This window comes from Haliotis cracherodii, unplaced genomic scaffold, assembly GCF_022045235.1.
Source record: "Haliotis cracherodii isolate W230 unplaced genomic scaffold, xgHalCrac1.p SCAF_5, whole genome shotgun sequence".
Lineage (NCBI taxonomy): Eukaryota > Metazoa > Mollusca > Gastropoda > Lepetellida > Haliotidae > Haliotis > Haliotis cracherodii.
This window is the reverse complement of record NW_027266308.1, coordinates 3683495-3827673: the sequence shown is the minus strand read 5'-3', so window position 1 is coordinate 3827673 and position 144179 is coordinate 3683495. Positions and strand designations below refer to the sequence as shown.

General features: G+C 40.9%; 8 protein-coding genes across 12 annotated transcripts in view; 2 read left to right on the top strand and 6 right to left on the bottom strand.

The window, feature by feature from the left end:
* The window catches only part of LOC139444317 (neural cell adhesion molecule 1-like), a 9009-nt gene extending 6471 nt beyond the window's left edge, over positions 1–2538 (bottom strand). The window contains exons 1-3 of the mRNA XM_071225251.1: positions 2460–2538; positions 1721–1972; positions 845–1171 (exon numbers count right to left, since the gene is read on the bottom strand). Coding sequence (XP_071081352.1) covers positions 845–1171; positions 1721–1972; positions 2460–2520 — 640 coding nt within the window. The 5' untranslated portion in view covers positions 2521–2538. The remainder of the gene's footprint in view (positions 1–844; positions 1172–1720; positions 1973–2459) is intronic.
* Positions 2539–20716: 18178 nt separating this feature from the next.
* Positions 20717–26440, bottom strand: LOC139444345 (neural cell adhesion molecule 1-like). Its single transcript, XM_071225281.1, has 7 exons — positions 26383–26440; positions 25992–26246; positions 25104–25433; positions 24123–24473; positions 22718–22753; positions 22022–22108; positions 20717–20889 (listed from the first exon to the last, which is right to left on the bottom strand). The coding sequence occupies exons 1-7, from the start codon at positions 26438–26440 to the stop codon at positions 20717–20719; spliced, it is 1290 nt and encodes a 429-aa protein (XP_071081382.1).
* Positions 26441–31110: 4670 nt separating this feature from the next.
* Positions 31111–37451, bottom strand: LOC139441927 (junctional adhesion molecule A-like). Its single transcript, XM_071222673.1, has 4 exons — positions 37394–37451; positions 36940–37194; positions 33898–34227; positions 31111–31156 (listed from the first exon to the last, which is right to left on the bottom strand). Coding segments are annotated over exons 1-4 (645 nt in total). The 3' UTR covers positions 31111–31154.
* A 3908-nt stretch (positions 37452–41359) lies between these two features.
* On the top strand, positions 41360–65201 carry LOC139442652 (centrosomal protein CCDC61-like). Its single transcript, XM_071223513.1, has 15 exons — positions 41360–41805; positions 44391–44473; positions 45930–46093; positions 47734–47839; positions 49469–49515; positions 50361–50577; positions 53625–53976; positions 55408–55486; positions 55641–55729; positions 56857–56889; positions 57732–57792; positions 59601–59658; positions 60735–60781; positions 62328–62401; positions 63769–65201. Exons 1-15 carry the CDS (start codon positions 41652–41654, stop codon positions 63864–63866), a joined length of 1662 nt encoding a protein of 553 aa, XP_071079614.1. The 5' UTR covers positions 41360–41651; the 3' UTR covers positions 63867–65201.
* Positions 65202–66661: 1460 nt separating this feature from the next.
* Positions 66662–87113, bottom strand: LOC139442176 (protein transport protein Sec23A-like). Its single transcript, XM_071222963.1, has 21 exons — positions 86984–87113; positions 84754–84981; positions 83704–83761; positions 83356–83442; positions 82879–82956; positions 81131–81289; positions 80706–80794; positions 79992–80136; positions 79657–79815; positions 78950–79065; positions 78260–78383; positions 77094–77264; positions 76415–76521; positions 74440–74593; positions 73534–73685; positions 72958–73045; positions 72338–72424; positions 71760–71915; positions 70913–70978; positions 69799–69822; positions 66662–67529 (listed from the first exon to the last, which is right to left on the bottom strand). The coding sequence occupies exons 2-21, from the start codon at positions 84972–84974 to the stop codon at positions 67440–67442; spliced, it is 2331 nt and encodes a 776-aa protein (XP_071079064.1). The 5' UTR covers positions 84975–84981; positions 86984–87113; the 3' UTR covers positions 66662–67439.
* Positions 87114–87159: 46 nt separating this feature from the next.
* LOC139442800 (peroxiredoxin-like 2C) lies at positions 87160–99436 on the top strand. Of its 2 annotated transcripts, none has more exons than XM_071223691.1 (11): positions 87160–87247; positions 88887–89021; positions 91035–91113; positions 91919–91972; positions 92965–93010; positions 93480–93713; positions 94490–94612; positions 96021–96059; positions 96190–96288; positions 97580–97732; positions 98293–99436. In XM_071223691.1, the coding sequence occupies exons 2-10, from the start codon at positions 88904–88906 to the stop codon at positions 97712–97714; spliced, it is 927 nt and encodes a 308-aa protein (XP_071079792.1). In that variant the 5' UTR covers positions 87160–87247; positions 88887–88903; the 3' UTR covers positions 97715–97732; positions 98293–99436. The 2 variants fall into 2 exon arrangements, with proteins under 2 accessions (XP_071079792.1, XP_071079793.1); XM_071223692.1 differs by lacking the exon at positions 87160–87247 and adding an exon at positions 87342–87668.
* A 4532-nt stretch (positions 99437–103968) lies between these two features.
* LOC139442878 (acid phosphatase type 7-like) lies at positions 103969–124496 on the bottom strand. Of its 3 annotated transcripts, XM_071223781.1 has the most exons (12): positions 124388–124496; positions 118492–118692; positions 117823–117999; positions 116292–116317; positions 115002–115099; positions 114059–114127; positions 113221–113335; positions 111246–111359; positions 109753–109881; positions 108747–108818; positions 107860–107997; positions 103969–105745 (listed from the first exon to the last, which is right to left on the bottom strand). In XM_071223781.1, the coding sequence occupies exons 1-12, from the start codon at positions 124494–124496 to the stop codon at positions 105674–105676; spliced, it is 1320 nt and encodes a 439-aa protein (XP_071079882.1). In that variant the 3' UTR covers positions 103969–105673. The 3 variants fall into 3 exon arrangements, with proteins under 3 accessions (XP_071079882.1, XP_071079884.1, XP_071079883.1); XM_071223783.1 differs by lacking the exons at positions 118492–118692; positions 124388–124496 and adding an exon at positions 118276–118294 and having other exon boundaries at positions 103970–105745; XM_071223782.1 differs by lacking the exons at positions 118492–118692; positions 124388–124496 and adding an exon at positions 118168–118185 and having other exon boundaries at positions 103970–105745.
* Positions 124497–134041: 9545 nt separating this feature from the next.
* Positions 134042–144179, bottom strand: part of LOC139442766 (acid phosphatase type 7-like) — a 15188-nt gene continuing 5050 nt past the window's right edge. Inside the window, exons 3-12 of one of the 2 annotated variants that reach the window (XM_071223661.1) lie at positions 144001–144177; positions 143161–143186; positions 142526–142623; positions 140684–140752; positions 139795–139909; positions 139276–139389; positions 137277–137405; positions 135701–135772; positions 134681–134818; positions 134042–134398 (exon numbers count right to left, since the gene is read on the bottom strand). In XM_071223661.1, coding sequence (XP_071079762.1) covers positions 134324–134398; positions 134681–134818; positions 135701–135772; positions 137277–137405; positions 139276–139389; positions 139795–139909; positions 140684–140752; positions 142526–142623; positions 143161–143186; positions 144001–144177 — 1013 coding nt within the window. In that variant the 3' untranslated portion in view covers positions 134042–134323. Of the gene's footprint in view, positions 134399–134680; positions 134819–135700; positions 135773–137095; positions 137225–137276; positions 137406–139275; positions 139390–139794; positions 139910–140683; positions 140753–142525; positions 142624–143160; positions 143187–144000; positions 144178–144179 lie in introns of both variants that reach the window. The other variant, XM_071223660.1, reaches the window with a different exon arrangement.

The window sequence follows — 144179 nt, the reverse complement described above, 5'->3', positions numbered from 1 at the left end:
AATAATGGACTCTGGGCAATGCAACCAGTGATGGACAACATGATCTACCTCGATCTACAATGATATGCATCAACCAAGTCACCGAGCCTGACCACCCGATACCATTAGTCGCCTCTTACGACAAGCATGGGTTGCAGAAGACTTATTCTATCCCGGATACTCACGGAGGAAGAACTATTTGAAATGAGTATTTAGAGTAATACTGTATATATTGAAACAATTGTTTATATTGACTGAGGAGTGGGTTTCATGATCGGGGTTTATGTCTCCTTGCGCTCATTAAATGACACTTTCATCGCCAAATTAAATGGACTTTTACCTATGAAACTATGCCAAACTAGATCACATGCCCCGTGAAGATCCAGGTTTGAATAGGTCTTCAGCAACCCATGTTGGCCGTAAAAAGCGACTAGGTATTTTGTAAGAGACAATTGGCGGCATCGGGTGGTCAGACTTACCGACTTGGTTGATACAAGTCATCGTATCCCAATTGTATGGACCTATGCTCATGATGTCAATCACTAGCTTGTCTGGTCCAGACTCGAATATTTACAGACTGCCGTCATATAGTTGGAATATTGCTGAGTGCGGCGTTAAACAACAAACAAACAAACATTCACAAACTTGATTCCAAAGTCAAGAATGTTTTTTTTTTCTTATTTACCCAAGACGAAGCCAGATAGAGTAAATAAATCTATTAATAGCAGCATAGATGTGAATAATTATTATGTAATTATGTATTCGTAGAGATGGGTAAGAGGTACAGTAGTCGGTAAATGCACAATGACATGAATCTATCCTGCTACAACTGGAACTACGTCTGTGCAGTCAACTACATACTCACAGGTAGGCACTGCCAGGTGTACCTCGGCCTCCGGACTATCATTCTGGTTGGCGCTGTTGTTAGCTGTACATACATAGGTGCCGCTGTCTTCACGCCCGGCGTTGATCACGTCGAAGACACTAATGAAGACGTCATTCGGAGGCTGATGGAGGCCATAGCGGTCTGTGAGGTTCTCTTCCTTTAAGATGTCGCCATCCTTTTGCCATGTGATGAAGGGAGGAGGAAATCCATCAACAGAGCAGACCAGAGTGGCGTTGGCACCTCCTGGAATGGTGTAATTAGCTCTGACTCTGTTGCTGACTGATATCGAGATATTCCCTGGAGGATCTGCAACATGTATAAACGTGAAGACGTAAAAGAACAACAAGAATTTTGTGGTTTAAGATTGAGAGTAATATAAATGTATATTTTGAAAGAATTTTTGTTATTGACAGAAAGGGGGGCAGGGGTGTCCAAGCCGTCTAAGAGGCCGCGATTTGCTTTGCAGAGTTGCGTCCCTTGGACACGACAGATGCCTATGATTGTGGGTTCGAATCCCGGTTCGCCGCGATTATGTTTCTAGGTTTGTCAGCACCATACCTGTGCTCGTGGGTTTCACCAAAGTGGTAAACGTCCGAGACCTGCATCGCTTCGGGCTTTCCTCCCACATTAAGCTCACACGCCGCGAAATAACTGGAATACTGTTAAAAGCGTCGTTAAACCCAACTCACTCACTCACTCACTATTACATGGCATATTTACGCAGTATTCTGTACCAAACTAGGTCACATTTCGTACCATTCCAAAATTTATGATTCAAAAACTTGATTCTAAAGTCTAGAAAGCTGTCTTTTATTCGTTTGAATTTATAACAAAGACAGTTCGGATTCTACTTACAGCTCACACGGATATCCAAGGTTCTTTTTTCCAGTACAGTGTCATTCGCTTCAATAACGCATGAGTATTGTCCGTGGTCTGTGACTTGGACGTTTTTGAAAAGTAGAGTTTCATTTCCAGGTGTAACCGTTGAATGTTCCTCTTTCTCCCAGTACACTGTGTAATTTGTTATGTTTTGGTATTCGCAAGTGACAGATGCATTGGTCCCAGCTGTGATTGTCCATGGTGAGTCCTCAGACAGAAAAACTGCACCTGGAACAAAGGAGGTTGTATACAATACAGTAAACTACGGTTATAACGAACTCAAAGGGACCACTAATTTTACTTCGTTATAACCGTAGTTCGTTATAAGCATATATACAGCAACTATTCAGCAAATGGACGGGATCACATTTCAAAACACATTTCATTATATCCGTCAGTTCGTTATAAGCGTTTTCGTCATAACCGTAGTGTACATTCATATTTCCTAACCTGGTCAGGTATAGAACTTTCTTGAAGACATTAATTCCACGTGTTTGTTTTTCATACATAGCATTATTTGTTCCAGGAAATACTGGAAACTGAATTGGCTTCAGGTTTTGGACAGACAATTCTTCAATGGGTGGTGTCTGGATGTTGAAAAGGAATTGTAATATTTTTTTTACGGTTCATCCTTTCAGAGAAAACAATCGAAAACAATTGTGACTGTAAATATATTGTTTCTAACAAAAATAACAAACCTTGTTTGATTCCTTACCTGTATTTAATCCAATAACTGCCACGACTAACACAACAGCAGGAAAACACACCAGCTTCATTGTCGCTGCACGGCTGGTGTTGTGTGTGGGAGAAATGAGTTAGGACGGTCTATAACAAACGTCCAGGAAGTAGTGTCGGGTCGTTTGTAACTGTATCTGAGGTACATATCACTCGATTATCTGCCGAAACATTATAGGCAAACACTTGTGATGTTGTGCTCTTTCCCTGACAGTTTTGACGCATCACACGGAAACAGTGCGTTTCACCTTTGTGGGGGATTCCTTCCGTCATCTCAAGATATTCCTTTCGGTCCCAGTTTCCATTGAAGGAGAACATGTCTATTGGATTCAGAATGCATTACCGTAAACACTACAATAAAATCTGACAATGATGCTGTATGTTATTTGTAATGACAGTTAGTATGCATCTGTGGTTTTAAGCAACATGTGTCACTATGTCAGTGAGGACAGCGATATTGCTGTATAGTGTTCACAACGACAATCAGGTGATAAATAAGACTCGTCAACTCAGAGACAGTGTAATGTATTTAAATGATGATTGAACGCATTTAACTGTATCCAGGGTATGTGTTTAGATGCAAGACGTGTGAAATCAAAAGTTATTCCTGAGGGATTCTTTGACCGAAGTACTTTTAGTCGTAGCGTATTATTTTGGTTTGTCGTATTTTCGCACATTACATTCATCGATTGGAGGACGAGTCTTCTTGCAGATTACGGAGAGGGGCGAGTGGTGACGAATGCACCGCACAGTCGGATGTCGTATCTCTTGTTTATGTACGGTAGCAGTTTTTAAAAAAAATTCCATTTCAGTTTCGCCACAGCAGGCACTTTTAAATCATACATATTAAACACGCAAGCACGCACGCACGCAAACACACGCCGCAACCCTAAGCACCCCCCACCACTACCGCCACCACCACCCCACACCATCCCACCCCCACCCCCAACACCAACCCTACCCCCTGCCCCCCCCCCCCCCCCCCACGTGTTGTGGGGGGTTTCAATTTCAGAACACACTTCATTTATAATGTGAGACATCAGACATACCACAAAGTCATCAACAAGGATTGGTTTGACATGTATTTTACACCTCGTATGTGGAAAGGGAATATTGCAGGGAGTAGCCACGGTCCTGTTGTCGAAGCTGTCGTCCCTATGTATCATGAGGTTTTTAAACTTTGCACCAAGATAGTTTTGTACATTTGTACATTGTATTTGTACGTTGTCTATTACTGCACTTGTAATGTGTATATTGTACATTACATGTACTTTGTACATGGATACCTATGTAGATACGTTTGTACATAGGTACTTTTAAGGCCCCAGTAATGCTTTCAAAATGATTTTTGGTAGGACATTTCAAAGTTTGACAAAGATGATGTCCGATGCAACTCTCTATTATGACTGGCACAATATGTTCCCGGGTTTTTTCAGGTGACCGATTGACTTGCCTGTGCATGTGTTTGCGCCGGTTGTCTCCGATACGAGCAGGATACGCTCACCTTTTCGAGAACACCTGGAAGTATAACTATTTGATAGTTATTCTTAAACACATGCTTGTTATACAGTCGGAACTTATTATTATGGAAATGTTTTTTGTCGTTTTTATTGTCATTCGTTATGTTTAGTCAAGGTGTCAGCTATTTGACAGTGATTCCTAAACACATGCTTAAGATATAGTCGGAATCGTACAATGGGCTGAGAGTTCTCGTCGCTGTTATTATAATTGAACAACTTGAATGAGATGGCGTTCCTCAGTTGCCACCAGCCTCAGTTGCCGGCAGCAACCTGCCTCAGTTCTCACCAACCACATCTGCGACTTGCCTTACTTGCCACCAGCCACGGTTGCCACAAGGCTCAGTTGCCGCCAGCCTCAGTTGCCGCCAGCCTCAGTTGCCACCAGCCTCGATTGCCGCCAGCTTCAGTTGCCACCAGCCTCAGTTGCCGCCAACCTCTGTTGTCAGCAGCAACCAGCTTCAGTTGCCACCAGCCTCAGATGCCGCCAGCCTCAGTTGTCAGCAGCAACCAGCTCCAGTTGCCACATGCTTCACTTGCCACCAGCCTCGGTTGCCCCAAGCATCGGTTTCCAGCCTGTCTCAGTTGTCAGCAGCCACCAGCTTCAGTTGCCACATGCTTCACTTGCCACCAGCCTCGGTTGCCCAAAGAATCGGTTTCCAGCCTGTCTCACTCACTCACTCATTCACTATGCCACGCACGGCGATGTAAAATTATAACTCAGATCACTCACTCACTCACTATGCCACGCACGGCGATGTAAAATTATAACTCAGATCACTCACTCACTCACTATGCCACGTACGTATCCTAAGTAATGGCGTAGTAATGGCGTAGCAAGATCACAGACTGACCATATGGGATCGTGCATAAGACATAAGTCATATTGTATGTAGAGCCTTTATTACATAGACACTGGTAGGAATCGACCAGGGCCCACTTGCACGAGGCGATCTTAGCGCTAAGATGATCGTAACTCCCATACTTTAACATAGGTTTACAATAGTCGTAGGACTAAGATCGCTTTGTGCAACTGGGACCAGGAGTGTGACCAGGGGATCCCGGGACCATAGGTCCCGAGTCCCGTGGGTCGACCGCCACCCCGGTCGTGTCTCTCCCCATTACAGTACTCACTTTACTTACTTAGTTTGGTTTTTAAAGTGCGCTTTCCGACATATGCGTATGTCGCGCACGGCAAAGTATACAGTCAGTGTTGTACATGATAGTGAATGTATTTACAGTAGTAAGTACTACATTCTGATTGGACAAAGTATGCAATGAATATTTTACAGAATGGACATGTATAAATTGACTTAGACTTGATTGACATTTATGCATATCTGATATATAATGATGCTGAAACTTGACATGCATGACAGGTGACATGTCATTTTGAGCGTCAATCAGCAATCCTTAATGACAAATGATGGACATCGTCTAATTATATAATAGAGCTTTCATGGTGTGACGTCAGTGCGCCAGGGTTATGATTTATCATTTAAATTTATATATTTTGTATGCTTATAAATTATGTAAATCTGTATGTACTTTTGTTATACGTATACGCGTAATAGTAGTTGTAGGGGCATTATCCGGTTGGGTGCGAGTCGCAGTAATGTTTTGAATCTGAGTGAGTGAGTTGGGTTTAACGCCGCTTTTAACAGTATTCCAGTTATATCGCGGTGTGTCAGCTTAATGTGGGAGGAAAGCCCGAAGTGATGCAGGTCTCAGACGTTTACCACTTCGGTGAAACCGACGAGCACGGGTATAGTGCTGACAAACCTAGAAACATAATTGGGGCGAAAGGAGATTCGAACCCACAATCATAGGTTTCTGGCGTGCCCGAGGGACGCAACTCTGCACAGCGAATCGCGGCGCCTTAGACGACTTGGCCACCCGTACCCCCCGTTTTGAGTCTGAAGGTCTACATAATATATAAAGGTATGACGCTACTATATATATCGAAAAATGACATGTACGATAATACACAATATCGCGAGTGTAAGGTATGTACAAAGATTCTTGATAAATCATATGCACGCTAAAACATCATAAATTAAAATATCATGAATATGACAATCCGTGACCTACATCATCAAGGTAAGAGTATATTTTCAGTTCGAACTTTCTTCCCGATGAAGATCCGGGTTAGAATAGGTCTTCAGCAACTCATGCTTGCCGTAAATGGCGACTTACGGGATTGGGTGGCTGATGCATGTCATCGTATCCCAATCGCGTAGATCGATGCTCGTGGTGTCAATCACTGGATTGTCTGGTCCAGACTCGATTATATACAGGCCGCCGTCAAACAGCTGTAATATTTCCGAGGGCGGCGTTGAACAACAAACAAACAAACAAACAAACAAACAAACAAAGCGTCCGACTTTTATCTAGCTTTTGCGCATCAATAACAGATAAAAGCGACAAAACCCTTTCCATATCCATAAGAACTCTCTGCTAGAAGCAGATTCCAATGTACGATTCCGACTATATCATGATCATGTGTTCATGATCCCCCTATCAAATAGTGATGATACCAGGTGTTCGCTAAAAGGTGATCGTATTCTGCCCCATCGGTGGCACCCGTCACAAACACACGCAAAAGCAAGTCAATTGTTCACCTGGAAAAACATGGGTAGGGGCATCCATATGAAGCAATACTCTTACGTGATTAACGTTTACTGCAGAAAGACAGTGACTTTGATCGATCATCCCAGCAATGGTATCGTATGGACTTACCGAAACCTATGTAATTGCGAAGCCTGGGTACTGGGTAATGAATTTTGGGAGTCCCAGGACTATAATTGGGCACCAGCTTAGTGACCACTGTACCAACAGAAAAAAACATACAAATTATGGCTGAGGCCTTTTGCTTCTTTCAGAAAGGGGTTTTCTCGTTTGAAACGAAATTTAAGGACTGAGTAAATAAAACGTCAAAACCAACAAACTACTCTGTAGAGTAGAGTCGACTGTACCATTGAGACTATATCATGATCATGTGTTATGAAGCACTATCAAATAGTAAAGAAACCAGATGTTCGCGAAAAGGTGAGCGTATCCTGCCCCACCGGTGGCTTCCGTCACAAACACATGCAAAGGCAAGTCAGTTGTTCACCTGAAAAGACACGGAAACATATGGTACAAGTCAAAATAGGGAATTGTAACGGACATCATTTTTGTCACTGATGCGTCAAATTTGGAAATATCCTCCCCTAAAAAAATCTGATATGGAATGTCCGAACATCGATCGTATTTCTGATCAGAACAGAAACATCATACAAATCAAACCTTTACTTTCCATTTAATCATTCCAACGTCCATATTCCTGTGTGTCCAATGAATATTATTTGCGTCCATTCATAATTATTATGCGTACAGGGCGCAATATTTACTGCTTATAATCCATGTATGAGTGTCTCTGGAATATGCATGTTGTTTTGTTGTATTGAATTTTCTGTTAATAAGTTAGTCATTGTCGTGTTAATTTTGTTTATAAATATTATTTTATTAAATATTACAGCAAAAACAGGTGAGCTACAGAGTTTTGTGCACGTGGCAGTATAATTGTATATATCAGCATAAAAATTGATTATTAATCCTTGCACCTTTCCGTAACTCCAGCTTGTTTCCCCTTTTCGCCATATCTTTTGAGTGAGTGAGTTCGTTTTTACGCCACTTTTAGCAATATTCCGGCAATATCAGTGCGAGGGACACCAGAAATGGACTTCGAACACTGTACCCATGTGGATTTGTTTGTTTGTTGTTTAACGCTGCATTCAGCAATAGTCCAGCTATGTGACGGCGGTCTGTAAATAATCGAGTCTGGACCACACAATCCAGTGACTGACATCATGAGCATCGATCTACGCTACTGGGCTACAGTGATGACATGGATCAGCCGAGTCAGCGAGCCTGACCACCCGATCCCGTTTGTCGGCTCTTATGAATGCATAGTTGCCTTTTACGGCAAGCAAGGGTTGCTGAAGACCTATTCTTCACGGGTTGTGCGTATCGAACCCGGAACTACAGCGTGAGGTGCAAACGCTTTAACCACCTCAAGGCAACACCACCCCCCACCCACCCCCTTCCCCCCAACCCATTGGATTCTTGAAACGTAGTGATTAACCGAGCAATTTGGTCTCTTTAAAATTGTCTCACGCTATAAACATCCTTAAGGGACCGACCATATTAATTTCGTTGGGGGGATTTTGTTTGGAGGCTAGATATTTCTTCATTCTTCAGCTACTGATGCAAAACAAGACATATTTTTAAATTAATACTAGGAGCCTAAATATTTGAGCTGTATAATTTGGGGTTATTTTAATTGTTTTGTTGAAAATATCGTTTTTACCCTAAAGTCTGAAGCATGACTATTCTTTTCATGCATTCTTTTCATGAATTAACTTCTTTGATAAAAACCCACAACAACCAAACACAACGATATCAAGTCAACTCATAAACGGCAATTTCCACACTGGGTTGTCCAGAAACACGGTTTCTAGGTGTGAGCGCTTGCTGTGCCACGTAGTTGCTACACCGCTGTGTTGCATTCCAAATATATACATGTACTGAAGAGCAAAGGAAACCATACATCTCAGTTGATGTTGCGATATCTTTGACTTTCAATTAGAATTTCGTAAGTTAGCGATATCATACCCAAAAATATTATCCTGGATTTACGTCAACACTCCCAAAATACCCCAACATGGTTTTATTCTTTAAAATATGATTTGATTTAGAACTTTTAAAAATTAAAAAAATTAATTCGCATAATATGCAAGTGTTGTTGGGTATCTAAGATATCTTATCTTGAAAATCAATAGATTTTGCTCTTTTCGGCATTAATTAATAACATTTCAAACATGTTAGCGGTCATGTGGTTGCAAGTTCATTTCCAACCCCGGTCGGCATTGAACCAATATATTTTTACACAAATTACCCAGCCACAGATTACATTTCACAAACTGTTGCAGGAATGAGCGATGGTTGAGTAGAAATAAATCAAATTTAACAGCAGTTGTTTAAAAAACAAACTCAGTATTATTTTTTTTTACCCTCAGTTATTACCTTTTTTGCTCGTGTGTTACTTTATGTTCTTCATAATTCTATTATATTTTTATTCATAATCATCACCATGATTAAAATGCATTAAATCGTTAAGGCGCTTGTCAATTCTTGCTCGACTATCCACTGTATTATATCTCCATTCTGTTATGATGAATACCGCTAAAAAATACCATTTATTATTTAAGAGCATGTGAGAAATTTGGAACTAACAAAGTCCAAGCCATATTACGGAGAGGGGCGTCAAAATCAGCTCTACATGGTGTACACATGTGGTGAATTGGTGTGAAGAGTCAACGCTTTAACCTCGCTAGACAAACCCAACCGCCAATGGCTTTGTCGGTTAAGATTATTTATATAAACAAATGTCAAATCAGGTCAGAAGCGTTGTATATTTCAAGCAGGTGTTCACCTGAATAGTCACGTGATGGCATGGTTACGAGTTTAGCCAATCGGGAAACACTTCCGCTGCATGAGTTTTTCATGCGCGTGAACCAGACTCCATTGGTCGAAGCAGACGACGCTTACTTTATCAAGTGTACCGGTGCAACAATTTCAACAAGCTGTTAAGAATTCATTTAAAAGCAAGGTTACAATGGGCATTTTATCATGTTTATATTATTCACACGCTACGGTGAACGCTGTTTCTTCTTTTTCTTCTTTCTTTTGTTGTCGGGGGGATGTCATGTGTATTATGAAGACGTTCTGCCCTGCCGTATGTTTTCACTCTGTAGAGGACGTTGAACAAAACCACAAGGTAAGTGTGTAATTAAACAATCTTTTGGTGAACTTATGATTATGTAAAAGTATAATCGCTGTGGCTGTAACGATTCACAGATGATGTTTGTGTGTGTGGGTGGGTGGGTGGGTGGGTGGGGGGGGGGGGGAACACATTGTCCCATGTCGTCAATGAATATAAAGCATATAATTAAATGTAAGCATACAGCATGTACAATGAATCCACTGCTTCTAAATTCTGTTTCGCAGCAAATACTCTGCATGTATGCAGATCTTGACCAATGTGTGGAGGCGTTGGACATTAGTCTCCTTGTTAAAATGTGTTGAGAATAATAATTTGGTGTGTGTGTGTGTGTGTTTGTGTGTCTGTGTACACCTTGAGAAAACTCTTGTTATTTTTATCTTACGGATATACAAGAGAGTTACAGCCACTATTAGTTCAACTAACATCGTAGTTCCGTATCTGTCATGCTGTCACTAGTGATCCAAAATGCAAAATAAACTGTATCCGTAAGATATTGACCCTACCTCAAAGAAGCTGATTGTGTTGAAGAAGCCGTTATGACGCAACGAAAGTGTTTTCTGTTGTTTACATCACTGGTGTTGTATGGAGAAACCATGTCGTTAAAACGTTCGCGCCTGTGACGAAACGATAATCCGGGTCCCGTACCCCAAATTAACTGAGCCATTAAGTATTTTCTCACGTGTTATAATACATAATGGGTATTGCACGTTTTCTTCCTATAGTTTAACTCTGTTGGACCCAGTCATTTGGGTATATTCAAACGAGTACCAGGCATAATTGGCAAAATAATTATGCTTGAAATGATGTTTCAAGGAACGTCTGTGTTTGATCTGCTCATATGCATCCCCGCGTCACATAAACTCTCAACAGCGATACATGTATACAGACTGGATTTTTTCAGCTTCAGATGTAAAAGCAGCTATTTTGGGAAAATTAAAAAAATTGAGCTTAAATTATTTTTTTTTATTTTTTTGTGTCAGACAATTTAGTTTTTTTTCAACAGTTTGAAGCCTAATGACATTTTTCAAGTCATTTCTGGGTCAAACAATTTTCGATAATGTTAGGTTCAGTGACCAGCGCCGACTGGAGCCATGTTCAGATGTGGTTCCCTCCCCTTTGCAGTAGAACCCGGCCGCTATAGTAGACCACCAACTCTTTTAAATGATATAATTTGATCAAATCGTTTTAGTATATGTAATGTTTGCTCTGTTGAAGATGAGAAGCACTTTTTTTCTATTTCATGTCCTTTTTTATCTGACTAAAGAGATGAACTTTTATCACAATGGTTTAATATAAATATTATCAAGAACATCGCTATTCATGTCTAAGAAAAACCTTTCTTTTATCGCATAAGTCTGTATGAACATTATCTTAACACGCAGCTATTATGCGAAAATGAGACCGAGAGGAATAGATATTTATTATTTACGTTTCACAATATAGATATATTGTGACATGTTTCTCATTTTCTGTATATATTGTGACACGTAAATAATTGATATATATTTCTCTCAGTCTCATTTTATTAAAAGCAAAACAAAGTAAACAAAGACTTTTACTAGCTGTAAAGACAATGTGTAACATTAATACTATGAATTATAGAATAGAGAGAGTATAAAATAAAATGTATCAGTCAAGTTGGTATTAATATAATAATTAAATTAAGAAAAAGGAGATACATCACTGTTGCTGTTGCGAAAAAAACGTTTGGCCGCTCTCCTGGCAAACGCTCTACCTCTAGACCACGGGGGCCTGTCGATTCAAAGATAGAAGATATTCTTTATTTCTTCCATATGAACGATTATTACAATATGTAGAGACAATTTCGATCCCGATCCGAAATGGAGAAATGTTGTTTTGGCAATTGGTTTGTTTGGAGTTTTGTTTTGTCAAAGATTAACCTAAAATGTTTGCTGTATATTTTGATGAAATTTGAAATTGCCGAGAATACTGCCGATGCTATCAATGGTCTGAAGAGTAAAGCTAGATTGTTTATATATTTTGATGTAGAGCTCGAACAGAAGTTTCGTTAGTGATCATGATATAAAGATCAGTTGTCAAGGTCCTCGGTTGTTTTGCAGTTGGGACATTCATCATTATGGTGTTTAGTTGCAGTGTTCAGATTTGCAATGGCTCTGTGAATTCTTGAACTTATTTTGTCTAAATGAGTCGAAATAGAGAAATTTGATGCTATCTAATATTAATCTCTGCATGGCTGCATGGGGGATGTTACCGTGATTTTTCAGGTGAACAATTAACTTGCCTTTACATGTGTTCGTGACGGGAGCCACCGGTGGGGCAGGATACCCTTACCTTTTCGCGAACACCTGGTATCTTTACTATTCTGGAGTGATTCATAAACACTTATTCATAAATAGTCGGGATCGCACAATCGACTCTGCTAAAACTTCTATTTAATACGGTAAGGGTGTTCCCTTTTATTTATTCGAAGAAGAATGGGAGCAGAACTTTGTTGGATTGTGGTTGGGTCGGAGACTTTAGTTGTGGAGGTTTAAAGCTTGTTGGCGAGTCGTTGGACGTTGTGCTAATGTGGATGCCAGGATGTTGCTGTTGCTGTTAGTACTTGCCGATTATACCGTGAAATAATGTGGATAAATGAAGAGTAATGAGTGCGTCTTTTAATGTTTTAGCTCCAGCTCAGATGCGTGAAATCATCTAGCTTCAGTTTTAGCTCCAGTTGTCACATATGATTCCACTTCCAATAACGAGTTAGGTTTTTAATGTATTAGCTCCATTGGATGAGCCACCTCCTGTTAAAATGAGTTGTACTTTTAATGTTTTAGCTCAAGATGAGATCCATCTAGATCCCTTAGACGATGCAGATACAGATATAAGCGTTTTCAATTTTATGGTTATTGAACTGAGTAGGCAGGGCTCGAAAATACCACTCGTCCGCTCGTCTTGACGAGTGGTAGTATTGCAGGGCGAGAAAGACGTGAACTATCGCTCGTCCAACCGGGCGAGTACACATTTCAGCCATATCAATTCATCTCTAATCAAATTCAATAAAATGTTATATTTTCTTGAGTGTAGTGCGCACGCAAGTATTATGAGCACCCCCTCTACGTGATTCAGTATTTTGGAAAAGAATATTCGAGTATTAGGCACAGAAAAAACATAACGTCATATCCCTTCAGCGAATTCAAGCAGGTTAACGATGGGGTGATAACAAACATGGTCAATACAAATTTGAAAATTGATATAAAACATCTCTAGACAATATTATTTACCGTTTTAGGTATGGAACAATTTCACTAGTCACCGTCGAGACTCCCGCCCTTCTGATGGAGAAAACTTTATGTTGACATATAATAGTCAAACTACAACAAATATGACTTTGAACGAGTTAAAGCATGACGTTTATGATACTTGTCATATGATATTCTCTGTCAAACAAAGTTCGTTTCAAGGCGTCAGTAGCGGTAATCTGACCATGGTTGCTGTAAATAACGGTCAGTTGTGCGATCTACCGATTTCGTCGAAAGTAATGAAAACAAAACTGAATAAAATTTTGAATACAATAAATATAATGAGTTACAAACATAAGTCCAGATATACAATGAACAATTTTATAACCAGACAGTGTAATTACATGATTAATTTGCGTACTTCAGTACGGATTTCTTGACATGGTATTTCCAGGGTTAGTGCTTACGGCAATGTCTTTGCATTAGGAGAAAAAAAACATCACAAATAATATTGCGCATGGGGGCAAGGGTGGCCCAGTCGTCTAAGGCGCCGCGATTCGCCGTGCAGAGTTGCCTCCCTTGGGTACGCCAGAAACCTATGATTGTTGGTTCGAATCCCGGTTCACCCCGGTTATGTTTCTAGGTTTGTCAGCACCATACCCGTGCTCGTGGGTTTCACGGAAGTGGTAAAAGTCTGAGACCTGCCTCACTTCGGGCTTTCCTCCCACTTTAAGCTGACACGCCGCGATATGACTGGAATGCTGTTAAAAGCGGCGTTAAACCCAACTCACTCACTCACTTATATTGCGCATCCCTCTCTAGACAGCTGTGTATTTTCATATAAGGGAATAGAAATAAAGTACAGTATGTAAGATAATATCTAACCTAAAATATATTTTATCTCTCCCACGTTCTTAGAAATAATAACGATACACACGTCACTCACATCACGGCATACTTGGCAACTGTCTGTTCATTATTTTTAAAGGAATGTAATAATATTTATTATTTCTGTTGCAAGCGAATTGGTGAAGATGACTAGATGGCAGGGACTATGAGTTATTAACTATCCCCAACTATCAGTTCCGAATTCTTGACTGGTGATTGGGTGGAAAAATAAGTTCAGAAATTAAAATTAAACGTTCAAGGGAAAAGTAGGAATATGTTCATTGCTGTGAATATGAATAAGTTATGAATTAAATTCAGTCAGCACAATATTATGCGAAATTGCTGAATATATTTGTGAATTTGTACTTTATAAAGGTAAATTGCAGAAAATGAGTTGGTGTCTAATGTTTCAGCTCCAGTTGTGACGAGCCATTTCCTACTATGTGTTGTTTTATGATTCATATTCAGTTTGAGACGCGTCACTTAGACCAAGCAGATTATTTTCCTGATAGAATCATTTTATCATTATTATGGCTTAAACTCGGCGCCGCTTTAGCCTCCATATAGTTTCTGTAGTCACGGTGACTTTGACTGAATGTAAGCATGTCCTTCTACAATTGTAGGTTATACCTAGACGACCAAGGTGCCTGGACATGGGTTACACATTGCAACTGTCCGTGGTCACGTGGGCTCCATTCTGAGAAAGCCATGCTATGCTGGACTTTCTCTGTGAAGAATGTGGTCAGTAGATATAGGGGTGTATTTTGCTGGTCCGAATGTTCCGAGTAGTGGAGAAAGTATAACCTTCCGCATTCATGGTGAAGTGTAAGAATGAGTTGCGGGTGCTGTCCACACCCAATGATACCCCAGTTACCGTAGAAAGGCAGTTGTAGTGTCAGCTGAGGTCGTCTGGAAGTCAGATCACTTTTGAACTTATATTGATAGTTTTTTAAAAGCTCTTAGCTTCAGGTTTGAAATGAAGCGAAACACTGTCTTCGTTCGGCAAGATCCAGTTAAGACGTGTAAAATCCTTCTTTGAGTTAGTCTTTACATGTTTCAGAACCATTTGAGACGCGCCACTTCCTGTTGTAATTGCTCCCGCCATCTCCTATAGTTATCAGTTGGTCTTAAAATGCTTCTGATCCCGTTAAGACGCATCACTTCTATAAGTAGTTAGTCTTTTAATGTTTGAGAACCTGTTGAGACACACGCCAGTTCAGATGTGCAAAATCCTATTTTTATGAATTGGTCTTTCAATGTTTCAGATCCCAAATGATCTAATATCTGGTGTGAACCTGGACGCCGAATATGTTTTCGGGCCCATGTTTTCATCCTGACTTAAAAGACCGTTCTGTGTATCCGTCTCTAGTACCCCGTTCACATGCGCCTCTATACATAATCGTCACGATATGGCTGAAATATTGCCGATGTGACGTAAAGCTTTAACTCACTCACTCACTCACTCTATACATAATTTATGTGTGTATATGTGCATGCGTTTGTAGAAATACTACGTGAGTAAACTTGTCGTGTGAACGCGTTTACTCATGTGTGTATATTTTCACCAAGAGCCAATTTGCATTATGTCTGGAGCAGATGCAAATGTAAATGTAAATTTCCACTGTGTGTATATGTTGCAATGTGAATGTTTATGTTAACGTATCTAATTAATATCTGTTCTTTTGCCTACACCAAACAAATTGTCAACAATTGCCAACCTTTATGTGTATATACAGAGTTGAGTGGACGGGATTTTCTTCTGGTTTCAAGGAGTCAAAACTTTGTGTACAAATTAAATCAAACAGACTGACGAATATGTGTGCCTTACACAATTTACATACTTTATTTACACACCTAAGTTGATTTTCATGTGAACGCATAATGATTTACATATACACACGTATGTATAGTTACACATGTGCAAAATTACTTACGTTAGTAAATGTTGTACATGTGAACGGGGTATAGGTTTGGGAGGTTTAAAACAATTTTGGTACCCCAACTAGAAGAAGAACACAGGAACATTTACTGTGTAACCCAACATATTCATATATGTTGTGTCTGGCAGGCCTTATGCAGAGGTAGATTTGTCTGGTGTGGCCCTTTCTGTACTCTGTGAGATGAACCAGTTCATTTACCATTACTTTCATGTGGTACCTCCAATGTTTGATCTAGCCCTTGAATGGTCCCTTCTTTTGGGGGGCCTGGGGCCACACGCAGCAGGGGGTCCCCGGCAGACATCCATATATGAATATGCTGGGTTACACAGTAAATGTTCCTGTGTTCCGATATTGGTACTTTGTTCGTTTGACCAAAGTGCTCTGGGTTGCTGCTCTATGATGGAAAAGGTCAACAATGTCTGGCCTCTTTGCTGCCAAGTCGCTGTGCTCAGTGGGATCTTCTGTATTTGGGAGACCTCCTCCGTTAGCTAGTGGTAGAGCTGAAGGTCCGAGGTTCGATCCCCGGCCGCGTAATAACAAAAGACGTTAAAAGATGGTACTTGTTGTTACCCTGTCTGGCGCTCGGCATTGGGGGTCTAAAACAAGGACTGGTCGGCTCGGAGTCAGTATACTGTGTCTGAGTTGGGATTTCATGTGAAGCTGTGGCATGGTATCTCAGTGGGCTAGCACTACATATCGGCATCAGTCCGGACTAGTACAAGCAGCCACACAAACACACACACGTACATGCATGTCGCTATATAAGTGCAATACTCTTGGACGCGACGTTAAACCCCAATTCACCTCACCTCACCGGTATATAAGTGAAATAATATTGAACACGACGTTAAATACAAAACGTTAACGACGTTGAAACCTAAAGGCTAAAACGAAGAGAGAGGTCATAACTGCTACAATATGTCATATATAGAATATAATATAATATAGTATTACGACTCCATAGTCATTGCAGTGTGACGTTCGAATGACGCGTGGACAACAACATACACTATGAGACCAGTGGCAATCTCCAGCTAGCAGGTATACCAAGATGTATTTGGTATTGTCGGATAGCTTCTAATCTCTAGATTTTCCAAAACCAATTAAGCCGACTTGAAAGTGTCAGGTAACAAGTCCTGTTAGTGCGTTTCCGTGGTAACCATGCTGTTTTGGAAAGAGCAATGTATACGGATAAATCTTCACGATGAATATAAATTTTATTAATTTTGTGAAAGTTTGCGTTGTTCTTAGCACTGCCCCTTCTATCTTTGTTGCACTCAAGGTCAAGGTCACCATGGTAAGATTTTCAGCTATAAGCGCCACGTTTTTGGTATCACAAGAAAACCTATACAATCTAACAAATGTTACATTTGGGATAATACTTTCTCAGTAAAGTACAGCTTCCAGTTGTTTTTTGGTTGAATCACATCCAGGATTCGAACCAACACTCTCAGAGCGAGGCACCTAATTGAAAGCACACAATCAGCAATCATAGAATCTATTTCCTAGAAAAACATATCTCAGGGCGGTACATATGCATGGATCAATAATAAACTATTTTGATATTAATTTCATGAGATACAACATCATTTCATTAATTGTTTACTAGTTCTGGTTAAAACATGTTTATGTACAGTGTCTTTTTCTTTCGACGAATTGATGTTTCACCTGTAAATAGTTCTTAAAATGAAAGTTAACAATGTTATAGTTTCCATTTCCACATCGATCAACGAGTCCACTCATGTTTAAGGGCTCCACACATTCGTAACCAGGCCGAATTGCAGGTTACGGAAAGGGGCGAGTGGTAACGAATGTGGCGCACATTCGGGTGTCTTATCTCTTCTAAATGTACGGTAACACGGTTTTCTAATTCCATTTCAGTTTGGCCAATGTAAATAGCACCACAAAAGGCACTTTTAAATTATATATTAAAAAAATATAACTCTTTAGAGAGTTCGTATGATTACGGGAAGGTTTTTGTCGTTTTAATAATAATAGAGTGAGTGGGTGAGTGAGTGAGTTGGGTTTAACGCCGCTTTTAACAGAATTCCAGTTATATCACGGCGTGTCAGCTTTATGTGGGAGGAAAGCCCGAAGTGATGCAGGTCTCAGACGTTTACCACTTCGGTGAAACCCACGAGCACGGGTATGGTGCTGACAAACCTAGAAACATAATCGGGGTGAAACGGGATTCGAACCCACAATCATAGGTTTCTGGCGTGCCCAAGGGACGAAACTCTGCACAGCGAATCGCGGCGCCTTAGACGACTGGGCCACCCGTGTCCCTTTAATGATAATAGAACAACGGTGTTCGCAGAGGAGAATGACACTCTTGGCGGTTCTTGACATTTGAATTAATGTGGAACATTTAGGAAACTGATTTGAGTCAGAGAATGTTATTGAAGTTTAAGACATCAATTCCTTGTTTTGCAAATTTCAAATTTGAGTAGGTTTCTGGTTGAATTGTACTCTCTAGTCGATTTGAGGGGCTCTGAAACTACTGCTTGCAGTCCTATCAGTCAGATGTCCGATTAGTACTTGTCCTGACTTAAAATGCTAGTCCACTGATTTATCATGCCGCTGTTTTCCATGAATAACCCACACAGCATGCTCAGTCCGAGCCGCCAGTCCGAGTAATGCCGAACGCTGGACAGGGTAACAACAAGTACCATCTTTTAACGTCTTTTGGTATGACGCGGTTGGGGATGGCACTTCCCACCACCAACTCACCTGGCAGACACTCTACCCACTACACCAAGGAGACGGCCTTGTTCTGAAACAGTGTGTGATACAGAGCTATTTTTGAAACATATCCATTTGGAAGAGTGAGTGAGTGTGTATGGTTTTACGCCACGTTTAGCAATATTTCAGCAATATCATGACGGGGGACACCAGAAATGGGCTTCACCCATTGTACTCATGTGGGGAATCGAACCCGGGTGTTCGGCGTGACGAGCGAACGCTTTAACCACTAGGCTACCCGACCGCCCCCTCCAAAGACGGAAGACTGCTATATCACCTCCTTGTTTACCACTTGTTCACTTCCGGGTTATGCTCAGAGAGTTTGCCCAGCTCTGGACCTACAGTTTTAGCTGTTTAGGGCAGCGTGCAAAAAGATAGGAAAAAAGAACACAACTAAAATTAATGGTCTTACATTTATTTTACTGACTACTTACGATGATAGTTTCAAGCAAAGGAAAAGAACACATCATTTAAAGAAATATGCATTTCATAATTCTTTTTCATATTGCTATGTACAAAAACTAAGCTATCGAAATCTGTATGCAAAATAAGTGTGCCGTTTCTAATTCCCCTTTCAACAAGGAAACAGTATTTCAAGGCAGGGTATTAACTGTTGAAAGCTGGAAATGATTACGACTCTAATTTACTGGTGATCAATGCTTTAATGTTTCTAATGTTAATTTGAACGGTTATAAAAATTCGAATTTGAACCTTGATAGAAGATCCACAAAAATATGAAGCGTTGTTATCCAACAAAGGACACTTATAACATATCATAAACATAAATGTAAAGTGTGCAAAACAATGTCACACGGGCTTGACGTGACATCCATGTCACATGGTGTTGAATACATGCCACATCAAAGTCGCTTGGTGTTGTATACGTGTCACATGGTGTTCTATTCATGTCACACGGTGTTGTATACATGTCACATCCATGCCACACGGTGTTATATACATGTCAAGTGGTGTTGGATGCATTTCACATCCATGTCACACGGTGTTATATACATGTCACATGGTGTTGTATACATATCACATCCATGTCACACGGTGTTATATACATGTCACATGGTGTTGGATGCATTTCACATCTATGTCACACGGTGTTATATACATGTCACATGGTGTTGTATACATATCACATCCATGTCACACGGTGTTATGTACATGTCAAGTGCTGTTGGATGCATGTCACATCCATTTGACACGGTGTTGTATACATGTCACATCCATGTGACATGGTGTTGTATACATATCACATCCATGTCACATGGCGTTGTATACATGTCACATCCATGTCACATGGTGTTGTATACATATCACATCCATGTCACATGGCATTCTATACATGTCACATGGTGTTGTATACATGTCACATCCATGTCACATGGTGTTTTATACATGTCACATCCATGTCACACGGTGTTATATACATGTCACATGGTGTTGGATGCATGTCACATCCATGTCACACGGTGTTATATACATGTCACATGGTGTTGGATGCATTTCACATCTATGTCACACGGTGTTATATACATGTCACGTGGTGTTGTATACATATCACATCCATGTCACACGGTGTTATGTACATGTCAAGTGCTGTTGGATGCATGTCACATCCATTTGACACGGTGTTGTATACATGTCACATCCATGTGACATGGTGTTGTATACATATCACATCCATGTCACATGGCGTTGTATACATGTCACATCCATGTCACATGGTGTTGTATACATATCACATCCATGTCACACGGCATTCTATACATGTCACATGGTGTTGTATACATGTCACATCCATGTCACATGGTGTTTTATACATGTCACATCCATGTCACACGGTGTTATATACATGTCACATGGTGTTGGATGCATTTCACATCCATGTCACACGGTGTTATATACATGTCACATGGTGTTGGATGCATTTCACATCCATGTCACACGGTGTTATATTCATGTCACATGGTGTTGTGTACATGTCACATCCATGTCACACGGTGTTATATTCATGTCACATGATGTTGTATACATGCCGAACGGTGTTGTATACATGTCACATCGCTGTCACACGGTGTTGTATCGATGTCACATGATGTTGTATCTCACACGAGTGTGTCGTGGAGGGGCCTGTTGCTGCTGATGTTGCAGGAGTTGTTGAAGTAGTTCTTGTTCCCAGCAACATGGGGTGTCACCGGCGGTAATATATCCTCTATGACACGGAATATGATATCGTCATCTCCCATGAAGTACGCAGCAGGGTCGGTCCGTCGCTTACCTGGAAGTACATGGTCACCTGTATCCGTCTGATAATACTACAGCACATGCCCTCCCTCATCTGCCTGTCCTACGGGGGGCACGGATGGCCCAGTTGCCTAAGGCGCCGAGATTCGCTGCGGTGACCTGCGTCCCTTGGGCACGCCAGAAACCTATGAGAGTGGGTTCGAATCCCGGTTCGCCCAGATTATGTTTCTAAGTTTGTCAGCACCATACCCGTGCTCGTGGGTTTCATCGAAGTGATAAACGTCTGAGACCTGCATCACTTCGGGCTTTCCTCCCACATTAAGCTGACACGCCGCGATATAACTGGAATACTGTTAATAGCGGCGTTAAAACCCAACTCACTCCACTCTGCCTGTCCTACAGAGTTAGCTATCATGCCTGGTGATTGTCGTACTGTTCCTAGTCCATACATCCAATACAAATAATGCTACATTTCACGAATGAAAATAAACTAGTTTGGACAAGAGAAACAAGTGGTTAGTACTATGAGCATCGTCATTTCAGATCCGTAAAGATCTTCAGAAATCTATCCCTTTCGTAAGAGGCGACTAACCGGATCGGGTGGTCAGGCTTGCTGATTTGATTGATGCATGTTATCGCAGATCGATGCTCATGATCTCAATGGATCAATCTCATTAAAATCAGATCTAGGCTCTCGCTGCCGCTTAACAAAGATCTGAGGACAACCCATTACGGGTCAAGTCAGAACGACCTTTCGCGAACATTGACCGACCACTGAAATGACTAACAAGAAGTCGACATCAGCCAAGTAGAAAGCAGCTTTCTTGAGCTTTACGCCACATGTTTCAGCCTGGCGACTTCCATTTCAGACTACGCTTGAAAAATATGTTGACATAGTTCTCGATAAAAATCTGGGATGTCCTCAGATCTTTGTTTAGCGATAACGAGATCTGATTTTAATGAGATTGTCAATGGATAGGACACGATTATTTACAGATCACCGTCATATATCTGAATGCGGCGTTAAACAGCAAACAAACAGAATGACAGAACACAATGTTAGTTCTGGACATAATGACGAGGATGCCCTAGAGACTGTATACAGCCTGCTATCTCCTGCTGTTTTCTCGACAAGGACTCGGTAACCCCGGGAGTGAGAAACTTACATTTGAGAACGATGATGGCAACTACTGCAATGATGCCTGCCCCCACGACTACGCATCCACCGATGATGTAGGACTTGTACTCACATACTGAAGGAAAACAAAGTCAGCGAATTCAGAAAGGTTTTCCCGGAGAGCGGAAGGTCAGTGTTCGATCATACCAAAAGACGCTAAAGCATGGTACTTATTGTTACCCTGCCTTGAGGCATTATTAAAAGGGATAGATGCCTGATCGGTTTGGGGTTGGTATACTGTGTCTGAGAGGGGTATCTATGTTAAACAGCGACAAGGTATCTCAGTAAAACCAGAAGTAGTCTTGGCAAGTAGTACAAGCACACACACACACTCACACTGACACAGACACACAAGCACGTAAATACTGCAAAATGCAGCGTTCTACTTATACACGTTTTTACTCACTTAGTGACAATGTAAGCCAACATGAGAACTGACTGGAATGAGTGAGTGAGTATGGTTGTACGCCGCTTTTAGCAATATTCCAGCAATATCACGACGGGGGACACTAGAAATGGGCTTTACACATAGTACCCATGTAGGGAATCGAACCCAGGTCTTCGGCGTGACGATCGAACGCTTTAACCACTAGGCTACCCGACCGCCCCAGAACTGACTGGATCGAAGCAAGACTCAATAATATATGAAGCCAGATAAAGTATTACCTCTCCTGTCAATACTTACCAGCATCCACACAATCCTCCACCTCAGGAACTATACCTGATAAATAGAAAAACATGAGTAAATTAGTCATCATCAGGAAACAACCTGGAGCAGGCAAACCGCTGGTCCACAGTGTGAGATTCGACCCTGGAGGACGATGCCACAGGTCATCCAGATCACAACTGACAGAGACCTGTGATTACCCAAGTTCTACCTTTGTTCATCACACAAATTGATAACATAATCCCCTTTATAATATAATGGGTAGGTTTCTCGGCAGGATAAAGCCAACGGATAAAAACGATTTCCGTTGGGGGCATATGCGGATAGAGATGCAAATATCAAAGGTCAAGTAGGGACTACTTTAACTGTTTATAAACAAACATGGCGTCGCCCTTTTCATTCGGCGATTGAGTCAGAATTAACCATCGGGAATCTGGAAAAACTACTGGGATAATTGCTATCATTATCAAAAGAACAGTCTAATATACTGAAAATCTGTGTCTAACTGTGACGTAGCTTAGGCATTTTATAAGCTTTGGCAACTTTGGTGATATAAATTTCGAAACAATTTTGCGAGGGCACGAGGCCTAGCCAAGCGGGATCAGTAGCCATATCTGTGCTTGTAGACCTCTTCGGCCTGAAACCTCCTCCACATATTAAAAAAGTTGGATTTGGCGGAAATATGTTTGAATTGTTACCTTGTTTCGTTTTGTCGCTGTGTGTACATCTGACTACACTGCTTAACGTTATGACAGGACAGACCGACTGTCAACAACGTCTGACCGTGGCCGTGACGTCTCATAGACTAGGGTTAGAGTAGTTACCCTAGCGGACAGACCGATGGATTGCCGCGAAAGGCAATTAAAAACAATTGTTGTTTTGCGTATATGTTGCTTCGCCACTGTATAAGAAACAGATATCAGTTGGAACTATATTGGCTACTGTCACTGTCCGACTGACACATCACTTACCCTGTGACGTAATGAATATTAATGAGCGCATTCCAGGAAAACTCGCAATGTTTCGGTAATGTTTGTGAGAGAGGGAAAGCTATTTTGAAGCACAGAATTAAAGAATGACATTATTTGATAAAGAGGTTATCACGCTTGTGTGTTTGGGGATGGTAAATATCCTGTATTAGGAATAAACACTATGTATATAGCTCGTCAAGGCTCGCTAAATACAATGTATATTCCTAATGCAGGATATTTACCATCCCCAAACACACTCGCGTGATAACCTCTATTTATTGAGTGTCTTAAATGGAAAGCATGGAAAGAGTGAACAAATATCTAGTTTACCTGACAGAAATATCCCCCAGCCAAAGAAGGCATCTAAGGGCCCTTCAAGCGTACATATCGTCAAACGTATTTACTTGTTCTTATATGTTCAGCTTCAGTCCCCATTGAAAGAAACAACTCACCAGATTGGTCATTCAACACGGCCTTGTCAACGAGTAACAGTATTGTGTAGTTCAGAGTCAGGTTAGGATGAAGACCATTGGTCACTGTCATCATATACTGTCCCGTCTCGGTCACATTATAATGACTTAATACAAAGTTTCGAGCGTTTCCATCCACAGCTGTTTCATTCAAGCTGTGGTCAGCATCACCCTGGTTCAGCATCCCCCTGCCTGTGCCTGCTCCAGTCCGCCGCCAGGCTGCCACATGGGACTCGGGGTTGGACAGCACCGTGAAATTGACCACCACAGTGTCCCCTCTCTGTGCTGACCAGGTCCATGGCTGTTTGGCTGCATCCTGCAGTTTGGGTGCACCTGTACCAAATAGGAAATATTAAATTAGAACTTAATTCTGTCCAATTAAATCATTATTTGCAACCCATATTGTTAAAAAAAATTAATGATTTAACCAAATACCTTGACGGTTAGGGATTTTATCAAAGATATAGTGTCGCTCAATAGATATTAGGCTATAGACCTTCGAAAAAGAAACTGCATGCCACAAAAATAAAGATTTGTTGTTGCAAGGAGTTTCTTATCCCCAAATAATCAGGCTCATAAATTTAAATCAATGATATCTGGTGTTGCAGATGAAACTGAAAAAATATATTTAGCCTCGATACAGGTTCCACAAATCAATTTTGTCATTGACGCGTCAAATTTGGAAAAGCCCTCCCCATGTCCACCATAAAGGTCTCGTTTGACGCTTTTTGAATCGCATGACGTATGGGCATGCTAGATTGTACCCCAAACATTGTCAAATGTAGCCCCCCATGCCCCCCCCCCCCCCCCCCCCCCCCCCCAGTTGATAATGATAATAAGGAATTACATCACACGTAATGTTTTCACTGATCAAGGTAGAAACAGTGTGCTCTATTGTGCCACACACGTGAAATGGAGACACCCAACCGCACCATTCCCAGTTTATGATGGTAAAAGTCTTACATTCAACTTCTAACTTGATTAATATCTCGATGGGTGCCGTTTTATTGACGCTGTTCCCAGCCTGACACACATAAACACCTTCATCTACACATCCGGCGCCAGTCACGTGATAGGAAGTCAGGAAACTTTTCCCCACAGGTTGATGAAGACCGTACGTCAGAGTCAGGTTATCAGTCTTCACTGTACCGCTATCTTTGTGCCACTTGACGAGTGGTGGTGGGAATCCGTCCACTGCGCATGACAGAGTGACATTGGCCCCTTCCTTGGTTTTATAGCGAGTCTTTGAAGGGGGAAGGTTGTTGACGGACAGGGATATGTTTTCAGTGGGATCTGAAAAAATGCCTGTATTAATAACTATAAATTCATCAATTTTAATACGACGTTATTAACTTGCAAATAAGTGAACGTATTATTACTACTACTCTGTATGAAGGTACTGTTAATACCAGTTGACAAGTCTCGTTTCTCATGACTTTGGTTCAAACAGACTGGGGGTGAGGGGGAGGGGGGGGGGTGGGGGGGTGATCAACCGCTTGGTTCGGAAAGATATGGATGTCAAGGTACGTGCAACAGAAACAAAACAGATTTAAGACCGAAATTTGACTTTAATGGGTGTCTTAAAAGTACTTCAAAATAACTTCAAAATTAATATTAGTGTTCACATTTATGAGAATCAAAAATGTTTATAATACGTCTCGAGAAGAATATGTCCGCTGTGTGTGATCAGAGACCGTATAATACATATTATATTTTATGGTCTCTGGTGTGATATAATCTGCTCTTCTGAAGACAAGGTCACACGAGCGGTGTTACATATAAAATTATTCCATATATGTATGTTTTACTGTGAAACGCTATTATCAAATTAACAATGACAATATAACTCACAGTTAACCAAGATTTCCAACGTCCCATTCTTCAACTGTCGACCCTCACTGTCCTCTACAGTACATGTGTAATTCCCGTGGTCGGTCTTTTTAACCGGGTTGAAATGGAGAGTTTCGTTTCCCCAATGGAACGTGGAGTCCCCCTGTTTTCTCCAGGTCACGTGACATGATGCACATTGTGATGAAGAACAGTTGGCAGCAGCTTCAGTACCAGAATCGAGCCTCCATGACGAGCCCCGCATCAGAGATACAGCGGCTGGAAAATAATCATCAATTGTTCAATGCTCATCAATTTCTTGGGAAATATTTTTTAACTTACGAAAATTTTAGACAGTATTTATTTACACCCAAGAATCGTGAAACTGTATTTCTTACAAGAGGAAAATCAGTACCTGGATTTGATTTAGAGACCATCAACAACAACATTGCGAGCCAGTGTCCCAGCGCCATCTTGAAAATGACTGAATGCACAGGAGGTGTTCAGTGAAGAGTTTGTTTCGATTAATGATAGAGGTTAGATTAATTTCCGCTGACTAATCCCATCACCGACATGAATGAACGCATATATTTCCGCAAGTTTTCACATTTAACGTTTCAATTTGACAAAATGTAAATTCACGAGGTATATTAAGTATGCATTCTGCTCACCCCAGCTTTAGCAAACGCCTGGTATCTCGACCATGTGAAAGTGATTCATAAACACATGTTGATGATATAGTTAAAAGCTTTTAGCAGAGACCTCATAGGGAAAGGGTTTTGTCGCTTCTATCACGTAACCACGTCGTACAAATTGTGAAATCAAATGTGTGGTTTTGTAGGAAATATCTTTGGTGTAGTATGGTACGTTCTGGAACGTTCACACACTGTAGCTGCAGACACATGTCTGCAGTCATGTCTGTTTCTCTTTCAGTTTCCTTTGACCGCCTCCGTGGTCTAGTGGTAGAGCGTCCGCCAGGAGAGCGGAAGGTCCGGGGTTTGATCACCGACCGCGTCATACCAAAAGACGTTAAAAGATGGTACTTGTTGTTACCTTGCCAGGCGCTCGGCATTAAGGGGCTAAAACAAGGACTGGTCGGCTCGGAGTCAGTATACTGTGTCTGAGTGGGGTATTCATGTTAGACTGCGGCATGGTATCTCAGTGTGCTAGCACTCACTATAAATCGGACTAGTACAAGCAACCACACACACACGTACATGCACGTCACTATGTAAGTGCAATAATCTTGGACGCTACGTTAAACCCCATTTCACCTCACCTTCAGTTCACAAGGAAATAGATATGGATCATTTTAATAGCGGGCCATGTGTAACTTTCATTGCGTACATCAGTCACCCCAACAGTTTCAAAGTTCATAAAAATTGACGAGTTAAACGAACAGATAAAACTTATGTTAAATTATGAGATTTCTATATAAAGGAGTCGGGACACGGCTTGTGGTTATTTGTTGTTCAAGGGGACCTAAACTACACAGGTAAAAAACACGCTCAATTAGAATATTGTTATTCTACGTTAGCCCATAAGGGACATTGAAATATTTTCACAATGACAATGTGTTTTTCGATACAACTCCATGTATGATAAACGTATTTTAAAATACTACAAAACTTCAGAAACATTCATTGAGGAACTGAATATTGATAAAATCTCTTTAAAACCAATGTGTTCATTGAAACGTATAAACGTCAAATAAGAAACACAGATTAAAAAAGAAAACTCAATATATTCACAGAGAGGGAAAACGGGTTTCGATAGTTTTTCTTTACATTTTTTTTAGTTTTCGTGATTTTCATTTGATTTTGCGGCGTTTCTGTGTTTCATTATAAGTGAGAGAGATGTTTTTGCATTTTAGCTGGATGTCAAAATTATTTTTAGTATGAGGACAATTTGACTCACTACTTTCGGTAACATTCCATCAAAACAAAACTAACGCATGTCATAGTGATACTTTCTAGGAAACTAACTGTTTCTAGTATAGGCTAGCTGTGACATTTCCAGTTTGTAAAAACGTCTGGAGCACATCAGCGCAAGGTATGAAGAGAAGTAGTGGAGTGTGTAAATGAATGAATGAATGAATGAATGAACGAACGAAACAAAACGAACGAACAACGAATGAATGATTTTTTTTATTTCCAACAGATACATCTGAAGATTTCAAAACAACAATAGACACATATGTTACGCATTAAATATGAATGAAGGCATTTTTAAAAATTTAAAACAGATACATCTGAAGATTTAAAAAAAACAATAGACACATATGTTGCTCATTAGATAGAGAGCAGTGACAGGATACAGACATCTGGTGCTAAATGTACATCGATTTACACAAAAGTGGACTTACTGTTTCTTTGGAAAATATATTACCAAAAGATGCTTAATTATTTTAATATACGGTGAAATTCAAGCAGAATGAAATGCAACTTCATCATTCGCAATGTTTTCGTTCATATCTGAGACAATAAATGCACGTGCAGCGAAAAAGAGCTTCTTGATTGAAAGATAACTTCATGGACGCTTTCTAACACTTAGATGTGGATCATAGGCTAACTCATACCACTAACTAATACGATATTCATTTCAAATATTAATTGAGCCATACAAAAAACATTCTCTAACGCTTCAGTCTTCAGAACGGTGACATTTCCGTGTCGTGAATTCTCTCTGGTTACAGATGCAAATATAACGTGAAAGTGTGAACTGGACAAACATCTGAACACCTTAAACTCACATTAATCAAATGAAGTTGAGTTGAGATATTCAACTAAACAATTTCTATTGCGTTGATATATATTTTCATTTTTTCATTCGACTTTTCAACTGTGTTCCTAAAATATTTATGTTTTTGTCAAAATTGTACTGACGCTTATTTTGCGTACAGGTTCTGATGTCCAACGTTAATGCTGTCGTCCTGGATGGGCTTTGGACTCGGGGTCGAGGAAGTCATCGCAAGACTCTCGTCCACTTCATCGTATACGACTGCATTTGGATTCACAGATATAGACAGCGATCGAAGATTTCCTGTAAAGAAGCATAGCTTTTTCAACATGCACGAGATGCCATAGTGAACTGAAAATATGCCTGTTTATCTTGTACATACTAAACATTTTTATTTTATTGTTTTGTTGCATTTATCTACATTTTACAGAGAAACAAATAACAGTGACATTCGGGTGGTATGAACTAGCATCAATCTCTGTACATACTGCACAGCACTAGAGTGGAAACGTACATAGAGTCTAACGATCAGAACTTAAATCTAGGAATCTAGGAATCGATGTTACAATCTATGAGTATTGTTTTACTTCATTCTTGAAAGTATAGAATGGTGGCATAGTTTTGTGAAACTTACGTTTGAAAATCTTTTTTTTTTAATGTATAATAATTATGTTGATTGGATCAATGTTTCTACATGGATTACCAAGTAGTACATGTCTCTTTGAAATTTCAACTTTATTTTATTTTCGTAAAGTCATTTTTCAAGTAACTTCCAGATAAAGTTTACCTTGCTGCAATCTCAGAATATATGAGTAGTTGTTTCAATGTCTTTGGTGCAGAAACTATAACTACTGCTATCGAAATATCCTACTTTTGACGGATAAATTATTTGGTAAAATATGGTGTAGTTTTCTGTATTGGAACCATTGTAAACAGGTATCTTTTGTACATCTAAAGGGAATTACAGTGACCAATCGTTAGATATGGTGTCATTATGAAGGATGAAACCCCATTTTGTCGAGTGTTGATTATTTTGGCAGAACATTTTATAGTAATATTGAGTTCCATTGGGAACTTTTAATAGGTTTGTGTGAATGGGGAATGGATTGGGTTAGGTTGTTTTGATATTGGTTTTGTGTCTATGTTGTCTTTCAGGAAGTATGGTTTTATTCTTCAAACACTGAAGGCGGGGAAGTATACGGGAAAGGTTAATTTTATAGCATGTATGTCAGACATGTTGGTTTATTTGAAATTTCAAGCTATGCAGTTACCGAAACGAAACATATAAATCATGTGCGTGAAATGTTGATGCTAATCTTTTCCAGCAAGAAGAGATACTTCAAAATCGTCGTTATGAAGTTAATTGATGTATCTGACCGTTTCTGGTCATTAGCTGGCATTATTAAACCATCCATGTTTAATCCGATGTCCTCTTTTCCTCAACGACTTATTTTCTGATTTGCGCGGTGTATACAAAAGAAGAACTGTACTCCGGACATCGTAAATAACAGCTTAATGTAAATATGTCCTGAATATGCTTATTCATTAACAACGACGACGACATCTCAAATAATATTTAATACGGCTGAATTCCACAGGCAGCTTGGGTTGTATACTCCCCAGGGAGCTGAGAATGATTCTTCAGTGCACAGTGATCCAGTGACCTGGGTAATAATAGCGCTTTGAGCATGCCCCTGAGTGGTGTGGAAATATGCGCAATATAAATAGCTATTATATTTTACACATGACGCTAGCTTCACTCTGTGAATGACATTAGGAAATGTCTATTCGGAAAAGCTATCTAGAAATGAAAATATGTATCGGTACGCACCATTTTGATAATCTCTTGCTGAGACCCTTGTCTTGCACAGTCTGTGGAGGCCTGTGAGAAACAACGTGAAACAGCGTACACATACAACAGTATGACAGTCTCCAGTTCAGTTCACGACGATTCAAGGGTGGGAGGGGGGTCGGTGTGGTTTGTGGGGGGGTGGGGGGGTGGGGGTGGGGGGGGGGGGGGGTGGTAACGTTTACATGTAAAAGTCTTAGTTTAGATTGCACTGAATATGTCATTTGTATACATCTGGCAGAAGTCAAACATCCGGCAGAAGTCAAACATAAGTCCTCATCTTCCTGACCTTCAGCGTTAGCCGATCAAGCCGGGTGAGGATCTTGTTATTCTGACTAAAGCGAGTCTGAAACAGACAAACCAGTGGTTGATATTATGAGCATCCCCATTTTTAGACACAATGTTAGTCCAGTCATCATGACGAGGATGCCTTGAAGGCTATACTGTCTGCTGTCTCCTGTTTGTTTTTAAATGACTCGCTTAAGTCCATGGGCAATGGCGTGATGAAATTTACCCTTAATTACGATGAGGACAACTACTAAATAGAGAGCAGCTCCCAGGGCTAAGCATCCACTCATGACGTAGGACATGTACGACCATCCTGGAATGAAGAGACAAACAAGGTCAGCAAAACAGCCCGGATCTGAAAAACTATGAGAACTTATTTCCCCTGACATATGGTCGCCTCCCCTACAAACACACTCTGTGCCGCGCGTACCATTGTGAAGAAAGGGGTAGTGGGTGGTCCGCGACAAGTAGTACGATGGATATGTGCATGTCCTGCCTCTGCTAACAACGAGTTCTAGTGGCGAGTTCTATAGCACATAACGGTACGTGCTGAAAACGGTGACAACAATTGTTTGGTTGGTTGTTTGTTGTTTAACGCCGCGCTCGGCAATATTCAAGTTATATGAAGGCGGTCTGTAAATAATCGAGTCTGGACCAGACAATTCAGCGACTGATATCATGCGCATCGATCCACGCAATAGGGATACGATGACATGCATCAACCAAGTCAGCAAGCCTGACCACCCGATCCCGTTAGTCGCCTCTTACAACAAGCACAGTCGTCTTTTACGACAAGCATGGGTTGCTGAAGACCTATTCTGTCCCGGATCTTCACGGGTTGTGACAACAATTGAGAAATATCGTGACAATGAAGGGTATATTCATTTGCTGTAAAAATGGAATATTTTTTGTTTACCACAGAGAGCAATAAAGAAAAGTGTCGTGTGATTCAATCAAACGACTTTTAGAGAATTCTGGTATCGACTTGTCACGTCTTATGAGCATCACGTGTGTCCAGGGGAGCGTTGTCAATTTCATCGTTATGACCTGCACGTGCACAACTTGCGTACGCCCTCTCTACCTGTAACAAACCAAATATCTTTGCCCAAATTCTGTGCACCGCCTGCTTGTCTCAAACGCGTTTTGTTAGTTGGTTCAACGTATCCTGGATTACTGGTAGCATAGGTTATATAAATATCACAGAAAGCAGGTAAGGGCTCTTCTCGTACCTATACGGAAGCAGTCTAATCATATTGTCAAAAATGTGTACATGTCCTTATATTTAAGCCAATATCTTATAATTAAGGTACCCATTGACTCACCAGATTGGATTGTCGACATGGTCTTGTTAACTGTGACTCCTGTACCTGAACCTGTACCCAAAAGCAAATATATGTGCAAAATATTTTTAAAAAAACTATAACATATAATCCAACTAACACATAAGTTCATTCGCCTCTAATTTACTTATAACATGCTGTTTTATAATTATTGAATTAGAACTTAATTCTGTCTAATTAAATCATTATTGGAAACTCATAGAGCTGTTATTACCTGTCGTCGTTCTACCCAGTACGTTGACGTGTGTCACTAGTCAGCAGTGATAGGCAAGATCATTAATACATAACTACATGCTAAATGATCAATGTATCAATTGAATCACGATATTATATCTGAGGTATGTTTCGAAATCCCAAATTGTCTCAGAATCCCAGTACTTCTTTGTTTGACCACTGGAACTGCAGTTTAAAACAATGAGTATGGTCTACAGCCGTTATATTTCAGTAATTAATAATAGCAAACGAAACCCCTTCCTTAATAATAATAATAATAATAGTAGTAGTAGTAGTAGTAGTAGTAGTAGTAGTAGTAGTAGTAGTAGTAGTAGTGGTAGTAGCAGTAGTAATAGTTGTAGTGGTAGTGGTAGTAGTAGTAGTACTAGTAGTAATAGTAGTAGTAGTAATAGTAGTAGTAGTAATAGTAGTAGTAGTAATAGTAGTAGTAGTACAGCCTCAGACTCAGACGTATTCAGGCCACTAAACCTGATCTTGACCTTTTTGATAAATCCAATGAAATCATTTATATTATTGAATTTTCTGTCCCTTTTGACACAAATGTGATTGACAAGATTCAGGACCTCACTTTAGAAATGTCACGCTTGCATCTCAAGTACCAAGTTGTCCGAGTCCCAAATGTTCTTGGTGCCTTAGATTTGGTACCTCCCAATCTGTTGCCTTACATTGGGAGAGTACCCGGGTTTGCTACCAGGAATACAGCATTTCTGACAATCTGGGTAATGCAGAAGGCTGCAGTGTTGGGGAGTCTTCACATTCTCCGAAAAGTTCTGGGTGGGTTTCACAAGGCAGACCTTCCTGGGAGAAGTCCCATTCACTGCCTAGGCTGCGTGTAACGGGGACAAAGGTTGAGTTGATGATGAGCCTAACCAGCCTGACTGTGCCAAGATCCCCCAAACCCTCTGTGCTGCATTTTATATTTTAACCTGTACATAATAATAAAAACAACAAACCGATTCTTGATATAAATAAAAGGGACAAAACACTTTCCATATTCATAAGAAATCTCTGAAGAAAGAAGAGTCGATTGTACGATTCCGACTATATCATGAGCATGTGTTTATGAATCACTATCAAATAGTGATGATACCAGGTGTTCGCCAAAAGTGTGTGCTCATGATATAGTAGGAATCGTACAATTGACTGTTTTCGGCAAAGAGTTCTTATGAATATGAAAAGGATTTAATTTGTCGCTTTTTTTGACGGCCTTGAATGTTGCTGATCAAACAATCTTTGAGGATAGTGAGTGAGTATTGTTTTACGCCGCTTTCAGATATATTCCAGCAATTTCACGGCGGGGGACACCACAAATGGGCTTCACACATTGTACCCATGTGGGGAATCGAACCCGGGACATCGGTGTGACGAGCAACGCTTTAACCACTTAGCTACCCCACCGCCCCTTTCAGGAGTATGATGCTCTTTCCGAATCTCCGAACACAACCAGACCACACCCACTTAATAATGGTTAAAGACTCACATCCAACTTTAAAAATGATGAATTTCTCGATGGGTGCAGTTTCATTGACGCCGTTGCCAGCCTGACACACATAAGCACCTTCATCTTCACATCCTGCGCTAGTCACGTGATAGGAAGTCAGGAAACTGTTCCCCGCCGGTTGATGAAGACCATACTTCTGAGTAAGGTTAGCAGTCTTCACAGCACGGGCATCTTTGTGCCACTTGACGAGTGGTGGTGGAAAGCCGTCCACTGCGCATGACAGAGTGACGTCGGCACCTTCCTTGCTTGTATAGTAAGTATTTGAAACGGAAAGGTTGTTGACTGACAGGGATATGCTTTCAGTGGGATCTGAAAAAAATGTTTGTGTATCACCAAGTTTCCATGGAATCTAGGGGTGATAATACCATTATACAAAAGTGGAGTTAAAATGGATCCTAACAACTACAGGGGCATTTCTCTTTTGAATATCTTAGGGAAAGTTTTTATGCGCCTGTTCTAGAGAAACGCTTTAGAATCTGGATAGAGGTAAATGAGCTCATTTCAGAATCCGAAGCAGGTTCCCGTTCACAATATTCTACCACTGATCATATCATTACGTTGCATGCATTATGTTCCAAATATCACTGTAGGCCAAAAGGCAGATTTTATTGTGCATTCATTGATTTTGGAAAGGCGTTTGATTATGTTGATAGGGGAAAATGCTATATTTACTCTTACAAAAAGGATGCCATGGTAAAATGTACAATTTGTTAAAAAGTATGTATGCATCTGTAAAAGCAGGTGGAAAGATTGGTTGCTTTAAAACTGGGGTAAGACAAGGCTGCGTTTTGGGCCTGTCTTATTTATATTCTTTATTAATGAGCTTGTGTTGGAAATGTATGCTGCTTGCGATCATGGTTACCGTATATTTATTACCCAAAGTATTGAAGATCTGATGTTACTCTTATTTTCCGATGACATTGTACTTTTCTCGTATACTGTTAGGGGCTTGCAAGGACAGCTATATGTTTTAAATGCATATTATTTGAAATGGGGATTGTATGTAAATCTTGATAAATCAAATGTTATTGTATTTAGAAATGGAGCGATAATCACCAAGTATGAAGCATGGATAATGGGATGATAAAAACGGTAACCATGGTAATGTAATATAAATACCTTGGAATTAAGTTCTCACGGCTAATTAATATGTTCTAAAGCATATGAAACCCTTGCCTTACAAGCACGGAAGGCAATAGGGACAGTTTTTCATTTGTTTAATAATAACAGATTTATAGATTTCTCGAATGCTTGTTATATATGTGACAGTAAAATCGCTACAATTTTGATGTATGGTTCGGAAATATGTGGTATTAAATATTATGATGCAATTGAAAAGATACAAACATGCTATTTTAAACGTTTTCTTGGTGTGGGTAAATTTGCAGCAAACAAAGCTATTCTGGGTGAAACTGGACGTCATTGTTTGTTTGTAAATACGCAAATAAGGGTAATTAAGTACTGGATTAAGCTTAAGTCGACACCCCTTCCAAATTTATGTTATGCTTAAAGTATTAGATGAGAATGGAAAAGTCAATTGGGCATCGTATGTGAGACAAATGTTATTTAATTGCTGTTTTGCGCATGTGCGGTTATTCCATTTTATCTGCATTTAGAAGACGCTTAACAGATATATATTTCCAATCATGGTACAACAGTTTAGAGTCGTCTACATTTTTAGTACATTATGCTAACGTAAAATCTCTTCTGCAACCTGATTTATACATAACAGTACTCAGTGACAAACGATAAGTTAAAGCAGTGTGTAAATTTCGAATATCTCTTCACAACTTTCGAGTCAACATTATTCGTAAAAGGTCATTGTTAAATATATCTCATACAGAATCTATATGTAAAGAATGTGACCTTCATCTAATAGAGGATGAATACCATGTCTTGTTTGTATGTAAGAAATATGTTCACTTGAGATATACTTTGTTTACCTCATTACAGAAATATTATAAAGGTAATATTACGTTTGCAAATTTATTTAAATCATGTGATATTAATGTACTACGCTTGATAGCTTTATATTTATGTAAATTAGTTAAAATGAGATCGACAGAGCTGTAACACTCCGGACCTAAAATGTTATTTATCTTACAACTCTCCTATGTAAGATGTGGCCCGAATTACGAAATATACTTGATTGATATGTTTTCAGAGTGATCCTAAAATAAAAATCTTTGTATTTTTAATAACTATATTTTCATTAATTTTAATACGACGTAGTTAACTTGCGAATAAGTGAACGTATTACAATTACTCTGTATCAAGCTACTGTTTAGAGTGAGTGAGATGGGTTTTAACAGTATTCCAGTTATATCACGGCGTGTCAGCTTAATGTGGGAGAAAAGCCCGAAGTGATGCAGGTCAAAGACGTTTACCACTTCGGTGACACATAATCGGGGCGAACCGGGATTCGAACCCACAATCATAGGTTTCTGCACAGTGAATCGCGGCGCCTTAGACGACTGGGCCACCCGTGCCCCCCTACCGTTAAGACCAGTTGACATGTCTCGTTTCTCATGACTTTGTTTCAAACAGACCTGGTAGGGAGAGGGGGGAGATTTATTGTTATTTAGTCAGTAGGTTACAAATCTATGAAAGTCAACTATATTCTCCTGCCCTACGTGAGTTCATGTGGTCGCGCCCCCTGCTGCTTGAGGAATAAAGAGACGGGCCGGTGATCAACCGCTTGGTTCGGAAAGCTCGTGCAAACGGAAAAAAAAAACAGGAGCAAGTCCGAAATTTGACTTGAAAACGTTTTTAAACTGTACTTAAAAATGTTTTAAAATTAATTTTAGGGATCACAGGGACGGACAGTAATAAGAAACAAGAAAGTTTATAACAAGTCTTAACAATATGTCCACTGTGTGTATAGACATACAGATTATGATATACTTTTCTCTTCTGAAGAAAATGTCATTTTAAGAGTGTTACATATATTATTCTATATTTGTATGTTTTTACTGTTATATAAAACGCATTACCCAGGGAGCCAATGACAATATAACTCACAGATAACCAAGATTTCCAACGTCCCATTGTTCCACTGTCGACCCTCACTGTCCTCTAAAGTACATGTGTAATTCCCGTGGTCGGACTTTTTAACCGGGTTGAAATGGAGAGTTTCGTTTCCCCAATGGAACGTGGGGTCCCCCTGTTTTCTCCAGGTCACGTGACATGATGCACATTGTGGTGAAGAACAGATGGAGGCAGCTTTGGTACCAGAATCGAGCCTCCATGACAAACCCCGCATCAGATATACAGCGGCTGGAAAATAATCATAAATTGTTCAATGCTCATCAATTTATTAGGAGCATTTTTATATATACGCCTAACATTACCAGCCCTTCATTACAGCTGAAATAATTTCTTGGGAAATATTTTTTAATTTACGAAAATTTTAGACAGTATTTATTTACACCCAAGAATCGTGAAAATGTATTTCTTACAAGAGGAAAATCAGTACCTGTATTTGATTTAGAGACCATCAACAACAACATTGCGAGCCATTGTCCCAGCGCCATCTTGAAAATGACTGAATGCACAGGAGGTGTTCAGTGAAGAGTTTGTTTCGATTAATGATAGAGGTTAGATTAATTTCCGCTGACTAATCCCATCACCGACATGAATGAACGCATATATTTCCGCAAGTTTTCACATTTAACGTTTCAATTTGACAAAATGTAAATTCACGAGTTATATTAAGTATGCATTCTGCTCACCCCAGCTTTAGCAAACGCCTGGTATCTCGACCATGTGAAAGTGATTCATAAACACATGCTGTTGGTGAAACAGGAATCGCACCATCACTCTGCTGTTTGCAGATATTTCTGATGTATATGAAAAGGGTTTTTGTTGCTTCTGTTTATTTGAAAACTTAACGAGGTCGTACAAATTGTGTTTCGGGATGGCTGTAATATGTTTGTGTATCAAATAAAATGTGTGGTTTTGCAGAAAATGTCTCATGCCTTACTATAGTGTGGTGTGTTCCTGAATCTGCAGCTTTGAGAGTTCACACACTATATCTGCAGAAACAGACCTGTCGATCTGTAATAGATCTGCATTGACCATATCATCCATGTCAGTTTTACGTTCAGTTTCATTTATTTTGAGTAGTTATTTTGAGTAGTGTAGACTCAAATGAAGCGCTTTTGAGCAGTTCTTCGAACTGGATACCAGCGCTTTATAAATATGTAGTTATTATTATTAATAGTGAGAATATTGTCATTCTACGGTAGCCCGTAAGGGACATTGACATGTTTTTGCAATGTCAATGTTTGTTTTTTAACGCCGCACTCCGCAACATTACAGCTATATGACGGCGGTCTATAAATAATCAAGTCTGGACCAGACAATCCAGTGATTGACATCATGATCATCGAACATGATAAAAGAATTAATTAAAGAATTGTGTATCTCGAAAATTGGAAGAAAACACTGACCACTGATAAAATCTCATGAAACCAAACATGAAACACAGAAACGTGCTCATTGAAAAGTCTAAATGTCAAATCAGAATCACAGAAAATATAATGAAAACTTAAACATACAGAAAAGCGGAAAATATTGCCACCGCAGCGTAATATATTCTCACAGGGGTGTAATAGGATTTGATAGGTTTTCTGTATATTTTGAATAAAACTTTATATTTTATGTTCCATGATTCTCATTTTATTTTACGGGGTTTCAGTGCTCGCTGTTGTGCGCTTCGTGTTTGTTTTCTGAAGTATTTGGCAATATTTAGGGGTTTTTTGGTTTGTTTTTCATGTTTATTTTCTAAAACGTGTAATAGTGTGATACTCGAAAAACTCTAAATGTACATGTCCTTTGTGGGCCACCATACTATTCTCAGTTGCGGTACACACTGTGAAACTTATGTTTATGCAATATACAATAGGTTTGTATGCCCGTTGTACATATTTTTGTCATTATATGGTATCAGGTTTTAATTTGAAAAAAAGAAAAAGGTTCACAATGCACCATCCAAAATATATCTCGGAAAATTAGTTTCACATCGCCAGTAAAGCCAGACTTGAGCATCTCTCTTAAAATGTTTGAATAATGTATCATACATCCTTTTCGAAAGCATGTTTTCAGTGAGAGGCGGATGTCTTTTTTGCATTTAAGCCCGATGTCAAAAGTGTTTTCGTGTGAGGTGAGATTTGACTACTTTCGATAACATTTCGTCTAAGGCGCAGCGATTCGCTGTGCAGATTTGCGTCCCTTGGGCACGCCAGAAACCTATAATTGTGGATTCGAATCCTGGTTCGCCCCGATTATGTTTCTAGGTTTGTCAGCACCATACCCGTGCTCGTGGGTTTCACCGAAATAGTAAACGTCCGAGACCTGCATCACTTCGGGCTTTTCTCCCACATTAAGCTGACACGCCGTGATATAACTGGAATACTGTTAAAAGCGGCGTTAAACCCAACTCACTCACATCCCATTAAAACAGTAATAAAATTTCGCATTTCATAATCTTTCTTGGAAACTGTTTCCAATATAGGCTTGTGGTGACAGTCCGCAGTTTTACAAACGTCTTGGGACACGAAGAGCAATTTAGCGCAAGGTATGATTTGTTTGTTTGTTTGTTTGTTTAACGCCGCACTCAGCAATATTCCAGCTATATGACGGCGATCTGTAAATAATCGAGTCTGGACCAGACAACCCAATGATTGATATCATGAGCATCGATCCACGCAATTGGGATCGATGACATGCTTCAACCAAGTCAGCGAGCCTGACCACCTGATCCCGTAAGTCGCCTCTTACGACAAGCATAATCGCCCTTTACGGCAAGCATGCATAGGTTTCTGAAGACCGGATCGTCACGGGTCGCCCCCATAACGATATGACCGATCAGTAAGACCATATTAATCACTGGATTGTCTGGTCCAGACTCGATTATTTACAGACCGCCGTCATATGACTGGAATGTTGCTGAGTGCGGCATTAAACAACAAACCAACAAACACTGTTGGATACAAAGCTATCATTTGAACCTGAGGCTAACAATGTTACTGTAAGATTGGTTAATTTACAACTCTTAACAAATGGTATAACCGCGGATACAGTTGAATGAGATATAAGACGGGTGTGTGAGATGATACTATTTAATATTTTAGCCTTGTCTGGCTACTAAATAAAACAATGTATACTTGCTTATTGCTACTTTGATAGCCCGGTTCCATTATACAGACGCAGCTAGTGTCTTGTCTGACTGCGTGATGCGGTACAAATCACGTCCTCTTGTTCAGTGTATACGTGATTTAGGAAGGGCGTGAGAGCGAGATGTGCACTGCTCTCTTTCTGTTTCGAAATACAGTGTGTGTGTGTGTGTGTGTTTGTGTGTGTGTGTGTGTGTGAGTGCGCCTGCTTGTACAAGTCCGGACTAAAGCCGATTTTATAGTTCTAGCCCAATGAGACAGCATGCCACTGTTTAACATGAATAACCCACTTGTTTCAGCCGCTTAATGCCGAGCACCAGGCAGGGTAACAACAAGTTCTATCTTTTAACGTCTTTTGGTGTGACGCGGCCGGGTATCGAACCCCGGATCTTCCACTTTCCGGGCGGACGTTCTACCACTAGACCACGGAGGCTGTCCGGCTAAATAATAGAGTCGGGGAAAACAGTGATTGACAAAATGAGCAACAATCCACGTCGTATGGCTTAATTTAGTTGTTATTTTTAAGCAGTATTTTTTTTATTAATCTGAAGCGTCATTGTTTTAAAGAGAGCGACGTTGATTACCGATCATTTGTCGTTTGGATCAAATCTAAAAGTACTTCTAGTCATACACATTCATAGACAGTTTCAAGTTTTCTTAGACTTCTGATTTCTGATATTATATATATGGTACAATATAATTAATATAATATTATATTATATGATATAACACGACATAACATAACATAACATAACATGAAATACGCTGATGTATGGTATAATATGATTAATTAATTATGTAATATAATTAATATAATGTAATATTAGATTCTATATAATATGACAATATAATAAACTTTAACATAAAATAATATTATATAATATAACACGACAAAACATAACATAATATACACTGATGTATAATATGATATGATATGATATGATATGATATGATATGATATGATATGATATGATATGATATGATATGATATGATATGATATGATATAATATAATGTAATAATTTTCTGATGTTATCTAGATTTAATATTTAATTTCAGTGTCATGTAGAAACTTGAGATTTATTGTGTCCGCTCAATTCATCAAGCGTATCTGGAGAAGAAGCTGAAATTCAACAGGGTTATATGAACTAAAATCAGATGTTATGCTTTTCAAGTGGCGCGTCATTAGCAACAAGCTCAGACACGTAGGTGCGTGTTGACACCGGAAATGCATACTTGCCCTACCGCGCATGAGCGGTAAACAATATGGCTGACAGCGCCTTGTTTGAAAGACGATGATTGCGAAAAAGTTGCAAATATATACTTATCCCTGTGTAAATGATGGCACAACTTAGCACGAATGTGCTGGTGTGTTCATAGATATAATTAGCCTTACATTAAAGTTTGATGGAATCGTCTTGTAAAGATAAGAACACTCATGTCATGGTGTTGATAAGCGGTGGCTGTCACTGTCTCCGAAAGTCGTGTTGAAACGTGTGCCGTTACTAATATTTTAGGTTTTATGTTGATTTAATTTAGTTCTCCCATATACGTCATCATGGCGTCCGTCGGCGATGCTAGTGTTGGCAGTGCCCATATGTTCCGTGGATCTGAGTATATTGTGACTCTCGAAAACCAAGCAGGTGCTGTTTTGGTGGAAGTTGAAGACAGGTTGTCAGCCGATCAATGGAGAGCAACATTTGACTCAGCCTGTATGTATAAATTGTATGTGATTTCCCAGAAATATACCAGCTGTATTTTGACAGTTGAGATAGTCATATTCATATTAAAACACTTTGAACCCACCTCTGTCGAAAACGTTTTTAGTTATTATTTTTATGTATGTTACAAGTGCATGTTATGATGTCATGTCAATGTATTGAATACTTTGGTATTTTTTTTCTTGGATTTTGATAGGACTGTGCGGCATATACCTTGCCAATCCATGCTCTGGATAATTGTTGATAATGTCTCTTTGTATCTTAGATTATTATGTGGAAATAGCTAAACACCTGTAGACCCCCAAACAGCTCTTGACATCCTAGTGAAAAAACAACATTTGATCAATTTCAAAAGACTTGTATGGTCTCCTTGAACATCATCATGTATATTTGTTTTGTAACAAGAAATGGCATGATACATTCTACCTGATCACTTGTTATTAAATAATGATGTCATTGTGTAAGTTGCACCAAAATGTTCAATGTTTAAAACATACTACAAGATGATACAACTTCTGCATGATTCAAATCATACAGATGATGCAAAGTATCATACTTGATAATAAAAAAGGTATAGTTGTTAAAATAGGTATAGTAGTTTTTCAAACATTATCAAATAATAATAATAATAATACACCAGGGCATGAATGACCCAGTCTGAGGTGCTCACAATTCACTGTGGCTCACAATTCGCCAAGGCATGCCAGAAACCTGTGATTGTGGGCTCAAATACCACATTTGCCATCATTATGTTTCTAGGTTTGTCAGCAACATACCTCTGCTCCTGGGTTTCACCAGGCCGTCGCACCACGATTTGACTAATAGTCAGGATAGCATTTAAAGCAGTGTTAAATTTCTCTCACCACTTAAATTGCATTACCAGAACAACACACCAAACATTAAAAGCTCCCTATCACTGCATGAACATGATGAAACTTCCACCTTGAATATAAGTCACAGTAAAATTAATAATGCAGTTTGTGATGTTCGCCAGTACTAGGCACTAGTTCAAAGCCTGAGTCTAGTAAAATTCTTTTTTGTCTTATAAGCAAAGCTTATGATATTGCTTATGAAAACACTGAATTCTACAGAAAGTAAGGCTACGATAAGAGCCAAGTTCAGACTAGTAGCCTCAAGAGTTTTATGCACAGATTTATATGGAGTACCATATTCGACGTAATAAGCGCCCCTCTCTAATAAGCGCCCACTGCGATATTTGCTAATATATTGGCTAGTGAATAACAGTATACATACTCGTGTGTTATATGCACCCTTAATTGTGGGCAATTAAATTCTGGAAATTATAACTATCATGTATAATACGCACAGACTTTACTTTTGTATCATTTCGGGCTGTCAGCATAAACCACGAAATTTACAATCTTTCAACTCTAGGGTTTTTTTTCACCAAAATTATATTATAATAAGAGCCCCCTATTTCTTATTTTGAGAGCGCCCTGGGCGCTTATTACGTTGAATACGGTATATATATTCATAATAATGATCATGTCCAAAGTACAAAACATCTTGAAACTGAGTGTATTTCAACTTTTCCAACTGACAAAATCAACTCTTCAGGGGATTTACAGTAAACAATTAGAAATCTGTCATCATATTATACTCACAGAAAAACATTACTTTTTAAGTACTATTACTATTATTAAAAAACTAAAAATGCCAGTTAAAAAATCTTCCTTGGTTTGTGGTGTTGCTGCATTGTGCTATAGGTAACATTGATAGCTTTTATCATGTTTATGTAATAATACTACTTTTTGAGTGTTTTTCTTTTGAAAATTTTGACATTTTCACAATTAGTTTTTTTGGTGTGTGAACTCATCCCCTTCGCATGATAAGTAAAACCGATTCTGTTAATTTTGAACTATGATTTGATATGGTATCCATGGTAACAGTTTGTTTTCATCAGCTTTATTCCTTTCAATATTTGTTATGTTTATTATTATTATATCACTTATTACATGATTTTCCCTTTCTGTCGCATTGTCCTGTTCATTGTAGATAATCATAACTATTATTCAGAAGATATTATGTCACCAATATTTATTAATTTTTGAGAACAATGTCATGTTTTATGGACCCAAGAAATTGAACCGAGGTCAATATCAGTTTGTTGGGTCCATAATTCATTATATTTACTGAATTGTGCTCAATAATTGTCTTTTTTTACTTTTTATAAAATACAAGAATATTTGAAATTTAACAATCATTGAATTAGATGTCAATAGAAGTCACAGGAGATGCACAAAAAGCCTTGCGTTTCGCTCTTGCTGATTGGCGGAAAATATATTTCTCTCTTTTGCATCCATTGTCTTAATTACGCAGGGCAGTACCACTTTGAACACTGCCGGTAAGGGTGGGTCTCGGGCCATACTGTGTTTTAAGGAATGTCATGTGACCCTTTCTCAACCAATGAAAATACAGATATAATTTGTAAATGTGATAATTGGCTGTATCACATGGCCCATAATAAGAAACTTAATCAATGTTTGTATGTATTAACTGTCATTTATGCTTTCAATTTCATTTGTAGATATATTTGTAATCTTTCTTCCTTGCAGATATCGAGGATCTCACACACAAGACTGGGAATTTCAAACAGTTCAGTGTCTTTGTCAGCATGCTTGACTCGGCTATATCACAGGTAACTTCACAATAGAATAGCTCAGAACATAGGGAGTCTAAACAAGACATGGCTTTCACTAGGGGCTGCCAAATGAAATTTACATCAGTTCAAGGGGCAAGTGTAATGTGGAATTTTTTTATCTTATCCTATCTCACACAATGCATTTCTTCCTTCTTCTTTCGATCCTTCTGTGGAAACATGTTTGAACAAAGTTTCCATCTTGTAAAAACAATTCACCTGAACACATCCTAGCATCACCATGGTCACCACATAACAAATGGGTCAAATAATGTAATCTCGTGCATAGCGACCTACACAAAATGAACACCTGACTACCCTTGCCACATTAAACTGCCTTTGGTCGCGCCCTATTGGCCAACTTGAGATTGGTTCACAACACTGGTGCAACTCGCAGAAAGAAAGTCCCCTCATCTTCCATGATGACACTAAAGGGTCCACTTTGGCACCCACCATTGACTGGATCGATTATGAGTCATACACAGAATAGATCTGTAGTCACAGTCGTTCATGAAATGATGTGAAAACATCAATGCGTGTAGTAACCAACTTCATGCTGTTACACCTGGCTAACGTATACATATAGGGATCATGTCGCCTGTTATTGTGTGTTTTCTCACTCACTTGTCTTTACTGGGCAGTGTTATAGATTATTCATTTGTGTCGCTGTTTAGCACCAGCTTCATCATGTACGTCTCACGGTAATAGTCTATACAGCCTAGGGTATCTGCGCCCCACTGTCCAACCGTGGGATAAATGCATAATGTGAGATAGGAGTAGTTTTAAAAAATTTAATTTAATTTTAATTGTATATTTATATACTTATCCGATCTCACACGCTATATGCCCTCTTGACCCTCTCCTTATCACAGCTCCTGTTTTGTTTGTCATACCGTTTTTGAGAAAAAAAAATTCGGCCAGTTTGTTAATTAAATCATGTTTTTTGTCGTAAACCCCACCATCCCCAATGGCACGCACGCAAGTATGCACATGCCCGTCGCTATGTAAGTGCAGTAATCTTGAATGCAACTTTTAAACCCCATGTCATCTCAATGCTCCACCATATCTCAAGAGATGCGATCTTTGACACTCCTACTTCAGACATTCAGGACCCGTGAAGATCCGGGGTAGAATAGGTCTTCAGCAACCCATGCTTGCTGTAAAAGGTGACTATGCTTGTCGTAAAAGGCGACTAATGGGATTGGGTGGTCAGGCTTGCTGACTTGGTTGATGCACTGTCATTGATCCCAATTGCGTGGATCGATGTTCATGATATCAATCACTGGATTATTTGGTACAGACTCGATTATTTACAGACCGACGTCATATAGCTTGAATATTGCTGAGTGCGGCGTTAAACAACAAACCAACCAACCAACCAAATCAGACATTCAGTATTTTTGTATTTGACAGACATGGTCTTCAGAATTCTAATGCATTATTCGTTTGTTCACAGAGCAGCGACAGTGTAGCCCTGGACCTGTTGACCTATGCCGACCTGGAGTCTCTCCGACAGAGGAAGTCGGGCAGCACTGTCAAGTCCTCCATACCTGCACCGAGGGCAACTCTCCTCAACTCAAAACGCTACCTCATCCTCACGTATACTGTAGAATTTGACAGGTATCAATTTGGAAATGAGGAATACCTTTTGAAAGTTATCAGATATGTTCATACAAAGGAGATGTATATTTATCACATCCACTCGTACATGATTGAAATTATAACAGAATTAGGTTAGAATTAAGTCTAAAATGTCAAAAAATTATGATTTTCGATGTTTTTTATGAACTGTGTTTCAAATATTCGAACATTTACATACATTCAACCTGCCGAAACTTACACAGGAAGTTCCAGTAGAGGTGCCATGTTGCTAGTGTAGCTCCATCCTCCTGAGGCAAGGGCATTAACTGACATTACAAGTCCAGTTTCAACCCTTGCCGAACTAGGCTGGAATTCCTGGGCTTGATTGTATCGCCACTGGTAGCTATTACCAGTTATGTCCCTTCTATGTCCCTGGCGATAATCAAGACCTTTATTGTAATAAGATGGGACTTACCTTGCAAAGTGCATCAAATCACTTGAGCACTTTCATTTCAAACATGAAAATATTTGGGAAATATCTGCAGACGCACAGTTGACTCACACATACTCTACAAATCCTGCAATTGACCTAATTCTGCACAGCAGTCTCCATGTTGTTTATGAACCAAATGTCAATTTCATGACACGATTTTGATTGGACTATGTGTAGACTCATTAGTCCAGCCAAAATATAACTCCATAATTGACGTCTAGGGTGGAAACTGGACTTTTATAGTGTTAACTCCCTTGCCTCTGGAAGATGGAATTACTCACAGCATGCTAAGGACACAGGGAAATGTTCACTTGCAAGAAGTAACTAGATCATGTGACTTGGCTCTGATTTGCCAGGGTCAGTCTGGATAAGACATTTACAGGCAGCCATACAATATCTGATATACTGCATCATAAAGTCAACACTAACTGACTCTCCCAAAGGAAGTAATGTCCCATATTTTTGTGGGCTGTTTGAATTGTATGTCTGAAGATACAGTTGTGTAGCTCCAGTTTTTGAGGGCTGTGTGATAGTCTAGTAGACACAGCATTGGCTTGTGTCAGTCATGGAACCAGAGTTGATTCCTCACGTTGATGGAATGTAAGGCCATTTTAGTGTTCTGTACAGTGACCTACTCAGAAGCCTATGCTGATGTGACAGCTTGGTTGCTGTGACTTGTACTGACAACAGGACCAATAGACATCAATGAGGAAGAGGCTTCAATTTTGAATGCAATTATATTTTAGAATACATCTAAATTTAAGAAAATAAGAACTTTATAAAGAATTGTTTGTTTGTTGTTTAACGCCACACTCAGCAATATTCCAGCTATATGATGGCGGTTTTTAAAATAATCAAGTCTGGACCAGGCAATCCAGTGATTGACATCATGAGCATCGATCCACACAATTGGGATACGATGAGATGCATCAACCAAGTCAGCGAGCCTGACTATCCGATCCCGTAAGTCGCCTCTTACGACAAGTCTAGTCGCCTTTTACGGCAAACATGGGTTGTTGAAGACCTATTCTCTACCCGAATCTTCATGGGTCCTTTTTAAAGATAACCGCTTGGAACACAATGCCATTTTTTCCAATTTGCCGGCCAAAGGCACTTAGTATAAAATGCTCGATAATCCCTGCTGACCGTGCTGGACATGGTCACTCACTGCTGATGGATGTTGCAGGATCCACTACCCGCTGCCACTGCCCTATGTGGGGAAGCCAGACCCGCGCCACCTGCAGGAGACCATCAGGAAGCTCAAGGGGGAGATCAAGGTCATGCGACATCAGGTAGTGTTGCTGGAGAGAATGCTTACATCAATGATTCAAGGGATGAATTTGACCTCAATTAAATAATCCTTTGTTACGAACCTGCTCAACCCTACAAAATAGATCATAGTGAAAAATTCTTTAAATTTTTCGTTTATTATTATTTTTCGGTATTTCTTTTATACAGAAAACTAGCTATCCATTCATAGTCATTTAATTGACTAGGTGAAGAATAAACTGGCAAAGATCTGCCCAACCCACCCTAACCACCATCTCAAGTTCATATAAGTGATCGGCGTTGCCCAAAACAGAGATTTCTGGTGGTGGTCGTCACTACCCTGTGTTTCCTTGGATGTATTACATGTACATTGTCGTTTTCACATGAGAATCCCCTGTATAAGTCAGGACAGGTTATCTTTATGTTGATGTTAAAATATACTCAGTCATGGGATGATGTAGATCAATAATTGAAGAGCATTTCCAGACCAGATGACCAGGAAGTTTGGGAGACGTGATTGAAATATTGTCATAAACACTCACTCCAACGAGCTGATGAGAAGTCAGGAAGCCAACATAGCCAAGCTTCACTTAATATAGTTCAGCTGGGTTCAGCCTGTTGTCATTTTGAAAAATAATTAATATTATTATAATTAATATAATTATTTAATTATTTTTTTATCTAAAAACTTTTTTATCCCCGTCCATCCATCCATCCGTAATCATTTCGTTTCTGGACCGTAACTCGAAACCCGTTCAATATGTTTCAACAAAAATTCGCAGATACATCAAACAGATCCTGAAGTTGTGCCTTTTACTGTTTATGGATTTTGGCATTTTTCTTTTTCTTGAACCATTGAAACAATTTGGACTTAGTCTCAAAAGGGGGTGGATTTTGTTTCTGGAGCACAACTCCAAAACCGTTCATTATCTTTCAACTAAAATTGGCAGATACATCTAACAGATCATGAGGTGGTGCCTTTTGCCATTTGCGGATTTGGGGCTTTTTTATTTTTCTCGATTTCCATGGAAACAATTTGGACTTAGACTCAAAAGGTGGGGGTACCTATGTGTCGTTTCCGGAGCACAGCATGAAAACTGAAAGACTTTTGCTATTTGGGAAGTTTTCAAAATTCGATTTTCCCCTGTTTCCATAGTAACATGTTAGACTTAGCTGAAAGGGAGGCTGAAGTGGTGCCTTTGCTGTTGAGGAATTTTGAAAAAAAAAATCAAGTTTTCCTGTTTCCAAGGCAACAAGTTTGACTTTGACTCTGTTCATAGTGGTGTGTTTGTGCGGACCATGTCTCTAAAACTAATGCATACCCTTACTTGAAACTGTGCACACACAAAGACCAAGTTGTCAACTGGTACCTTTTGCCATTTAGGGCTTTTTAGAATTTATATTTTTTCTGTGTCCATGGCAAAAGTTTGATTTTGACTCTGTTCATAGTTGTGTGCACCTGACATAGAAATACAAAGTTCTGAATACCAATTTCATGGTATTCTCTGTTACTCTTGATAACTCAATAACTACTAATTAGATAGAAATTCTCACATCAAGTTGGACTTATAGTAACAGTCAAATGATTTGTTCTTTCCAATTTATTGGGACGGGGATTTGTCATCTTCTGATGACTCTTTTTATCATTGCAGGGAATCTCAGAAACCAAAATGAGAGAGAATGAAAGACTTCATAAAGAGTAAGTGTCTTCCTGTAGGTGTTTAAATACTTACCTGAAGTTGCTGTAGGTGAGGGGCGGTCGGGTAGCCTAGTGGTTAAAGCGTTCGCTCGTCACGTTGAAGACCTGGGTTCGAATCCCGACATGGGTACAATGTGTGAAGCCCATTTCTGGTGTCCCCTGCTGTGATATTGCTGGAATATTGCTAAAAGCGGAGTAAAACCAAACTTACTCACTCATTCACTGTAGGTGAGGAAGGTAACTCAGTTAACTTGGGGATGTAAACTGGAACAGTCATCCTTCATAATGTTGATACAGTCTCTGAGGCTGGACCCTCTTTCCCCTCTATACTCGTGGTACTTAAGAAATATCTCTGACAAGAGTACTTTTCTCACTGAAACTGCTTGAACATGTTTAATTATTAATATTAAGAAACAGTTCAAGAGATCACAGCCAAGAGACATTCATTATGGTTATGTGCCTCTGTTCACCCAGCAGTGAGTGGGGGTACCCAGTAGGATGAGATGGTAATGTGGCTGTTAACCTTCTAACGCCTCAACGGCAGCTTTGGTTGTATACTCCCTAGGGAGCTGAGAATGAAAATTATTGTGGAAACACATTTTGCAAGTGGCACCTGAACCAGCCTTCTTCCTTGCAGTGGGTCCAGTGAAGAGGGTCACAGGGGCTAATGCATTGCACACAACTGGACATGTCATATTGGCAGGGGATTTGAGTATTTTCATGCTTGTTTTTTTTTTTAGGACATTTCCACACCAGGAATGAAGAAGGATGAAATGCATAGTCTTAGATAGGATAAGTATTTTCCATTGTCAATGCATCTGAAATATCATTACTGTTCTACATAGGAACTGCCGTCTGCAGAAAGACAAAGAAGCACTAGAGGCTGACTTCCTCCAGTACCGCCGAGAGCTGAAGAGCACTTCCACAGGGAGTGCTGTCAACGATGTGCGGATGCTGAAGACTCTGGTGAAGAATTTGGAGGAAGATCTGATGAAGGAGAAGTCCAAGCATCAGAGACTGGCCAGCAAGCGGGGACAGGAGTACAGGGAGCTGCTAGAGGAGGTGTGTGTGAGAGGGAGGGGAGGTGTACAGGGAGCTGCTAGAGGAGGTACGTGTGAGAGGGAGGGGAGGAGTACAGGGAGCTGCTAGAGGAGGTGCGTGTGAGAGGGAGGGGAGGAGTAAAGGGAGCTGCTAGAGGAGGTACGTGTGAGAGGGAGGGGAGGTGTACAGGGAGCTGCTAGAGGAGGTACGTGTGAGAGGGAGGGGAGGAGTACAGGGAGCTGCTAGAGGAGGTGCGTGTGAGAGGGAGGGGAGGAGTACAGGGAGCTGCTAGAGGAGGTACGTGTGAGAGGGAGGGGAGGAGTACAGGGAGCTGCTAGAGGAGGTACGTGTGAGAGGGAGGGGAGGAGTACAGGGAGCTTCTAGAGGAGGTACGTGTGAGGGAGGGGTCTGTAGCAGGAGTACAGGGAGCTTCTTGAGGAGGTACGTGAGAGGGAGGGGTCTGTAGTAGGAGTACAGGGAGCTGCTAGAGGAGGTACGTGTGAGAGGGAGGGGAGGAGTACAGGGAGCTGCTAGAGGAGGTACGTTTGAGAGGGAGGGGAGGTGTACAGAGAGCTGCTAGAGGAGGTATGTGTGAGAGGGAGGGGTCTGTAGTAGGTGTACAGGGAGCTGCTAGAAGAGGTGTGTGTGAGAGGGAGGGGAGGTGTACAGGGAGCTTCTAGAGGAGGTGCGTGTGAGAGGGAGGGGAGAAGTACAGGGAGCTTCTAGAAGAGGTGCGTGTGAGAGGGAGGGGAGGAGTACAGGGAGCTTCTAGAGGAGGTGCGTGTGAGAGGGAGGGGAGGAGTACAGGGAGCTGCTAGAGGAGGTGCGTGTGAGAGGAGGGGAGGTGTACAGGGAGCTTCTAGAAGAGGTGTGTGTGAGAGGGAGGGGAGGAGTACAGGGAGCTTCTAGAGGAGGTGCGTGTGAGAGGGAGGGGAGGAGTACAGGGAGCTGCTAGAGGAGGTACGTTTGAGAGGGAGGGGAGGTGTACAGAGAGCTGCTAGAGGAGGTATGTGTGAGAGGGAGGGGTCTGTAGTAGGTGTACAGGGAGCTGCTAGAAGAGGTGTGTGTGAGAGGGAGGGGAGGTGTACAGGGAGCTTCTAGAGGAGGTGCGTGTGAGAGGGAGGGGAGAAGTACAGGGAGCTTCTAGAAGAGGTGCATGTGAGAGGGAGGGGAGGAGTACAGGGAGCTTCTAGAGGAGGTGCGTGTGAGAGGGAGGGGAGGAGTACAGGGAGCTGCTAGAGGAGGTGCGTGTGAGAGGGAGGGGAGGTGTACAGGGAGCTTCTAGAAGAGGTGTGTGTGAGAGGGAGGGGAGGAGTACAGGGAGCTTCTAGAGGAGGTGCGTGTGAGAGGGAGGGGAGGAGTACAGGGAGCTGCTAGAGGAGGTACGTTTGAGAGGGAGGGGAGGTGTACAGAGAGCTGCTAGAGGAGGTATGTGTGAGAGGGAGGGGTCTGTAGTAGGTGTACAGGGAGCTGCTAGAAGAGGTGTGTGTAAGAGGGAGGGGAGGTGTACAGGGAGCTTCTAGAGGAGGTGCGTGTGAGAGGGAGGGGAGGAGTACAGGGAGCTGCTAGAAGAGGTGCGTGTGAGAGGGAGGGGAGGAGTAAAGGGAGCTGCTAGAGGAGGTACGTGTCAGAGGGAGGGGAGGAGTACAGGGAGCTGCTAGAGGAGGTACGTGAGAGGGAGGGGTCTGTAGCAGGAGTACAGGGAGCTGCTAGAGGAGGTACGTGTGAGAGGGAGGGGAGGAGTAAAGGGAGCTGCTAGAGGAGGTACGTGTGAGAGGGAGGGGAGGAGTACAGGGAGCTGCTAGAGGAGGTGCGTGTGAGAGGGAGGGGAGGTGTACAGGGAGCTGCTAGAAGAGGTGCGTGTGAGAGGGAGGGGAGGAGTACAGGGAGCTGCTAGAGGAGGTACGTGTGAGAGGGAGGGGAGGAGTACAGGGAGCTGCTAGAGGAGGTACGTGAGAGGGAGGGGTCTGTAGCAGGAGTACAGGGAGCTGCTAGAGGAGGTACATGTGAGAGGGAGGGGAGGAGTAAAGGGAGCTGCTAGAGGAGGTACGTGTGAGAGGGAGGGGAGGAGTACAGGGAGCTTCTAGAGGAGGTGCGTGTGAGAGGGAGGGGAGGAGTACAGGGAGCTGCTAGAGGAGGTGCGTGTGAGAGGGAGGGGAGGAGTACAGGGAGCTGCTAGAGGAGGTGTGTGTGAGAGGGAGGGGAGGTGTACAGGGAGCTTCTAGAAGAGGTGTGTGTGAGAGGGAGGGGAGGAGTACAGGGAGCTGCTAGAGGAGGTATGTGTGAGAGGGAGGGGAGGAGTACAGGGAGCTTCTAGAAGAGGTGTGTGTGAGAGGGAGGGGAGGAGTACAGGGAGCTTCTAGAAGAGGTGTGTGTGAGAGGGAGGGGAGGAGTACAGGGAGCTTCTAGAGGAGGTGCCTGTGAGAGGGAGGGGAGGTGTACAGGGAGCTTCTAGAAGAGGTGTGTGTGAGAGGGAGGGGAGGAGTACAGGGAGCTTCTAGAGGAGGTGCCTGTGAGAGGGAGGGGAGGAGTACAGGGAGCTTCTAGAAGAGGTGTGTGTGAGAGGGAGGGGAGGTGTACAGGGAGCTTCTAGAGGAGGTACGTGTGAGAGGGAGGGGAGGGGTAGGTAGCACATCTAGTAAGTGTGGTGAGAAGGTAGAATGAATCATCCCTGTTCAGAAGTCAATGTTTTCATGCCTCAACGACAACTCCAACACTCACTCTCAAATCCATACATACCCCACACTCACCCACAAATCCATACATAAAAAACAACACTCACCCCCAAATCTCACACCCACCCACAAATCCATACAAATGCCACTCTCACCCACAAATGTCCCCATCCCCACCAAATCCCCTGTATGTAAATGAAGAAAGGTTTCAAATGATATTAAGATCTGCATTTGAAATACTGCATCATGCATTGAACTAAACCATCTAGCTTTTCTTCTCTTCTTGCCAAGAGTTTTGTGTCGATTCCCTGATACAATGAATAATCTTCATATCCAAGTTACGTCACACTGTAGACTGGTTGAGATGTAATGTTGTACCCTATATTCTTACAGGCTGAGGAACTTAGAGCCTCTGAGAGAAACCTACGAGTCCGAGTTAAAAGTCTAACAAATGAGCTAGCTCTTTACAAGCGAGATCGTGCAAGAGGACCCCAGAGAACATCCCGCACCTCCACGCGAGAACGGTCATCTTCCTACGATCGGTACACGCGAGAACGGTCACTGTCCAATGACAGGTCCTACAACAGAGACAGGACACATTCACAAGACAGACTGTATGGCCGGCCTCGATCTTCATCCAGGGAGAGGCCACTAACTGCTCCAAACAGAAGCAGCCTCAGCGACAGATCCCCCTCAACTAGAAACAGTTATTTCCACACCAGGAGCCGAACACCTTCACCAGCAGGTTTGTCTTCATGTTAGCTAGAGGCGAAGCTCTCTAATCTGTCTGAGGTTGTGTATGTTTCCCCAGACTGAGGTAACACTACCTAACTGGATTGGTTGGTTGGTTTGTTGTTTAACGCCATACTCAGCAATATTCCAGCTATATGACAGCGGTCTGTAAATAAACGAAACTGGACCAGACAATACAGTGATTAATATCATGAGCATCGATCCATCAATTGGAATTGATCTGCATGGGTCCTACCGAACTGGAAATGAATGTTGGTGTGTAATGATTTCTGGGGGATTCTGGATTCTGGAGAATATGCGTTTGTATATTGTCCTAACATATGCTTGCTGTACTATCAAATTTATTTTCACTTTCTCTTATATTACTAGTGTCAGAAGTAATTGAATGGATGCTATTCAATAATGATAATAACAATAGTGAGGCTATTCGGCTATTGCCGATGTCATGGGTGTAATTCCGTTTATCTGCCATTTTGTTGCTGGTTCAGCGATGTTACATGTCGACTCCCAAATTGAAACACTATGTTAATCCAGAAATCTGTACGTAAAAGAACTTAGTGTGAAACCAACAAAAACCAACAAATGGTGTACAATCAACAAATGTATTACAAAATTAAACCAATCAACACAAATTACAGCACAGCGATTACCATGGCAGTACACAATAGTGTGGTAGTACAATATTCAATGGCAAGACATTATATGATGGCAGTGGTCAGTATCAAAAACTAAAATACAGTGGTGATAGCAAGTGTCTGTGATAATAAGATATATTCTCCCAGCAGCAACAGCAGTCAAGCTTCTGAGATTGGCACAGGCAGGGAATCAGGGGCGATGAGTGATCCACACACAAAAGCTGGTCTTAATGTGATGAAATATGTTAGGGATACATAAATACGCTCTTGTCCCACTCCATAGTAGCCTAACAAGCTACTGGAAAATTCTATACTGTGCCCTCACCAGTCTAGCAGCACTAGAACATTACAGAACTTTCCATATGTTTCTATAACATACTATCACCATCTGCAATAACGGAACTGGAAGTTTACATGCCACACTAGCATCTAAATATAGTAACTTCCTGAGTACTGATCACTGTCCAAACACAATGCAATAAGCGTCTTCTGAATCCCCAAATAAACAGTGCAACACAGTTACAATCATTGTTCAACAAAAAAATACACTGCCATATAACAACAATTATATACACCTGATTCATACTTTTTTATGGAACCACCTGCTGTCTGTGTGTTGAGAGTGTGCCTTGCCTTGCTTGTATGACGATGTAAATACCAAATTGCCAATATTTGGTCTTGAATAACTACCAGTCTTCTTTTCAACTAGCTTTGGATTCTATGAACAGAACACCAGCATGTCCAGTGCAGTTATTATTTTCACAAATGGAAAAACTATATTCTTTCAGGTGCCCGCAACCCACGCTTTGATCCCACAGCATACATCAAGGAAAAAGAGCGATTGAAAAGGGAATCTCACTTAAAAAAGTATGTAGTCTTGACTGGTTCCTGTCAACAAGAGTTTTCTATGTCTCTAAGTTCTACTCTAGCATCTTTCTTAAAGTTTTCAAATACATCTGTGTAGAAGGCAAGCACGTGTGGAAGACAAGCACATGGTTATTATTATCTATTTCCTCTGCAGGAAGAGGGTAACAAGTGCCAACATATCTCGGACATCCAACCGATCGACCGGGCCTTCACCTGGCCGCACTAACACAAGTAGACTTTCAGGTTAGTTTCCAATACATCATTAATTCTGGTTTTCTTGTTATGCATGTAGAGATTTCTCCATCAGATGCAGCTTAAGGTACAGATGGTCAGTTGGGCTGCTGCTCGCTCTGCAGAGTTGTGTCCCTTGTTAGTGTCAGGATCTGCTTGCTGTGGGTTCAAGTCCTAGAATAAACCATTATTGATGACTTGTTTGTCATCACCGTATTCATGCTAGTCTGTTTCACCAAAGTGATACCCATCTACTACCTAGGTCATTTTGGGCTCTTCTCCCACATTAAGATGTGGTATGACTGAAATACTGTTCCAGGTGATATTAATAGTGGTTGAGGCCAGCCTTTTATCAGATAACATGTTTAACCTGATCATAGCCAGTAGATGGTTTCTCAGGATTGTGTGATGCCACAGTATTGTTAATGCCATTATCAGGGATATCCAAGCTTTCTAAGTTGCCTGGAAATATTTCAGTCTGGACGGGTCCATGCAATCCTTTGTTTGTTTGCTGGGGCCACGGGTAGCCCAGTCGTCGCGATTCACTGTGCAGAGTTGCGTCCCTTGGCATGCCAGAAACCTATGATTGTGGGTTCGAATCTCGATTCGCCCTGATTATGTTTGTAGGTTTGTCAGCACCATACCCGTGCTCGTGGGTTTCACCGAAGTGGTAAACGTCTGAGACCTGCATCACGTCATGTTTTCCTCCCACATTAAGCTCACACGCCGTGATATAACTGTAATATTGTTAAAAGCGGCGTAAAGCCCAACTCACTCACTCACTCTAACACTCACTCACTCACTCACTCTAACACTCACTCATTCACTCACTCACTCACTCACTCTAACACTATTTGTTTGCCTGCCCAAGGGTTGACGACTCTTTGACAGCTGCATTCCTATGATATTACAGTTAACCAGGCAGCCTGAGTTGCTTACTGAAGCATAATTCATTCCTCCTTACACCATGTTATACTAGTCCAGTCTTGATTCAACTTGAATTGTTCAATTCACCAACAAGATTTTCTAAAATGAAGTCACAAACTCTCCATTTCTTATTCCAGATGCAAATAATTAGTATTCTGTAATTTCACAAACCATTTTCTTATGTCAGACATTTAATGTCCTATTTATTTCAGCTCAGAGTCGCAACAGATCAAGGAATTCATCCTGTGAGTACAATAATCGTTGTGTTGTTGCAGTTATCTATCAATTCTCACTACTCTTGACTCACGTTGAATGTCTCCTTATTACCATGGTCACTACAGTCTGTTTGGCTCCAAATGAAAACGTAAATTGCAAAATAACTCAAAATCGTGAATAGTTTATTAGATGTCAATATGGTATACAGCAATGAATACTCTGTACCCAACAATATCTGTTTGTTATTTTTTTCACCATCACTGGAAAAAAATTGTTTAAGAAACTGTCATGCTGTTATGTGTATAAGTTGACATCTTGAACGGGGCACAGCGGTTGGAGGAACAGCGCAAACACATACTGCACATGCACTGTACAGGGAATGAGGGGTCGTCTCATGATAATTTTAATCGCAATCTTAACATTTAATAGACTAATCCCGAATTTGAGTTATTTTGCAATTCATCGTTCTGATTTTGAGGGATACAGACTGTATTTGCACAACGACTACCTCTGTGGTGTAGAGGATAGAGCTTCGGCACCAGAGAGCGGAAGGTTGGTGGTTCAATCCCTCGCTGCTTCATACAATAAGACGTTAAAAGGTTTCACTCGTTGTAACTGGGGCTGTTTTGGGGGGGGACTTAAAGACTCTGACTGGGGTATCCACTGTTAAACCGGCATTAGTCCAGACTAGAACACACGCATACACACACACACATATATATGAACATCGCTACAGAAGTGCAATAATCTTGAATGCACCATTAAAGGCCTTTCACCTCAGAAATGCAAGAAACACACGAAAAAATTTAAATTTATAAATTATAGAGAGTTAAAATATCCAGAAAAAAATATTATGTTTCTCTTCTACCAGTGGGCAGTCAAGGAGACCTGAGTGATGGTGGGATGTCGGACTCCTCGTACAGAGGCCTTAGGTAGGTACACAGTGTGTCTGTTTTAACTCATCTTCCCGAGGCAAGGGAGTAAACTGAGTTTTAAAGTCCTGTTTCCACCCTTGCCGGACTAGGCGGCAATTATGGAGTAATATGTTAACAAGTCTAGTATTGTCCAATCAAAATCACGTAATGAAATCGACATTGGGTTCATATGCAACATGGCGACAGACGTGCAGATTTTGATCGATCGCAGGATTTGCAGAGCATGTGTACTGTCAACTGGACGTTGACAGATGTTTTTAAAATGTTTTTATATTTCTAATCAAGGTCCTCGAATGATTTGATGTCAGGTAAGACCCATTTTATTGCAATATAGATCTTGATTATCGATCAGATCGTCGGGACTGGATGCCGCCATTTTGTTTGAACCAAATGCAAGTGAAAGGAGAGGTGGAATCTGATTGGTCAATAGGAGGGCATAGAAGGTCATAACTCGTAATAGCCACTGGTGGCGCTACGATCGACCCCCCAAATTCCAGCCTTGTTCAGCAAGGGTGGAAACTGGACTTTAATAGTCAGTTAACTCCCTTGCCTTGGGAAGATGGTTTTAATTGTGTTGTGCAATTGATTGTAAATTGAGTTCATCCTTATTTCGAGACAAGTAGAATGCTGATATTAGACCATACTATTGATAAGTACTCCGTAGGGACTATGAAGTTATCTGTCACAGACATTCTTCTAAGCAGATGACCCTACCGTCTTTTTTATGCAGGCTGGTGAAATCCACGGTCCTCAGTTAAGCACTTGAGGTTACACACAACCAAATGTTTTCCCATAGACTTCTGTAGTAACGTTATATTTTTTTTTAAATAACTAAGCATTCAACAGCTATTACCTGTACGTGTGTGCACAGTTTGGCCTTAGAGCAGCAATAAAAACAAAAAAAATGACTAGCTTGGCCAGCTCCTTTTCCGGGTACCGGAAGCTAAACACACCACCCCCAGTTTCACACCAAAGCTCACCTACTTGAAAATAGCTGTGGTCACATTCAGCATAAGTCATCATGTTGATAAAGACAGTACTAAATATAGAAAACCATGGTCAGTTTTAATAACTGGATGGGTGTACATTTAAAAGACATAAAAATCTTACACAATATCCTCCAATCACAGCCTGCAGATTTCTCTCGATCTGCACTGAAGGCTCCCTACAAAAACCGCACTGTCCAAAATGGTTCTGATTTGGTGTAGTAGAACCTGTACGCTAATAAATTCAATCATCACATAGGAGCTGTTCATCAGTGACCTCTGTGAAAGTAATGATGCACTATATATAATCCTCCCCAGCAATTGCTGAAGTGGGGTGACCCAAGTCTTTCCTTAACTGCAGGATCCTTTAAAACTTGCCTTTAATTACAATGCAAGTCGTGACTGGAGGATCATGTGCATGAGGAGTGAGTCCTGATAAATAAAAATGAGGTTGATGGAAATTGGTTACTGGTTACTGTGTTTATGTCATGAAAAATCGTAAATTTCGTTGTTTATGCTGACAGCCTGAAATGATACAAAAGAAAAGTATGTGCGTATCATACACGACAGATATAATTTCCAGAATTTAATTGCCCATAATTAAGGATGCATGTAACCCACGAGTGCATATTATACACGAATAAATAAGTCTTGTGTACATTCGTCAGTCGGAAGGGGTGCTAATTGGTATTGTCCACTGGTAAATATACATGTATTAGCAAATATGGCCGTGGGCACTTATTACGTCGAATACGGTAACTGGAATACTGTTAAAAGCAGTGTTAAACCCAACTCACTCACTCAATCTTGGAATTTCAGGAACTACAATAATAATTGCAAACAGAAGAGGACTTCCTACCAAACAAGTCCTGGTGTGGTAAGTATGACAAGACTGTCCGACATTTCCTGGGGATAGTTTCAGCAATACATATAGAATACTAAACGAGCTCTCGTGTAATACCAATTTTATGAAATGAGTGAATAGTTCTGGTATTTGACGAGCGAAAGCGAGTCAGATACCACAACTATTCACAAGTTTCATTGGTTTTACATGAGAGCGAGATAGTATTTTATTAGTATTTTATTTATTACTTGTCATTTATAATGTTTTTAGAATTATACTGTTGGGCTGAGTGTAAATAGGATGACACCTACACGATCCATGGCATAATCCAATTGAGTTTAACAGAATAATACTTCAAACAAGTCAAAAGTGGAAACGTATGAATTTAATATCATACAATGGTCCACCTTTAGAATTCAGGCGTTTGTCCCACAAAATTATCGTAGTGCTAAGGCTATCACAACTCACATAATTCAACTTAGACTAACGACTGTCGTTGCGCTACAGCACGATCGCCTTGTGGAACGGGGCCTTGCACCTCAAAGTTTACAATCATGTCACAATACCCGATGACGTAATTTGTGGAATTTTGTTGCAAGATCCATCGCCGAAACAATGCCTTGTGACGTCAGCCTAGCAACAAGGTTGCTGGGGTCATCGAGTGTGCATAAGCTCCTCCCAGTGATCTGTCATCTCCAAACACAATGTCGTTGAATACGCCAAGGGATGTTGAGAGCTTTCAATATTTGTTCGTGAAACGTGTTCCGAGAGTACATAAGCACGCGTTTTGGTATTACACAATGTGTAATAAAGCTGTATGTTTATTAAACGGGTGATCTCTTCACGGGCAAGTAATAAATCGCAGTATCAGCATTCAGTGTCATGACTGATTTTCTCCCTATACTTTGGCAAACATCAGTATCATTGAAGAAAATCTCATTTCTGGTATTTGGTATTTTTGCCATAATAATATTGTACACATATATTTTGATACTGTATGTTTCCTATGGAAATTATGGTTAAAGGAGAATTTGGATTTTTTATACTTTTTGGTTCTCTTTTGGAAGAATGAAATATTTTCTGATAAGTTGATGTATTTTCTGTTTCAGCCAAGAAAGGATACAAGGAGAGCACCAGTGAACTCAAAGAAGAAAATATATCCTTGTTTCATCTTGTTGTTGCTATCATCCTCATCTTAAGAGGAAGGGGTATTTAGCTACCGGTAACTCTACCCCGAAGTTAGAAAATACCTCATTCGGACTGGTCAATCAGAGGTTTCAAATAAAAGTAACCACCTCTGATTGAAACAGCTGAGGCTGCAGCTGCAAAACCACACAGGCTAATATTCATAGAAAAGTACTTGTTTCTCAATCACTGTCTTGCGATGCGATCGGTATCTGAAATTCATGTTCACTTTAGCCCAGTTAAATCTACAGTGATCTAGCTCTACATTTAAAACACGGTATCTTTGTAACCTAGGTAACTTTTATCCAAATTGACGTCTACAGGAGATTTCGCTTGTTAGCAATCAGGAAATATTCCTGCAAAGAAATTGAGTCACAATGCTTTGCAGACCGTTGTGATATCATCAGTCAAGGGAGAAGTGGTGCACTTGTGCTTTAGAGACCCGTGAAGATCCGGGGTAGAATAGGTCTCCATGCTTGCCGTAAAAGGCGAGTATGCTTGACAAAGGCGACTAACGGGATCGGGTGGTCAGACTCGCTGACTTGGTTGATGCATGTCATTGTATCCCAATTATGTGGATCGATACACATGATGTCAATCACTGGCTTAATGTGTTAAACAACAAACAAAACAATGGGTGCTGTCCCTCATGTTTTGTTTCCAGAGCAGAACCCCAAAACCATGAGAGATATCTTAACCAAACTTGGCATATAGATAGGTCTAGTGATGAAAGGTGCCTTTTGATAGTTTGGAATATTTGAAAAGTGTACTTTCGAGTTTCCATAGCAAGGACTTTGACTTGAAAATGGAGGTAGTACTCGTTTCCGTAGCAGATCTTGACAACAGTACAATATTTCGTGCCTTGCACACAACCGCACATGTCGGGGGATATGAGTGATTCGTGCTTGTTATACCATGTATTTGGAAATTACTTAATTCTGATATCAAATAACAATAACCACTCCTGATTGAAACTGACAAATTTCACATCCGCATCACCACAGTGGTTGCTGTTACTACAGTACCGTATTCAACGTAATAAGGGCTCTCAAAATTACAAATAAGGGGCTCTTATTGGAATATTATTTTGGTGAAAAAAACAGAGTTGAAAGATCGTAAATTTCATGGTTTATGCTGACAGCCTGAAATGTTTATATACGACAGATATGTTCTTCCAGAATTTAATTTCCCATAATTAAGGGTGCGTAACACACAAGTATTGTATGTGAATAGATAAGCCTTGTGTACATTGATCAATTGAAAGGGGTCTAATTAGGATTGTTCACTAGCCAATATATTAGCAAATTATAATTGAGCGCTTATTAGAGTGGGGCACTTATTACGTCGAATACAGTATTCAAAGTATCTGTGTGGCAATACATTTTGTTCAGAAAACACGATAGTTGGTTAATTGGATCACTTGGCAGCTCACTCATAGCCATTGATTGCCTGCCAATACTTTCTAATAATACAATCAGAACATCATGAAATTTGGTATCGTTCCTTGACTTGTTTACATTGGCCAGTACCCCTGATTCAGAGTCAGGGCGGAGAAGACCTGTGAGGAAGAAGGAAAACTACCCTGACAGCGGTAGGTGCAGCCGGGACGGTTGTCCACGCTTACAAACTGAAACATCAATCACAATGGATTCCTGACCGCCTCCGTGGTCTAGTGGTAGTGCCCGGCCACGTCATACCTAAAGACGTTAAAAGATGTTGTTACGCTTGGCGCTTGGCATTGAAGGGCTAAAAAACGGACTGGTCGGCTCGGAGTCAGTATACTGTGTCTGATTGGGGTATTCATGTTAAACTGTGGCATGGTATCTCAGTGAGCTAGCACTATAAATCCGGACTAGTACAAGCACACACACACACACACACACATGCATGCACGTTGCTTTTATAAGTGCAATAATCTTGGAAGCGACGTTAAATCCTATTTCACCTCACTCAATTGATTCCCAGAGTACTGAATGCTTGTGGTGAGAGGTGACAGAGGCGATTATGAGGCGTCAGTGGCTGGGATTGTACCCATGTCATTAACAACTGTACCCTGGTCCTGAGTTACTCAGTGTTTGCCAAGATGTAGCTGGAGTACTGCTGACTGATGCATAAAACAACATTCATTCCCTAGCTCTATTGAGTGAGTGAGTGAGTTGTGTTTAATGCCGGTTTTAACAGTATTCCAGTTATATTCCAGTATTCCAGTCCGAAATGATGCAGGTCTCAGACGTTTACCACTTTGGTGAAACCTATGGTGCTGACAAACCTAGAAACATTATTGGGGTGAACCGGGGTTCGAACCCATAATCATGCTCAAGGGACGCAACTCTGCACAGCGAATCTTGGCGCCTTAGATGAATGGAGACGATTGAAACTAGAGAACTAGGATGAGTTCAATTCAATTAATGAGTTTACACTGCAGATTCATGTTGTGGCACATGATCCTGTGCACAAATCAGGTAAAGTTCAGCAGCGTCGGTCGCGGATTCTCCTTGGATGGGTGACCGCATTTTAGCAGTTTGTCTCCTTAGCGTTTGTAGGGCTTCGATCCTGCCCCACACTGAAGCACATGTAACACATATGGCGTCTCCTTGGGCAAGTGGGTACAATGTGTGAAGCCCATTTCTGGTGATATTGCTGGAATATTGCTAAAAGCGGCGTAAAACCACACTCATTCCCTCACTCACTTGGGCAAGTGACTTTGTTCGAATATGGGTCTTTGTTCTCCCAGCAGTGAATGGGTACCCAGATGGATGAGATGGTAATGTGGTTGTTAACCTTCAAGCACCTAACAGATGATCCCCAGGGAGCTGAGAATGATTATTGATCCTGGGGTAATAATAGCGCCCTGAGCATGCCCCTGAGTGGTGTTGAAATATGCGCAATATAAATGGCCTATTATTATTATTATTTTATGTCATATTATTATTATCTCATTTCTATTGTTTATCACAGGTGATGAGAGCGAGTATTTTGACAGATCAGCTGAAATCTGTGACATTGACGAGCGATTGAACCGACTCCAGCAGCTGATGAAAGCTAGTCTGTCATGATGACAGCTGCCATAGACGACCCTTGTCTATTTCATGTTCAAGATGGCCCAAGCTGTATAAAATATTCTGTACATTCCTGAGATGGTTACATGAATGTTGAGAATCTACAATCATTATTATTGTGAAGTCAATGAATATGATGAAGTCAGAATTATTATTCCTGCGTTGAAGATATTATTTTGTTGAAAGATTGTTTTTAATAGATTCATTGACATTTTAACATGGGTATCAATATGTTCAAAATATTGTCCTGTTTTAGCCATTTACTTTTCAATTACCGTATTCTACGTAATAAGCGCCAAGGGCACTCTCAAAATTAGAAATAGGGGGCTCTTTTTAGAATATTATTTTGTTAAAAAAAAACAGTTGAATTGCGTGGTTTATGCTGACAGCCTGAAATGTTTATATACGAGAGATATATTTTTCCAGAATTTAATTGCCCGTAATTAAGGGTGCATATAACACACGAGTGCGTATTATACGCGAACACCGTAAATAAGTATTGTTTACATTTTTCAATCGGAAAGGGTGCTAAAAAGGATTGTTCACAAGCCAATATATTAGCAAATATCGCCGTGGGCGCTTATTACGTCGAATACGATATGTTGTTTTACAGTTGTTAAAATGTTTTTTACTTCATATTGTAACAACTCAAAACACATGTCATATTTCTTTACATTCATCCAAATTCTTAAGATACAGGAACAATGTACCACTGCCAGTCTGGTTCCGTGAGAGTTCAATCAGCTGGTGTTACAGTCGTTGGTGACAAGTGAATGCAGTATTATTGAATTGGTAATGTACATACAGTTTAGTCTGTGAAATATGTATGATGGTAGTTGCTCATTTGTATATATTCTTAACACTATAACCCTGTATTTAACTTGTATGTTGCCCGTGGTATTCTCATGCTTGAATGTGATATTCAGTTTACCTGTAAATCTTATGAAGATCAGATCTTTTACACTGATAAAGTACCTGCTGCGAACTAGAGCATTAAGCATTGTAGCAATGTTTTGTTATGTGTCAATTCCCAAAGTAAAACAATATGTTAACCCAGAAATCTGGATGTAAAAGAACTTACTGTGAAACCAACAAACAACCGACAGATGGTATTCAATCAACAAATCTTTTACAAAATTCACTAAGTTTGCAGATCAATACAAATTACTGCACAGCGATTACTATGGCAGTATCAGGGAATCTGGGGTGAAAACAGATCTTCACAGGAAAGCTGGTCTTGATGCAATGAAATGGGAGAGAGATGCGAGAGGCATGCTCTTGTCCTTTTATATACCGTCTAACTAGATTCCAGAACTTTCTACACAGTGCTACAATGCTGGATGAGTCTCGACGTTTTCTGAAGTTACCACACCACTCTAGCATCTAACTATAGTAACTTCCTGATGACTGCTTGCATTAAATAGTACTGCATTCATGATGAGTATTGTGTTCACAGTCTAGTTACCTGTTATAGATTTGACAATATACCGTAGCACAATTAAACATCCTGTATCTTACTACAACTGTAGTAGAAGAGTTTTTTGTTAAGCATGTAGAGTGCGACAGAGAGGTATCGTATCAGAGTTCAAGATCTTCTATTTATGAGATTTGCAATCCTCTTTGCCGCTATGAACAAGATGTCATTACTGATAAGCTCAAGGATGCTGACGTGGGAGCTCTAGTATTTCTGGTCAGGTTTTCGCAACTAGAGGTCTCCCGTCAGTGATGCAGGAGAAGAAATGTGGCAGAGGCAGTATATTTTAATCATGGGAGCAATTTGTACAGTGTAAATAGAAATCAAATAAATTAAGACTAATGACTTTGTCTTGTTTTTCTGACAGCATGTATATGCAGAATCCTTTGATGAAAGGATATTGATGTAATTTGAGTTAGAAGAAAAATGCCTGGTTGAAAAAAAGGACTGGTTAGCTCGGGGTCAGTATACTGTGTCTGAGTGGGGTATTCATATTAAACTGAGACATGGTATCTCAGTGGGCTAGAACTATTACATAAGGATTAGTCCAGACAAGTACAAACAGCCACACACACGCATCACGATAGAAATGCAATAATCTTGACTGCGCTGTCAGTTAACATTCAGTCCTACCACCCTCCATGTGAATCAGTCAGTTAACATTCAGTCCTCCATGTGAATCAAGCAGTTAACATTCAGTCCTACCATCCTCCATGTGAATCAGTCAGTTAACATTCAGTCTTACCACCCTCCATGTGAATCAGTTAACATTCAGTCCTCCATGTGAATCAATCAGTTAACATTCAGTCCTCCATGTGAATCAGTCAGTTAACATTCAGTCCTAACACCCTCCATGTGAATCAAGCAGTTAACATTCAGTCCTACCATCCTCCATGTGAATCAGTCAGTTAGCATTCAGTCCATCCGTCCTCCAGTTGAATCAGTCAGTTAACATTCAGTCCTCCATGTGAATCAGTCAGTTAACATTCAGTCCTCCATGTGAATCAAACAGTTAACATTCAGTCCTACCACCCTCCATGTGAATCAATCAGTTAACATTCAGTCCTACCACCCTCCATGTGAATCAGTCAGTTAACATTCAGTCCTACCACCCTCCATGTGAATCGGTAAGTTAACATTCAGTCCTTCCGTCCTCCAGTTGAATCTTTACTAGAGATAATTGCTAGTTCAAAGGAGCGCATAAATTCCACAAGGACATATTGCAACCACATTTAAAAACTGCATAGAGGAACCCATTCATAACACTGTGACAATTGTTTTGCATCCATCTCTTGTCAACCATGACAAACACAGCGGCCTCTGCAGATTGTTGTGTTTATTTTCAAGAGAAGAAAAACCATTTAACAAATAGATATAAATAAGACAAAACATGCAGTTCAAGTTTGATATCTGTCAATCATTTCTATTTTTACAATTGATAAAACTGTCACAGAACCAGTCATCATTTTTCCTGCATGTACTACCAATATGAACATGATAAAATGACATAGTATTTATTATATATACATTATTGTCTACAGCCATATCTTCTCGGCCATGAATATCTAATATGCACCACGTGACTATCAGCATTATCTTGCATCCGACAAAGCTATCTTGAATTAGAACATACCTATTTGATAATGTTAAGCCTTGCCAATACACAAGTTATTTAACAAGAATAAGATTCCATAGAAAGCAAGACAAAGGGTGACAGTTGTTTCTTTGGCAAATCCAAAGATGACCGTATACAGAGAACCACGTTGGCACTCTACACTCTCCAGGATAGTTATTGACTAAGGAACATCCATATTGTGCAGAAAACATGTATCACTGGTAGCGAAATCATATGTATTGTCTTTGCTTGGGCATTACATCATGTCAAGCATCATCTAGTTGCAAATCCACACATTTGAGAGTCCGTTTTCTCGACATGTCGGACAGAAGCCATACACAGAAACACACGACAAATCTTTCAGGATCCTGGCGCTGGGGAGTCCTGATCTGCGTCGGGGTGTGGCGTTGTACAGCGGCAAGCATTGTGTCTACATCAAGCCAGATGGAATCGGTCGGTACTAGATGAGGGTTGGTACTAATCAAGATGAGGAGGAGACGGCCAGCTTCTTTAGATGATCCATGAATACTTGCAGACTGACGTCGTCCGTCAGTACAGGAGAACCGCCATCCTAGAACAAACAGTCATCCATTGTTATGAACTTCAATAATATGTTCAATAACTGAACAATTGTTTTCATGTTTCACTAAACCAAGATGAGAAAAACATTTCGGTCTTGAATTGTAAGAGAAAAAATAAGTCTGAATTAATCAAATAGCAGGTGAATGTTTCATGCAGAAGTTTTTTTGTTGTTGTTGTTGTTTAACGCCTCACTCAGCAGTATTCCAGCTATGTGATGGCAGTCTGTAAAAAATCGAGTCTGGACCAGACAATCCAGTGATTGACATCATGAGCATCGATCAAAAAAAATTGGGATACGATGACATGCATCAACCAAGTCAGCGAGCCTGACCACCCAATCCCCTAGTTGCCTCTTATGACAAGCATAGTCGCCTTTTACAGAAAGAATGGGTTGCTGAAAACCTATTCTACTCCGGATCTTCACGGGTTTTATGCAGAAGTAATATGCAAGTATAGATAAAGAAATAATCAAGTATGAACAAATACCTATCATAGATTACACAAAGTTCACGAAGGACTATAGTGAAAATCTTATGTCATATACTTGGTTGAAATATATCAATCCTATATTCTAAGTTATTCAACACAACACAATGTCCAGAATCCAGCACTGATAAAGTCGTCGTCTTTGCTGTTGAATCTGTTCCTGATCTCCCTGAGGCAAGGGAGTTAACTGACTAAAAGTCCAGTTTCCACTCTTGGAATTATGGAGTTATTGTTCGGCTGCACTAACGTGTCTATGCATAGTCCAATCAAAATCCAGTAACAAAATCGACACCTGGTTCGTAAACAACCTGGATTTCAATAAGTTTGGTTTACTGCGGGATTTGCAAACGATTCATACCATCAACCGGGCGTCAAAAGACATTTTCCAAATCTTTTCATGTTTTTAATTAAGGTTCTCATATGATTTGAAGCACTTCGTGAAGTAAGACCCGTTTTATTACAAGATAGATCTTGATCATCAATCAGATCGTCTTGACTAGGTGCTGCCATTTTGTTTGAAGCAAATGCAAGTGATATGAGAGGTGAATCTGATTGGTCAATAGGAGGGGCATAGAAGGGACATAACTCGTATTGCCACTGGTGGCTTTAAAATCGAGCCAAGACATTCTAGCCTAGTTCGGCAAGGGTGGAAACCGGACTTTCGCAGTCAGTCAACTTTCTTGCCTCCGGACGATGAACAAGAATACTTCAGTAATTGGCTAATGCAGTACAGAGATGACGAGGATGACATCACACACAGACAACGGAAGGAAGGGGTAAGACATGGAATCGTACAAGCAAGACAAGGGGACACAGGTCATGACAATCAGGAATACCTTCAGTGTTTACACAAAACCGTAATCACATGCAGATGATGAAACAGGATTAATTAAAAAAATTATTCTTGGTAGTTTCCAAAACATGAGTTGAAGCCACCGTATCACATCTGCATGTGACTACCTCCATCTCTATCACCATCTTCCGAACCCAAAACCAGAAGCAGAACTTCTTTGAGTAATGATCCTAAAACTGTGCCTCTGATATATCCAAGATTGCCTTTCAAAGAAACTCTCATGCATGCAAGTATAGAAGTGATTGTACTTTTGGAGATAGTAATACGCTTGTTCAAGCAATTCTTCAGCCTGCAGCTCGTAAAATGTCCGGCTTACAAACACTTCAGAACTGACTTAATGTGTCAAGGGTTAAAAGACAACATTTCAGTTTTGTAGTCTACACAGGCCAGTTCAATTTCTTGTTATTGTATTGATGAGCCCCCTCGAAACGGTGAAAGAGAAATCACGGTAATAATATTTACTTGTTGGATGCTTTAAAACTGCAGTTATTCTAGTCATTTAGCCTGACCCCTCGATTCAGTATAGTCACCACTTATTTAAAGCTATAGGAACTAGGTGAAATTATTCTTATCTCCATACCAATGAGAAATGAATTAATATTAAGTATTAAAAACAAATACGGTGTCTGACTAAAATTTTGCTTTTGACAGGTTTGTATTGCATTGGTGTTAAGATTTTTAAAGAAATTAACATAATCAACACAAGAATATAAGCTTAGAAAGAATACAAGAAGCTAAACTGGCCTGGCGCAATATCTGCTGAATAATTATAGTTATAGTTTAGTGAAATATGAGCAGCAAAGGCAACATGGTTTATTCTGCACAGTTTTAAAAGAATCATTCCACAAAGCCTCCTCCCATGACTGACGGAACTAAGTAACCGTGGGTCCGCCCCCCAAGACGTGACGGAGCATACTACCTCTGGGCCCCCCGTTGTGATGACCTAGACAGCAGAGTGAAGGTGAAGGTCAAACTCATCGTTGCTACAAATCTAGGGCTATGCAACTCATGCGACAAAAGCTCATGCTAATAGCCTACGTCATCCACTTAGGACGATCAACATGCTGGATATCATTGTTCCGTAACAGATATACAAAGACTTCTTAACAGCTGGAAATAATGCTATCTAAAATAATCTTCAGGTCTAGAAGTGATGCTTGGTGCAAAATGTCTTCAAAACAAACCAACATGGTGTCTTCAAAATAGTCAATGTTAATGTAATGCCTTAAGATTTATGCAAGCACATCAAGGCATAAGCATTCACGATTCAGGTTAAGATTAAGAACTCACACAGCAATCATGTAAACTTTAACAAATATTTTTACCAAAAAAGATTGGCCTTAGAAGTTATATATTCAAAAAAAATGTGTTAACTTAAACTAATATTTTCATTTCTGATACAAATATGATGAAGTACAATTAAAATTCTTTTTAAGGGAATATTTCAGTATATGAAAGTGAATTTGTCTATTTCAGGCCAATCTTCTTTAGATGGCGCCACTGCACACAATTACTGTTACATGCCAATTTCAACAACCATGTTAGTTTCAGACTGCAATACACATGACAAGTGGTATATATACATGACAACCAAGACATAAATCTGACAGCGTTTACACACCCCTGCTGATGGCTGAAAGTAGATGCACGATGCCCAGTTTATTTGGTGTATACAAATATATATCCATTGTTTGAACTATTTAAGTGTTATCCAAAAAAAGATTTCTTAACCAACAAGAACATGAAAATTTATTTATGATTTCCACGGTTTATCATTTCAAAGTGATTGTCACTGTCTAATTTCATAATGACGTGATAAAATCTGAAACATAAGTTGTTTCCAAAACAACAAAATGAATTATGTAAATACTTATTTTCCGTCAAATACTATGCTCTTATGGGTCCTATACTACAGGATGCAAACAGAAACTTCATTCATTAATACTACGCACATCTGTAAAAAGTATTAAGGGAAACAATTCTGTTTCATGCTGGCGTTCAAATTTGGAGAAGTAAATGCTAGCAAGCCGTACCTGTCCCCATCCGTATGCGTTGTTGTGTGTCTGAGACGGGTTCACCTTGGACAGCAAGAACCGAGCCTGAAATAAACAACGGATAGCTCATCTTACTTGCAGTCTTATAAGTGAGTGAGTGAGTGAGTGAGTTGGGTTTAACGCCGCTTTTAACAGTATTCCTGTCATATCGCGGCGTGTCAGCTTCATGTGGGAGGAAAGCCCGAAGTGATGCAGGTCTCAGACGTTTACCACTTCGGTGAAACCCACGAGCACGGGACAAACCTAGAAACATAATCGAGGTGAACCGGGATTCCAACCCACAATCATAGGTTTCTGGCATGCCTAAGGGACACAACTCTGCACTGCGAATCGTGGCGCCTTAGACGACTGGGCCACCCGTGCCCCCTGCAGTCTTATAAAATACCAGTGATGCTGAGATAAGATCAACAAACAATACGGCATAATGTCTAAATTTTTGTTTTGGTTGTTTTATGCCAGTCAGAAATATAAGTACAGTGGCATTTGCATCATTGTGGAAGAAAGTATTTCTTTAAATCCATTAGTAGGCAGTTTCAGATACTAATATCAGCATATATGTAGGTTACAAAATCCCAAAGTATGTGTGACAATAGTTTTTTGGCTAAAAAGAACAAGAAAATTAATTTGAGTCAGGACTGTAGATTTGTAAGTAAAGAAATTCATTCTCATACCATACATCTGAAAATGTTTTCCTTCGATACTTGTTTGTTTGTTTGTTGTTTAACGGCTTGTTGTTTAGTAGCCTCTTACGACAAGCATGGGTTGCAGAAGACATTCCTTTTAAGAAGGGTCGTTCCCCATCACATAGGAGTGACCTGTCACTGACCTGTGATCCCTCGGACTCAGTGACGATGTATCGGGGCATGGGGAACCTCGTCTGTAGAATCTCCTGGGCGTCGTCCACTGGCGCCTGCATCAGCTGCTTGAAGTTCTCATACTCCGGTAGGTCATGGTAACCCTGTTTCTTCCACTGGTCAATTGTCTGATCAAGACAGAGAGTTGTCAATGATACTTGGTCCAATATTTCTCCAGTCACTGATTCTATAGCTACACAACTAATCTCTCGCCACGATACTCACAGTGGAATAAATCCCTTCTCCATGGTATTCAAAGGGGAATAACTCCCCTTATACATGATATTCAAAGGGGAATAACCCCCTTATACATGATATTCAAAGGGGAATAACTCCCCTTATACATGATATTCAAAGGGGAATAACTCCCCTTATACCTGATTTTCAAAGGGGAATAACTCCCCTTATACATGATATTCAAAAGGGGAATAACTCCCCTATAATGATTTTCAAAAAATGATTATAATGATAACCAAATATTCACATTATGCATGATATTCAAAGGGGAATAACTCCCATTATACATGATACTCAAAGGGGAATAACTCACCTCTCCATGGTAGATAACTATCTGGAAGAAGGTGTCCATCAGGAGTATCCTGTCTGGCTGTATACTGCTGGTGTCGAGAAGCACCGGCTGAAACAAACAATACTTCCTATTACATTCCTACTACATTCCTATTACATTCCTGTCATACACGCTAGTCAATACATTTTCAAATCCAAAGAGATCACAATGATTGAAATCAAAACTCAAGATCCAGGGCCCACTTGCACAAAACGATCTTAGCGCTAAGACTATTGTAAGCCTATGTTAAAGTATGGGAGTTAAGATCATCTTAGCGCTAAGATCACTTTGTGCAAGTGGACCCTGGGCCTAATTTTCAAAAATATTTTTGATCCAAACATGATACTGGAAACAGATACAAATATAAACAGCCAGACAAATTCTGTTGTTAACAAATGAGTTAGTCCTAAATTAAGTTTAATCACAGATATTTCATTGAAAACAACTTTTTCTCCATGGATACTTTCTTGTTTTACTCATAAATCAAGACATTTTTTTTATAAAAAGAAAAAAAGTTACTTTTTAAATGAACATTAACAAAGTTAAACATTGAATTCTTCTGTAACAACTTTACAATGAGTTATATTGTAAGTGCCGTGTACCTCCGGAGGCCCTGTGAAGGAGTAGGCGTAGAGTATTGGCTGTATCATAATGAGCGACTGCGTCAAGTCTTCTACATTCAACATGTGTCTGGAAAATAGCAGTCAGCATAAACAAATCACTTACTACTTCAATAAGCTCATATGTGGAAATAGATATATATTATAGCCCTGACAGAAACACTTGACAACACAGTTTGTATTATATTACTTATATCATAATTATAATCATATATATCATTACAAGCATCATCATCAAATCAACCATGGCGCTTTTTTTTATATTCATTCATTGTACTTATATAATAAGCAATGTATATTTTGATTTTGTTTGTTTGCTGTTTAACGCCGCACTCAGCAATACAGCTATATGACGGCGGGCTATAAATTATCAAGTGTTGACCAGACAATCCAGAGATCGATATTGTGAGCAACAATCCATGCCATCACTGTACAAGGACACCACGTTACAGATCTATTTGGTTGCCTTGTACGACCAAACAGCATAGGTTGCAGAGGCCTACTCCAACGCATCCTCATCATCATAATCACCATCACCATCATCATCATCATCTGTACCTGTAGTATGAGGTCTCATCTGGACTGTTGTTAAAAACCTGGAGGAACTGCGATCGTCTAAGGTGGAACATAAACTGAGGGTAGAGTGAGAAATTTTCCGAGAACCGGAACGAGTTCGGGTCTTCTTTGTGATAATCTCCAAACTTTTGACACTGGAATGCAACAATAAAACCTAATACATCTCACACATGCAATAACAAACCCTAGTTCAGAATCCTAAACCTTGGAACTAAATGAAACTGGCCCTCATCACTGAGATCTGTGTGTACATCTCACATAAACATGATTATTTATCTTTAGAATAGGTTATCTTTAGAGCAGGATGTACAAACTATCTCAATGTCAGTAAACATGATAAATTAGACTTAAATAACATCACTCAAGACAGCAAAATCATTCAGCCAGAGCCAGGGTTTGCACTAGCCTCTTAAAACTGGGTGTCATTATGGCTCCTTAGGTGTAATACAGGGAGTCACATGTCTTTCAAAGGGGCTCATTTTAACAAATCGATGTTAGATTTCATAATGACAAAAATACAACCGCCCCGTTGTGCAACTATTGAAAATTCATTCTGACTGGCTGCAACCGAGAAGGGCTGTTCCGTTTTTAGACTTTAGGATTTCCAACATTAGGCAAAGCTGACAACGGTCATATTTTATTGTCCAGGGATATGTCTGTTTCAAGTTTTAATGTTTAATGTTAATGTTATAGTGCAATTAATTGATTTTGACAGTCTGAAAGATCTACATCATGACTGACGCAATGGAGAAATAATATTGCATATTTTCTCTTTAGATTGGTCAAATACGCAGGTTTTCTGCGTCAGGGCAAACCCTGGCCAGAGCTCAGCGTGATGCTTTCCTGACTGAGGTTTTTCACTAATATTTGATCTGATGACCAACTTACTAATCTAATAAGCATCCTATCCAGCCATCGTAACACATCCGGGCCGTCATCCGTCTCGGCTCTGTACACGGCTATTCTCCCCATCAGGACCGCTGCAGCCTCCTGGTCGAACCCTGCTGCTATGTGTTGGATGTTGGTGCTGGCATCGGCCCAGCTGGAACACACACGGCATGGTCAGATGCTACATTCTGTCACACCACAGATCAATCACACACTCACACACTCACACGGTCAGATGCTACATTCTGTCACACCACAGATCAAACACACACTCACACACTCACACGGTCAGATGCTACATTCTGTCACACCACAGATCAATCACACACTCACACACTCACACAGTCAGATGCTACATTCTGTCACACCACAGATCAAACACACACTCACACACTCACACAGTCAGATGGTACATTCTGTCACACCACAGATCAAACACACTCACACAGTCAGATGGTACATTGTGTCACACCACAGATCAAACACACACTCACACACTCACACAGTCAGATGGTACATTCTGTCACACCACAGATCAAACACACACTCACACACTCACACAGTCACAAGGTCAGATGCTACATTCTGTCACACCACAGATCAAACACACACTCACACGGTCACACAGTCAGATGCTACATTCTGTCACACCACAGATCAATCACACACTCACACAGTCAGATGGTACATTCTGTCACACCACAGATCAAACACACACTCACACACTCACACAGTCAGATGGTACATTCTGTCACACCACAGATCAAACACACATTCACACACTCACACAGTCAGATGGTACATTCTGTCACACCACAGATCAAACACACACTCACACAGTCACAAGGTCAGATGCTACATTCTGTCACACCACAGATCAAACACACACTCACACGGTCACACAGTCAGATGCTACATTCTGTCACACCACAGATCAAACACACACTCACACGGTCACACAGTCAGATGCTACATTCTGTCACACCACAGATCAATCACACACTCACACACTCACACAGTCAGATGCTACATTCTGTCACACCACAGATCAATCACACACTCACACACTCACACAGTCAGATGCTACATTCTGTCACACCACAGATCAATCACACACTCACACACTCACACAGTCAGATGCTACATTCTGTCACACCACAGATCAATCACACACTCACACACTCACACAGTCAGATGCTACATTCTGTCACACCACAGATCAAACACACACTCACACGGTCAGATGGTACATTCTCGCACACCACAGATCGAACACACACTCACACGGTCGGACGTTATATTCTGTATACATTGGGCTCCTGAATGTTAAAGTGAGTGAATGTTGGTTAATGTGGCTGTCAGCAATATTCCAGCTAGAACACAACCTGTCACAATTGGACCAGGCAGACCAGTGTGGGAAATCATGAGCATGTCCCATGCCATCGCTAAGGTAAGGTGAAGTGAAATGGGATTTAACTCCTCATCCAAGATTATTGCACTGATATAGCGACCAGCATGCACGTGTGTGAGTGTGGCTGCTTGTTCTAGTCCGGACTGATGCCAATTTACAGTGCTAGCCCCCTCAGATACCATGCTGTAAATTAATCGCTAGGCAGGGTAACAACAAGTACCATCTCTTAACGTCTTATGGTAAGACGCGCCTTGGGATCGAACCCCAGACCTTCCGCTCTCTGGGCGGACACTCGAACATGGAGGCAGTCACCTTATAACATAAGTGACTAGCCATGACCGTCCAATCCAAGAGTGTTGACTAAAAGGGCTGGAGACTTATGGGTCCCTGGTCCCACTGAGTGGTGACTGATCCTAACACCTGATCAGTGAAAGTCAACTTTTACAACAAGTCTGGGGTTTTGCGGGACATTTTTTTATGGAATCCACACCAGATGACACATTGACAATGTTCCAACAATGGGAAGCTCTGTAAAATGAGAAGAGGTTTGAGAGAAGGTCTTACTTCCTAGCTGTTGTGGTAACACGGATCCGTCTCTGGCCACTTGAGTGCTGATACTGTGTGATGAACTGTATGTACCCTCGTCCCCCTTGTGGGATAGGTGCATTGTGCTGGAATCAAACACACGACTCATCAACGTTACGTACTCTCATTTATAATGGCATAGCAGCACATTGCGCGACAAGGTGCAATATCTTTTCTAACCGGGATATGTGTAACAGAACATAATAAGTTGATTTTTCTGTTATTAATATCTTTCATATTAATGTCTTCTTGTTAAAACAGTCCACGCAATGCGCATGTGTCCTTTCTTAAGCACTGGATGTACTTCTACAGTATAAGATCACCACAATAATTATTCAAGTGGTGGACATTCCTGGTTTATTTTTATCCATGTCATACAGAATCATGATGATGAATACAGCTGAGTTGACCACGATAAACACCACTGAGTTGACCATGATGAATACAGCGGAGACCATGATGAACACAGCTGAGACGACGATGAACACAGCTGAGTAGACCATGATGAACACAGCTGAGTAGACCATGATGAACACAGGTGCATAGACCATGATGATCACAGGTGAGTAGAACACGATGAACACAGCTGACTAGCCTATGATGAATACATCATGTGTAGATCATGCTGAATACAGCTGAGTAGACAATCATAGCTCACCTGATTGACCACTTCAAAGAACATGCTGAGGGTACTGTTTGGGTATATCCCACACATCTTCCACTGACACGTCCCCCCAAGGCCAATCTCTGTGTCCGACACTGACGGCCCCTTCACCCCAAGAGACACACACGGACCAATAGCACCCGACACCTTCAACTCTCGAGACGTCTGAAATCAACCACATGGAAAAACTTACATTGTGATGTGTTAAGTGAAGTTTATTCAAATGTTATTTTACACAACACTCAGCAAATATTCAAGTTTTATCAAGGTAGCCTGTAAATAATTAAGTCTAGCTCAGCTAGAGCCTGAGGCATAACAACAATTCAACAATGGGGAACTTCTGTACTCCAGAGCAGGAAGAGATTTAACAACAAAGTTTTATGTAGCAAGCAGAGCTTTCTCTTTTAAAAAGTTACTGACCCTTCATCAGACTACCTGGCCCACTCCTAAATGATGGAGTCCCCGAAGCAGCCCAACCCAAGAGTGCTCAAGAAATTTAAGAACTCCTATTGTTGTAAACAACATTACAAAATTGCATCCAGTTGTCATTCTACTGAGATGATCGATATGTATCTTTCTTTGACTTAACCATGACCTCGACCCCTAAATATTTTCTCATCAAAATTACACGATTCATGAGCTGCATCCAATTGAAAAAAATTAAATGTGAACAGAGAAGTGGTAAAATTTTGACAAGCGCTTTGCAAATTTAACTGACCAAGGGCCACCAGTTAAATCTCTCCCTGCAGAGCCCATAGAGAGATGTTACTGTTACCAATGTTATTGCAATATGCTCTCATTGTTCTATGGCAATGCAATATTCCAACAATGGCGACAGCACCCTATACCTGCTAGGATTTGTTTGATTGTTTGTTGTTTAATAGCAATATTACAGCTATATGATAGCAGTCTGTCAATTATCGAGTCTTGACCAGACAATCCAGTGATTTACAACAGAAGCATCGATCCACGCAATTTGGATCGATGAAATGCATCAACCAAGTCAGCGAGCCTGACCACCCGATCCTGTCAGTCGCCTCTTACGAAAAGCATAGTCTCTTTTACGGCAAGCATGGGTTGCTGAAGACCTATTCTACCCTGCTAGGAAAGACATGAGTTACTGAGACAGACACATTCGCCCAGTGGGTGCAGTGACCCACCTTTACTTCCACGGTTGCACCGAAGGCCATCTTGAACTCCCCCTTCATGTCCTTGGCAAACACCCTCTGGAAGGTCTGCTTGAACAGGGACGTGTTGAACGAGTCGCCCATCACCATGTGGCCACTGAAATGTTTCACTCAACATGAATAACTCAAATTCAAACAAGGAAGCACTAATTGTTTCGACACAGTTTGTGGAAAAACTTGCCATTGTCATCCACATGTAGCATAATCTATTCACAGTTGTACGTCAGCATGGTCATTAAACATTTTCCTAAACATGTACAACCTAGTTTGTTTAGTTCAGAGAATATATGACCCAAATTCTCCCCCTTATGTTTTGTTAATGAGTTTCACAAGTAGTCTGCAAAAGCAACCAGTTGATCCTGCGTTAACAATCAACTTCATGTTTGTTTGTTGTTTAACGCCGCACTCAGCATCATTCCAGCTATATGATGGTGGTCTGTAAATAATCGAGTCTGGACCAGACAATCCAGTGATTGACATCACGATCCACTCGATGGGGATCGATAACATGTATCAACCAAGTCAGCGAGTCTGACCACCCGATCCCGATTACGACAAGCATAGTCGCCTTTTACGGCAAGTATGGAATATTCATGGGTCGGAAACTTCATGGAAAAAGTTTTATTGAAACCTCATTCCTTCATCAGGATATCTGTTCCTTACCCGGTGTATTTAGGACAGAACTTCATCTCATGCAGTCCAGTCTGATCTAGGGCACAGGAATACAGGTCTATCACATGGCCGTTGGTTGCCGCCCGATTGGAGAGGCCTTCGTAGTGCTGCAAGTAGGAGGGTATATACGTGATATATCGGACAGAGGACTCAATGTGTTATATAGGGTCACTCTGCATCCCATGGCAATTTGTCGAGGAGAGATAATCTTTTCATGTTTTTAATCAAGGTTCTCACGTGATTTGATGCATTTGATGAGGTAAGACCCATTTTCTTACAATATAGATCTTGATAATTGATCAGATCGTTTTGATTGGGCGCCGCCATTTTGTTTGAAGCAAATGCAAGTGATATGAGTGATGGAATCTGATTGGTCAATAGGAGGGACATAGAAGGGACACAACTCATAATACTAGCCACTGGTGGCGCTACGATTGAGCACAGAAATTTAAGCCTCGTTTGGCACGGGTAGAAACCAGACTTTCAGAATCAGTTAACTCCCTTGCCTCGGGAAGATGGCTTATCCCCAGTATTTAGTACTAGTAACAATATCTTTTCTGTTCCAATCACAATACCTTACAGTGTTTGATAGGCTCAGAACTTCAGAAAGGCTCAGAAATGATTTGTCCGATCTATATTTCTGTGCCGAGATTTAACATAAAGGTTGAAAGATGTGTGATGTTGACTTAGAATCTCACCTTCATGGCTTTCTTCATATACTTGCAGTTGTCCTTCTCTATGTCGTGATGGGACCTGATGGGGTGCTTCAGCTCGTCCCCCACCACCATCCCCGGCCCCTGGGTACATGCCCCGCCCACAAACAGCATCACACGCGCTCCAGTGTTGGGGAATGTGCACTGCAAGTACAAGGGTGGAATATTCAGTCTTCATATTCTTGATAGACAACAAACTGCACATCTCAATGTTTTATTCTGTATTTTTTTCTTTAATTTTTACCAGGAATGTTGCAATAGAACCTTGTACAAAGTGATAAGTGTTCACCTAGTTTCTCGCCACACAAATCAGTTCTCACCTCCAGAAGCCCCACAGCGATGGACAGGGCTGCACCAGTTGAGCGGAGTGGTCGCTTGCCCTGGCTGACTGGCCACGGGTCACGCTGTAGTTCTCCTAACAGGTCAGTGAGGCTCATGTCACACTTGTGCACTGGCTGCAGAAACCTGGACAAGACACTCTCACATTATGAAAACCATTACGGAAACATACTCAGTTAGGGTAGGTCAGAACATCTGTTATTAGCTACAGAAAGGGAAATTAATGAAACGAGATTTATCATGCAGATGGGGAGAAAGGTAAACAATTCTGCGTGGCATACTTAATTTAAGAAAAAATAGTGCCATCTGCACTATACCTGAATCATGTTTTTTCACTTGACAATGTGTGTTATTGACAATTTTAGATTCTCATGTATTTTCCTCAGTGCAGAACAACTTGAGTCGGGTGAGTAAAATGCCATTGCCCAAGTCAGCATCATTTCAGCTAATTTATGACGCCTGTAAACATTCAAGTCTGGGCCAGCCAAAATAGTGGTTGACAGCATGAACAACTCACCACATTGTGGGGTCAGACGACACAATCAGCCAGGCGGACATTGTTACCACCTGATACCCATTTGTCATCTCTTACAACAATCACGGAGTACTGGGGACCCTTTCTGTCCCGGAATCCCTACACGGGACAATTGTATAATCTACAGTACGTGATGAATGTATCTCCATCTATACTGCACCTGTTCATAGGCAGCTGATACTGCTGGTTGGGACCCTGGGGGCCCCTCTGTTGAGACTGAGCAGTGCCACGCCCAATGCCAAGCATTTCCTGAAACATGTCAAGTAAATCAAGTTTCTGAAAAGCATTTAGAAGTAATATGTGTAAGGAAGAGAATTGATGGATGTCAACTTCTTTATTGTGAGGAGTGAGTGAGTATGGTTTTACGCTGCTTTTAGCAATATTCCAGCAATATCACGGCGGGGGGCACCAGAAATGGGCTTCACACATTGTACCCATGTCGGGAATCGAACCTGTGTCTTCGGCTAACCATTCAGATCACCTGGATTACTGATAGTTGACTCTAGTGCCACACAAAACAATATGACTTCATTTCGGGGAATTATGGGGCCTCTTGGCCATTCCAGCAAGAAGCGATCGTCTCACCTGTATCTGTTTAGCAGTGAGGTCCTTGTTTCCTCTGAACACATAGCTCTTCGACACCCCCTCACTGCCGAGCTCATGAACCTGCACCATCTTGCCGAATGTGATGAGCCCAATGAGGGCGTTGGGAGGCAGCAAGCTGAGAGACATCTGCAAGGACTCCTGGGAAAGACATGATATTGCAACATCAACACCATACACACATGGTACATGTGGTGGGTGTGGGTACATGTGGTGGTCGTGGGTACATGTGGTGGTCGTGGGTACATGTGGTGGGTGTCGGTACATGTGGTGGGTGTTGGTACATGTGGTGGGTGTTGGTACATGTGGTGGGTGTTGGTACATGTGGTGGGTGTGGGTACAGGTGTGGGTACATGTGGTGGGTGTGGGTACATGTGGTGGTCGTGGGTACATGTGGTGGGTGTGGGTACATGTGGTGGGTGTGGGTACATGTGGTGGTCGTGGGTACATGTGGTGGGTGTGGGTACATGTGGTGGGTGTGGGTACATGTGGTGGGTGTGGGTACATGTGGTGGTCGTGGGTACATGTGGTGGGTGTCGGTACATGTGGTGGGTGTTGGTACATGTGGTGGGTGTTGGTACATGTGGTGGGTGTCGGTACATGTGGTGGTCGTGGGTACATGTGGTGGGTGTGGGTACATGTGGTGGGTGTGGGTACATGTGATGGGTGTCGGTACATGTGGTGGGTGTCGGTACATGTGGTGGTCGTGGGTACATGTGGTGGGTGTTGGTACATGTGGTGGATGTGGGTACATGTGGTGGGTGTGGGTACATGTGGTGGGTGTCGGTACATGTGGTGGTCGTGGGTACATGTGGTGGGTGTTGGTACATGTGGTGGGTGTTGGTACATGTGGTGGGTGTGGGTACATGTGGTGGGTGTGGGTACAGGTGTTGGGCGTGTGTACATGTGGTGGTTGTGGGTATTTGTGGTGGTCGTGGGTATTTGTGGTGGTCGTGGGTACAGGTGTTGGGCGTGGGTACAGGTGTTGGTACATGTGGTGGGCGTGGGTACAGGTGTTGGTACATGGTGGGTGTGGGTACAGGTGTTGGTACATGTGGTGGGTGTGGGTACAGGTGTTGGTACATGTGGTGGGTGTGGGTACAGGTGTTGGTACATGTGGTGGGTGTGGGTACAGGTGTTGGTACATGTGGTGGGCGTGGGTACAGGTGTTGGTACATGTGGTGGGCGTGGGTACAGGTGTTGGTACATGTGGTGGGCGTGGGTACATGTGGTGGTACATGTGGTGGGCGTGGGTACAGGTGTTGGTACATGTGGTGGGCGTGGGTACAGGTGTTGGTACATGGTGGGTGTGGGTACAGGTGTTGGTACATGTGGTGGGTGTGGGTACAGGTGTTGGTACATGTGGTGGGCGTGGGTACAGGTGTTGGTACATGTGGTGGGTGTGGGTACAGGTGTTGGTACATGTGGTGGGCGTGGGTACAGGTGTTGGTACATGTGGTGGGTGTGGGTACAGGTGTTGGTACATGTGGTGGGTGTGGGTACAGGTGTTGGTACATGTGGTGGGCGTGGGTACAGGTGTTGGTACATGTGGTGGGCGTGGGTACAGGTGTTGGTACATGTGGTGGGTGTGGGTACAGGTGTTGGTACATGTGGGTGTGGGTACAGGTGTTGGTACATGTGGTGGGTGTGGGTACAGGTGTCCAGCACTATCAGGTAAATGGGAGGGAGGGGTGAGTGTGGTGAGCGTGGTGAGCGAGGTGAGTACTTACCTTCAGGGCCTGGAGATCCTCCTCCTCCATGCAAGTGTCCAGCACTATCAGGTAGATGGGAGGGTGGCATGTTGCACGCTGGAACAATCAACACTCTTACCATGACAGTGTCAACGTGGTCTTATCATTGACAGCCCTAACATCAACACATCTTTCCTTTCTCTGACAATTTTCACTTCATACAGTAGTAAAAATGTGTTTGTAGATCCGAAAAAACAATAATAGCAAATTATAGACTGGGAAGATAATGGTTTCATGTAGAAATATTCATGAGCTGTTGAATAATGGTGGGAAACAAACGCTACTCGTTTGAGACTGGGAAACATAACATAGCCAAAAACAGTATGTCTCCCCACCCTTTGGGGGGGAAGGGTGATGGGTAAAGAAGAGACATAATGATGCCTGCACAAAATATAAAAAAGCCTCAATATGTCTGAAGCTATTACCATATAATAACTAGATGGCTAAGGTACTTACATTGATGGTGTATTCTATAGTGGAGAACTGGGGGATGATCTCAGCAGGCTGGTGGGCCTCCGAGATGGCTGCATACTGCTGGGGAAACTGTACAACAAACGATATGTTACCATCACAACCACCCGTGTTTATAATGCTTGGAGTTGAAGGATACATGCAACTGTGTTACTTTTAATGCTGCGCTCAGCAATATTCCAGCTATATGACGATAGCCTGCATCAGTTTCCACAACTTTTTACATCAAAGTCAAAACATATCAGCATAGCAACGGAAGATCACTAAAAGTATTTAAGTAGGTGCCAAACCAATTTTAACCTTGTTACCAAGGTAAATCAACATTATTCTTACCGGATTCCTCTGGTAACAGAAATTGCAGGACCATACTTTAGCTCTGTAGTCAATTTGGCTGAAAGAGAAACAGAATATCATCATGAACAGGTTAAAATCAATATTATTACCATGGTTACTAGCAGTGTGTTTGACGAAATGATAAATTATGAATGATACATATCCTGATACTATGGTCGCAATATGATTTGTAACCTGATACAGTAACTCATGTGTTTCATATTATTTCTTTCTGCAGAAGAATCACAACCCTGAATCATTCGTTTTCAAATTTCAGAGACTGGCTATGGAATATTGCAAGGATGGATATTAACACTAGTCCGCCATTCAGGACCAGTGTTGTTTTAATGTCAAAGGCATCCTAGGTGGGTATAGCTATATCTCATCACCATTCGGCCTAGTAGACGGTCTTCGTTAATTTCCACAACTCGGGATTAGAACGAAAAACTTTCTAGCCTGGTTAATAAAAATGTCTTGTAATGTTTAAATAATGGGGAAATTTGTCCTAGCCTGCAGGAATTTGTACTAGCCGTGGACTAGCAGGCAGGTGTTAAGTTCTTACGCTGCCTCTGATATTGTAGAACAGAAACATGTAAGCTAACAAACACTGTTAACCAGGAAATACCAGAGAATCTGTGCAAGCTAGTTGAATAGTTTCTGTTGTTATGAACATATTTTGACTATATATATTTATAACTTGAAATGTAACGTATCGTGATACAGGAGCTTGTAAATAGTTGTGTTGTACCATGGGCCTTGTATCTTATGTACCTATTGCAATATGTATCAGGGCACAAATAGCTTCGCTGCAATAACTCAAAACTGTACTCAGCTTAACACAATAATCCAGACTTCAGATAGCCATGTTGGCACAGGTATCGAAGACATGGTAGGTAATGGTGAATTGTTACAACCCTAATGCACAACAAGACATACAAATAACAACAACTTATATATGATATAGGTTTAAATGATCAGATGCACACGTATACACGTCTAAACGTATACACACCAATGTACATGCTGATGTAAACAATGATCCACACTTACCAGTAAGGGTTCAGGATTGCCCTGCATGTTGGCCGAGTACACAACACAGGGTCATACTGAATAGGAGGGAGGTCGGGTCTCTCCTTCACCGGCGTGAACAAACAACCCAGGGGTACAACCATTCGTGTCGCCTCTAGTCGACTGGACGGCCACACGTTCCAGCTGAACCGCACTCCGTCACGGTCTTCATTTTGCTGAATGAATTCTTGATAGGTAGCCATGGCCTGGCTGTAATTTTCATAAACGAGGAAGAGTTAAAGTGATATCAGAATATTATTTTTGTAGGTTCAGTACATTTCGATCATATACATGATGTAAATCCTTTCAAAGGTTATTAACATAATGATGATCTATGATGACAAATTAATGTGGCTGTAATATAAAAAATGCCAATCCCAGCATGGCAAACTGTGATCTAAGAGCATCAGCATGATCAGCCGGTGGTCTCGTTATGACCTTATCGACATGTGGTCTCACTTTGACCATGAACACACAGTTCGGTGACAGATTCAGAACAAAATACTGTGTTTAGCGTAATAACCGCCATGGACGCTCTCAAAATTAGAAATAGGGGCCTCTTATTAGAATGTAATTTGGATGAAAGAGTTGAAAGAATGTACATTTCATGTTATGCTGACAGCCTGAAATGATACAAAAGAAATGTCTCTGCGGATGATACACGACAGATATATTTTTCCAAAATTTAAATGTCCGTAATTTGTGTGTATTATACACGAATAAAAATTAAATGTCTTGTGTACATTGATCAATCGGAAGGGTGCTAATTGGGATTGTTCACTAGCCAATAGATGAGCAAATATTGCTGTGGGCTCTTATTACGTCAAATATGGTAATAAAACTAATAAACATAATTTGGACAATCATTGACAATTGGCAGGCAGCTGTATTCCTATCAGGCTTCTAATCTAAGTCAGGTCTTCTTCATAGTAACATAGTTTCAAACAATGAGCATTGACGGTGATCAAATACAGACTAAATAGTAACATGATAAAAAGAACCATATTTTCATGATCTGTTTAATTATTAGCATTTATTACACCTTGAATCATAAGCTACAGAAACATTCTTTGAACATGTTGAAATATTTGGTATCTTGTCACTGGTGGGAATCACTACTTCAATAGTCGTTCAGTGTTCATAAGTCAGAAGGGTCCTGGAGCTTATTGAGGTTTGGTGACATATCTTAAGCTATGCACCTCTAAATCATTACCTTTCAACATGATAAAATTCTGCAAATGATTTTCATACTGAATCATGCTCATTATAATGACACAAAAGTAAAAGGTAAGACGCATAATGAACATGATATCATGGATGATTTCATATTATTACACCCTCTATCACGACTCAATATTTATGTTTGATATAAACTGAAATTTCCTATTATTCAAGATAACACATATATGCTTTGATAATCAGGGATTATTGATAATCATGAAGATGATCGAGGTCATGTCAATGAATGTTGATTTCCTGATATATCGACAATATTGAGCATAGTTGACATCTCCAGTTAATGTTATCATGTGCCTGTGATCGAGCATAGTTGACACGCTTCAGCTAATGTTATGTGCCTGTGATAACCATGATAACAGCACCATGTAAGATTGATCTTCAGATAACACAAATAGCTCAATAATTTGTCAGACCAAAATCAGATGACCCCAAAATAGAGATAACAACACCAACAGATTATGTTAAAAACTGTTTTCATGATAATACGAATAGTACATTTGCAACCAGACATACCTTACCATCCCCAATTGAACATATCTAGAATCTTGTGAATCCTTTAAAATCATTTTGATAATTTGAAATTCAAAATGAAAATATAATCCTCTGAAGCGTCACACAAGTGACTGGCACAAAAATCAGATGTAAATATGGCGATATGTCACAGAAGTGTCATGGTTCCATGAGGTTTGTGTCGCAAACTGAATATATTCGTCTCAGGAAGCAGTCTTATGTATTATCATAAAAACAGCTCAGGTATTAACACCATGTCCACGTTTGCACAGACAGCATGGAATGCTATACTTAGACACCAACAACCAATATGTTGCTGTTGGCATTTGACAGCAGACAAGAATCACACATCGACATTATCATGATAATCAGTGGCTTCGATTTTCCATTGACACCATTTCGCAATACAAGTATACACACCGACAAGTGTATTCCTATTGCTTAGGGGAAGTGATTATCTTACCTTACAGACAATTACCGGCGACGTGGAAACCGCAGATTTTCACAGATGACGATATTTTGGACACGACGTAGATTGTTACATATCACTCCTATGGCGAATGCCACGTAGCCCACAATGCTTTTTGACGTCATTGGGGATTCCCTTCCGGTTCCTTTGTGGCGCCACCTTGTGTCAGAATATGGTATGCATGGGGAGCCTACTCTAACCTACTACAGTTTGCTACATGTATTTTGTAAGGACATTAGAAGGGGTACGAATATTGACGTGAGTTGTATATCTTTGACTTTTTTAATACTTGTAAGTTAGAAATGTTACACAAATTTAATCATCAGCTCTGATAAAACTCACATATTTTTGGTAAGAAACCCTTTCTTTCGTAATGATCTACAAAAGCAGTATCTGTTTTGCGTGTAGCATTAGGTCAGCAAGTTAGCGTACGTTGAGAAGTACAGTTACTAAGACACACGACTATCTTATCTTACATGTCACAGTTTCTTGACAGGCACTGCAATAAATAATAACGATATTTGTACAGTCACGTGGTGAAGATTATATACACTAGTGAATGGCAATGCCCTAGTCAATACTATGTAGACCCCTGAAGAAGGTGTAGATTTGTCCTGACGTTGACGGTGAACGCAGTCAGTCGTGTATCTTAACCTTTTCTCTGAAGGTCTAAACAAAGGTAAGGCGATTGATTAGGTAATTAAGAACACAGGATAATTAGTGTTACATTAACAGAAGCTGCTATATGTTCGTCTTTATTTTAATCCAATGATCCAAGCGCCTAAGATGACAATATTAGCAGATATGTCTTGATAACAACTATCTCTAATTGTGCGTGACATATGGTCACATCAAACCATGCCATGAGCTCTGAACTGGTCAACCATGTCTAATTACCTATTTGTTTAATGGGAAGTTAATGCACACTTGACTGACCTCTGTCAAGGTTGATGGGAGAGTTTACCAGACACAGCAGTATTGCTGAGTCACTCTGCTGTTACTGCTTGTCTAGTTATATATTATTTCAGCTCCCTTCGATAGCCTTTGGGCATTATAAATAAATCTACATTTGGCCCCATTTATTACCTCCTGATAGTTGTAAGGTGTGGCACTAACTGCAATAGGAAATAGCTGGGCTCAGAAAAGTGCCTGGTAATGTTAGAAATATTGATTTTTTTAAATTGAGTATTATTGTTTTGAGTCGGTAAAGTATCATCAAGCACTACTGTAAGAGACCCGAGAAGATCCGGGGTAGAATAGGTCTTCAGCAACCCATGCTTGCCGTAAAAGACGACTATGCTTGTCTTAAAAGGCGACTAACGGGATCGGGTGGTCAGGCTCGCTGACTTGGTTGATGCATGTCATTGATCCCAAATGCGTGGATCGATGCTCATGATGTCAATCACTGGATTGTCTGGTCCAGACTCGATTATTTACAGACCGCCGTCATATAGCTGGAATATTGCTGAGTGCGGCGTTAAACAACAAACAAACAAACAAACAAGCACTGCTGTAAGACTTCCATATCTAAAGTACCAGATTACATAAATATTTAATATTTAAATTCCTGTTTTCACGAGACACCCTTGAAGTCTTAACCTAGCATAAGACATATTACCAGAAATGTACGGAGTGAACATTCTTTCCAGGGCTCCAGATAATTGTTTAGCTGTTAAGTGTTTACTCAAAATTATCATTTGGCATTTATCATTTTTCACATTGGTTATTGGTTTTCTTTGGATATTCAATATGTTTTTGCTTATTAGACTAAACCCAATGAGAGAAAACATATATCATGATATATTGAATACCAAAATAAAACTTGTGAGTAAATACTCAGTGGCTAAACAAATTATCTGGAGCCTTGTGCTAAAGTTGAAATCATGTCTCACTTCAGATGAGATAGGTGAAACCATGAGTGACTCCAGTGGAGGAAACCCTGAAGATGAGAGAATACTTCTGGTGAAATCCATCTCTTCTCTCACTGAAACGGAGGAAACTCTCCTGAGCAGAGCAAGAGATTTACTTAAGGGTATTGAAAGGAGCTTTCTTGTTATTCGAGCTTTCTTGTCATTCTTATGTGCAACGCATTTAAAGCTGCATCTTTCCGAGGCAAGAGAAGAGAGTTAACTGACTTTAAAAGTCCAGTTTCCACCCTTGCCGAACTAGGCTGGAATTACTGGGCTCGATCGTAGCGCCACCAGTGGCTATTACCAGTTATTGTCCTTCTAAGCCTCTCCTATGGACCAATCAGATTCCACTTTTCGTATCACCTGTGTTTGCTTCACATAAAATGGCGGCGCCCAGTCAGGACAATCTGATCGATAATGAAGATCTATACTGTGATAAAACGGGACTTACATCGCGAAATGCATCAAAGCACGTGAGCACCTTCATTAAAAACATGAACAGATTTGGAAAATATCTGCTGACAACGAGTTGGCGGTGCACATGTTTTGCAAATCCTGCGCTCGACCGAAATCTGCACAACTGTTTATGAACTGGATTTCAATTTCGGTGCGCGATTTTAATTGGACTATGCATAGACTCGTTAGCCCAGCCAAAATGTAACTCCATAATACCAGCCTAGTTCGGCAAGGGTGGAAACTGGACTTTTAAAGTCAGTTGACTCTCTTGCCTCGGGAAGATGTTAAAGCTGCAGTTGACAGCTCATGTTGATATGATACAATTTTATGATGCGTTTGCAGTGGTAGAAACTAACAGTTTTACTCCACTAGTCCTTATAATGATAACATATAGCAAAACCCTTAAAAATGGCAAATTTCTACAGTCCTTATGATACCTTAACTATTGGGCAGTTTGGCAAGGACTATAGGACTAGTGCCCATTTCTGATGCTGGCGTTTGTCATCACACTAGGATTAAACTGAAATGTAGCCTCCTTTAGGCCATAATAAAGTCATTAGATGTTTATCTCTGCTAGCCTCATTACAAATCACCACCTGAGATAGTTTTATTGTCCCCAAATATATCAGCCCCAAATTAATTGTTTTATGTTCTCGTCCGTCTTTGTTTGATTTGATCAAAGTTTAACCCAATGTTCATGCTTCATGTGAATCACATCGGGCACATCTTCTTGAGGCTAGGGTGTTAGCTGACTATAAAAGTCCACTTTCCACCCTTGCTGAACTAGGCTGGAAGTCCAGAGTTATATTCTGGGTGGGTCTATGCATAGTTCAGTTAAAATCGCGTAACGAACTAGACATCTGGTTCTTGACAACATGGATTTCAACGTGCAGATTTCTGTCGACTGAAGGATTTGCAAAGCATTTATACCATCAACTGGGCGTCGACAAATATTTTGCAAATCTTTTCTTGTTTTGGATCAAGGTGCTCAAGTGATTTAATGCACTTCGCGAGGCCCGTTTTATTACAATATAGATCTTGTCTATCGATCAGATGGTCTTGACTGGGTGCTGCCATTTCGTTTTTGCAATTGCAAGGGATAGAAGAGGTGGAATCTGATTGGTCAATAGGAGGGACATAAAAGGGACATAACTCGTAATAGCCACTGGTGGCGCTACGATTGGACCTGGAAATTCCAGCCATGTTCGGGAAGGGTGAAAATTGGGACTTTTACAGACAGTTGACTCCCTTGCCTCGGAAAGATGATTCCCACCCTATCTATACCCCCAAACACCCTATCCCTACCCACAAACATAATATCCCACCCTACATCTTCCAACAAACACCCTATCCCAGCCTTATCTCTACCCCAAAACACTCTATCCCCACCAAGTCCCTATCTCACAACTATCCTTACCCCCAAACACCCCATCCCCACCCTACCTCACCCCTATCAATCACCCCCAACCACAACCTGTAAGGTTTACATTTTTCTGTTAGGGGTAGATACTATGAGAACCTATAGACCCCAGGGTGCCTTAACATTGATACATGTTTCTCTGTGTTTGACATTTGTTGTACTTTCTTTAAAACATTGAGTCACCATTTACTATCAATACATCACACTATTGACTGTATTGATCACCTGTATGCTTCATGTTTTCTGTATTTGTTTCTAGAGTCTTTGTCTGTGTTTGTTGAGGAAAAGATTGGACTGCTTTTCAGGATTGTATCAACATATAAAGACGTTCTACAAAGGTAATCTATGGCATATATGGGGGCACGGGTGCCCCAGTCGTCTAAGGCGCTGCAATTCGCTGTGCAGAGTTGCGTCCCTTGGGTACCCCAGAAACCTATGATTGTGGGTTCGAATCCTGGTTCGCCCTGATTATGTTTCTAGGTTTGTCAGCACCATACCCGTGCTTGTGGGTTTCATCGAAGTGGTAAACGTCTGAGACCTGCATCACTTTGGGCTTTCCTCCCACATTACGCTGACACGCCGTGATATAACTGGAATACTGTTAAAAGCGGCGTTAAACACAACTCACTCACTCACTCACTATGGCATATACACTGACCATATTTCTAGAAATGATCTACTGTGCTGTTTGGGCACCTTCCCTTACCTTAATTTTCTTAACCCTTTTTCTTTGGCTGAAGGATGGCAGCATATTCAAATCTGAACCTGATTTCGGCCATCTACTTGCATCCCAACCAGCGCTCCGAGTTACCAATAGGTTCTCAGCAACCGATGCTTGTCATACAAGGCTGCTAAATGGATGCGGTGGTCAGGCTCCGTAACTTGGCTGATTGTGTGTCATCATACCCGAAGACTTGGGGCTTTGCTTATAATATGAATCACTGGTTTGTCTGAGCCTGACTTAAATATTTACAGACCACCATCATACAGCTGTGTGGCATTAACCAACAAACAAACACACAATAAGCCAACCAAGATTTTTCACAAGAATCTGAAAACAATGAACGAAACAAAGTCTGACTTTCTAAGTGCAAGGTACAAGACTTTTTGATTCCTGCTGATTTCCTGTTCCATCTTTTGCAGACATGGACTGAAAACAAAAGCGGAATTGAACCGATACATACAGAAGTATTACAGGTAGTTATGAGTCTATGTTGTGTATCACCATTTTTTATCTACTCTACCACTGCTACTTCTACTACTGCTGCTGCTGCTGCTAATAATAATAATGATGATGATGATGATGATAATGATTATGTGCAGTTTCACAATATGCCAAATCCAACTGCTAAATCATGCTCAAAGCGCCACATTATTTCCTGTGTTCCCTGTTGTGATATTGCTTGTCTAACATGGGTATAATATATGAAGCCCATATCTGGTGTTCCCTGCTGTGATATTGCTGGTCTCACATGGGTATAATATATGAAGCCCATATCTGGTGTTCCCTGCTGTGATATTGCTGGTCTCACATGGGTATAATATATGAAGCCCATATCTGGTGTTCCCTGCTGTGATATTGCTGGTCTCACATGGGTATAATATATGAAGCCCATATCTGGTGTCCCCTGCTGTGATATTGCTGGTCTCACATGGGTATAATATATGAAGCCCATATCTGGTGTTCCCTGCTGTGATATTGCTGGTCTCACATGGGTATAATATATGAAGCCCATATCTGGTGTTCCCTGTTGTGATATTGCTGGTCTCACATGGGTATAATATATGAAGCCCATATCTGGTGTTCCCTGCTGTGATATTGCTGGTCTCACATGGGTATAATATATGAAGCCCATATCTGGTGTTCCCTGTTGTGATATTGCTGGTCTCACATGGGTATAATATATGAAGCCCATATCTGCTGTGAAATTGCTGTAGGTCTTAGGCAACTTCACAATTTCAGTGAAACCCATGAGCAAGGGTTTGGTGCTGTCAAACAAATCATCATAATTCTGGGATTCGAACACACAGCCATGGGACATGGCCTGCTTGAGAGACATTATTAGATGTCTTAGATATCTAGGGCATCTGTGCCCCCAAATGACTAAATGAATGTGACTTCTCTGCAAATATTTGGCATGTTATACAAAATGGTGGAAGTGTTACGACAAAACTGTTGTGTTTCCCAGGCACCCCGAGGTCAGAGAGGCAGCAGATGAATGGCAGGACCTCGAGGTAATGTAGTGACCCGTCATCTATATGTAGGGTGGATGGGACATTTTTCACTTTGATCAACAAAATAACTAATATATAACCTTCCTGCTTGGGTGACAAGGTGCATGTGCATTTATTCCATAGGAATTATAGTAAACTATGGTTATAATGAATTCAAATGGGCTACTTATTTTAGTTCGTTATAACTGTAGTTCGTTATAAGCACATGTACAGTATATAGACAGCAAATGGATGGGGCCAAAAAAATATGTTCATCATATCCGTCAGTTTGTTATAAGTGTATTCGTTATAAGTGTAGTTTACTGTACCCAAAGATAGCTTTAGCTGATATGTAAGACAACCCTTAAGCATGTTTTCATTCTCCAACACAGTGATATTCAAAATACATTTCCAATCCTTTCCAGTGACTGTCATTGAAAATTAAACCAGAAGTGACCATTATTGTTGAACTGCTGTCATGATTTTCCAGAGAGAATGGGATGATTTTCTCGGCGACATAGACAACGAGTTGGATATGGAGCAAGATGTCCTATTAAACCCAGGCGAAGAGGGTCCAGTGGATGTGTCAGTTGTGGATGCTCGGACTGGAAAGGCCACAACTCTACAGAGTTACCTCCCTTCATCTAGCCTGACTCTGGTCCTTCTGCGTCATTTTGCCTGACTACCTTGACGAGATCACGTGGCACAGCTTCTAGCTCACCAGGTACGGGGATGTTTGGTCCTGTTACAATGAATGTATGGAGTTTCTACCTTCGAAGAAAGACTTCGTCATGATGCAACCAGACGGCAAGGGTGGCGCTGTTGTCTGAGGTGCTGGAATTTGTTAGCAGAGTTGCATCCCTTAGATTTGTTTAAGCTTAAATGTCAGAGGTACATCACTTCAGGGTAGCCTTGTGGTTAAAGTGTTCGTTCATCACGCTGAAGGCCCGGGTTCAATTCCCCACATGGGTACAATGTATGAAGCCAATTTCTGGTGTCCCCCGTCGTGATATTGCTGGTATATTGCAAAAAGCGGTGTATAAACCATACTCACTCATGATTCTGAACATCAGCAAGCTTAGCAACAAGAGGCAGCATTGTTCCAAGAAAACCTGTTGTTTTCTTTATGCTTGTTTTATGACACAACCTAACTTTGTTTTGACTGATCAATTAGATTCTACCTTTTCGGCATGTAGAATGGACACTGGTGCAAGTCAGAATCGAGTGGGTCGGTGATTTATGGCATTCTACCTTGTCCTTCAGAGTTGTGTCCCTTGGTCATGCCAGGATATGGTTATTGGTACAAGTTAAAAATTATGTTGTTTGGTATGTCAGTGTTCCCTTGCTTTTGGGTTGTAAAGTTTTATATTATTTATGAAGTGCTTTGCTTTGGGTTTTTCTCCTGATTTAAGCTGTCATATGACCTAACTTATAAACTGTTTAACCAGCTTTGAAACCTGCTCTTACTCACTCACTCACTCACTCACTCACTCACTTCAGGAGGAGTTTTCTGCAGCAGGAAGCAAGGTGCTTGTGATCTCGTTCGGAGCTAAGGAGGGGGCAGAGAAGTGGATGGCAGAAACTGGGTGTACATTTGACATGCTGCTGGATGCCGAGAGAAAGGCAAGACTAGATGTGTTGTGTCTGGAAAATATAGGGAGTGGGATGCCGAGAGAAAGGCAAGACTAGATGTGTTGTGTCTGGGAAATATAGGGAGTGGGATGCCGAGAGAAAGGCAAGACTAGATGTGTTGTGTCTGGGAAATATAGGGAGTGGGATGCCGAGAGAAAGGCAAGACTAGATGTGTTGTGTCTGGGAAATATAGGGAGTGGGATGCCGAGAGAAAGGCAAGGCTAGATGTGTTGTGTCTGGGAAATATAGGGAGTGGGATACCAAGAGAAAGGCAAGGCTAGATGTGTTGTGTGTGGGAAATATAGGGAGTGGGATGCCGAGAGAAAGGCAAGGCTAGATGTGTTGTGTGTGGGAAATATAGGGAGTGGGATGCCGAGAGAAAGGCAAGGCTTGATGTGTTGGGTGTGGGAAATATAGGGAGTGGGATGCCGAGAGAAAGGCAAGGCAAAACAAATATTGTCTTGAAAGTACAATCTTTAGGATGTAGATGCAATCACACTCGGAAACGGATGTATGAAATATACATCAACAGACTTTATTATTTTCCTTTCAGAACTGCCTGTTTATGTTCCATTTCAAGGGAAAGAAATGATATGTTCTTCTCCGAGAAGTCATTCTTATAATGATCCCTGGTGTGTCAGCACTATACCCATGTTTATAGGTTCCACTGACGTGACAAACATCTTGGAGTAGGTCACTTCAGCCCTTACTTCTAAGTTATGATTCCCCAGTAATTGAAATACCAACAGTAAACCCATCTTCCCGAGGCAAGGGAATTAACTGACTTTACAAGTCCAGTTTCCACCCTTGCAGAACTAGGCTGGAATTCCTGGGCTCGATCGTAGCACCACCAGTGGCTGTTACGAGTTAAGTCCCTTCTATGCCTCTCCTATGGACCAATCAGATTCCCCCTCTTGTATCACTTGCATTTGCTTCAAACAAAATGATGGCGCCCAGTCAAGACAATCTGATCGATAATCAAGATCAATATTGTGATAAAACGGGTCTGTCTTCGCAAAGTGCATCAAATCACACGAGTACCTTGATTAAAAGCCTGAAAAGATTTGGAAAATATCTGTTGACAACAAGTTGGCGGTGCACATGCTTTGCAAATCCTGCAATCGACCGAAGTCTGCATGACAGTTACGAACTGGATTTTGATTTCGGTACGTGATTTTGATTGGACTATGCATAGACTCGTTAGTCCAGCCAAAATCTAACTCCATAATACCAGCCTAGTTTGGCAAGGGTGGAAACTGGATTTTTATAGTCTGTTAACTCTCTTGCCTCAGGAGGATGATATTGTCGACATATTTGCTATATCATTACATGAGGACAGAGAAAATATTTGCCATGTAAGCTGCCATGTTTTAAAAGAAAATTCCCATTTTTGTTTCAGTTGTATAAAGCATTTTCGTTGAAGAGATCTGTTTTGAAGGTAGGAATCTTTTCGTTTTTACAGAATTACAAAATGTATTTACAGAATATTGAAAAACCACAAACATTTCTGAACTGAAAAGTAAATACTGCCTGCCTGCTTGAGTAGAGTGGACTGATGTTTTTGGCAGGTCTGGAGTGTATCCTGCCTGGTCTACTATGCCGAGCAGATGGTCGCAGGACGAGAGTTACCTGCCCCTTACGAGGACATCAAAGATGACCCACATCAGGCATGTCTTGTTTGGATCACATAGATTGTACTTCTTTCTTGTTAATTAATTACAATTGACATAAAAATTATTAGCATAAGAATTATTCAGTAGAACAAACATTAATTTAGAATGTGTCTATTGTATTGCATCTTCCTGAGGCAAGGGAGTTAACTGACTGTAAATGTCCAGTTTCCACCCTTGCTGAACTAGGCTGGAATTTCTGGGCTCGATCGTAGCACCACCAGTGGCTTTTATGAGTTATGTCCCTTCTATGTCCCTCCTAATGACCAATCAGATTCCACCTCTCATATCAAGACGTTTTGATAAATGATCATGATCTATATTGTAATAAAGCAGATCTTACATCGCAAAGCATATCAAATAATGTGAGCACCTTGATTAAAAACATGAAAAGATGACCAGTTGAAGGTACACATGCTTTGCAAATCCTTCAGTCGACCGAAATCATCACGTTGAAATACATATTGTTTACAAACCTTATGTCGATTTCGTTGCATATGCAATAGACTATGCATAGATTTGTTAGTGCAGCCAAAATATGACTCCATTATTGCAGCCTAGTTCAACAAGGGTGGAGACATGGCTTTTATGTCAGATAACTCCCTTGCCTTGGGAAGATGATTGTAGTAGTGTTATATCATGGTTGTGCTGCACTAAGTCCCACAGTTTTAATAAAAAAGGTAGCGTTTCCGAACATGATGGACATGCCCTTGAGAAGTTTGTTCTTTTAATCATGCTCTAAGGAGTGACTAGAGGGGTGACCATTGATGACACTGTTGATGCAAATAATGCTAAATAATTGGATGGATACAATTTCAATAGTTGTCATAGAAACAGCATTACAAAGTTGATACTTCAATAGACGAATCAAATTATTAGTTACACAATAATCATTCACTTCACTATTCATTTTCATTGAAAATTCCTCATGTTTGAAGATACATACATATCAAGAAATGTTCATCTGTTCAAAGTCAGCGGTTCGCTGTTTGTTTTATAACACCACACTCGGGATTATTCCAGCTATACGACAGTGGTCTGTAATTAAATCTGGACCAGACAATCCAGTGGTTGACATCATGAGCATCTATCTATGCAATTGGGATACATGCATGAACCAAGTCAGTGAGTCTGACCAATCAATCCCGTTGGTTGCTCTTAGGACAAACATAGGTTGCTGAAGACCGATTCTAACCCGGATGTTCACAGGGGAGTTTAGAAGATTGATAGGGAGTTAAGAGGGTGAACACTGCAATAACTGTAATTGCCGCTTGGTGTCTGTGTACAGATGGGAGGGGACTTCACGCTGGACAAGGACGGGAGGATGAAGCTCATCTACCGCAGCGCCACCGCCAAAGACAGACCGTCTATTGATGCCCTTCTCCAGTCTGTCAAGGACATGAACTCTACAGAGGACCTGTAGCTCACCTTTTCTCTCTGGGTAATGCATGATATCAAGGGCTGTGTAGCTCACCTTGTCTCTCTAGGTAATGCATGATATCAAGGGCTGTGTAGCTCACCTTGTCTCTCTAGGTAATGCATGATATCAAGGGATATGAGGCTCACCTTGTCTCTCTAGGTAATGCATGATATTAAGGGCTGTGTAGCTCACCTTGTCCCTCCAGGTAATCATGATATCAAGGGCCCTGTAGCTCTCCTTGTCTCTCTAGGTAATTCAATGATATCAAGGGCTGTGTAGTTCACCTTGTCCCTCCAGGTAATGCATGATATCAAGGGATATGAGGCTCACCTTGTCTCTCTAGGTAATGCATGATATCAAGGGATATGTGGCTCACCTTGTCTCTCTAGGTAATGCATGATATCAAGGGATATGAGGCTCACCTTGTCTCTCTAGGTAATGCATGATATCAAGGGCTGTGTAGCTCACCTTGTCTCTCTAGGTAATGCATGATATCAAGGGATGTGTAGCTAAAAGAGCGGTGTAAAACCATACTCACTCACTCACTCACTCACTCACTTATGCACTGTTTATCCTTGCAGGAAATGAAAGCTTGAAGCATTTCTGTGCTGATAAATGAAGGTCAAGGTCTAAACCAATATGGCTGCCACGACTGGACAAAAGAGTCAGTGAAGTGGAATGTTTCAATATTTCATGACACATATCATAATATTCAAGATATAAGATCAACTGTCTATTTCACTGCAATGTCCACATTAATCCCTATATGTATGTCATAGGAATGACTAGGATTTACTTGACGGCACTGTTTCATGACTTCTGCGTTTCCGAACAAGGAAGCTTAATACCTACCTCGTATGTGAAATCTCTTGTGAATGATGTGATTTCATTCATTGATGATTCTCTATCAGTTTCATGATTCTCCACCAGTTTCCTTTTTCTCCACCAGTTTCATAATTCTCCATCAGTTTCATGTTACGTTGCAATGGCTGCCAATACCTTTGTCGCAGTGGAGCCCTGTTTATTGTTTCAACAAAGTTTGAGAGAAGTGAAAAGATTAGTCACCACAACTAATCATAGTATTATCATTGTGTGTTAACAACCAATCAGAGACCTCGTCACTGAGTAATGGATGTATTTTAACACTATGTGAATTGAAAGTATGGCTCTCATTGGTCAGTTTGTTCGTGCTGCAGAATGCTTCATGACATGTGCGATATTTTGTGCATGTAAATAATTTGTGAAAAAAAAATGACCAAAATCGTAATTTATAGGACAAACATAACTTTAGCCTCAAAATCGTAACTATTACACCAAAAACATAATGGTTGGTATCTCTGCAGTAACGACTGCTTGAAGATAACATGCACCTATCCTGCATGTTCATGTTGAAATCAAGTTTTTATTGTTTGTTGTATTCAAATGGGAAGTGCTATTTTAGTGTCAATACGTTTTTAAGGCACTCAATGTGATGACACAGCACAAAACTATTGTGTATTGTGTTTTATGCAGATATTCCATGGGTTAGCGTTATGGCTTTTGATGATTGGGCCTGAAATAGTATACACTGTGACGACAAACTTAATTGTAAAATGACTCGTCTGTTGGCTGTTGTTACATCTCTGATCTGTTAAGGAATGTTGCGGATGGTTTAGGGCCCAGGCATTACTTCAGCTGATATTTCTTTGAGCTGTCTACATATAGATAATATATTTTTACACTATAAGAAATAAATTTATATATATATCTACCAAATGTGTTGCAAGTTTTATTTCCTACTTCAAAGTCTGCATGTACAAATGGCCTATTCAGTAGTTGGTCCAACTCAAAGTACTAAGGCCAGTATTTGTGGGATCACAGATATCCTGACCCTATTTTATTCCAAATGAAAAAAAAGTTAAAAAATCCAAATTTACACTTAATTTTTTTCACTGACATCATTCTCTCAAAAATTATTTTGAGATTACTCAGTGTTTTAAAAGAAATCATGTTTAAAAGTTAGGATTGTCTTTGTTTCTTGTTTAACTCCGCTCTCAGCAATATTACAGCTATATAATGGCGGTCTGTAAATAATCGATTCTGGACCAGACATAATGAGCATCGATGCACGCAATTGGGATCGATGACATGCATCAACCAAGTCAGCGAGCCTGACAACCCAATCCCGTTAGTCGCCACTTACGACAAGCACAGTCGCCTTTTATGGCAAGCATGGGTTGCAGAAGACCTATTCTACCCCGGAATCTTCACGGGTGTTATGAAGTGGTGCGTCACAACCGGAGCTGAAACAAAACAGACCAACTCATTTTATATATATCACAGGTCGAGGATTGTTAATTCATTTTATTATGATTCGCGCCAATATGTCTCTTGTCCTTGAGACACAGACTTTGATGAAATTAATTAGTGATGGCGCTAAAGATTTTTTTGATTTTTTTCCCTCTTACGGGTAATATTTGTAAAAACATCCCGGGATGAGTTGGGTTTTTAAATTCCTACTCCAACTTTTGACTTTGACAAGATAAATCTGTGACCTAACATATAGAAACATTATGGCCTCTGGACCGCTGAGACAATGTCGAGGTAGTGCAATAACATGAAAACATGGAATTATTGTGGTCACTTGGGTTTCCGCTAGGTGACATAGAAGAGTTGTCTCCCATGAAGTCACTTGGGTCCCAGCAAGGTGACGTCCAAGAGTTGTCTCCCCGTGCCACTGGCCAGGTCAAGCTCCTTCCCAGCGCATGACACCTTCATTACACTCTCGGTAACATCGCTGCCACCAGTGTGGGTGCGGCCATTACAAGAATCTTGAAATTTGCCCTCTAGCCCAAAATGTAGTAACCTTGATACTTTTGTTTATGTCTTTGGGAATGCCATCATATTTCATTTTGAAAAGGTTTACGACTGACCATGTTTTCCAGATGAATTTACTTTGTTGTTTTAATAATCAGATTGGTTCGAGATTGCAGACTAACGGAAAATCAACCAACTGCTCCCTTCCATTCTTACTATATCAGTTAAAGATGATAGCTTTAATAAAATAGAAATTCAAATTGACAAAAATAGAAAGTAATTTAGCAGCAGTAAGTGTATTCGGCATCATGACAGTCGTCACTTGTTTGTAAACGTAACGGTCATTCGGTTGCGAGTTAACTCCAAACATGGTTGGGGCCACCTATCACAGTGGCGAGTTTTGACTGGTGGTAGCGATAGTATCGAGAGCTCCGCGAACAGACTATCCCTGTGAGGAGCTTGTGACAGGGGGGGTCAGAGTTGGCTCCCTTAGTTGTCCCTGGGGTCACAGCCACTTGGCTCATCTCGGTCAAATACCACGACAGGCACTGACAGGAATCTACATTGGATGGGGCACATGACTGTCACATGACACAACACAACCTGGCTGAAGACCTATCGTAACCCGGATCTTCATACACACTACACCCACAAAGCATCTGAGTGGTTTAAATATGGCTTGCCAGGTACTGAGGTTGCCAGGTACTAAGAACGTATCCTGCATACCTTTACACATTTCCATGTCAATAATAAAACAAAATTAAGAAATTTCTTTATTGCATTAAATAAGCAAAATATTGTTTAATCAGTTCCTCCGTACAGAAACAAGTAATAAAGAAATAGACATTGCAGAAACATGTTTAAGAATATCAACTCAACTCCATCACATGACTATCATTGAACAAAATGATATGTTACAATGTTCACACAAGTCAGTATATTGATACCTGCAACCACTTATTAAGAACAAATATGTTTTAAAAAATACATAGGGAAGATTTTACGATAAAGGATGATTCGATGTAGATGAAGGGAGGAAGCACTGGTCCTGGGTTTTGCCATATTGTTAAGTGTAAAGTGCACTGTGTTCGTAGACCCTTTGATGCCAGTAAGTTAGCTCCTCTCTCAGTCTTCGAAATCCACACTAGACCACTACAAAGTCGTGAGGACAAGCAAACCTCAAGCGCTGGTAGGGAAGTCCCCATTGACTAGCAGCATTTGAGGGTTATAATTCTGAACCAGTTCTCAATGATTCAATTTTGCTACAAACTGAACTGAATAAAAGTGATAAAAAATGTAAACATACAGTAAAACATTTATTGTCTCGGGTAGATAAGAACTCAGACTAGTAAAATAAAGTCTCCACTACTCCTCTGGAAAAGGCTTAAAAAACAAATTTCTATGGCTGCTCTCTGTGGTTGATATGGATCTCTTCACTAATGCCAATGCCTCGAGTGTTGCAATCAATATCACCTTAGAGTGAGTGAGTGAGTTGGGTTTAACGCCACTTCCAGTTATATCGCGGCATGTCAGCTTAATGTGGGAGGAAAGCCCGAAGTGATGCAGATCTTGACGTTTACCACTTTGGTGAAACCCACGAGCACGGGTATGGTGCTGACAAACCTAGAAACTTAATTGGTGCGAACTGGGATTCAAACCCACAATCATAGGTTTCTGGCATGCCCAAAGGACGCAACTCTGCACAGCGAATAAAAGTGGAATGGCACACTTTGCTACACTGGAAAGTTTTGCAAGAAGACATACATGTACTTCGAAAACAACAATAGTACTCATTTCCATGTTTTCATCAATCATGAATAATGAATCATACAAAACAAATAACGTCTAACAAAACAGTTTCTTTTCAAAATAGTTTCACATAGGTCTTGCCATACTCTGTACAATAGTGTCAGATGAGCTCTGTATTAAAATGTGGAGAATTGGACGAGATTTACATGTGTGGCTGAATATATGTATATTTGCACCATCATATTTATAATAAAAAACTTGACTAAAAGCTCCGATGCAAAAAGCACAATGCACCAGACAACTTCAAAACCATTTCCATAAACACAAAAAGGCAAATACATACATGTATCACAATAACAGTATAAAACATGTTCAGAAAATATATAAACAAACATACCATTAAAAGTCAGTTTTAAATTTTTTTAAGTACCGATAAACTTAAATAACAAAGTCACACCATTCTTTGGCAAAGAAAGCATATTTAAAACTTATGTTACTTCCCATTAACAGATATACTAGGAATACAAAAAAAATATAAAAAATTCAAACAAATAACTAGATTATATTCCAAAGACCACATGTATGTACAAATGATATGTAAACATTACTTTACGTGTATTCACAGATTTAAGTAATCTCCAACTGGTTTGACAGTAGCAACACGACTAGTGACACACATGTTGAACTGGTTTGACAGTAGCAACACGGCTAGTGACACACTCTGTCAAACTGGTTCGACAGTAGCAACAGGGCTAGTGACACACTGTTGAACTGGTTTGATAGTAGCAACACGGATAGTGACACACTCTGTCAAACTGGTTCGACAGTAGCAACACGGCTAGTGACACACTGTTGAACTGGTTTGACAGTAGCAACAGGGCTAGTGACACACTGTTGAACTGGTTTGATAGTAGCAACACGGATAGTGACACACTCTGTCAAACTGGTTCGACAGTAGCAACACGGCTAGTGACACACTGTTGAACTGGTTCGACAGTAGCAACAGGGCTAGTGACACACTGTTGAACTGGTTTGATAGTAGCAACACGGATAGTGACACACTCTGTCAAACTGGTTCGACAGTAGCAACACGGCTAGTGACACACTGTTGAACTGGTTTGACAGTAGCAACAGGGCTAGTGACACACATGTTGAACTGGTTCGACAGTAGCAACACGGCTAGTGACACACATGTTGAACTGGTTCGACAGTAGCAACACGGCTAGTGACACACTGTTGAACTGGTTTGACAGTAGCAACAGGGCTAGTGACACACTGTTGAACTGGTTTGACAGTAGCAACACGGCTAGTGACACACTGTTGAACTGGTTCGACAGTAGCAACACGGCTAGTGACACACTGTCAAACTGGTTCGACAGTAGCAACACGGCTAGTGACACACTGTCAAACTGGTTCGACAGTAGCAACACGGCTAGTGACACACTGTCGAACTGGTTCAACAGTAGCAACAGGGCTAGTGACACACATGTTGAACTGGTTCGACAGTAGCAACACGGCTAGTGACACACTGTCAAACTGGTTCGACAGTAGCAACACGGCTAGTGACACACTGTCGAACTGGTTCGACAGTAGCAACACGGCTAGTGACATACTGTCGAACTGGTTCGACAGTAGCAACAGGGCTAGTGACACACTGTTGAACTGGTTTGACAGTACTTAGCAACAGGGCTAGTGACACACATGTTGAACTGGTTTGATAGTAGCAACACGGCTAGTGACACACTGTTGAACTGGTTCGACAGTAGCAACAGGGCTAGTGACACACATGTTGAACTGGTTTGATAGTAGCAACACGGATAGTGACACTCTCTGTCAAACTGGTTCGACAGTAGCAACACGGCTAGTGACACACTGTCGAACTGGTTTGACAGTAGCAACACGGATAGTGACACTCTCTGTCGAACTGGTTCGACAGTAGCGTTGAGAGCTTTAAGATAAATGTCAAATTTGACTTTTACAATTTTGGTTATGACTAGAGGAAAAGCGAGGTGGGAGATTCGTCTCGTTCGGACAATCACAGCCTTAAACAGTCAAACACACAATATTTAGTGAATGAAAGTTTTGTATGTTCTAGCAATGTTCATTGCAATGTTTGCAATGTTTGCAATGTTCATTGCTGGAGCCAACCCTCTCCTAATGCTGAAGGACAGGTGGAATGAATTTCTTGATACCCGTGTGTACAGCGTACAATACACTGATGTACTATGTCATATGACACAGTACTCCAATAATCAACTGTACACAGATACATTGTTAAACACTGCTAAACAATACAAGGCCTACATCCCGACTAGATATGAACTGGTATGAAATCACAAACAAGTTGTGTAATATTAACCATAGAAATATATGTCATGTTTGTTCATATGGGGAGTGACTTGACTACAAAAATGTAGGTTACAGTCTTGGGTCAAGAATACATTACTCTCGTCACTATCAGTCTTTGGTCAAGAATACATTACTGTCTGGGTCAAGAATACATTACTCTCGTCACTATAAGTCTTTGGTCAAGAATACATTACTGTCTGGGTCAAGAATACATTACTCTCGTCACTATCAGTCTTTGGTCAAGAATACATTACTGTCTGTATCGGAATATATTACTCTCGTCACTATCAGTCTTTGGTCAAGAATACATTACTGTCTGGGTCAAGAATACATTACTCTCGTCACTATCAGTCTTTGGTCAAGAATACATTACTGTCTGTATCGGAATATATTACTCTCGTCACTATCAGTCTTTGGTCAAGAATACATTACTGTCTGTATCGGAACATATTACTCTCGTCACTATCAGTCTTTGGTCAAGAATACATTACTCTCTGTGTCAAGAATACATTACTCTTATCACCACTGCAATTCTTGGCCCTGTCACAAACACCATGACCTCCTCCAGGCTCTAGTGAATGAATGTTGTTTTACGCAGAGGTCAGCTATGTCAAAGTGGCCTGTGATGGACAGACAAACCTGTGACTGATACAAAGACCAATGATTCAACCGTTAGGACACAGTGGCAGCAACACTGCCTCATTAAAATTCACTCTTAGAATAAATGTGGGTCTTAAATGTTTCCTGCCCCAGAGTTCCAATCATCATCCACTGGTCCCCATCCACTTTCATCCACATGACATATAATTCACATGGGGTGGTTGGGTAGCCTTGTGGTTAAAGCGTTCGCTCGTCACACCAAAGACCCAGGTTCAATGCCCGACATGGGTAGAATGTGTGTAGCCCGTTTATGGATACCCACCATGATATTCCTGGAATATTGCTAAAATCGGCATAAAACCAAAATCACTAATTATAATTCACATATGTCTCAACCAGATTCACTACATAACAATGTAAGGATAACAATGACTTCAGCTGTTTCGATGGTTGATGGAGGACATCTAGTTAGGCATTGCCTAGGCCGTACGGTTCATGTTTGTCTTTAATGAGAGTGAAGCTATCAATGATCTCACCGTTCTGAAACACAACAAACGCCAGACATTAGGGGTGCTAACTAAAAACTACTTGCAACAGAAGAAGCCCCTTCTACACCATCTCCAGAAGCCCCAAGAAATCATAACTGACCACATGAGCTGAAAATATTGTCTGGTATCTTGCGATATGATTCGTATTACAATACGGACTGATGATACTACTGGTATCACGATACACCACATCAAATAAAGACCTGGGTTCGATTTCCGACATGGGTACAATGTGGGAAGCCCATTTCTGGTGTCCCCCGCCGTGATATTGCTGGAATATTGCTAAAAGCAGCGTAAAACCATACTCAAGCACTCACTCACTCACCAAATTTCAAACAATAAGAAATGATGAAATCACTGAAATACAGCACTAACATCTCTTTCTTCATACATTTATTTATTGTTATCTCAAAAACCACAAGAAAAAAACAGCTTAATGAAGGGATGGTTATAAAATGTAACAGTTAGTCGACGCTACCACATCCGTGTTCTGCCATGCTTACAGGTGGCGCTATGCTAGTTCTGCCATTATGGGAGGTAACTCTATTAGTTCCTGTTCTATTTATAGCATATCACAATATCATTCAAGTATAGTGTGTACCTAAGTATCAATGATATCATAGGTATCGGTGAATCGTTACAGCCCAACTGACCACAGTGCATTTCCTGTATGTTTGGAGAATCACATTCATAACACACAAGGCTCTACACTAGCTTAATATATGTACTTCTAGTCGCCATTAACAGTTATGTATCTCTCAGTCCATTAATTTAATGGAAAATAAAGACACAAAAACATGATTTCCTGGTTTCTAATGGATTTGATTTAAGATCTGATTTCCCTTTGTTTCATTTTCACCAAACCGCTGTGCAACTGAATAATGTTTAGAAAACAATCTCTGCATTTATAATGTCATCTACTATTGCAAGACAAGAGTGTAAATATTTTCCCTTTTATGCTTGTTAGTTCTGTCCAAAAAGTCAACTTTTCCAGGAAAACCTGTCCCTGCCTCACATCAATATTTAAAATAAATTATATTTGAACACTTGTCAAATTTCATCCAGTCAAAATCTGTTTGTCACGAGACACAAAATTCATGCTCGTGTTTGACATGGCACCTTTTTTTATTTTCTGATCATTATCAGTGTTTGTTTGTTAACATGGCGTGACATCGTTGTCCCCGTCTTGATCATCACCGACAGTTATATTATCAGTTTCATGCACAACAACACACTTCAGGGTCCAGAAGTCAGCCGGAGTTGACCTTGACCTTCTGGTTGCCAGTCTGTCTGTATGACATCTTTGCGCTCTCATAAGCATCGATCCACACAATTGGGATACAATGACATGCATTTACCAAGTCAGTGAGCCTGTTCATCCGATCCCTTTAGTCGCCTTTTACAACAAGCATAGTCGCCTTTGATGTCAAGAATGGATTGCTGAAGATCTATTCCACCCCAGACCTTTACGGATCCATTTCAGATGTGATGACACATTTTGTGGTCTGAGAAAGCTCAGGTTGATTCAGGAAACAAAGAAGCAGAAATGACATCCGACATCACTGATAGTGCTTAACCCTGTATATATGGGATACACCATATGTCTAAAGTTCTAACAATGGAATATTTCACAAATCAGGTGATCAATAATCATTTGTTACTTATGCCAAATGTATAAGCTCTGATTATAAGTCTAACAAGCATGAAATACTCATATCCCCCGCCAATATGTCTAGTTGTGTGCAAGCAATATCATACGGTTTTCAAGATCTGCTCCGGAAAGGAGCACTACCACCATTTTCAGTCAAAGTCAAGTCGTTGCCATGGAAACTCGAAAAATAAATTTTACAATAATTCCAAACTATCAAAAGGCACGAGTTCACCAATTCCGTTAAGATATCTCTCATGGTTTTTTAGTTCTGCTGCGGAAAAGAATCGTGATGGACAGACTGAATGACGGACAGCACCCATTCATATACCCCCTTCCAATCCATGGTTTTATATCATGCCACAATATACCCAAATCTACCATACCACTAGCCCTTTGAATATTTTACTAGCCACGGTTTAGCACTGTTTAACACCTGGTGTTGTTAAGCAACTCACCTTGTCGTCAGACACCTGTTGGAAGTCAATGTGGGTGTGGTTGTGGATGGTCATTCGCGTGTAGCCGTAGTCGGAGGCGCGGTATGCTGACCAAGGATTCAAGTTCGGGTTGAAAGGGTCAAGCCTCTCTTTGCACCCCTAGAGAAAAACATTATGTCTTAATTTTGTTAGCATTTTGATTCAAGGGTCATCATTGTTCCGGAAAATGAATTAAAGATGAAAAGTATGCAATAAAGTAATTGTCACTAAAATGTTACCCACAAGATCCAACAATATTCTAATCAACTGTAACTCACAATCTCATTAAAATCAGATCTTAGTCCTCGCTACCGCTAAACAAAGATCTGAGGACATCCCATTAGGGGTCACGTCAGAACGACCTTTCATCTGACCAATCAGAGCGTCGCTTACCAGATCATGAAAGTGACAGTCGCAATGTGATTTCGATTCATGCAACCTCGAAAACTTTAACACCGGGTATTCCGAACGATAGTTAAGGGGGTTTAACGACTGAATCCATACAATCTAGACCATACATTTGCCATTCAAGAATGTTCTTTTGTTCAGGTTTCAAATTTTTAATCGAGACTTTTTCAAAATATGTTTCGAAGTGTAGTCACCAATTTGAATTTAGTTCCGTAAAGCATGAGAAAGCTGCCCTCTGATTGGCTAATGTCGACTTCTTGTCAATCCTTCCATTAGTCGGTCACAATTCGCGCAAGGTCGGTCCGACGTGACCCGTAATGGGATGACCTCAGATCTTTGTTTAGCGGTAGCGAGAGCTAAGATCTGATTTTAAGGAGATTGTTGTAACTCACTGACTGAAACACGAACTAAACAGAAACATGTAACATTTCAAAGCATTGATGAAAGGAATCAGGACCTACCGCTGACCCTGTGACGATGTGTACAGGGGCACCTGGGTTGGTGTATGGGTGGTCGTAGCTGCCGTTGTACACCTGCATCATAAAATATAGTAATATATTTACAAACATGTTTCATAATCTTCATTTGTTTATTGTACAATTAAACACTGCAGGGAGAATAAACCGTGAGGGTCACTGCCCTGAGTGGTATGTTCTCCCTGCAGTGTTTTATGAGTGTTTTTTTATAAGTTTAACAGTTTGTTTTTATTGTAATGATTGCACTATCCATTATTAGATAAACAAAAGTATTATAAGCCAAAAGGAAGTACTAATTCTGAGTATATGATATTATTCTGAAATCTGGGTTCCAAATCTATTCCAACAAAATAAAGTCCATCTAGTCCAAACAGAGAATTCTGATAGAGTCAAGTGAAATGGGCTTTAACGTCGCATCTAAGATTATTGCACTTTTATAGCGACGAGCATGCATGTGTGTGTGGCTGCTTGTACTTGTCTGGACTGATGACGATGCTATAGTGCTAGCTCACTGAGATACCATGCTGCAGTTTAACATGAATACCCCACTCATCTTTAAAGTCTTTTGGTATGACGCGGCCAGGAATCAACCCCCAGACCTTCCGCTTCCAGAGCAGAAGCTCTACCACTAGACCAGAAATGCGTTGGTATGACGCGGCCGGGAATCAACCCCCAGACCTTCCGCTTCCAGAGCAGAAGCTCTACAGCTAGACCAGAGATGAAGTGGTATGACGCGACCGGGAATCAACCCCCAGACCTTCGGCTTCCAGAGCAGAAGTTCTACCACTAGACCAGAGATGCGGTGGTATGCCGCGGCCGGGAATTGAAAGCCAGACTTTCCGCTCTCTGGCAGATGCTCTACTCTACCACAAGACCATGGAGACGGCGGTATGATGCGGCCAGGAATCGCACGCCGGACCTTCCGCTCTCTGGGCAGACACTCTACCACAAGACCATGGAGGCGGTAATTCTGGTAAAGGCAGAAACTGACCTTCCTGTTGTAGATAGGCCACAGGCGTTCGTAAGAGTGTTCATGAGCCCACAGCGCCACGTCAACGCCGTACTTGTCAAACATGTGTTCCAGGCCGCCGATATGGAGGAACGGGATGCCTACCCTCACCTGGAACAAGGACAATCAAACACTGCGGAGTCCTTGCATGGATTGCGTCAAACATTGAGGACTAATTGCATGATATGACATAAAAAAATAGGGACACATTGCATGAATTAAGTCAAACATTGGGATATGTTGTATGAATTAATTGTCAAACATTGAGATAGGTTGCATGAATTTAGTCAAACATTGGGATAGGTTGCATGAATTAATTGTCAAACATTCAGAACACTTTGCATGAAATGAGTCAAATATACATGAAAGATTGTAACAATTAAAATCATTAATTTAATCAAAAACGGTCATGCAAGCTATTCCCGTCAAACAGTTATATGATGCCAGTCTGTTAATAATGAAGTCTGGACCAGACAATTCATTGGGGATAGCTTGCATGGATTGATTCAAACAATAGGAATAGCTTGCATGGATTGAGTCAAACAATGGGAATAGCTTGCATGGGTTGAGTCAAACAATAGGAATAGCTTGCATAGATTGAGACAAACAATTGGAATGGATTGAGTCGAACAATGGGAATAGCTTGCATGGACTGAGTCAAGCAATGGGAATAGCTTGCGTGGATTGAGTCAAACAATGGGAATAGCTTGCATGGATTGAGTCAAACAATGGGAATTGCTTGCATGGATTGAGTCAAACAATGGGAATAGCTTGCATGGATTGAGTCAAACAATGAGAATTGCTTGCATGGATTAAGTCAAACAATGGGAATAGCTTGCATAGATGAGGCAAACAATGAGAATTGCTTGCATGGATTAAGTCAAACAATGGGAATAGCTTGCATAGATGAGGCAAACAATGGGAATAGCTTGCATAGATGAGGCAAACAATGGGAATTGCTTGCATGGATTGAGGCAAACAATGAGAATTGCTTGCATGGATTGAGGCAAACAATGGGAATAGCTTGCATGGATTGAGTCAAACAATGAGAATTGCTTGCATGGATTAAGTCAAACAATGGGAATAGCTTGCATAGATGAGGCAAACAATGAGAATTGCTTGCATGGATTAAGTCAAACAATGGGAATAGCTTGCATAGATGAGGCAAACAATGAGAATTGCTTGCATGGATTAAGGCAAACAATGGGAATAGCTTGCATAGATTGAGTCAAACAATGGGAATTGCTTGCATGGATTAAGGCAAACAATGAGAATTGCTTGCATGGATTGAGGCAAACAATGGGAATAGCTTGCATGGATTGAGTCAAACAATGAGAATTGCTTGCATGGATTAAGTCAAACAATGGGAATAGCTTGCATGGATTGAGTCAAACAATGGGAATTGCTTGCATGGATTGAGGCAAACAATGGGAATAGCTCAACTTATTTGGCAGAAACTAAATCCTACTTCTTACCAAAGTTTCATTCTTTGTGCAGTCATCTGTGTCATTGTTGGAGCAGTACATGGGTCTGTGCCCCATTGTGATGATCCACGGCCGCTCTGCTCGGTTCTCGGGCAGATTCGCTTTCTGAGATTGTCAGATAGGTGAAATAATATTAATGATAATAATAATGATCTCATGTAGCACCAAAATTTCAAACTTTGATAAAGTGTTTGTGCTGATTTGAAGGGGGGAGATACCAAAACTGGGCTCCACACATTGTTTCTTTCTTTCTTTTTTGAGGGGGACGGGGGGAGTGAGCCTGTGTCTTTACTTCAGGCTTTAAAAAATATAGAATTGGTTCTCAGGCAATGGCTTTTAAAAAATATAGTGCAGGCAGGTGTTTTTTTTGTGGGGGAGATTTTTCATGCTGGTATGTTACCAAATTTTGTTTACAATAATTTCAGTGAAACATGTTCTTCTAAAGTATTGCAGCATTTCACTACTAGGGTTGCGTGGTCGAGACACGGAATATTTAAAGATTGGGGTGGGGGGCCCGGGAGAATGGAAATAAACAATCATTCTTTTTAGCCTCATACACCTACTTGAAGTAATCCACATTAACTACCCAGTCACCCTGGAGTGACTGCATAAGGTTTCCTCGTGATACTCCTGCCCTAAGCATGCTAAAATGGCAGAGGTCCCAATGAAATGACTTACCTGACTGTACCCATAAGGGATATCAAACCTACCATATTTCCTAGGCGATTAGAAAATTGACAAATGGGGGTTCTTATTAAAATCATAAACAGTGAGTTGAATTTGTTCTGTGGGTTCAAGCGGTGAGCAATAGTGAACAAATTTAGTTCAAACACCATTGAAACTAAAACTGTTTCAATAATAGTTGCTAGGCAATCACATATGCCTTCTTCACTGCTGGGTTATTGAACAAATCTGTAATATACCGAAAATATGGACAACTGTCAGGTTAATTTTCAGGCTCAGTAGCTGGTGCCTACAAAGAATTACAGATTGGTCTAGAAGTTGGTCAAGGTGTGCTTATTGTCGTAGGGCGCTAAATACGGCAAATGTGGTATATGTAAACCACTAGGTTTCCCCCATCACTGCACCGAGGCAAGGGATTTAACTGACTGTAAAAGTCCAGTTTCCACCCTTGCTGAACTAGGCTGGAATGTCTGGGCTCGATCGTAGCACCACCAGTGGCTACTACGAGTTTTGTCGCTCCTATTGACCAATCAGATTCCATCTCTCATATCACTTGCAATTTCTTCAAACAAAATGGCAGCTACCAGTCAAGACAATCTGCTCAATAATCAACATCTATAATGTCATAAAGAATGAGGGAGTGAGTGAGTTGGGTTTAACGCCGCTTTTAACAGTATTCCAGTTATATCACGCGTGTCAGCTTAATGTGGGAGGAAAGCCCGAAGTGATGCAGGTCTCAGACGTTTACCACTTCGGTGAAACCCACGAGCACGCGTATGGTACTGACAAACCTAGAAACATAATCGGGGCGAACCGGGATTCTAACCCACAATCATAGGTTTCTGGCGTGCCATAGCGACGCAACTCTGCACAGCGAATCGCGGCGCCTTAGACGACTGGGCCACCCGTGCCCCCGTCATAAAGAGGGTCTTATGTCACGAAGTGCATCAAATCACTTAAATGATTAAAAAACTGAACAGATATATATCAGTCGATATCCAGTTGACGGTACACATGCTCTGCAAATCCTGCAATCAACCGAAATCTGAACGGCAGTCGCCATGTTGTTTATGAACCGAATGTCGATTTCGTTACGCTAGTTTGATTGGACTATGCATAGACTCATTAGTCCAGCCAAAATATAACTCGATAATTCCAGCCTAGTTAGGCAAGGGTGGAAACTGGACTTTAAAACTAGTCAGTCAACTCCCTTGCCTCAGGAAGATGCCATCATTGTGGAATCTGTTGTTTCTAAGGTCATAATGCACAGCATAGCCTTTACCATGAGGTCCTGATCCAACCACTCGTACTGCATCAATAGCTGCCCGAACCCATACTTTAGATAGTAGTAATACTCCGTGCTGAGCGAGATAATGTGGGCCGGCCCGATGTCAAAACTGAAATACAAAATCCATCCTTAAAGATTCATAATAATATTAGGCAGCTAGTTTTGTTGTCATTTCACGATTTACATATCTTTATTCCCAAACTACATGGCGAGTGGTCATTAAATTAAATTATTAAATTAAATATAATTTGATAAACAAAGTATAAAAAAGTGGCCTTGTGTAAGTATTTCAGAGTTAACGTGTACAGGGAAAATGTTACTTTCGTTTCTCTATTGATCTACTGGGATTTTTTTCTTTTACCCATGTAAGTCGACTAAGAAAAATACATTATTTTTAATCAAAATTTATGAAATTTGCAGTTGACAGAAGTTTAAATGAATAATAAAAATAAACTTGGTGAAGCAGGGTTGAGGTGGTAGTATAAATACTTCAGAGTGTTGCAAGCTTCATTGTCAATATTGACTGCATTGGTTTGAGTACAAAACCTGTTGTTGGTTTGTTGTTTTTTTTGTTTAATGCCGCACTTAGCAATATTCCAGCTATATGACGGCGGTCTGTAAATAATGAAGTCTGGGCCGGACAATCCAGTGATTGACATCATGAGCATTGATCCATGCAATTGGAATACTATGACATGAATCAACCAAGTCAGTGAGTCTGACCACCTGATCCTGTTAGTGGACTCTTATGACAGCATAGTTGCTTTTTACAGCAAGCATGGGTTGCTGAAGACCTGTTCTACCCCGGATCTTGGGACGTATTGACACTCACCTGTAGAACATGTGCTGTGACTGTTCATCAAAGGGCATGGTGAATCTGTTCTTGTAGTTGGAGAAGTTGCTGGAACAAGTGAGTAGGGTGGCATGAGTGAGTGAGTGAGTGAGTGAGTGAGTGAGTGAGTGAGTGAGTGGGGTGGAGTGAGTGAGTGAGTGGGGTAGAGTGAGTGAGTGAGTGAGTGCTAATACCACTTAGTTCAGTCACATCATAACAGCTTAATGTTGGAGGACTAAAGACAACAGTGAAGCAGATCTAAGAAGCTCACCAATTTCATAAAACCCACAAGAACAGGTATGGTACTGACAAACCGGGGGCTTGGGTGGCCCAGTCGTCTAAGGTGCCGTGATTCACTGTGCAGAGTTGCGTCCCTTGTGCTAGACAGAAACCTATGATTGTGGATTCAAATCCCGGTTCGCCCAGATTATGTTTCTAGGTTTGTCAGCACCATACACGTGCTCGTGGGTTTCTCCGAAGTGGTAAACGTCTGAGACCTGCATCACTTCGGGCTTTCCTCCCACATTAAGCTGACACGCTGTGATATAACTGGAATACTGTTCAAAGCGGTGTTAAACCCAACTCACTTACTCACTCACTGACAAACCAAGGATTTTGTAAGTGTAGAATGATGGTCCCATGGCTCGTGCCATGTACCATCAATCTGGTCCAATCACGTACATGCCATTAGTCACTATAAGTGTTCTTCTGTTGGTATAACACTTGTTTTCTGAACAATCTGTTTATTGATATGAATCATGTAAACAAATCATGTTTACTATCCCCCGCCACGAAGTGGAAGCAAACTATAGGAGTTGGTGCTGTACATTCGACCGAAATATCCACATAAAGCTATCTTCATCTTACAGGTTAATCAACTTAGCCTTTTGATTTAGACTTGTTATAAATAACCAAACTCGGTGCTAAAGCTGAACCCACTCACTACGCGTTCTCGTGGTTGCCAGGGCAGGTCATGTAAGGGAGATAACCAGCGATGGTCTGAATCTGTCTCATGAAAGCATCTCCTATTCGACTGTTGTTCTGAAAGTGAAATAAACAAGATGTGTACTGTGGATCCAGACTGGATGCAGGGGTGAAGACTTCCCCTTGTTCCAGACATCTTACATGTTAACAGCATGCACTGTATGATGTTAGGGTGAAATGATACATTGATGAAATGATACATCGGTGAAATGATACATCGGTACACCATCGTAAGTGCATCATAAGTTTTCATGCAATGATACGATACACAATACTTTTTCTTCTGTATTGATACAAGTCAATACACTTGTTATCATACTTACTACTCGATTAATGACCCCTGGGAATTTTGTCAGTCAAACGGTGTGGTCATTAGCATTCCAAATTCACTACTAATAGCAGCTACAAACGTGTCTACAGCTAGCTTTTCCTCAAGAACATGCTCTGAAAAATTTTTAGTCAAGAAGTTTCAATGCAATTTGACGTTTGTTTGTTTGTTTGTTGTTTAACGCTGCAGTCAGCAATATTCTGGCTATATGGCAGCGGTCTGTAAATAATCAAGTCTGGATCAGACAATCCAGTGATTGACATCATGAGCATCAATCCACACAATTGGGATCGATGACATACATCAACCAAGTCAGCCAGCCTGACCACCCGATCCCGTCACCTCTAACGACAAGCATAGTCACCTTTTAGGGCAAGCATGGGTTGCTGAAGACCTATTCTTCCCCGGGTCTTCACGCGTCGCAATTGACGTAAATATGTGTTTCCTGATATGAATCATATCGTTACCTAATTATCACGATATGAATCGTATCGTTACCTAATTATCACGATATGAATCGTATCGTTACCTAATTATCACGATATGAATCATATTGTTACCTATTTATCACGATATGCTTCGTATCGGTACCTATTTATCGTGATATGTATTGTATTGTTACCTATTTATCGTGATATGTATTGTATCGTGACCTTGATGTATCATCTCACCCCTTCACCACTATTATATATTTTTGCAGTTGGAGTTAAGAGTTTTTCTAAATATTGATTGCTATGTTAGCTATAATTTTGATTAGGATCTATGTACTTTCACCTGAATTACTCTCATAATTTTTTAACTGACATGTTTTTAATATTCATTGAACAGTTACCATGGTTACAAACAAAATTAAGTTTGATACATTGTATAACCTTGTTAACCTCAGAATATTTCAAGTTACTTCTGACGCTCTTTGCTTACCGCATCCAAATCATAGGCCAAGTCTCCTGCAAGATAGAACAAGTTTTTTTAATGTCCAGAACACAACTGAAACAGCTTCATTATATACATGAACTTACTGCATGTGTATGTTTCGAGACATTATAACCAGAAAAATATAAATACAATCCCACATTATTGACCATGCTGACTACAACATTAGCAATTTGGGACTTTTAGAAACTTTATTTCACTAGTTCTAGTTTGTATCTAGTCATGTTGAACGAAACAAAACTGACATTTTCAGTCAGCTTTTTCAGTTCAGTTTGTCACAAATTTGAAGAATTGACAACTGTTTCAGAATCATAGCCTCAAATCCTGCTCTTCCACAGAGGGTAGGCTGTCTATGCCAACTTGAAGGTATACTTACACTAACTACCCATACAGTATTATTATTATAATTATTAGAAAATTTGTTCTCCCGGCCAAATACCATTAACTTAAATATCACGGAATATAAACATCACACAAGGCAGTGTTCCCGCTGGCTTTGGAAACTGTCAGTCCTTGGGGACTGGCAACTCAAAAAATTACCAGTCCTCCCTAATTTTTGTCAGTCCCAACTTTCAATAAATAAACAAATGTTTGAAAATTAAGTGGTTTTAATAACCCTACCAAGCATGGCAACATGGGTAGCCCACCAAGCATGGCAACATGGAGACCCTACCAAGCATGGCAACATGGGTAGCCTACCAAGCATGGCAACATGGGTAGCCTACCAAGCATGGTAACATGGGTAGCCTACCAAGCATGGCAACATGGGTAGCCTACCAAGCATGGCAACATGGAGACCCTACCAAGCATGGCAACATGGGTAGCCTACCAAGCATGGCAACATGGGTAGCCTACCAAGCATGACAACATGGGTAGCCTACCAAGCATGGCAACATGGGTAGCCCACCAAGCATGGCAACATGGGGACCCTGCCAAGCATGGCAACATGGAGACCCTACCAAGCATGGCAACATGGGTAGCCCACCAAGCATGGCAACATGGGTAGCCTACCAAGCATGGCAACATGGACACCAAGGGTGGCAACATGGACACCTAGTGTGGCAACATGGATACCTAGTGTGGCAACATGGACACCAAGTGTGGCAACATGGACACCAAGTGTGGCAACATGGACACCTAGTGTGGCAATATGGACACCAAGTGTGGCAACATGGATACCTAGTGTGGCAACATGGATACCAAGTGTGGCAACATGGACACCAAGTGTGGCAACATGGACACCAAGTGTGGCAACATGGACACCAAGTGTGGCAACATGGACACCAAGTGTGGCAACATGGATACCTAGTGTGGCAACATGGATACCTAGTGTGGCAACATGGACACCAAGTGTGGCAACATGGACACCAAGTGTGGCAACATGGACACCAAGTGTGGCAACATGGACACCTAGTGTGGCAACATGGACACCTAGTGTGGCAACATGGATACCTAGTGTGGCAACATCGACACCAAGTGTGGCAACATGGACACCAAGTGTGGCAACATGGATACCTACCTACATGTAGTACAGCATCATACATATCCACCTCTCTCTGTAGGCGGGGCAGAGACTGGGCGTTGACGTTGCCCATGTCGCCGTACATGACCAAGCGAGGGCTCCAGTTATTCCCCTTTGGCATGGCAGTAAAGTTGAATGGATCACTCCAGCCATAGGAGCTCCCACAGTGATAATCTAGATCAATAAAAACAAACAGGATATGAATTGTATTGTGCCAGACCAGATAACCACCTTGTAAACTATATCCTCATTTGATGGTAGTATGTTCCACATAGGTAAAGACCTTAAGGCTTAAGGTTGACTCCCAACATATACGTACAGTAACTCTCTACACATACTTACAGTATTTCTGTCCGGGAGTAAGCCCAGTGATCATAACTCTCTACATATAGTTACAGTATTTCTGTCCAGGAGTAAGCCCGGTGATCGTAACTCTCTACACATACTTACAGTATTTCTGTCCGGGAGTAAGCCCGGTGATCGTAACTCTCTACACATACTTACAGTATTTCTGTCCGGGAGTAAGCCCGGTGATCGTAACTCTCTACACATACTTACAGTATTTCTGTCCGGGAGTAAGCCCGGTGATCGTAACTCTCTACACATACTTACAGTATTTCTGTCCGGGAGTAAGCCCGGTGATCGTAACTCTCTACACATACTTACAGTATTTCTGTCCGGGAGTAAGCCCGGTGATGACAACTCTGTGTATGTACTGGGCCCTGTGCTCCGTCCCCCCGTCCACGAAGTGGGTGCTGTAGCCGGTGGCCTGCTGGTTGACGGAGGCCGGACTCAGGCCATATTTCACGATGGAAGAGTTTGTGGAGTTTACAGTGCTCCATGTCACTATCATCTGGGTAGGGTCACCTGTTCCAAAATACATTAGTTACCATGGTTACAGGATGCAATATAATAATGGTGACACAATAATTTACATAAACATGAACACCATGAGGTCCACATATACATTAAACTTACACAGAAGACAATAGTAGCTTGTGTGGAGATTCGTGTTGTTATGGTGAGCAGCATAAGTAGGGGAATAATGGTATGTTGCATCAGTGAAATTCGACAAGAACAGCCCAAGAGAAGGCATTAGAAGGTGAGAGTTATATAGCAACTTGCATGCACGTGTGTGTGTGTGTGTGGCTGCTTGTACTAGTCCGGACTGATGCCGATTTATAGTGCTAGCTCAATGAGATACCATGCCACAGTTTAACATGAATACCCCACTCAGACATAGTATACTGACTCCAAGCCGACCAGTCCTTGTTTTAGCCCCTTAATGTCGAGCGCCCGGACCTTCCGCTGTCCTGGCAGACGCTCTACCACTAGACCTTGGAGGCGGTCGAAGAGATAAGAAGAAAAGCCAAGGAAACTCACATATTTATTAACAGCCACATGTGATAAAACAGGTTTATGGGTTTCTGCTATTAACGCCATTTAGAAGTTGGAACAGTAATGTATTACTGGGTATCTTCTGCTTTGTAAAAACAAAACATGGTTAAGAGTCTGAGATTAAGAAATTTACATTGATAATTGTTGATAAAAATTAAATACATTTATTAGAAGTGTTAAAGGAATTAGCTGTGGACTGGACCATTTTGCTGTTTTAAAGTGTAATTTCGGCTGACTGAGTGAGTTGGGTTTAACACGGCTTTGAGCATGTTGAGCATTATTCCAGTTATATCACAGCATGTCAGCTTGTGGGAGGAAAGCCCGAAGTGATGCAGGTGTTATATATTTACCATGTTGCTGACACACCTAGAAACAAAACCGGGGCCAATAGGGATTCGAACCCACGATCAGGTTTCTGGCGTGCCCAAGGGTTGCAACACTGCACAGCAGATCTTATTTTACAATGGAAATCAAGCAATAAAATCTCAACTGGCAACACATTTCACTTAACATGACATAAACTAGCATTAAAGTGGGGACAAAAATGATTGAGTTCAACATGCAGTGAGGAAGAACATTGCTCAATAGCAGGAAAAGAGAAAGTAATCACGTCAATCAGTACACCTCGCACACCATCAAAGAATGAAATCATACAAACTATTCATGCGATTGTGATTTGTTTGTGTGGAATTATTAATATGTTCTGGTTAATGGCCATTTACTCTAGCAAGGCAACATCTGCTGCTAGTGAACTCGCATGTTAAACAATGACAATTTGTATTCTGTAGCTAAGTGTCATGACTGTATTTGATGTAAAAAGCGCCCAGGTGCTCTCAAAATTAGAAATAGGGGGCTCTTCTTAGAATATAATTTTGGTGAGATAAAAAACAGAATTGAAAGATTATAAATTTTGTGGTTAATGTTGACAGCCCGAAATGATACAAAAGATGAATCTGTGTGTATTATACACGACAGATATGTTTTCGAGAATTTAATTGCCCATAATTAAGGGTGCATAAAACACATGAGTGCGTATTATACACGAATAAATAAGTCTTGTGTACATTGAACAATCGGAAAGGGTGCTAATTGGGATTGTTCACAAGCCAATATATCAGCAAATATCGCCATGGGGGCTTATTAGAGCGGGGCGCTCATTATGTCTAATATGGTACTTGTGTTGTTGTTCAAAGAGTAATGATATACAGGATGATATAGGCATGTTGCAAGCTTAGACTGGGAGAATGGGAGGCCACAACCTATAGGACATGTCGGTATCGTTTGAAGAGATCAACGATTTAATGTTTGTTTGGATCTAGTGGGGACGAGAGGACTGACATTCAACTATCACGCCTATACTTCTCCACTCTACATATTGTGGATGAAGTGACCGCATGTCTTCACTTTGATTATGAAACAAACGCATGTAATTGATCTGTAATACAATACTGCAACTACCATATTCGACGTAATAAGCGCCCAGGGCCCTCTCAAAATTAGAAATAGAGTGCGCATTATACACGAATAAATAAGTCTTGTGTACACTGATCAGTCAGAAGGGGTGCTAACTGGGATTGTGCACTAGCCAATATATATTAGCAAATATCGCCGTGGGCGCTTATTAGAGCGGGGCGCTTATTACGTCGAATATGGTATGTATTTTAACAAAATGAGCTGGAAAATACACACTGGCTTACACATGTTCTTGGGTTCTACTTCTTGATACCAACCCCCAAGATTTCTGCTTATAATTTGTTTTTCTAATTCCTAATGGTAAGCCAGGATAAATTGAGTTGTGACATGACAGTTAACCCTGTATGGCTATGTATGAGGTTTGTTTGTTTGTTTGTTTGTTGTCTAACTCCGCACTCAGCAATATTCCAGCCATATGACGGCGGTCTGTAAATAAATAATCGTGTCTCAACCAAACAATCCAGTGATTGACATCATGAACATCAATCTACACAATTGGGATACGATGACATGCATCAACCAAGTCAGTGAACCTGACCACCCTATTCCGTTAGTCGCATCTTATGACAAGCATTGTCGTCTTTTACAGCAAACATGGGTTGCTGGAGACTTATTCCACTCCGGATCTTCACGGGTATTGTATACCAGTTGAGAAGTATTGTGACAGACAGACCAGTAGTCTGCCATACAGACACTGAAACAAATATATCTAATACTGCCCATGCAAGTCCAAAATGTTTGGCAAGTCTAGATTACTGCAGTATCAGGCTGTAAAGAATGTCTCTGGGCTCTTTTTTATTATATTCATAACTATAGGTAAACAAATGTTTTTTTCTCTGTAAAATATGTTTATTTCAGCATGTTCAGAGGCTAGGTGTTAGTCTAACATACCAGTGGCAATGCTAGCTTTAGACAATACTTGAGACATATTTGTACACTCTTTCTCCATGTAATTGATGACATTGTAACCCAATTTTCAAGCCTGAAAATGTATGATTTGGCTACGTTTACCTATCTTTGACAAGTTTATTTGTTTGTAATTAACCTCTATCAAATGACTTTTAGAGAATTGTGGTATTGACTTGCCACATACACCCTTAATAGTCTTATGAGTATCACACGTCCACAGGAGCGTTGTCAATTTCATCGTTATGACTTGCAAATGCATGGATGCGTACACCCTCACTACCTGAAACAAACCAAATATGTTTGCCTAAATTCTGTGCCCTGCCTACTTGTCTCAAACACGTTGCGAAGTGGTTCTACTTTTTATGGATTACCAGTAGTTGATGGATATAAGCAAGAAAAAACACTATGAGGCCGCCCTCTTCTGGGAGGACTTTCTGACCAAATTAACTTGACGTCGACACCGTAGTACCACCCTGCTTAGAAGTTCTTTTTGAGACTGGTCCAGAGAACTTGTGTAACCTTATTTTACTGGTCCACAGTGTTTGTTGCTAGTCCAAATGGAAGTGATATGAGAAGTAGAATCTGATTGGTCAATAGAAGGGACACAGCAGAGACATTACTCATAATAGAGGGTCCTGATGGGTTTTAATGCTTAACGTAAAACAATTTTTTTTTATCGTAAATGCTTGATGGAAAATACCAAAAAATAACTGCTCACCGTAAATAAATAATTTACTGCTTATCGTAAAATGATTAAAATGGTCAAAAACAGTCTGTCTTCAAGACTCAATTGCTACACCACAGAAAGCAGGCTGCGCAACTGACACAGGGGACCAGTCTAGAATGTTAAGCGATTTGAGATTTTACCAGGTATTAAAAATATGAATTGTCAGGATGAAACCAAAAGGTAAAATAACCTGGTGATAATATTATAATATTTGTTAAAAATTCATTTGGCATTTTTGTGAAACAAATATGCGACCCAAAAAAATTTCGCTACAATTTTATTGAAAAAGAAGAAAAATTACTGCTTGACGAAAAAGTACCCTAAATTTTACTGCTTACTGCTTATGGGACGAGCCTGACCGCTTGACCCCATTAGTCGCCTCTCATTGATCAGTTTTATAGCAGCATGTAGGGCAATATATTGCCATACTTTCACCTGTATTGCGATACAAATGGCAATATATTCCCGATTTACATTTTCATGAGTTAATCAGAGTTATACCCTGTATTAATGTCAGTCAGATACCATCAAGTTCCTTCCCAGCGTGTGACACATTTGTTATACACTCGGTATAGAGAACTCCGCAAACTGGCTATCGCTGTGAGGAGCTTGATAGTCCTGATATGTACACGCTAATTGATAAAAATATCATCAGAGACAAGTTGTATCAGAAAGATACTATTTTCCATCTCCATATCGATTACCAATTTAAGAACACATAAATATACTTGTTTATATTTGCCCGTTTATCTTGCTACATTTACAAACGTGATGATGATTCACAGGCCAGGCTGTTGTAGTTCTGGTGTCAAATGACATCAGCAGCCCTTGCTCAATGTAACACATGTCTTGTCTCCGTCACTGATATCCAACAAAATGTAACTGTTCCTCATTGATACATTACATAAATGGTGTAAGATCTGTTTCAAATTCCTGCTTGATAAACTAAGACAGGATTTTAAACTTAAAAGGTTCACACAATAAAAATGAAAAGAGGAAAAACAATATACCGTATGTGACGTATTAAGTGCCCAGGGCGCTCTCAAAATTAGAAATAGGGGGCTCTTATTAGAATATAATTTTGGTCAGAAAAAAACAGAGTTAAAAGATCGTTAAATTTGTGGTTTATGCTGACAGCCAGAAATGATACAAAAGGAAAGTATGTGCGTATTATACATGACAGATATATTTTCCAGAATTTAACTGCCCATAATTAAGGGTGCATAAAACATACGTGTGTGTACGAATAAATAAGTCTTGTGTACATTGATCAATCGGAAAGGATGCTAACTGGGATTGTTCACTAGCCAATATATTAGCAAATATTGTCGTATTGACTTTTCTTTAGTATCATTTCAGGCTGTCAGCATAAACCACAAAATTTATGATCTTTCCCATGGTTCTCACCAAAATTAAATTCTAGTAAGAGCAACCTATTACTAATTTTGAGAGCGTCATGGGCGCTTATAATGTCGAACACGGTAATCCATTTTACCACTTGGGTTACAAGCATTGGACAATGGGAGAACTCAACCGTGGGATTTGTGATGTTAATGCTAAATGGAGTATCTGACAAATGGGGTGAGACCAATCTACATTAATCATATCAAGTATTATCTCACACCTTGAATTCATGTTCACAGATATTTCTGTCAGTGAAGCAGGACAAAGTGTTGTCTAAAACGATCAACAGAACTGGATCAGGATTTATATAAGCAAGGTCCGTATTCGAAACCATTTTTCCTCTACCTGTTCAGAAATAAAGAACTATATAGCCATGACAGCTGAACATAAATTTAAAGCACCTGGTGAAACTTCTGTTTACTGGAAAGACATCCGCCCGTACCCTCCAAAAAACATATATGTATGCATTGCCGTTTAATCATATATATATATTTTTAAGGGGGGAAACGGGCGGAAGTCCTACCCCAGCTCACCTAAAGTTTCTTCCGAAAGTACCCAAGACAGAAAACACAACCACTACGGAAGATATAACCTTTAGAAGCCATACAGATTATATAGATACTACTTTGAGGATGCTGCAAAAACACTTACGGCCATATGACAGGTGTATCTGCTCAGGTTGTTGGTAGATTATGCCACATGATCTGTGTAAACCTGCGAGAAATGTCACGAAACACAACAACTCGCTTCCCACCGCCATGCTGGATTCGTATTTACTCAGTCACATGACCTCGGATTGGTCACGTGAAAATGAGGTGTATCGGTCGATTCGGCAAGTGTGCGTCATACAGACTTTGCTTTCAGTACAGTTGTACGGAGCAGTGGGGGTAAGACGCAACTTCCTCAATCTCCCACCCCTCTGGATCCGCCAATACAAAAATGTTAAAACGACATTGTTTTTTTAACGAATTTACCATATATCATATCATTATTAGATTCAGTGAAAACTTACGAACATAATGTTGCAATAAAATTTTAAAGAACATATATTTTGTGTGATTCACAAATCCACTGCATTAACTCTCATTCAAATCACATACATAGAAAATTATCAACTTTAATTATATGAATTAATAATGAACCACTCTCTTCGTGTGCAAGGCTGACTGCAGAAAAATGCATGACTCTTCAGTCTTCAGACAGTATATACGTACGTATATAGGTCATTATATTTTCGTCTAATTTACCTAAACAATCGATAAGTACTGTGAAAATGGTTTACATCAGCATAAAATGGTTCGTTAGACTGACTGATGCTGACTGATGCTCTAACTCGAAGGACAAATCCATGCAGCAGTGTGTGTGTGTGTGTGTGTGTGTGTGTGTGTGTATAAACACAAGCTTGAAACCGATTTATTTTTAGATTTTAGTATAAACTATGCAACATTTTTATAACTTCCACCAGTTCGCCCCGAGTATGTTTCTAGGTTTGTCAGCACCATACCCGTGCTCGTGGGTTTCACTGAAGTGGTAAACGTCTGAGACCTGCATCACTTCGGGCTTTCCTCCCACATCAAGCTGACACGCCGTGATATGACTGGAATACTGTTAAAAGCGGCGTTAAACACAACTCACTCACTATTGACCTTTTTCACACTTTCGCCATCTTGGATCGAACACGAGGTTTGGAGAGCATAGCTCCATGCAGTGTGAGTCGCATCAGCTCATAGGGAACAGACAGCATGTTGTGCATTTCACTGGTGGACATTTTAAACAAACAAAAAATGGTATCCTCTGTATCTAATACAGAAGATATTTCACATTTAATCGTGAGGTCCAAATAAAATATGCCTGTAATACACTGGAATTAGCAATTTGCTGTCAGGATCCCGGAAGTGAATCGAAAGGTGCATTTCGAGATACGTATTTCAGAATTAGATGGTTTTATCATAACCTCGTCGGCATATAGGTACAATGTGACAGTACAGTCAATGACAGAAGTTTTGTATCGTAAATAAACCGCATAACATGAAACACGTCAGTGTACTTTTGCAAAATTGCTCAGTCAATGCGTGGCTTGGCGAACTCTAGATCAAGATTGAGATCATGTTTATTTCACGTTTCATAGTGGTGTTTGCTGCACAACGCACTATCGTTTTGCCATGAGTCCAGTTGACAAAAGACACTTTTTCTGCTAAGATTTTCATTTTAACATATTACAATGTTAATTATGAAAATAATTCGTGTGTCAAAATTCAGTGTGTACAATGACAGATCATACTTTCAAACATCACTTACTTAACTGATTATTGCCGATTGAGATTGCACCGTGCACGACAAAAGTAATAATGTGTGAACTGTTTAAAATAAGTGAAAGGGAAACTAAAAATTGATAAATATAAATAATGTATGAAATTGAAGAAATATAAGAATTGATACAACTGTATGATGATAGGTAATTGTATATCAAAAGGAAGCTACTAATACATTTATCCTGAAAATGTCTTGATCAGATATGAGTACAAATAAAATAACAAAATATATAAAGGAATCAACTTCAATTGGTAATCAAGCCAAGATAAAATATATGTATCGGTACGAATAATGTTGATGGAACAATCTGGATTTCTCATATTTAACAAAGAAAAACAAACCAAAATTTTCATATCTTTATTTCTCACAATATAAGTTTTCAAAACTTAACATGGACTGGGTGTCTTTGTCAGTCAAAAGCACCTAGCATTTTTGTGAAACAAATATGCGACCCCAAAAAGATTTCGCTACAATTTTATTGAAAAAGAAGAAAAATTACTGCTTGACGAAAAAGTACCCTAAATTTTACTGCTTACTGCTTATGGGACGAGCCTGACCGCTTGACCCCATTAGTCGCCTCTCATTGATCAGTTTTATAGCAGCATGTAGGGCAATATATTGCCATACTTTCACCTGTATTGCGATACAAATGGCAATATATTGCCGATTTACATTTTCATGGGTTAATCAGAGTTATACCCTGTATTAATGTCAGTCAGATACCATCAAGTTCCTTCCCAGCGTGTGACACATTTGTTATACACTCGGTATAGAGAACTCCGCAAACTGGCTATCGCTGTGAGGAGCTTGATAGTCCTGATATGTACACGCTAATTGATAAAAATATCATCAGAGACAAGTTGTATCAGAAAGATACTATTTTCCTACTCCACATCGATTACCAATTTAAGAACACATAAATATACTTGTTTATATTTGCCCATATATCTTGCTACATTTACAAACGTGATGATGATTCACAGGCCAGGCTGTTGTAGTTCTGGTGTCAAATGACATCAGCAGCCCTTGCTCAATGTAACACATGTCTTGTCTCAGTCACTGATATCCAACAAAATGTAACTGTTCCTCATTGATACATTACATAAATGGTGTAAGATCTGTTTCAAATTCCTGCTTGATAAACTAAGACAGGATTTTAAACTTAAAAGGTTCACACAATTAAAATGAAAAGAGGAAAAACAATATACCGTATGTGACGTATTAAGTGCCCAGGGCGCTCTCAAAATTAGAAATAGGGGGCTCTTATTAGAATATAATTTTGGTCAGAAAAAAACAGAGTTAAAAGATCGTTAAATTTGTGGTTTATGCTGACAGCCAGAAATGATACAAAAGGAAAGTATGTGCGTATTATACATGACAGATATATTTTCCAGAATTTAACTGCCCATAATTAAGGGTGCATAAAACATACGTGTGTGTACGAATAAATAAGTCTTGTGTACATTGATCAATCGGAAAGGATGCTAACTGGGATTGTTCACTAGCCAATATATTAGCAAATATTGTTGTATTGACTTTTCTTTAGTATCATTTCAGGCTGTCAGCATAAACCACAAAATTTATGATCTTTCCCATGGTTCTCACCAAAATTAAATTCTAGTAAGAGCAACCTATTACTAATTTTGAGAGCGTCATGGGCGCTTATAATGTCGAACACGGTAATCCATTTTACCACTTGGGTTACAAGCATTGGACAATGGGAGAACTCAACCGTGGGATTTGTGATGTTAATGCTAAATGGAGTATCTGACAAATGGGGTGAGACCAATCTACATTAATCATATCAAGTATTATCTCACACCTTGAATTCATGTTCACAGATATTTCTGTCAGTGAAGCAGGACAAAGTGTTGTCTAAAACGATCAACAGAACTGGATCAGGATTTATATAAGCAAGGTCCGTATTCGAAACCATTTTTCCTCTACCTGTTCAGAAATAAAGAACTATATAGCCATGACAGCTGAACATAAATTAAAGCACCTGGTGAAACTTTTGTTTACTGGAAAGACATCCGCCCGTACCCGCCAAAAAACATATATGTATGCATTGCCGTTTAATCATATATATATATATTTTTAAGGGGGGAAACGGGCGGAAGTCCTACCCCAGCTCATCTAAAGTTTCTTCCGAAAGTACCCAAGACAGAAAACACAACCACTACGGAAGATATAACCTTTAGAAGCCATACAGATTATATAGATACTACTTTGAGGATGCTGCAAAAACACTTACGGCCATATGACAGGTGTATCTGCTCAGGTTGTTGGTAGATTATGCCACATGATCTGTGTAAACCTGCGAGAAATGTCACGAAACACAACAACTCGCTTCCCACCGCCATGCTGGATTCGTATTTACTCAGTCACATGACCTCGGATTGGTCACGTGAAAATGAGGTGTATCGGTCGATTCGGCAAGTGTGCGTCATACAGACTTTGCTTTCAGTACAGTTGTACGGAGCAGTGGGGGTAAGACGCAACTTCCTCAATCTCCCACCCCTCTGGATCCGCCAATACAAAAATGTTAAAACGACATTGTTTTTTTAACGAATTTACCATACTTAAAAGGATATCATTATTAGATTCAGTGAAAACTTACGAACATAATGTTGCAATAAAATTTTAAAGAACATATATTTTGTGTGATTCACAAATCCACTGCATTAACTCTCATTCAAATCACATAAATAGAAAATTATCAACTTTAATTATATGCATTAATAATGAACCACTCTCTTCGTGTGCAAGGCTGATTGCAGAAAAATGCATGACTCTTCAGTCTTCAGACAGTATATACGTACGTATAGGTCATTATATTTTCGTCTAATTTACCTAAACAATCGATAATTACTGTGAAAATGGTTTACCCCAGCATCAAATGGTTCGTTAGACTGACTGATGCTGACTGATGCTCTAACTCGAAGAAGGACAAATCCATGGAGCAGTGTGTGTGTGTGTGTGTGTGTGTGTGTATAAACACAAGCTTGAAACCGATTTATTTTTAGATTTTAGTATTAACTATGCAACATTTTTTTAACTTCCACCGGTTCGCCCCGAGTATGTTTCTAGGTTTGTCAGCACCATACCCGTGCTCGTGGGTTTCACCGAAGTGGTAAACGTCTGAGACCTGCATCACTTCGGGCTTTCCTCCCACATCAAGCTGACACGCCGTGATATGACTGGAATACTGTTAAAAGCGGCGTTAAACACAACTCACTCACTATTGACCTTTTTCACACTTTCGCCATCTTGGATCGAACACGAGGTTTGGAGAGCATAGCTCCATGCAGTGTGAGTCGCATCAGCTGATAGGGAACAGACAGCATATTGTGCATTTCACTGATGGACATTTTAAACAAACAAAAAATGGTATCCTCTGTATCTAATACAGAAGATATTTCACATTTAATCATGAGGTCCAAATAAAATATGCCTGTAATACACTGGAATTAGCATTTTGCTGTCAGGATCCCGGAAGTGAATCGAAAGGTGCATTTCGAGATACGTATTTCAGAATTAGATTGTTTTATCATAACCTCGTCGGCATATAGGTACAATGTGACAGTACATTCAATGACAGAAGTTTTGTATCGTAAATAAACCGCATAACATGAAACACGTCAGTGTACTTTTGCAAAATTGCTCAGTCAATGCGTGGCTTGGCGAACTCTAGATCAAGATTGAGATCATGTTTATTTCACGTTTCATAGTGGTGTTTGCTGCACAACGCACTATCGTTTTGCCATGAGTCCAGTTGACAAAAGACACTTTTTCTGCTAAGATTTTCATTTTAACATATTACAATGTTAATTATGAAAATAATTCGTGTGTCAAAATTCAGTGTGTACAATGACAGATGATACTTTCAAACATCACTTACTTAACTGATTATTGCCGATTGAGATTGCACCGTGCACGACAAAAGTAATAATGTGTGAACTGTTTAAAATAAGTGAAAGGGAAACTAAAAATTGATAAAGATAAATAATGTATGAAATTGAAGAAACATAAGAATTGATACAACTATCAACTTCTTGTACACCCTCACCTAATCCTGTATGATGATAGGTAATTGTATATCAAAAGGAAGCTACTAATACATTTATCCTGAATAGTTTGAAAATGTCTTGATCAGATATGAGTACAGATAAAATAACACCGGATACTAGAACTTCATTGTGTTGACTCGCTGGCTTGAAATGAATAATTCAATAATATTGTAATAATATTCCTACTTCAATAACATTTTTTATAAACAATGCATATTCACCTTCTCTCAAAATATTGCTTATTTAGAAAACAACATTCTTCTGAAATAGAGAAGTTTAAGGAAATTTAATCACAGTGTCCCCTGGTACTTCTGGGGTATTTAGGTGAGTTAAGTTATAACAAATACGGTTTATCTTATGTAATGCCGCACTCAGCAATATCCCAGCTAAATATGACGGCGGCCTGTAAATAATTGAGTCTGGATCAGAAAATCCAGTGATTGACATCATGAGCATCAATCCCCGGAATTGGGATACAATGACACGCATCAACCAAGTAAGCGAGCCTGACCACCGATCTCGTTAGTCGCCTCTTATCAGCTCCTGAATTCCCCAAGTATGTCCATCCAGAGAATTTGACGTTTAAATTTTTCTCGCCCTATCGACACCAGCCTATATTTATACCACTGTTTTTAACAAATTAAAGGTCTGCATTAATTTATCGATGATTGTGTTTTGAGGAACAGACTCGTGAAGTAAAATAAAAATCAGAAATTCTCTGGTACCATTCGTTACCATAGTTACGTTTGGGATGTAACGTTTACCATATCTATTCGTTATGAGTAACTTCAGACGGAATTTTCTCACAATCTGAAATGATTGGACAGCTATATTTTAGCATCGCGCAGTAGTGGCAGAAGTAGTAGTAATAGTAGTAGTACTACTACTACCAGTAGTAGTAGTAGTAGTAATTGCAGCAGTTATACTAGTTTGTTTGTTGTTTAAACCCACACTCAGCACTATTCCAGGTATATTTCGGTTGTTTATCACTATTCGAGTCTGGACCGGACAATCCAGTGATTGATATCATGAGCATCGATCCACGCAGTTGGGATATGATGACATGCATCAACCAAGACAACGTGCCTGAACACCCGCTTCTGTTAGTCGTCCCTTACGACAAGCATGGGTTGCTGAAGACCAATTCTAACTCGGAGCTTCACTCGTAGTAGTAGTGGTAGCTGCAGCATCAGTAGTACTACAAGTAGTAGAAGTAGTAGTAGTAGTAGTAGTAGTAGTAGTAGTAGTAGTAGTAGTAGTAGTAGCTGCAGCTGAAGTAATAGTAGCATCAGTCGCAGTGACAGTTTTCTTGGCTCAAGTCAAGGAAGGTAACACTGTTTTGATATTATGGCACTGATATTCAAATGTCACAGTTATGAGGTCACCGTGACGTGGCTGATATACTGCTCGCTAGACCCGGCCACAGTTATGAGGTCACCGTGACATGGCTGATATACTGCTCGCTAGGCCAAGCCACAATTATGAGGTCACCGTGACATAGTTGATATACTGCCGGCCAGGCCCGGCCACAGTTACCAGGGGTCTGTGACATGGTTGATATACTGCTAGCTAGGCCAAGCCACAGTTATGAGGTCACTGTGACATGGTTAATATACTGCCGGCCAGGCCCGGCCACATATATGAAGTTTTTGTTGTTGCATTAAGTGTTTAAGAGGTCGCCTTCTACCTAGGCAATTTCGGCTGACCTGTCCCTCTTTGGGACTCCTGTGTGTGAGTAGGGTACACCTATCTATTGTGAGTTTGGTGTTCACATAATTTCTGTTTTTGTATTGATATGATTTCTTTTTTCTTATATTGATATGATTTCATTTTTTTCCTTGGCTGCTCTGTTTATATACGTTCGAGTAGCTGTCCATCTCTCAGAAATAGAGTATATGAGGTCACGGTGACATGGTTAATATACTGCTAGCTAGACAGCCCCGGCCACAGTTGTGAGGTCACTGTGGCATGGTTGATATACTGCTAGCTAGGCCCGGCCACAGTTACCAGGGGGCCGTGACATGGCTGATATACTGCTATCTAAACCCGACCACAGTTACCAGGGGGCTGTGACATGGTTGATATACAGCTAGCTAAACCCGGCCACAGTTACCAGGGGGCCGTGACATGGTTGATATACTGCTAGCTAAACCCGGCCACAGTTACCAGGGGGCTGTGACATGGTTGATATACAGCTAGCTAAACCCGGCCACAGTTACCAGGGGGCCGTGACATTGTTGATATACTGCTAGCTAAACCCGGCCACAGTTACAAGGGGGCCGTGACATGGTTGATATCCTGCTAGCTAAACCCGGCCACAGTTACCAGGGGGCCGTGGCATGATTGATATACTTCTAGCTAAACCCGGCCACACTTACCTTGGGGCCTTGACATGGTTGATATACAGCTAGCTAAACCCGGCCACAGTTACCAGGGGGCCGTGACATGGCTGATATACTGCTAGCTAAACCCAGCCACAGTTACCAGGGGGCCGTGACATGGTTGATGTACAGCTAGCTAAACCCGGCCACAGTTACAGGGGGGCGTGACATGGTTGATATACTGCTAGCTAGGCCCGGCCACAGTTACCTGGGGGCCGTGACATGGTTGATATACTGCTAGCTAGGCCCGGCCACAGTTACCTGGTTACTGTGACATGGTTGATATACTGCTAGCTAAACCCGGCCACAGTTACCAGGGGGCCTTGACATGGTTAATATACAGTTAGCTAAACCCGGCCACAGTTACCAGGTTGCTGTGACATGGTTGATATACAGCTATCTAAACCCGGCCACAGTTACCAGGGGGCCGTGACATGGTTGATATACTGCTAGCTAAACCCGGCCACAGTTACCAGGGGGCCGTGACATGGTTGATATACTGCTAGCTAGGCCCGGCCACAGTTACCTGGTTACTGTGACATGGTTGATATACTGCTAGCTAAACCCGGCCACAGTTACCAGGGGGCCTTGACATGGTTAATATACAGTTAGCTTAACCCGGCCACAGTTACCAGGTTGCTGTGACATGGTTGATATACTGCTAGCTAAACCCGGCCACAGTTACCAGGGGGCCGTGACATGGTTGATATACTGCTAGCTAAACCCGGCCACAGTTACCAGGGGGCCGTGACATTGTTGATATACTGCTAGCTAAACTCAGCCACAGTTACCAGGGGGCTGTGACATGGCTGATATACTGCTAGCTAAACCCGGCCACAGTTACCAGGGGGCCGTGACATGGTTGATATACTGCTAGCTAAACCCGACCACAGTTACCAGGTTGCCGTGACATGGTTGATATACTGCTAGCTAAACCCGGCCACAGTTACCAGGGGGCCGTGAGATGGTTAATATACAGTTAGCTAAACCCGGCCACAGTTACCAGGTTGCTGTGACATGGTTGATATACTGCTAGCTAAACCCGGCCACAGTTACCAGGTTGCTGTGACATGGTTGATATACCGCTAGCTAGGCCCGGTCACAGTTACCTGGGGGGCCGTGACATGGTTGATATACCGCTAGCTAGGCCCGGCCACAGTTACCAGGTTTCTGTGACATGGCTGATATACTGCTAGCTAAACCCAGCCACAGGTACCATGCTGTGACAAGGCTGATATACTGCTAGCTAAACCCGGCCACAGTTACCAGGGGGCCGTGACATGGTTGATATACCGCTAGCTAGGCCCGGCCACAGTTACCAGGTTTCTGTGACATGGCTGATATACTGCTAGCTAAACCCAGCCACAGTTACCATGCTATGACATGGCTGATATACTGCTAGCTAAACCCGGCCACAGTTACCAGGGGGCCGTGACATGGTTGATATACTGCTAGCTACGGCGATAAGCCTGTCAGTGCCACCACACCGTTTCAGACATGTCTTTATTTTTCCATTGTAGATAATTAGATAAGATGGCAACAACATTTCAACTTTTTTAATGAAAAATAAAATAAACAAGCATAGATAAAGAATCTAAGCAAATATCTTCAAATACGGCGAAAATTCAAGTTCGAAACAAATGAAGACATCTGGTCATAGGATAATTTCAACGGGATAATTTGACATCAAATATCAACATATATATGAACATTTCATAAAGCCGAAAGCAGGATCACGCCCATTCTAAAAAAACATTACATGTAATTTACATTAAAGTGCTTTTAACATATTTTTTCGGGAACTTTCTGCCACTTCCCGTGTTTCAGTAGTCGCCACTTAACCCGTAAGGTTCGTGTTTGTCTTTGATGAGAGTGAAGCTATCCACAATCTGCCCCTTCTGCAACAAAACAGGGAAGAATTGCATCACATTTCAACGTTGTCTATAAATCAGTTATGTGCCATGTCTATATGTGCCTGCGTGTACAACGAGATTCACATCTTGCAACAGCTGGAACTCAGGTAGGTGCATGCTAATGTCTTGTCGAGAACATATGTAATGAACGCCGACATCAGGTGACAACATTCGTAATGAACGCCGACATCAGGTGACAAAGTTGTGTGTGAGATAAATGAATGGATAACTACAGGAAAACGAGATTAATAACCATCCTAGTCTCACCTTGTCATCCGACACCTGTTCCAAGCTGATGTGGGTGTTGTTGTGGATGGTCATCCGGGTATAGCCGTAGTCAAGGTTACGGAGTGCAGACCACGGACCGGCATCTTTGAGGAAGTTGTCATGACGTTCACTGCAGCCCTGTGCGAGAAATGATCGGTAAAAAATACAGAGTGGCCCAGTAGTCCATGGTGCCGCTTTGCAGGGTTGCGTCCCTTAGTAAGAAGGTATTTTCGTCGTGTGTTCGAGTCCCAGATCGCCCCGATTTTAATCAGTTGCCGATTAGAACAATATGGGTGCACGAAGAACTAGTGAACTAGTGAGTGAGTGAGTGTCGTTTTACGCAGCAATATTCCAGCAATATAACGGCGGGGGACACCAGAAATGGGCTTCGTACATTGTACCCATGGCGGGAATCGAACCCGAGTCATCGGCGTGATGAGCGAACGCTTTAACCACCAGGCTACCCGACCGTGCTCCTACTACTAAACTACTGGACCCGTGAAGATCCGGGGAAGAATAGGTCTTCAGCAACCCATGCTTGTCTTAAAAGGCGACTAACGGGATCGGGTGGTCAGGTTCGCTGACTTGGTTGATGCATGTCATTGATCCCAATTGCGTGGATCGATGCTCATGATATTAATCACTGGATTGTCTGGTCCAGACTCGATTATTTACAGACCGCTGTCATATAGCTGGAATGTTCCCGAGTGCGGCGTTAAACAACAAACCAACCAGTCCTACTAAACTAACACGCCGTGACAAAAGCATGACAACCCCGTGACTATTCCGGTTTTGAGTAGGTCTCCAGAAACCTATAGTGGATCGGATGTTTGGGCTCGGTGACATGGCTGATTGTGTGTCACCGTGACCCGACGGCGTGGATCGCTGCTCACAATATCAACCACTGGATTGTCTGACCCCGTCATATATCAGAAGCATAAAGACACTAGATGATGTATGATGGTATTACATATTTCATTTTTGTATGTTTTTTGAAGAATGTATTAAAAAGTTTCCCACCGCGGATCCTGTTATCAGATGGACTGGGGCGCCAGGGTTGGTGTAGGGCTGGTCGTAGCTGCCGTTATACACCTGTAACGCAACGTATCTAAATTAAGAAAATATAGTCATCATTTTTTTATATTTCTATTTTTTTCTGTCGTTTTTAAACATACTTTTGATAGTTTTAATGTATTTCTTTCTGTTACAAAACCACCTCCCTAGCGATAACTGCTGTTATAATACAGGTTTATACCTCAGACCTCGTGGTTAAGGTCTGTCCTTCAGAGTTCATTGTGTAGGCTTTTCCCCCAGAATCCATTGTAAAGGCTTATACCTCAGACCTTATTGTAAAGGCTTATCCCTCAGATCTCATTGCAAAAGCTTATCCCTCAGATCTCATTGTAAAGGCTTATCCCTCAGATCTCGTGATAAAGGCTTTTCCCTCTGACCTTGTGATAAAGGCTTATCCCTTAGACCTCGTGGTTGAGCCTTATCCCTCTGACCTCGTGGTAAAGCTTGACCCCTCAGACCCTGTAGTAAAGGCTTATCACTCAGACCTCATTGTAAAGGCTTATCACCCAGACCTCGTGATAAATATTTATCCTTCAGACCTTGTGGTGAAAAGCTTATCCATCAGACCCCATTTTACGGCTTATCCATCAGACCCCGTTGTAAAGGCTTAACACTTAAACCGCATTATAAAGGCTTATCTATCAGACCTCATTGCAAAGGCTTATCACTCAGACCTCATTGGAAAGGCTTATCACTCAGACCTCATTGTAAAGGCTTATCACTCAGACCTCATTGCAAGGCATATCACTCAGACCCCATTGCAAAAGCTTATCACTTAGACCCCATTGCAAAAACTTATCAGTTAGACCCCATTGCAAAGGCTTATCACTCAGACCCATTGCAAAGGCTTATCCATCAGATCTCATTGGAAAGGCTTATCACACAGACCTCACTGCAAAGGCTTATCCATCAGATCTCATTAGAAAGGCTTATCACTTACACCTCATTGCAAAAGCTTATCCCTCAGACCCCATTTTAAGTCTTATCCATCAGACCCCATTGCAAAAGCTTATCACTCAGACCTCATTGCAAGGCTTATCACTCAGACCTTATTGCTAAAGCTTATCACTCAGACCTCATTGCAAAAGCTTATCACTCAGACCCCATTGCATTGTAAAATCTTATCACTCAGACCCCATTGTAAAATTTTATCACTCAGACCCTATTGTAAAGGCTTATCACTCAGACCTCGTGGGGAAGGCTTATTACTCAGACCTCATTGTAAAGGCTTTTCACTCAGAGTTCATTGGGAAGGTTTATCATTCAGACCTCATTACATGGGTAGTATGGCCGATCATCGTATAACAATTGTCGCTTAAGAAACGTCAACCAACAACTTACTGTTCTGTTAAACACAGGCCAAAAGCGTTCATAGGAATGTTCATGGGCCCACAAAGCCAAGTCCACTCCATACTTGTCGAACATGTCCTCCAAACCGTTAACATGAAGCTTGGGAACGCCAGTCCTTACCTGAACAAAGAGAACGATGACAATGACTGAACTGCCCCTCGCTGGTACACACCTTCCTGTTGTAGACGGGCCACAGCCGCTCGTAGGAGTGTTCGTGGGCCCACAGCGCCAGGTCCACGCCGTACTTGTCAAACATGTGCTCTAGGCCACCCACCCTCAGGAAGGGGATCCCGATTCTTACCTGAGGTTAAGTTAATGCTTATGATTCAAATCACAACTCTTAAAAGATAACGGTAATCATACGAGAAGGTAAAAAGGGTTTAACGTCGTCTCCAACATTAAGTAAGTTACGTGAAGGGTATTTATGATATCTAAAACCTGCATCCGCGGGATAAAGGTTTTATATCATAAAAACCCGTGGGAGGTGTTTTATCTAACTTATAAACCGAAAAAAGACACTTAAAACATTTATCAACATTTTTATGTTTCAAACATAGTTTCCATGAACCCGAGGAAACGGGCGTAAAATATCTGTTGCTGGCGTACGGTACTTGAACAAGATATTCTTAGTGAATGAGTGAGTTGGGTTTAACGCCGCTTTTAACATTATTCCAGTTATATCACGGCGTGTCAGCTTGATGTGGGAGGAAAGCCCGAAGTGATGCAGGTATCAGACGTTTACTACTTCGGTGAAACCCACGAGCACGGGTATGGTGCTGACAAACCCAGAAACATAATTGGAGCGAACCGGGATTCGAACCCACAATCATAGGTTTCTGGCGTGGACAAGGGACACAACTCTGCACAGCGAATCGCGGCGCCTTAGACGAGTGGGCCACCCGTGCCCCCAAGACATTCTTAAAAGCATTGTGATTTATCATTGCCTCTGTAGCCTACTGGTACACTTACTAGGCTACAGATACAAAGGTTGTATGTTCGGAAGTTGTATCAATAAAATCCCTGGGTTAACATAACATATTTTATTGCACATATGCCTGGCATATCATATAAATTCCGGGTAAAATGACAACTTCCCTGTTTATGAGATTCAACGTGACTGGAGAACAATAGTATGACGTCACTCGAGGTTTATAAATCATTGCGAGAGCTTCATGTGGAACGGAAATTCTGAAAAGATGCAGTCATTAATCACTCTGCTCGTGTGCACGTAGCCTTGCTCCAAGGCTGTACTGAAAGAAAACTCCATTGATGTGTAGTAGTTCTATCCTCCTAATAGGCAAGTCTAGATATGTGGATAGTACAAGGACTTCAGTCTCTTATAAAGACAACTTGTTCTTTTTTAGTTACATAATCTAGAAATAATGATTTAAACTAATAAGTATTGCCTTAGAGACTTGTGCAAGTCTAGTGTGCACAGACAGGTAGCAGACAAAGCAAGGTTCATAATTAACTCAATCTGAGATTGAAACCCACGATCAGCGGATCCTCCTCAAATTAAGAAACGCTCCTTTGGACAAAGAATTGCAGCATCGCTGTGCCACACGCGTTCCCTGGAGCCAGAGACGTAGTTGGAGCAGTATTACAATCATCATTTCTTACAGTTATTTGGGGGCACGGGTGGCCAAGTCGTCTAAGACGCCGCGATCGCTGAGCAGAGTTGCGTCACTTGGCACACCAGAAACTTATGATTGTGGGTTGGCCATATGGATTGTGGCATTCCAGTTATATCGCGGCATGTCAGCTTAAAGTGGGTGGAACGCCAGAAGTGATGCAGGTCTCAGACGTTTACCACTTCGGTGAAACCTACGACCACGGGTATGGTGAAGGTATGAAAGATATAATATATGTCACATATAATATATGTAAGATCCTTGCATCGCTGGTTTCAGGCGGCAGTTCCAAACTATTTAGATAGGATTAGAAACTGACAAGGCTTTGGGCTGATTTCAAATAATTTGAGGGTTTCAATGGAACAATGTATATTCATTTGCTTGGGCTAACCTAACCCGATTCATTGTAATGTTCTGAAAAAGTTGTATTTTATACACAAATACTAAAGCTTCAAAGATTCGTTTCAGTCAGATGTATATACAAGGAACTGGGACACATAAGCTGTAAACCAACTGAGCACGACAACACAGTGCCCTCACCAAGCTCTCCAGGTGTGTGCAGTCGTCGTCGTCAGCGTTGGAGCAGTACATGGGTCTGTGTCCCATGGTGATTATCCATGGCCGCTTGGCTCGGTTCTCGGGGAGACTTGCTTCCTTGATAAACATAGAAGGCATGTGGTGTTAAGTGAGTGTGTGAGAGTGAATTTTGTGCATGTCTAAGTGAAGGTGAAGGCCATGTCTAAGTTGAGGTGAAGGTCATGTCGAAGCGAAGCTGAAGGTCATGTCTAAGTTGAGGTGAAGGACTTGTCTAAGTGGAGGGGAAGGACGTGTTCAAGTGAAGGTGAAGGACGTGTTCAAGTGAAGGACGTGTCCAAGTGAAGGTGAAGGACGTGTTCAAGTGAGGGACGTGTTCAAGTGAAGGTGAAGGACATCTCCAAGTGAAGTGAAGGACACGCCTAAGTGGAGGTGAAGGACGTGTTCAAGTGGAGGTAAGGTCATGTCTAAGTGGAGGTGAAGGACGTGTCTAGAGGGTGAAGGGCACTACTATGCTATTCCCACCTTGAGATCCTGCTCCAGCCACTCGTACTGCCGGACGAGCTGAGAGATGCCGTAGTTGACGTAGAAGTAGTACTCGGTGGAGAAGGAGATGATGTGGGCGGGCCCCATGTCGAAACTGACACACATAGAAACACAGCTGATGAACGCCTCGCACTGAGGAGGAAAGATGTAATTAAAGCCTCAACCTTAAGGGTTGAGAGAACCTGGCTTTACCACAGTATGATACAGTATGATATCGTACTGAACAATAAACAAATCATCTTGGGTCATTTTGCAAAATCTACAGAAGTTCGAAAAATTGGCAACTCAATTTTCTACCATTTTCTACTCAGCATTTGAATGAGAATACTATGAAAATAAAAGCATACCAGTTAAATTTAAATACGTTCCTATCATATCCAACGACTCTTCACACAACCTGTGAACCTACTGCCACTTTTGCCTATTTTATTGTAATAACCTCTTGGGGGGGGGATGGGGGGTGTTACTCACCCGGGTATGAGGTTTTACTTTTTGCCAGTAAGACCTGGTATGGGGTTTTACGTTTTACTAGTAAGACCTGGTATGGGTTTTACGTTTTACTAGTAAGATCTGGTATGAGGTTTTCGTTTTTACTAGTAAGACCTGGTATGAGGTTTTACTTTTTATTAGTAAGACCTGCTGCTATGGAATTTGGACGTACAATGTTCTAAAATCGAAGGCAAGATGTGAAACTTTTTCATTATGGATGACAGGAACCTGCAACTTCACTTAAGTTTCGTACCATTACCGATACCTCCTTGCCTCGGACTTCCTCGACCATAAAAGAGGAGGAGCGCTTTATCCTTCACATAATGTTATAATTCTTGTTTCCTTTCGACATGGCTGTGCTGTATGGCGCATTGCTTACCTGAAGAACATCCTGTCTGACTGTTCATCAAAGGGCATGGTGAATCTGTTCTTGTAGTTGGAGAAGTTGCTGGAATAGAGCATTAGAAACCTCAGGATAAGATCTTTGAAACCGTATCTCGGAAACTCCTGATAAACATTCGGGGTGGTCGGGTAGCCTGATAGTTAAAGCGTTCGTTCGTCACGCCGAAGACCTGGGTTCGATTCCCGACATGGGTACAATGTGTGAAGCCCATTTCTGGTGTCCACCGCAGTGATATTGCTTGAATATTGCTAAAAGCGGCGTAAATCCACACTCACTCACTCACTCACTGATAAACATTTTCCATGTTTCTGTTTATATGTCGTGTCCTCGTACCGACGGAAATGGGGGGACCTAATGCGTCGCTGAAACATTTGTACTACATGATGAATTTCACACGAAAACTAGGGCGGTCGGGTAGCCTAGTGGTTAAAGCGTTCGCTTGTCACACCGAAAACTCGGGTTCCATGGAATATTGCTTAAAGCGGCGCAACATCTCACTCACTCACTCACACAAAAACAGTATGGGGGGTCCCTAAGGCTACGTCATTCATTGTGTGAATGAAAATATGTTTTTGAAATACACCTAAGAATGGCATTACATGATAAAGAAATCATTACACTCGTGTGTTTCCGTTTCGTAAATATCATATATGAACGACAAGTATTACGCGCGCAAACGCTCGCATATTCCCCCGCTCTGTTCCAGCATGACACAACTCACCTTGACCTTGACAAACATGTGTGGCTTGTACGTATGATCACACCCTCGATTATCCAGTGTTTTAACTATTCATTCATTTATGACACCCTGGACAAATTCGCCACTATAGATTTGTTTTCAGCCCGATTCGAACATCTTCCCGAGGCAAGGGAGTTAACTGACTTTAAAAGTCCAGTTTCCACCCTTGCCGAGCTAAGATGGATTCGAAAGGCTCGACGCTCAAATTAGCCGTTCAATCATATACTGTCCTGGGCGAGAGAAATTCTGTGCATGGTAAGAGAAAGAGAGGTTGTGACGTCAGTTTCGATACTATGGTGGCGAGTGGGTCCGAGGTATTTGTTATGATATCATATGATGAAGATATCACACCTGATAATCGAGGATGTCATGCTCAGCGAAAGCGTGGTTCTATCAATAGCCCCATTCCTTCCTCCTTAATATAACGACCAGCTAACATCAGATAAGGCCGCCTCTTGTGGTAGAGCGGAAGGTCGGGGTTCGATCCCCGGCCGCGTCGTGCCAAAAGACGTTAAAAGATGGAACTTGTTGTTCTCCCGCCTGACGCTCGGCATTAAGGGGCTGGTGGGCTCGGAGTCAGTAAACTGTGTCTGAGTGGGGTACTCATCAACTATAAATGGGCATTACACACACACACACACACACACACACACACACACACACACACACACACACACACACACGTCGCTATATAAGTGCAATAATCTTTGACGCGATTTAAACCCCATTTTACCTCACCCCGACAAACATCAGATAATATACGTCATATGCTACAGCGGGGTGATGGGGTAGCCTTGTAGTTAATGTTTAGCGTCCCCCGTCGCGATATTGCTAGGTTATTGCTAAAAGCGGCGTAAAACCATGCTCACTCACTCAACTTTAACATGACATATCATTCAAAAGGGAGTGTACGAAACTGTGATCCGACATCTGAATAGGCCGACATTCTGTCAACCCGACAAATCGTTAAGGCAATGTATAAATGTTCTGTAAACCGACCTCTGTCTAAACCGACATTTAGTCCTTATCTCACGGATGTCGGTTGAGACAGAGTGCGTTGTATGTGACGGTACACTGACTAGCTGTTCTCGTGGTTGCCGGGACAGGTCATGTAAGGGAGGTAAGCAGCTATGGGCTGAATCTGCCGCATGAAGGCGTCACCGACGGTGCTCTGATTCTGGAATAGTAAGGCGGTAAGGCGGTGAGGCTACCGAATGTTAAAAGTACACGAGAAATATAGTAGAGCTTCGGTATTAAGATCACAAGACAGACTTGTGTACTTAGTTAAGATACATACATACATACATTATTATTGCTACATCTCGTCCTGATAATGCTGAGACATTGCTGTGGTATTGTTGTGGAATTGCTGTGATATTGCTGTGGAATTGTTGTGATAATGCTGTGATATTGCTATGGTGTTGCTGTGATATTGCAATGATATTGCTGTGGTGTTGCGGTGATATTGCTGTGATATTGTTGTGATATTGCTGTGATATTGCTGTGATATTGCAATGATATTGCTTTGGTGTTGCTGTGATATTGCTGTGGTGTTGCTGTGTTATTGCAGTGATATTGCAATGATATTGCTGTGGTGTTGCTGTGGTATTGCTGTGATATTGCTGAACGCAAAACGTCAAACCATAACCTCCCACTCTGAGACACATAATTTTGTAATAATTGATAAAATAAGCTGAAAATATTTCTGACTTACTTTATCCATGTCGTACGCAAAATCACCTGAAAAGTGGAAAAAGACAAAACGTATATTGCTCAACTACATATGACCAGTACTGCAAAAGAACAAAACAAAGATCACACACCAAATTTCAGCAAAGAATCACAGGATGTTGCGATTTGATCGAATATCGCAATCCCGGTATTTTTTCAATCATCTGTCTTTCAAAAGATAATCAACATATCGTCCGACATATAAATACCTTCGAAATAACTAGGTACGAATTATTTGCGCAGTGATCGGAATAACAAGATCAGCCTCCAGGAATGATACTAGTGGAACGATGGTCCAAGGGTCCATTTAGCCCTATCCTATTTTTTAGCCGTATCTGCAAAAAATCGCTCTTGTAGAAAATACATTATCTACCCCTATTCGTATTTTATACGTGTCCAACTACGGGTTTCTTTTCGACTCAAGACAATTTATTTCGGATGCTGATGGATCTGCGGGTGGAATAGCATCTGTTGTGACGTCACATTATATTTTGAACCCTCCGAAATTCCCTCAATGCACTTCTGCAACATGGGCCACATGTGGATACGTGTTGATAAGTGGATAAGCGTAAACGTATACAAGCGTACGGATGCGTGATACGGATACGGGTGCTAAAAACGGACAGGTGTGACCCCGTTTTAACCGAGCTCTGACCGGCTTGCCGTGGGTTCGAATCCCAGTGTTGTCCCCCTTGTCAACGCAATACTCATATTCGTGGGTTTCTAGAAAGTTGTCAATGTCTATGAACTGCTCCAGTCTGTATTTACCTCAGACATCACGATGCCACGCTGTGAGATACAGTTAAATGTTTGACGTACTTACCTATGTGAAGGACTGCGTCGTACATGTCCACCTCGGACTGGAGCCGGGGCAGGGACTGGGCGTTGACGTTCCCCAGGTCCCCGAACATGACGATGCGGGGGCTCCAGTCGGTCCCCTCGGGCATGGTCGTGAAGAAGAAGGGGTCGCTCCACCCATAGTCGCTGCCGCAGTGGTAGACT

Bases quoted from the DNA above. Each gene is read 5' to 3' on its own strand.
- LOC139442652 (XM_071223513.1), top strand. From the start codon at position 41,652: ATGGCGTCCGTCGGCGATGCTAGTGTTGGCAGTGCCCATATGTTCCGT. The intron at 55,487-55,640 runs GTATGTAGTCTT...TTTCCTCTGCAG, and splicing joins AGGGAATCTCACTTAAAAAA to GAAGAGGGTAACAAGTGCCA. The intron at 57,793-59,600 runs GTAGGTACACAG...TTGGAATTTCAG, and splicing joins TCCTCGTACAGAGGCCTTAG to GAACTACAATAATAATTGCA.
- LOC139441927 (XM_071222673.1), bottom strand. From the start codon at position 37,451: ATGGCGCTGGGACAATGGCTCGCAATGTTGTTGTTGATGGTCTCTAAA. The intron at 37,195-37,393 runs GTACTGATTTTC...ATTATTTTCCAG, and splicing joins GGTCTCTAAATCAAATACAG to CCGCTGTATATCTGATGCGG. The intron at 34,228-36,939 runs GTGAGTTATATT...CATTTTTTTCAG, and splicing joins GTTGGAAATCTTGGTTATCT to ATCCCACTGAAAGCATATCC.
- LOC139442176 (XM_071222963.1), bottom strand. From the start codon at position 84,974: ATGGCTACCTATCAAGAATTCATTCAGCAAAATGAAGACCGTGACGGA. The intron at 80,137-80,705 runs GTGCAGTATAGA...TGTCTTGTCCAG, and splicing joins TATCAGCTGCCTATGAACAG to GTTTCTGCAGCCAGTGCACA. The intron at 79,066-79,656 runs GTGAGATTCTAA...TCCTACTTGCAG, and splicing joins ATATGAAGAAAGCCATGAAG to CACTACGAAGGCCTCTCCAA.
- LOC139442878 (XM_071223781.1), bottom strand. From the start codon at position 124,496: ATGGCGGTGGGAAGCGAGTTGTTGTGTTTCGTGACATTTCTCGCAGGT. The intron at 118,693-124,387 runs GTAAGTGTTTTT...ATTTTGGAACAG, and splicing joins GATACACCTGTCATATGGCC to GTGACCCTACCCAGATGATA. The intron at 105,746-107,859 runs GTGAGTTGCTTA...GTTGTGTTTCAG, and splicing joins AACAGGTGTCTGACGACAAG to AACGGTGAGATCATTGATAG.
- LOC139444345 (XM_071225281.1), bottom strand. From the start codon at position 26,440: ATGGCGCTGGGACACTGGCTCGCAATGTTGTTGTTGATGGTCTCTAAA. The intron at 22,754-24,122 runs GTGAGTTGTTTC...TCTATTTATCAG, and splicing joins CGTGTTGAATGACCAATCTG to GTATAGTTCCTGAGGTGGAG. The intron at 20,890-22,021 runs GTAAGTTTCTCA...ATGTACTTCCAG, and splicing joins TGCCATCATCGTTCTCAAAT to GTAAGCGACGGACCGACCCT.